General features: G+C 44.2%; 2 protein-coding genes and 1 long non-coding RNA gene across 6 annotated transcripts; 1 reads left to right on the forward strand and 2 right to left on the reverse strand.

Moving 5' to 3' along the window:
• Positions 1–838: 838 nt before the first annotated feature.
• Positions 839–72222, reverse strand: F5 (coagulation factor V). Of its 3 annotated transcripts, XM_047704995.1 has the most exons (26): positions 71982–72196; positions 68400–68482; positions 61274–61396; positions 48235–48447; positions 46080–46223; positions 41944–42165; positions 39963–40128; positions 30650–30827; positions 28771–28870; positions 28254–28465; positions 27006–27156; positions 25043–25255; positions 22238–23926; positions 21169–22075; positions 17873–18035; positions 16870–17106; positions 15796–16009; positions 14788–14967; positions 12973–13089; positions 11998–12069; positions 10971–11074; positions 10408–10563; positions 8077–8221; positions 6217–6368; positions 2885–3067; positions 839–1576 (listed from the first exon to the last, which is right to left on the reverse strand). In XM_047704995.1, the coding sequence occupies exons 1-26, from the start codon at positions 72128–72130 to the stop codon at positions 1430–1432; spliced, it is 6420 nt and encodes a 2139-aa protein (XP_047560951.1). In that variant the 5' UTR covers positions 72131–72196; the 3' UTR covers positions 839–1429. The 3 variants fall into 3 exon arrangements, with proteins under 3 accessions (XP_047560951.1, XP_047560949.1, XP_047560948.1); XM_047704993.1 differs by having other exon boundaries at positions 21169–23926; positions 46080–46220; positions 48232–48447; positions 71982–72222; XM_047704992.1 differs by having other exon boundaries at positions 21169–23926.
• A 3280-nt stretch (positions 72223–75502) lies between these two features.
• Positions 75503–118610, reverse strand: SELP (selectin P). Of its 2 annotated transcripts, XM_047705403.1 has the most exons (18): positions 118535–118610; positions 118305–118388; positions 105303–105393; positions 103305–103691; positions 99820–99927; positions 99173–99358; positions 98022–98207; positions 97341–97526; positions 95646–95831; positions 93130–93315; positions 89731–89916; positions 84426–84611; positions 82690–82899; positions 81524–81709; positions 80401–80520; positions 78142–78172; positions 77065–77120; positions 75503–76194 (listed from the first exon to the last, which is right to left on the reverse strand). In XM_047705403.1, exons 1-17 carry the CDS (start codon positions 118586–118588, stop codon positions 77066–77068), a joined length of 2628 nt encoding a protein of 875 aa, XP_047561359.1. In that variant the 5' UTR covers positions 118589–118610; the 3' UTR covers positions 75503–76194; position 77065. The 2 variants fall into 2 exon arrangements, with proteins under 2 accessions (XP_047561359.1, XP_047561360.1); XM_047705404.1 differs by lacking the exons at positions 118305–118388; positions 118535–118610 and adding an exon at positions 107462–107495.
• On the forward strand, positions 110579–112727 carry LOC125086201 (uncharacterized). The gene is made up of 3 exons (XR_007123120.1): positions 110579–110664; positions 111280–111444; positions 112501–112727. It is a non-coding gene; the product is annotated as an uncharacterized LOC125086201 (long non-coding RNA).
• Positions 118611–143779: the final 25169 nt, after the last annotated feature.

The following is a 143779-nucleotide window of genomic DNA, read 5'->3' on the forward strand; positions in this document are numbered from 1 at the left end:
CCTCAGAGTGAGGCTGTGCCAATTCTGGGCCTAGCATTTGAAAGGACTGGCAGTTTCTGCTTCCTAAATTGTTAACACTTGCTTTGAAGAGCTTGAATCACTTTACAAGAAGTCCAGCTCCCCTGTTGGAAACATCCAAAGGATAGACCACTTGGAAGCCATGTAAAGAGGAAAAGAACTGAAACCACACGGAGAGTGACAGAGAACCAGCTGTTTCAACATCTCCTGGAGCCTTCTGGTGACTCTGGCTACAGGAGCATCTGACTATAACCTCACTGGAGAACCCAAATGAAGTCAGCCTTAAAACCACCCAGCCGAGGCCAGTCAACCCACAGAATCATGACAAAGAGAATTAACTTATTGCTTTAAGCATTAAGATCTGGGGTGGTTTGTTCCACAGAATGATAACCTCACCAGTGACTATTCCACGTGACTTCCAGGAGGCCAGAAAGCTCCCCAGTCTCTCAACGTCGATGGCGTCATTGGATGCCAAGTTCCCAGGGAAGGGAGTGCAGAAAGGGGAAGTCATTAAGGAAGGGAGAGCAGGAGGTTGGGGTCACCTTCAGGGGACTGAAGGGAGCCTCAGAGGCTTGCCAGTCCCAGCAGGAACAGTTGCCTTTGGGCCAATGGTTCCAAGGCTGTTTTGCAGGTTTTGCTTTCCCTTAGGCGAACCCATGTTTTGAAAAGGTAAACCATTGAAGTGCCAGCTAGAATGAAGCCAAGGTTACACACTCATTTCTCCCACGGTTATTTTGGTTGTGTTCCGTGTCTAAAGACCCCTCACTCTGAGCATCAATAGGTGAATCAGTTCCAAGGGAGACCAGGCCAGACTTACAAGTTGGGACAACTGTGTCTTTACTCATAGAGGGTCAGAAAAATCATTGTTTGAGTAAGACAGGGTACTTTAAGCACTCATTCCTACATATGGTATGATTTTTTTTTCTTTCCATGTTAAGAAAAATGAACCATTTAAAACCTTGTTTCCTTTACTCTTAAATCATAGGGATTTTTGTTTTGTTTTGTTTTGTTTTTTAAATGTAGGAGTGAAAACTATCCAGATATAAATTTTTTTAAGTAGTATCTTTTTTATTAGTGTGTGTAGGTTTTAAAAGAACTATAACGAAGCATTGCTAACTACATAAATATTACTTTAATAGCATTTTTAATCATTGTGAAAGAAGCCATTTGCTTGTTGGTTCTCGATATTTTTCCCATCTATATTCAGATCAATTAAGAATTAATATCATCTCACTGAATTGTAGCAAGGAGTTTACATTATGAAAGTTTCATATATAAAATTTTATTCTCTAATAGAAAAAAGGGAAAATACTGAAAATTATTAATGTTTAAAATAGCTATAAAATACATTGCCTGCTCTAAATGGTTTGATAGCTTTACGAGTCCCTCCTATGTCTTCGAATATTCAATTCTAGTAAATATCACAGCCAAAGAGTTCCAAGCGAAGTGCAATACTTTGATTCCATGTTTTAGGAATGATGCGGATAAACCTGGAGATAATTGGTGGGTTGAAAAAGTTCTTCACGTGTCCTTTGATATTATTATTTCCTTCGAAAATCTGAAAGCAAAATATGAGAAGGTCTTTAAAAATGATATCGTGGTTATAAAAATCTTACAGATCATTTTCTTTTCTTCTGCAATTTTTGTTCAAGCTGAGGGCATCAAGGAACACATACAACATCACTGGAGATGGTCTTTGGCCGATTATGAAATCCCATGCCTAACAGACCTCTTTAGGTGATCTGGGTCAGAAAAACAGAGAGATCTGACCTCTGATGTGGTGCTGTAAGGTGTCTGGGAAACCATCTCTGCCCTTAGCTCCTCAGTAGCTGTGTGACTTTGGGCCAGTGTCTTATATTTTCCGACTCTCCTTGTCCTCACTGGTAAATAATAAAAGTTTACCCCACAGGAGTTGTTATGAAGAGTTTTTTAAGTATATAAATATGTGACAAGTGCACAGTGAGTGACAGATAATGGTTAGTTGTCACTGACATTGAAAATAAAATGCAACCATGGGCTTTTACTTATTCTTTTTGACAAATGTCTTCTATCCTCAACTGAACAGTGTTTTATGACTTTTTTTTCTTTTTGCGTCCCGGCAAGTTCCCCAAGATCTACCCAGAGCAGCAGCTGGGCCACTCTTTGTTCATGGCACTGATGCTTACTGGGCTGTAAAGACATCCAGGTGAGACACATAAAACCAGCCAAACCAAACGACCTACCAGACAAACAGCCCAGGAGTTTAAAGAGAGAAAGGTTCAAATGCATTCACCAAGGTAAGTGCTGAGCCCATGATGAGCATTCGGTAAAGGTCACCCCTTCTCCTGTGTTGTACCTCCTATTGGCTCCAGCCTGGTTTCCCTTCCTGGAATATTAGGCTCATCTCCCTGATTTTTCCCTAGTAGCATTTTGAAAACATGAGGCTGGGGATCAAGGAGCATAATGGAGTAGTTCATCTTGCAGGAAATTGGGTTCCCTCGTCGGGAACCTCATTGTCTCCTGCTTAATAATATGACACAGAAAGCTTTATGGCCGTGGGTATTTGCTCAGTCAAGAACAACAAGCTGACTCAAGATAAGCTAATATGATGCTATTTCACAGTGGACGTTCCCCCAGACCCCCATTATAGACTACATGTTTGTGTCCCCCTCAAATTCTCACTATTTCGCAGGGGCTCTGTCTCCACAGAAAGATAGCCTGTGTGGTGTCTGTCCCCAGAGCAGCTCCCTGTGGAACTGGGGTTCAGACTTCTTAGAGGGGAGGTGCATGTCTGTGCATATTTGTCAGAAGCAAGGAGCTGCTTGCAAAGGTAAGGATGTCTCTCGCCAGAGTGGGGATGTGAGTTGCTTTGCTGTTGCTTTGTTACCTTGGCCACCATGGAGTATCCCTGCCTGTAAGGCTTCCATTCCATGCCCTGGTCACTGTACTGGATGCTGTAGCTCTTCACGTACATCTCGGAGGACAGAGACTTGCAGCCCTGTGTTATAATCGCAGTTATCTTCTTGATTTTGAGCAGATCAATTTGTAACCACTGTTGGTTGTTGTTTGCCTGTGAAGATGGTGAGGACACATGAGCAAGGCCGACGTTAAAACCTCCCACTTTTGGGGCACCTGGGTGGCTCAGTGGGTTAAGCCTCTGCCTTCGGCTCAGGTCATGGTCTCAGGGTCCTGGGATCGAGCCCTGCGTCGGGCTCTCTGCTCAGCAGGGTGCCTGCTTCCCTTCCTCTCTCTCTCTCTCTGCCTGCCTCTCTGCCTACTTGTGATTTCTGTCAAATAACTAAAATAAAATCTTTAAAAAAAAAAAAAAACCTCCCACTTTTTAGACCAAGATACTCAGAAATGTGCAGAGCTCAAAAGCCTTTCCTATATCATCCCTTAGGATTCTCTGTCCCTTAGAGGACTTCCCTGTTCCTTCTTGTTTGCTGTCACAGACGTATATAAACTTTTAGTGGCGTATTTCATATATCGTACGATAATGATTTACTTGTTTGTATCTCTTCGAAGACTGGGATTTATTGTATTTTGTTTCCAGATACTTAGCACAATGCATGGCACAGAGTTGGTGTTCAAGGAATATTTGCTGAATGAATAAATAAATGAATATTGCTTGAGAAAAAATATTAGATTGCTAAATTATCTGTAATATTATTCTCTTAATCAAATTTGTTTAAATGCCGTGATGATATTGCGGATGGGTTATCTGAGAAAGGACTGGAGAGTATCCCCTCTCTAACTTCATTTAAAAAAAGTCCCACTTTTTTTTCCCTTGCTTCTGTCAACTAAAGGAGGAGTTGTCCAGTTTCTTGTTCTCTGATATTTCAAACAAATGTAATACCTGAGAGACCTAATAAAGCCGTGACTAGGATCTGATATGGTACAGGAGCTGTTCTGTCTCTGCCTAATGAAATGCTTAATCATATGTTTGCTGACACATATTGGAGAAAGAGGGTCAGAAGGACTGAGTTTTGGAGTAATCTGAGACCGATTTTCACCCTTGGGAGATTAATCATGCCCCATAGTCTCAGTCAGTCCTACATGAAATAACAAATATTGATCTATTTTTTTAACATCACTTATGCGTACATGTATGTTGTATATATATTGATACACAGATATATGTGTAATTCATATACTACATGTGTTTTTAAAGCAGATTAATTGAATTAAAATTATTACATTAATTAATTTTTGTTAATTTTGTAGCACTCTCTAGTGACGTTTGGTGGTTCAGGCTGTCTGTATCCAATCCAGGTTGTACCGGTGACACAGAGGTAGGGATCTAGAGAGATCTGGAGGCATAATGATCTTTCATAGGCATAAAACAGGTGGGTGCACCTCCGTTTGCATGTGTGCCTGCCTAGGTCCGGCTGAGATTTTTAGACTCTCTAAAGAGACCTCATAAAGACATTGGATTCTAATAGAAGATTAAGTGAAACAGTTCTGATTTAGAATTCCAGATTTAAAATGGTGACCTTAAAAATTAGAATTAGTATTTCATCTTTGAATCCATTATTATATCACGAAGACTGAGAGCAAATTATATACAGAGCAAAATTTTTCAAAAAGCTGTTAATACAGGGTAGGGTGACAAAGTTACCTGGGAAAAAATTGGATGACATCCTTTCTCCTTAACTTTTTCTATTATTTAACATTTTATTTATATAATTATAGAAATGTAATATAGTATCACATTATTACTTTTATTATTTTAACTTCTTTAGGTCTCTGTTTCTCCCTCTACAAAATTGCAAAATGAGGTATGTGGGTGGTTTCCAATGGTGGGAGGACCACTGTTTATCGTGAGAATGGGCTTCCTGATTCTGCCACCAAACGAAGCTAAAATGCTTTAATCTCCTTCATGTTTAAACTTAAAAGGAAAAGTCTGGACCAGATGCTTAGCAAACCCCTTGCTGTTCTTACATTCTGTGAGACTGTGACGGACCAGAAATGAGTTTTGAGACACAGATATCAGTTCCCAAGACTATCTGTAGGGGGTCCAAGTTCTTCCATTTTCTTCATTCCTACCACAACTCCCCTTCTGTTGCTGGCAGCCTAATCTACGGATAGGACCTGGAATTCTACAGAGTCCAGGGAACTGGAACGTAGGTGTCTTAAGGGAGGGACAGAGGAGTATAAAAAAGAGGGAAGGGTTAAGTTGACTGGTAGAATCATTCTGAGCTCTGATGCCATTGTGATTTTTTAAGTCAGTTGAAGAGTGAAATAAAAATGTGTCGACTATGAACTGTTACCCTAAAACTAAGTCACTGGAATTATCCAATGGGTTATTATTAGGACAACAGAACTCTCTGGAGGATGCTTATTAAACTTAGGCCACTGATCTATAACCCTGGTTTTGCAGCATTTTGCCATGCCTCCAACTTTCTAAAGGAATGTCACAAAGTTCTCAAAAAATGGGAACAAAGAAAATTTAAATAGCACTATTATGAAAATGAAAAGTATTGGGGCGCCTGGGTGGCTCAGTTGGTTAAGCGGCTGCCTTCAGCTTGGGTCATAATCTCAGGATCCTGGGATGGAGCCCTGAGTCGGGTTCCCTGCTCAGCGGGGAGTCTGCTTCTCCCTCTCCCTCTGCCTGCTGCTCTGCCTACTTGTACTCTCTATCTGTCAAGTAAATAAATAAAATCTTTTTTAAAAATTAGAAATAAAAGAAAATGAAAAGTATGCTAAATTGTGAAAAAAAAAAAGTATCGCAAATCTAAATCATTTATCACTAATATGAATTGTCTCAGTTAGGAGCTGGCCAACTCTAGCCCAAGGGCCATATTCAGTCCCTGGCCTGTTTTTGTAAATCAAGTTTTACTGGAACACAGCCATGCTCATTTATGTACTGTTTATAGCTGTTTTCCTGCTACAAGGGCAGAGTTGAGTGGTTATGACTAAGAATGTATGGCTCACAAAGTCTAAAATATTTATGATCTGGTCCTTTGCGGAAGAAATTTGCCACACTTGATAAAAATCAGAACTAGACCAAGAACCACAGAGATGATAAATAACCTCTCTGAGCCAAAGTCAGAGCTAAGCTATCAAACCAGCAGACATCCTAGATTCTCGGACCTAGGATCACAACCGGCAGAAACGCGAGATTATATTCTGACTTCCAAGGACCCCATGTTTCCCATAGTGAGGGCCTGTGTTTCCTTCTGGAAGGTTGAGGGAGCTCCATTCACAGGCGTCCTCTACCTTGGCTTGCCAGGCGTTCACACGACCCTGGGCATTGAGACGGGCACGGAAGGGTTCCCAGTAATCTCCCCACCAAGATTTTTTGAATGAGGAAGCTGTGATTTGCTTGTTTTCTATCTTTCCACTTTCCATACCCAGTGGTGCAGAGCATCCTGTCAAGAGAGAAGTAATGAGATTAATCGTGCGCCACCACTATGCCCTGCATGGCGTTTCTCACTTGCAGAGGAGACAAGAAAAAATATCACTACCAAGTCACAACAGAAACAACCATTGCCACCAATGATGTTATTGCCCAAAGGCCAAATACTGCTTTTAAGCTCTATGTGTATTACTAAGTGAGAAAACCAAAGAACAGCAAGAAAAAGTAACCAACACTACCAGAAGAATCAGAAACTAAATTGGAGCCCAGGAAGTCTGACACATGTTCTGAATATTTAAACCCATTTTCCTCCTTTGGAGAGTCATGGAAACTTCTGTCTTTTCTCTGAGGTAGAAAATACTCCTTCACTATCTATGTACATAAGACTATATCCTATTTCTCTTTCTAAAGAAAAAGCTACAAAGAAGAAGGGTGAACCCTTGGTAGTCATGCTCAATAGATGGTTTTCAACCCGTGGAGGGTGACTCATGTGATGTACCACCGAGAAATCTGCCGAGGCGCGCGCTTGCATGTCAGTCCTCAAAGCTGGTCGGGGACCGTGAGAAATACAGCTCGCGAGTGAGCCCAGCCGACGGCCCGTCACCACCATCAGCTGCGTGATGCTTTGTTCTTATTGGTAAATCATGCTGGCATTTTCTTGAAGTGATATCTCTCTCAATGAAAAAAAAACTTAAAAAAAAGAAAACTTACAGCTAACTCTGATTATATCAAGAAAATGAAGGTTTTTTTTTTTTTTTAAGTCATGCTTCTTGAATAGAAAATAGATGTTTTGAATAGGTCAACGGAGTTGAATGTCACATTTTAGTTTGACTTTCTGATCTGAACAAACTACCATTTACAACATATACTATATAGAAAGAAACAAACAGTGACTCTATTACACCTTTGTTCTATTTAGTGGAATTTTATTATGGCCATTTATGATTACTTGGACTTACTTATACCATCGGTCACATTACATCCCCTGAAAAACAGCAGCTTACATAGAAAAAACTTGAGTACCTACAGAGAGCACCAAACAGAATACAGAGTTCAGTCAAGGTTTCTGGAAGTTGGGGGTGTCAGGTGGTTCAGTCACTTAAGCACCCAACTCTTGATTTTAGCTCAGGATCGTGAGATCAAGCCCTGCTTCGGGCTCCCTGCTGAACAGGGAGGCTGCTTGAGATTTTCTCTCTGCCTCTCCTTCTGTCCCTCCCCATCAGCTTGCTCTCTCTCTCTCTCTCTCTAATGAATAAATAAATCTTAAAAAAAAAAGTTTCAGGAATTGGTAAGTAGTTTAGATCTCAAAAACATTCACTGAACATCTAATACAGACCAGTAATGTTGCTCAGTACTTTCATTAAAGTCTGAGTGTGACCTGTAGGACTTTGGAAGAGTCAGAGCTAGTCTGAATCTTTGTTCTTATTGAAATAGGCCAATGGGAGTTATTCTAAGCGATGGCCTTTCCTTGGAGGGTCATGGCAGTGTCCGTGCCATCCTGGCACTGTTTGGAGATGGTGCCCACCTGCTGGCTGGTAGAACCAGTCTTGCTCTAGGTCACAACATAAATGAGAGTCTGCCTGAGCAGAACCTGTTTTACCAAGGTTTTTTGAGGCACCTCAGTGACTGCCTAGTACTAATAATTCTATCCATTCCTCTGTATCTACTAAAGCTTGATTCTCTGAGAGGCAGCAAGACAGTAATGCACCTTAGTGTCTTACCGTTAACCTCACAGCCTTGCAGCTCCAACCGAAGGGCCGGTCTGTTATAGGATCTTGTTGGAGAGATCCTAATATATCTAGCCACAATAGGTGGGTCAAACCGATTCTCTTTTATCGTAGAGGCATCCGAATTGCCATCAAAATACTAAAGGAAAAGAGGAAAGCTTAGTTATGGAACAATTCTCTATGAAGTGGTTTTATAATAAAGTTTCAGTTTAACTTAATATTGTCATACTAAGTTTTCAGGTGGCCTGAATTAAGTCACTTGGTCTTAAGAAACTGGAGATACTTTCACTTCCGGAAGGTGGTGTATATGTGCCTCGTCTTGTTCCTTCTGCTAAGTACAACTAAAACACAAGAAGCCACTGGAAGATGACGAGAAGAAGGCAGACCAGCTAGGGTTCTCGGGACCCAAAGAACAACATGGTAGTTGGTGGGCTCCCTGGGTTTCATTTTTGTCTCATATATCCCAGACTGCGAAGTGAAGAAGCTGGCAACCAGGAAACACCAACGGACACAAACAAAAAAAGCTCCGGTGAAAGATTCTTTTCTCTAGCCACGGGACCAGGAAAAGGCAGTCCAGCAAGCCGGAGAACGTTCAGACAATAACTGCTCAACTTCTAGATAAACATCAGAGAAAACACCATGGCCCCTCCTCCACCCAGAGCAGCAAAGACCCAGTGGGGAGCCTAGACTTCCATGCTCATAAGACTGTAATGAGTCACCCCAGCACACTTACCAGGACTGTATTAGAGAAGGTCAAATAGGAACTCAGGACTTTCATCCCCACCAGCTCCTAATAAGGCTCCCACCGCTGTATATCATGGAGTGTCTCCCATTCCCACCCAACAGCAATGAAGAGTGGTCCTCCTTCGGGGGGACCCTGGACTTCAAAGCCCACCTGGCAGGCGTGAGGTGTGCCCCAGCCCCTTTCCTTGCCAGAGCAGTCAGAAGGAGCAGCTAAAACAGAGGGTACGAACAGCAAGACTAAAACCCAGAACAATAACAGACAGAAGCCAATGAAACAGAGCCAGTCCTTTGAAAAGATGAAAAAAAGAGGCAAATATTTAGCAAGAATGACAAAGCAAAAAGAGAGGCACATTCACCATTATCAGTATGGCTGTAGACCCTGCAGACATCAAAAGCGTAGGCGAATACCACCACCAACTCTATGCACATAAATTCAACAGCTTAGAGGAAATGGATCGATTAGAAAAACACAATCTCAACTTATCCAATAGGAAATAGATAATGTGCAGAGCCAGTAACTAATAAAGAAAGTGTATTCATAATTTAAAAGATTCCTGGAAAAGAAATCTCTAGGCCCATGTTGTTTCTCTGGTGCATTCTACAAATATTTCAAGAATTAACACCAATTCCAGAAATCTCTCCCTGAAAACAAAAGACATGCTCCCCAAATTATTTTATGAAGCCAGTATTACTCTGATATCAAAACCAGAGAAATACATTATAAAAAATAGAACTGCACACCAATATTCCTCATGAATATAAGGGCGAAAGTCTTGAAGTTATGAACTCTGTAACTGTAATCTGTACCCTCTCTCCAAGACGATTAATAAGGGCTGTAATTAGAGATTTTCATGATCTGTTCAAAGGGATACTGTAAATAACTTATTACTAGAGATACCTACTGATAATACAGACACTACTCAAATAGTAAATGATTTGCAGGAAAAATGAAACAGATTCAACGTTCTCAGTGTAATAATGGCAGACTGAGTCCTTCCATTCGGAGCTCTCTTTGGAAGGGGATTAGGGAGGAAGGGGAGTTGGGGCTGCTACACAGGGGTTTGGGGGAATGATCCTGGCTGAGCTTCCGAAAGAGGGGCAGGCCTGTCGCTCCTCCGGCAGGGAGCAGAAGGGAAAGCACGCTGACCAGAGCAGAACTGGTGTGGACATTGCTATCTGCTTCCTTTAAGGTACACTGAAACAAAGAACAAAATACGATGGAAAAGTCAGTAGAAACAAAACTTCAAAGCCCGTTTTTAGCGTGAGCTCCTGAAGGACCAAGACCAGATGTTCCACTCTGCCGTCCGCCGTCTGCCTGTCTGAGAGGTCCGGGTATCTAGTTTGATCCAGAAGTGAGTTTTTGGTGGAGTTTTGAAGTGTCGTAAGTCAGGCTCATCCTTTACTCTGCAGTAACAGACCCATCGTTACACTACTTTCTTTCCTAAGGCCCTAAGAAAACCATTTGCATTTCTACCTCCCAGAAAGGTATTTTTAAAAAAGACAGGATGACAGGCGTAGTCACAGTAGCCCAGGGAGGCTAGGGTGAGTCTAGGGAGTGGGAAAGAAATGAGACGCACGGACCATCACGTTCCTGGAGCTGTTCCCCTTGAAGATCTGCCAGTTCGTGCGGTCGGAGCTGTACGCCACAGAGAACTGCGTGGTGTAGTAGGACTTCAGATACTGCTTGGCCCCTTGAGTCTGAATCCCCGTGAGTACGACTTCCCTCTGCATGTCCACCTGCCACACAGCAAAGCCATTACAGACTGTCCTTGTCAACAAGTCACGCGCTGCTTCCATGATTTCACTGCGCAGCCGGCTTTCTTCGGGACTAACCACCCAAGGTCTTAGCACTAATAAAATGGCTAGAAACACCCCACATGTGAGCATGGAGGACCTGGGCTTGAATCCAAGTTCAACCACTCACTAGACATTTGGCACTTAATTAGGCCTGCTCTGCCTTAGTTTTTTCATCTGTGAGAAGGATCTCTAGGCTGTGACTAGCACTAACCTCATAGGGTTCGTTTTGAGTATGTAAAGTACTTAGGGTAGTGCCTAGAATGTTGCAAGAACAAGGAGAAATTATTAAATCACTGTCATTTTATTAGTATAGTGCTGTAAATATTAATAAGGTTAATAAGATATACCTGGATCCAAGGCTTAGAGTCAAGTTCTGTTGAAGGTTTCTCTGTGATCCAAGCATTATATGACCCACCATTGTTTAATCTTGCTAATTTGGGTTCCCAATAACCTAAATCCAAAAAAGAAAAAAAAATTATTCTGAATTAAAACAAAGAGACAAACCAAAAGCATATAATTGGCCATTTCCCAAGTAAGTTTAGTCCTAGTGGACAACCAGACCTCTGCAGGGTCTTCTGCTGAAGTTAGGAGACCGGGCCACTGACACAAGGCCTCAGCTCATTCATGAGGCTCATTCATGATGGTGAAATCTTCTTGGCTTCAGTCTGTGCTTGGTCAGCTGTCAACCACCGCCCACCCCCTCTCCTGCATACAGGTTCTGTTTGTCTTTTCTCAGTTATGTTGATGTGGCTGCTGCCCAGAGTGCTTGCCTAAGGGGAGGACGTGGGAGGGATTATGGGAGCCTCCTGATCCCTTCCAACAGACCTCTTGGTCTTAGGAAGGGTTTTGAGGCAGAGTGAGGAAGTTTAGAACGAGACCCTGACACCCAGTGGGTGGTCAGCAAAGTCCTTGAATAGACGAATGGTTGGCACAACAAAGAACCCTATTATTGGGGAGAGTAGTATGTGGTCAATGAGACCTTGTGAATCTGGCTGGAATATTATGTTTGTGATCAAACCTGGAAAGGGGATGAATGGGGAGGGTTTTGAAAATGGGAACATGGTCGTGGGAGTGAGGGATCCCCTCCTTGCTCAATCCCTGCTGAGAGGCTGGACTGCCTGGGTGGAGACTCTGAGGAGCCCTAGCTCTTGGTCTTCCCTGAGACAGACTCTACGGGGACCTTATACATCAGAGAGGATGTTAGCGCCTATTATACACTCCTTCCTCTTCCAGATGAGCGCCTCATGAGCAAAGCCCAGGGAGGAGCAATGACACATAGATTCAACAGGTAGGGGTTGTCAAGGGTTGTTTTTCAGGCTGTACACTGCACAACTGTAGGAGATGGCTTCCAAAGACGATGATGCTACCACTTACCCAAATGCTCAGAAGCCTTGATCTGTGAATCAGCTATGATACCAGTGCTTAGTCCCATTGGCATCTTACATTCTAAAAAACAGACAAAACACACACACACACACACACACACACACAGAACAATGAATAATTTTTGCTTAGAAAATACATATAACTGTAAAATCTCCATGGCAGGAGATCATACCTCTGGTGGGTCAGTCATTTGGTAGTTTCACTTCGCTTTGTGGCACTGCCTTAAACATGTCTGGTTATATTTAGTACTAGTACTAGCAAGACTAGTGATTGGTGCTAGTCTTTAACAGAGTGACACCCTAGAGGAAAACCATGAAGACCTCAAAATTCAACTAGTTTTATACAGATTTCCATCTGCTTGTATCTTAAAATAAGTCATTTTACAACCTTAAGTATTACCCCCTGTAAGTCTATGTTCTCAAAAGTTGACCTGAAAGTTACAGAGTTATTTATATCCTGATCACAAAAGAAAATGCCAGCCACTGAGATGTCTGGATGTTGACACAGGGCTTGTGTATTAAGTACTCAGCAAATATTAAATAAATGCTGGCTAGCTGGTTGGCTGGGTAGATGGGCAGATGGAAATGATTTCTCAAATACTGGAATGCCTAGTTCAGAGACTATCCCAGTCATTGCTGAATTCCTGGTATCTTTTCCCTCCTCTGGAAAATTTCTTACATTCATTTCCCATGAATCACACATCATGAAGGAAGCCACTTTATATTCGTTCCCCAACTGAGAAGAATGCCTTTGGGCTGAAACATGGGGTTTAAGTTTCCTTGAAGACTGATGCTTGTGGCACCATCAGACGATGGGTCAGAATAAATCAGTTAGCAGTTAGAATAAAAGCATTATTGCCCCTGTTATGCAGAGTCTCAGAGTTCCATATTTCCAATCTAAAAGTTAGGAATGTTCCAGCAGGGACCGTCCTGCTAAAAGCATCACGTGGTTCTTGGGTGGTACCTCTGTCTATGATGAGAAACGGTGTTTGCATCCCTGCTCTCTGGTTTTCTCCAACCTCTGTGTCCAGCAGCCACCAGCCAGCTTTTGATGCCTTCATTTCAAGAGTTTTAAATGAACCTAAAACAGAGAGTGAAGGACAATATTACACACCCCTAATGAACAATATTAGTTGACAGCTATCAAAGAATCCTAAAATCCCTGCATCACAAGAGGCTTTAGAAAAGAATTTAAGAATGACCCCTTTCTCTTAGGCAGGACTAGAGGTATAACAAACAGATAAAAACAAAACAAAACAATGACACACACACATTAGTAAAAACAACTTGCCCCAGGACTTTAAAAAATCTCCAGCGTCCCTTACAGGAAAGAAGCCTTCATACAAAGTTATAAGCTAACTCATACCCAGCACAGCTTCTGAGCCCTAAGGATGAAACTGACCTTGAATGACTCATGACTGGGCCTCAAGAAAACTGTCCGTGTTTCCTTTCTCTCCCTTCACTTCATTGGTTTTTCCTTTTTTTATAAGAAAATTAAAATCAAGCATCCTTCTCCCATGTTTTCAAGTTTTCTATTAAGTTTACATAGTTGAACCGAGAGGCACATGAACTATTTCAGAAAATCGCTGAAAGAAAGACATGTCTGAAACTTCTGATTACCCACTCTGATATTTAATGCCACCCTTTGCTAGTTAATACTTGAATTCTGCTGACTGTAACTCGTGTCTATTTTCCAGATTGTGAGTGAGAGTTAATAGCCTATGGTCATCCTCCACTGTCCAATACAGACCATTTAGATAGGAAGATTTGGACGGGCCAGCCAATTCCAACTTCTCAGTGCTTCGGAAAGGAGGACTGATCTGGCAATCTACATCAGTGAAAAGTCAGGAATGAGTTTCACCTAATCCCCTCTTGTCTCTGATTTTAATAGAGTGGGTCTTTATAGCTTCATGAGTGCACCATAGGCTGAAGGAAACAAACAAGAACACCCTTTTCCCTATCCCGAACCAAACCAGTCCTGTTCGGACTGCTGTGCCCTTCTAAGGCTGAGTCACACAGCAACTTCTCCACCCAAAGTACTGGCAAGGGACCGACTGTCCTCATTAGCTTCTCAGAGCATTTGCGGAAGATGGGCTGTTTGTTAAAAATGCAGAGGCTCAGGGCGCCTGGGTGGCTCCGTTGCGGGGTGTCTGCCTTCGGCTCAGGTCGTGGTCCAGGGTCCTGGGATCGAGCCCCGCATCGGGCTCCCCGCTCTTCCTGGGAAGCCTGCTTCTCCCTCTCCCACTCCCCCTGCTTGTGTTCCCTCTCTCACTGTGTCTCTCTCTGTCAAATAAATAAATAAAATCTTAACAAAAGGAGAGTGTCTGGCATCTGCTGAAGATCCCAAGATCTACCAGATCAAGAGCTCCAAAAGCAAATCTCTACCTTGGCGTTTGCATTTTAACCAGCTTCCCAGACTTCCACTGTGCTCGGTACTGTCGCAGAATCAGTCACCGCGGCACTCATACCCCTACCCACTCCGACGACACACAGGGAGACCTACAACCCACTTATACTTAAGAATCCTTGGCGATGACTGGTTTGTTGAAGCCTTTTCATTAGAAAGGGGGTACTAGCCCGCGTGGTGCTGCAAAGGGCGCACACGTTAGCTGCCTTTTTTGCACTCGGTATGCAGTCTGGGGGTGTGTGTCTGCCCAGGATCTATGCCAGAAACCATGCCCGACCCTCAGGAAGTAATGGCCAGGAGGGAATGAGGGCCAGCGACAGCTCCCCTAGCCATTTTTCACCAGGGACCTCTTTCCCTCGTGCAGGTCTTTACCAGGCAGCAGGGGCCAGACCCCCAGCTGGTGCTGTTGAGTGCCATTTTCCAGCAAGGTCTGGCCGTGAAAGTGAACCACATGGATGTCTCGGGAGCTGCCCATGTTCAGCAGGTGTAACCTCACCCACTCTTGCTCGTACATTCTCAGGCCAGGCAAGTTGTAGATCATCCCATTAATGGCTGAAAGGACAGAAAGTTGCAATGGGTTAGAGATCTGTGTACGCCAGCAGAGAGGCTGCCGAAGAGGTCTGAGGCCTCCCACCTCACTACCCATCTTCCTACCGCTCTGCCTGCCCAGGCATAGAGTAAGGACCCCTGTGTACCCTGATATCAGGGAAAGGCTAAAATGGGACCCCAGCTCCTCCCCTTGTCGGTCTCCAGCGGCTTCCTACAGAGCTGACCTCTCTCCACCCCGCACCTCACACTTCCCTGCTCTCTGTCTCCTTGACCTTTACAGGGTGGGTTTGCCTGTGCTACAGGAACAGGAAGACGAACATGAGCCAGAGAAGTGAACTCCAGTGGTCGGAGGAAAGAGAGTGAGGGGATACACAGCACGTCACCCCGAGGCCTCCTAAATTCAGATAGAGCTCAGGGCAAATCTGGGAATGTGGATGACCGAGGTCCCTGTTTGTTCTCTCATTCCTATGAGAGCTCCTCTGCTCCCTTTCCAGCATAAATGTCTAGGGCTCTCGGGCTTCATCCGCTCTCTGCTCCATGAAACGTATGTGAGTGTGTGTACGTGTGCATGGTGTGCACACTGGCTTTTGGTTGGTGGGTGGGTGGGTTGGGTTTGTTCTCAAAGTAGCTCCCGTGTTAGCTTTCAGACCTTCTCTAGCTCCTCCATGTGCCCGCCACCTGCCGGGGGACAGCAGCCCGCAGCTGTTTAAGGACCTGGTGTGGGCTGAGGCTCCTGATTCCTCAGAAGCACGTCCTGTCTAATCTCATGAAGACCTAGAGTAACCCAATGTGATTCCGTTCGGACACTGGATCAAAGTCAGAGGAAAATACCATGAAACTCATGGGAGTTTTTGACTTCTGAAGATGCAAGTCTCCAAGGCCTGGGGGACTGGGCCTTCTTTTCATAGTACCAGCTCTTCTTTTCATCAAAGATCATAAAAAGCAAGACGAATTCTCTCATATCCATGGGCGTGTTGCTCTTGTCAAGGACTCCTTTTTCACAGATCAGAAGGGGACCTATCAAGCCAGAATGGATATCTTTTTCCTGGAAGACAGTAGGAGGAAAATGCACAGATTTTCTCTTTCTCAGGATTTCGTTTGCTCTTCTGACAATCACTGATTCTGTAGAAAAGGAAACCTCAGGAGCTCTGAGTCTGAAGTTTATAAATGAAGAGCTCAGTAAGCCTGGGTATCTCTGATCATCGGAACCCGCGGCACTCATAGTCCCTTCCTCTGATTCGTCCTTTATCTCAGCATGGCAGTAATGATAATATCAATGACAGTATCAATGCCATTATAATTACTATTTATTGAGCATCTACTATTATAGCAAATATTTTGCTGGGAGTATCTTATTTAATTCAGAAAACACTCCTGTAAATTAAAAATAAGCTCACTTATTAAATATACATTACCAAGTGCCTATTGTGTGCTATCCACTGTTTCCTCATTTTTAACTTCAGAAACTGAGGTTGAGAGAGGTCAAGTAACTTTCCCAGGCCCCCCCAGTAAGTGACAGGATAGGGACTGAAATTGAAGTCTGTACTTTCTCTCTAGCAAGCCTACCCAAGATGAAGGCATCTCGACTTTGCAGCTCTTTCATAAAGAAAGAGCAAAACAAAGCTATTACTTGCACAAGGAAATTGCAAAAACATGTCTTCCTCTACAAAGTAGTCACTCTGCCTGAGCTCAACCATTTCCATACCCCTCCCTCCTCTCCACGGAGCACATGCTTCTCTCTCACGGTCATCTGAAGCCAAGTTGTGACAGACTGTTGACCAGAACCCTTACAAATTCCTCATAGAAAGCAAGACACTTAAGGAGAAATTAGCTTGACCCTTCCATCTGGTGGACTCAGGTTATAAGGTTAGGCGAATGACAAAAACTTTCAACGGATGTACCTACCGGGTTCACTGCTGAGTAGTAAGCCCAGGCCCGGCAGGCAGAGCCGGGACTCTCCGGTCCGGATCGGGTGGTAGCGTGCCATACGTACGTGTAACTGCTGTTTGGGTGAACAGCATTATCTTCCTTGAACCACTCAGGAGAGTCATCTTCGTAAGTCTTTCCCTCTGATGACTTTTCATAGGAAAGCCCGTGGGCATGAAGAGAATATGGTCTGGATGCTAAATTTTTGAAACGAACCTAGAAAAAAGAATGACCCACAAAGGTACTAAGTCCAAAAAAAATCCAAATTAAAAAAATGTCAGTATTATACGCCCAAGCAGATGGGGAGTTATTAAATTAGACCTATGTGTATATATAGTGAGATATGTTAACTGCCTACAAGTACAAAGTAACCCATATATTACTTCATCTAATCTTTATAACATCCCGTGAGATAGAGCCCAAGCAGTTTACCCTAGGAACACCAAAATATGTTTATTCTTAGGCTGTAAAGCAAAAGTGTTCGGCACACGTGAAGTGACCACAGCAGATGCTGCAGATCTGAAGATGAATGAGCTCTGGGTCTTGCTCACAGTAAGTCTCCAACCTTGCTGAAGAGGCAGCTGCACGTGGGGATTGACGTTAAAGACCTGGGACCAAAAGGCCATAACCAAAGTATGAATGGGGTTAGACGGAATGTCTGAAAGGATGGCAATTCGGCTGAATGTGTAGGAGAAAGTTTCTTGGGGAAAACAGAATTGGACCTTATGGAAGAAAACAGGAGCTCCGCAGAGGAAGAAATAAAATCGTGAGATCTTTTTTTTCTTTTCTTTTTTTTTTTTTTAGATAATTTCTTTTAAGATTATCAAATCACTTGGCAAACAGTCTCTGAAAAGAAGTGTAATTATTTGTTAACTTTGGAAAATAAATTACCTATAGCCCTCCTGCCCCTTCCAGTTACAAAGCCTCTGGTGCTTGTGGAAATGTCCGTGATGATCTTAGCAACGCTCACGAGATGACTTACTTGGATGACATCATCCACTTCAGCTCTAATAATAGGACCAAGAATGCCCAGATGCTCTTCATACTCCCCCAAAGGATCACGTTTGGTAAAAGTGCTATCAAGGTACTTCCGAAAGACTACTTTCTTATATATGGTGTTCTCTGGATCATCATCAACGTCTTCACTGAAATAATAATAAGAATAGTATTTGTTTAAAGGAACAAATGAAAGACCATTCAAAGAATTGGGGGAATTATCCCTGTTTCTGAGTATAGTATCTAGCATGGATATTTAATTAGTACTCAAGGAACAGATGAATGAAAATATAAATGAGTAAAAACTTAAGCCAATAAATATCCTTCAGATCCCAGCTCACATATCATTTCTTAGGTAAGTCTTCCTATAAACCTTTATAGGTCAAATCTGTCTATACGATTCCATAAGTTTCTATAGTATTGCTAAGCATATATAGTATATTCCTGTAGTACTCTTATATTTCTCTAGTATATATAGTAAGTTATCTTATTTATTTGTTTCTTTGTTTTTTTTTTAATATGTGATTTACTTGTGAGATTATCTATTAGAATCTGACTCTAATACTAGAGTGAAAACACCATGAGGTCAGGGATCATGCCTAATTTGCTCATTCTTTTATTTCTAGTATCTAGCAAGTTATCCAGCATATAGTGGGGACTTGTTAGATTTTTATGTAATACATCAGTGAATGAACAAATGTAACCACATATTCGCCTCTAGCAGATTTTAGTATCAGAAGCAGCCAGGGCTTGGGGCTGTCCGGTGTCAACGGTCACTCCTGTGAAAGCCACTAGGTGGCTGGGAGTTTTATAGTCTGAAAGTAGCCATTTTTCTCTCATTTCCCTTTTAAAAATCATGTTATTCCTTGTGTAGTTCACTAGTTCAGTCTGCAGCACATGGTATTCTCTCACTGACTCCTCCATGTCCCAGGCCTGTGGAAACAGGCCGAAACTCCTCTGTCATGCACCACGTTTGTCACACACTGTGAGCCGCCAACAGAGGATCCCATTCTGTCTTCCTTCCTGCTTCTTACCCTACTGACCCCATCCTTCCAGACCCTAAGCATAACAGAGTTTCACAGAACACATGGGGACAAGCAAAGCAACTTTGACGGCCATACACATGGCTTGCATGTCTGGAATGCTATATAAGATTTTGAAGGAACTGGTTCCATCCCTTTCCACTTTGGAAAGGCCCTAAATCTTACTCCTTCAGAGCCTCTCTTCAAAACCCCTAGATAAACTATTTATTCTCATATAGCAATGGGTGCTACATTTAAATAGAAAGTCATGGGAAAATGTGTTTTATTCTTATTGGGGGGGTAGGAAGAACAGAGGGAGAAGGAGAGAGAGAATGTTAAGCAGGCTCCACGTCCAACATGGAGCCCAATGTGGGGCTCAGTCTCACGACCCTGAGATCATGACCTGAGCTGAAATCAAGAGTTGGAAGCTTAATCAACTGAGCCACCCAGGTGCCCCAAAAATGTGTTTTAAACTGAGTTCTAATATGGAAATGCCAGTACCAGATTAATGAAATAATTTCTGTAAGCCATAACCATGCACTGTGCTTGCTTACTCTGATTACCCTTTGGCTTTTGGCTTTTACTGTACCCATTAGCTTTTGGAAAAGCTATATTGTACTATATTTAGACAGTTCGAGCATGGTCACCATGCTGTGTCCCAGAGAATCTGCAGCTAAGCCTTGCCCCTTGTCCCTCCCTCTCTTCTTTCTCTATATGGTCATCCCAGAATACAGAGTCCACCTCATTATGGCGTTTATCCTTAAGCTGAACTGAATTGAAAACTCTTAGAAATGTCTACGGATCCCTTAGAAACTCTCTGTTGTAGTTAGGCCACTTGCAAAACTGCATGAACTCTTTCAACTCCGTGGTTGAAGAGTGACTAGAATCCTGAAAGGTTAAATCTGAAGAGGATGTTGGGGGCCATTCAGTGTAACATCTTCATTTAAAAAATGAAGGTAACGGAGTCCAGGAAAGGAGCTCATATATTCTAGGAAACCAGGAATGGCTTAAAACTTCTGAAGTTTTAATTAAATAAATAAATAAATAAATAAATAAATAAATAAATAAAAGGGATCACCATGAGGGAAAAAAAAAAAAAAACTTCTGAAGTTTTAACTTTCATTTCAAGTTCAAATTTTCAATTTCAAGTTTTAGTTTTGCTCTTTGGATAAACACCAAAATTCTTCCCATGGCCTATAAAACCTAGTGGCATCTGGCCTTTGCAGAGCTAGCCAAACGCTTTCTTACCACTCATCCTCTTCTTTGAGCTCCAGCTACAGGTTTCAGGGCTTCCTGCTTCCACAGGTCCTCATCATGCCCTTCTTTCTGTCTAGAATGTTCTCCTCTTTCTACTTCCTGCCTAGTTTACTTCTACTCATCTTCCAATCTCAGCTCAAATAGCACTTCCTCAGGGCCAGATTCCTCAAGTCTCATATCAGCATGTATCTTCCTTTCCTTCTTGGTCTTTAGCTGGTTATATTTTACACTTATTTATGGGAGCATTTAATTCATATCCACCTGCTCAACTAGACACAAGTTCTATGAGGGCAGGAGTCGTGTACGTTTATATTCTCTTTTAGAGTCTCAGCACTTAGCACGATGCTTAGGAGAGAATAAGCACTCATTAAAGAATTATTGGAGGAGTGATTCTATGAGCCAAATTAAAGCCCAAGTTTAAATTAAGGTACATCATCACTGAATGACTGCCTCAGTTGAAGATATAAACTTAATTTTTGTTTCTAAACTGGCTTGTATCCTTGGCCTCTGCTACTGGAATCTCACGTAATTTGAATCAAATGTCACCAAGATGCTGTATACTTTACATTGATCAGTAAACAATTTTAACGTATTTTTTGGTAACCAAATGCAAAAGGAGATTTCTACATCACAAATTTGGATGTGAAGCCAACTTCAGTGAAATCATGTTGATTAGCAGATAGCTATGGATAGGTTGGGCTCTGCACTCAGGCAAGGAAACATGGTAGGAACATGTGTGGTGAGAGCGGAAGAGAGAGGAGGGGCTTCCTTAACTATCGATTATCATAGACTTCTTATAGTGATTGTTCTTGTATTGTCCAAATGTCACCAAATGTAGAGAGCTAACCTTGGAATTGACAAAGGAAATTGTACAGGACAAGTTGTAATAGGGGACCTAAATTATACTTAGTATAATTTGCCCAGAATTTTTTCCTTGGACTGTAGCAATCTTTTTAGCAATAGTGGAAACATGAGAATATAAAAGGAGAAAATTTGGCCAAACCTTTGAGCAAATTTTGAATAATCCCAGGATATTTCTTCAGCAGCAATGTAATAATATTTTCTGTTTCCACTGTTGCTGCGGAGGTACCACGCTGCAATGCTGTCAGGATTTCTGGAGGAGTTAATGTCTGTCCTAGTATCAGTTTGGTAAGGGTCATCATAGGCCACAAAATCAATTTCAGCAGTGTATTCTTCACTGCTCTCTTCCTTCTGCCTTGGAATAATCTCAATATAATCTCCATCATTTGCACTGAGGCCTATTACGACTGGTGGGTTAAGCTCTCTTGGCATAAAAGTGTTATTTAGGGTAAGAGATGGCACCTGACCAATGTCTGGATGAGGGGAAGTCTGACCAAATTCTGGAAGAAGCAATGACTGAGTAGATTCAGAGGTGTAGGATGTCTGATCAAGGTCTGGAGGGAGTGATGTATCTAGATCAGGAGGAAGGGCTGTTTGACTAATGTTTGGAGAGAGAGTTGCCTGGTTGAGGTCTGGGTAAAGGAGCATCTGATCGAGGTCTGGAAAAAGGGTTGTCTGGCTGATGTCTGATGAGAGAGTCTCCTGCTCAAGGTCTGGAGAAAAGGGTGTCTGGCTGAGGTCTGGGGAAAGTGTTGTCTGGCTGAGGTCTGAAGAAAAGCTGGTCTGGTCAAGGTCTGGGTAAAGTGTTGTCTGGCTGAGGTCTGGAGAAAAGGTTGTCTGGTCAGGGTCTGGAGAAAAGGTTGTCTGGTCGAGGTCTGGAGAAAAGTTTGCCTGGTCGAGGTCTGGAGAAAACATTGTCTGGTCAAGGTTTGGAGAAAAGGTTGTCTGGTCAAGGTCTGGAGAAAAGGTTGTATGGTTGAAGTCTGGGGAAAGGGTTGTCTTGCTGAGGTCTGGGGACAGGTTTGTCTGGCTGAGGTCTGGAGAAAAGGGTGTCTGGCTGAGGTCTGGGGAAAGTGTTGTCTGGCTGAGGTCTGAAGAAAAGCTGGTCTGGTCAAGGTCTGGGTAAAGTGTTGTCTGGCTGAGGTCTGGAGAAAAGGTTGTCTGGTCAGGGTCTGGAGAAAAGGTTGTCTGGTCAAGGTCTGGAGAAAATGTTGTCTGGATGAGCTCTGGAGAAAAGGTTGTATGGTCGAAGTCTGGGGAAAGGGTTGTCTTGCTGAGGTCTGGGGACAGGGTTGTCTGGCTGAGGTCTGGAGAAAAGGTTGTATGACCAAAATCCGGGGAAATAGTTAGTTGACTGAGACCTGCAGAGAGAGTTGCCTGCCAGGCTTCAGGTTCCAAAGGAGGGAACATTTGATCAATGTTAGTAGAGAATGGCTTTTTTCTTAGGTCATAGTCGAGCATCTGGCCAGACTCTGGAAGAGATGTGTGGCTAGAGTCTGTAGTGGAGTGTATTTGATCAGATTCTTGAATAGGAAATGTCTGATAGTATTCTTCTGGGGGTATTGTCTGATAAAGATCTAAAGGGGAGCTCGTCTGACTGGTGTCATCTGGGGCATTGTGATTATGGTCAGGAAGTGAGGCTAACAGGCTCAGATTCACAGAGGGGAATGTCTGATTGAGGTCTGTGGGAAAAGATGTTTCATCAGATTTATGGGGTAACAATGAATGATCAAGTCTCCTGTCTGAAAATGTGGTATTGGCCTTTCCTCTTAGAGGGTGGAAGCCCCTTGGAGATAGAGGAATATGGTGTGCAAACTTCACTTCTTTTTTCTTTTTTCGTGTTTTAATGAAAAAAGGGATTTTCTTCAATCCACTGTTTCCTCCGTCCTGTTTTACTTGGAGAGATTTATTTCTAATTCCAGAAAATCTGGGGTGGCCACTCTGCTTTCTGTGCTTTTTTATGAGAGGGCTGTTTTCTCCCCAAGTCCTTGAGGCATTCTTGGGGCTGTCCAGCAGCTTATCAACAGCCATGTCTTCATCAGCATCTGGAACTATTTCATAACTACCTTTCTCAGACACCACATGCCACTTCCCATTCACAATCTTGGATGGATTCTTTTGTTTTAAGAGTAATGGATCACTGGGAAGGTCTTTCCAGGATCCCATTCTGGAAGGAGAAGAATTGCCTTGGCTTAAGTATCTCCCAGTTTTTTGTGCTGAAAATCCCACTCGGGAGAACCTGTCCTTCGCTGTGTGCTCTCTTCCTTTCTTGGATCCCTTATGCTTAGCATGTTCTTGACCCCTGAATCCTTCTGCATCAAATGGAAGTAGGCTTATCCCTGTGATGTCTGGCTGTAGAGGATCCTCTACAGAGTCTTCAGAATAAGGGCTGGAATGTTCTGCTGTCGAATGGTTGAAAGCTGAGTTCTTGTCTAAGCCAATGTGTCCCAGAGAGGGACCAGCCATGGTGGCTGCTGGGTAAGGAAGAGTTTTCTGAGGTTTTGCAAAGTTATAGACAGTAAACCTGCTAATGTTACTTAGGGAAGAAGAATTTGAACTAAGAGCTGTATCAGGAGGAATGAATTCAGAATTGTTCTCCAGAGCTAGGGCAGTAAGATTAAACTCCTCTTCCTCCTGATTAAGTGATGAATTTCTGAATGACCTAATTCCCAGCCATGAAGCCAGGCTGTTCTGGTAATCATCGTCATCATCAACCTCTTCACCCCTGTTTTCTGAAGAATCACGCATTTTCCGTGTAGTCATGGCTGTAGATGCGGAAGGTCCGTAGATAATCTCATATGAGTCTTCGTAATCATCTCGGATACATTTAACATCCCTGAATCTCAACCTTAGGTTTTTGTTTCTTGGATTGGAATTTATTGTCGTTAACATCCAAGTTCCTATAGAAGAGAGACAGAGAAAACAGCTCTAAGCCCAGAAAAAGATACAAAAACCCTAGGATTCATTGTGGCAGATAATTTTCAACAAACTTCAGGTGGGGGTTAACAAGTATGGTCTGTGGGTCACCACTGATCTGAGAACTGTTGATCATCTGTAGTCACATAAGGAGAGAAGTTAGGTGTAAGGTGTTTAGGAAACTATTCAGCAAATTGACATTGCTATGCGCCCAATGTGATATGTGATCAGTGCCCTTATCTCATATAACAATATAGACTGAAAGTACTGGTCAGTGAGGGAGAAAACTCTTAGCACAGATAGTTTAAAAATCACTGTTTTAGAATATATTTAAAAAGAAAAAAGTTAAAAATAAAGTAGGCTTTAACTATCATAAACATCTTGTTGGCTGCACATCTCGTTTGAAAATTGGACCGATGGGGAGGATGATGTAAGATGTATTTCTAAGCAATGAATGACTCAGGTGGTTTGAAGGCAATTTTGAATCTCTTTGAAATGGCATTATTTCCTGACGTACAGATTTCCCGGAGAGTTTCCAACAGTTACACTTGTAGAGTGTCTGCTGAGCACTAGGCATTTAGTACATATGACAATTCACAGTCAAAGCAACCCTGTAAAGTGTGATTGTGTTTTGGAGATGAATACGGGAAGCTCAGTGAGGTCAAGGAACTTGTCCAAGGTTACACAGACACTGAGTCCCCGAGCACATCCGAGGAGCTCCAAACCCCAGCCTCCGAGGTACTGTATCTGATTACTAACTAACCCACAGTGGCATGGCTAGCCCTAGAAATGGAAAAGGCCATTTTGATCAAAGAATGCTCTTTTGTGGCTGAATGTTCATGCCTCCTCCTCAAAGTCACGCCTTATCTTTTTGCTGTTGCGTCTTTCCTTCTCACTTAGCGCAGAAAATGATGAATGGAACCCACATGAAAGGACTGGACCCATTTAAGTAATTAATTCCCCAAAGAGAAATCATGAGAAGTACTGAAAGGAAAGCCTATAGGGGATCAGAAAGATAAACTGAGAAACTGTGGTAGCTTGGGAAGCTGTAGCAGAACTTTATAGATCAGAGGTTCCTCTCCGAGTGTCCAGGCTCTTACCAACATTATCCATGGTGACCGTCACAGATTCCCCACGCATGGGGAAGAGGGTCAAGGTGTCCTCATGTCTCTTTCCATAGATGAATGAGTGCCCAGTGAAGTGAATGGTCAAAATGTCATCCTGGGTTCCTACACTGCAGAAGTGCCACTGGACGGTGTCATCAAAGCAGAATCCAAGTGTGGGTATACTCTCAGGGACATAGCCGTTGATCGCTGAAAGAGGAAATTCCATTAACATGCAAGCCTCCGCCAACAAAAGGACGTGTGTCGAACTGTACCTTCGATTAATGTCCCAATATTAACTTGGTTGTAGCAAAGCAGTGATTACGATAAGTGTCACCAGCCTAACATGTGACTACATCAAACTCCAACTTCCCAAATGAGAACTTATTTTCCCTACGTTAGCCAAGGGAGAAGTATCAGGAGAAAGACAAAGCCTTTCATTCCCGCTGACTTACTCATTCATTTGTCAAGTGTGTATCAAATTCTCTGTTTTCCACATTCTGCTTTTAAAGATAGTCTGAACCTCAACTTACAATATTATCTAGAATGAGTCTACCTGAAAGAAAAGCATAATATAAGAAATTCACCTTGACACACTGGTTAGTGAGTAAGAGATAGTGTCCCTCCCAGGCAGGCAGATTTAGCACATTTTGCAGCTTTAATTACACCCTCTTAACATTGAGATAATAATAGTTTTTATTCAAGTATTGAGTTCACACATTTTTATTATTTTTCAAAGGAACACAGCTTTAGGCAGTATCTTTATTTACTTAGGTTCTAAGCACGGTGCTAAATCACAGGTGTGATTTCTGTAAGGGCAGGGCCCACCTCTGCCTGTGCCACCACTCTGGCCTGGATACTAAAGCGATACCTGGCACCAGGGAGCACTTAATGACATAACCTGTTTTTCGTTTGCATTTCATTTGGGAGGCTCTTCTAAATGGTCTGTAGCTGTCCTGTCTGATACTGTGGGCGCTGACTCCAAGTGGCTATTGAGCACTTGAAATGTGGATAATCTGGATTGAGATGTGCTCTAAGTGTAAAATACACACCAGATTTCAGAGAGCTAGTACGAAATAAAGAAAGCCAATCTCATCCATTTTTATATCGGTTATATGTTGAAATGATAGTATTAGGGATATAGTTCACTTTAGGTTTTCATATGGTTACTAGAAATTTTAAAATTATATTTGTGGCTCATGCAGAATTTCTAATGGATAACATTAGCCTAAAACTATGACAGATTCACTGCCAAAAATGAAATTATGCAAAGAAAGCTGAGTAACTCCCTGTTTGGAATTATTTTCAGGATCCCTGCCTGTTCTGAGAATTCTAATCATTCATATCAGAGAAAGTGATCATAATGGCTCTTGACTCTGAGGAAAAGTGGTGGGACCCCTGACCACCGTGGCAAAGTTTGCTTTTAACAGGCTCAGTGCAATTTCTCTGACTTCACACAGCAGTGGCTTTAGGCGCTGGGATTGAAAACCACAGCAAATGCCAGAACTTTGGCTCAGGGAACTCATTCTGTTCTGAACTTCCTACCTCTCACTTCAAACCTCTTCATGACCACCTGGCTTCGGAATACTTACCTTGTTTCTGCTCTGGCCACGGAGCCCGTTCAGCTTGCAGGTGGTCTAAAACCCCACATACCACTGACAAAGGCCTGGAGCCCCTTCCTCAACACCCCGCCCTCACCCTGTTCCTCCAGAGCAGAGGAGCCCAGAGCATGTGTGTAAACGCACATGCACATTTGGAGCTTGAGGCCAAGAAGACTTTCTAAGGAGAAAAAGCTTTTGGCCTCTGGTCGTTGGACGGCTGCTCTCGTGTTCCCCAGTAACTTCATCACCAAATGTCTGGGTGGCGAGTGAACTCTAACCTGTGCCTCTGCCTTCATGCACAGTCGTCCTCCAAGCATGGGAGGGAAAAACGGATGGACAAAAGCAGTGATGGGACTTACTGCTCATGATGTTTGATTCATAAAACTTGGGGTCATCACGTTTCACCTTGTCGGGATTTTCACAGAACTTGTTGATGTTGTCCTCAATGTACCAGCTCTTGTTCTCATCAAACACTGCAAACACGGCCTGCTGCTCGATGTCTGCTGCCCTCTGGAGGGGAAAAGTGCCCTGTTCAGTGATCAACGTCCCAGTAGAGGACCCACAGCACTGAATTCTTCTCGGAAACCAAAGAGGCACAGTCTTGGGGCCATCGCAGCCACAAAGTCTGGCATTTATGACAGCCCATTTTGTACAAAGCCTTTGTTAGAGCCAAAGGTAATATGCAAAGACAAACAGAGCAGATCAGAAAATTCAGAGACTAAAACATCCTAATAGAAAAATTCTATCTCCTCATGGCAGCTGTAATTCTGTTTTATCTCTGCGAGTGGACACCTTTCCACCCCGATGACTGACTAGACATGCTCCTCATAGTTGCAAGGAGAAAACAGAAGGTTGCAATAGGAAAGCTTTCTACCTCTCCGTACCTGTTTCCTTTCCTCGCTCAATAAATTAAGGCCTTCCAAAGGTCCGTTTCTGATTTTTCCAGGCATTTATTTATTGTGTAGGCCTTAGGATGAACTTGTTTGGTTATAGCTTAGCCTGATCAGGAATTTTAAGTCAATAATATGGAACTATTATTTTCCAATGAAGATCTGTATCTTTATTCACTTTTGTCTCTATAATTTAGTCTCACTAGAGATGGACCATTGTCTGGGTCCAACTTCACCAGATTTTATGTCTCCAAAGTATTCTCTCTTTTATTTCTCCCTGGTCCAGGTCTCTAAAGAGAACAAGGATTGGTAGAGAGCTTTACACTTTTACCAGATGGCATCTTGATGAGCCCCAAAACAACCCTGTAAAAAAATTTTTTTAGGAGGATATTACCCATTTAATAAAAGGAAGAAATTAAGAGAGGCTAAGTGGTTTGCTGATGATATACCGAAGACCTGGAATTTCAAACTAAACCAAAATATAGTGTCACGTTGCAGAACTGCCTTCTGGAGTGAGAATCTAGATGAAAATAGACAAGCAAAACAACAACAACAACAACAAAACAAAGGAATAAATGTCCCATTTGCGTTAGAGAGGGCAACATAGTATTCTGTTCTCTAGAAGGTGAAGCCCCGTTATTTGGCCAGGAGACCGAATCTGTTCCAGCCGGAACAAGTTCCTGGGGTTTCTGCAAGTTTCGTTTGCGGACAGGATACCTGTACGCCTCGTTTATCAAGGGATCGGCTCTTGCAAATGAGCAGTAGGCCGATCAGCCCGGACGCGATGTCCCTGGTGACGTCCACGTGACTGTAGTAGGGCCTCGTTAGGCACTGCGCGTCGTGCTCGGTGGGCTCGTCGGACTCCAGGATGTTCCACTTGTAAGTGTACGTTTCCCCTGGTCGGACGGCTCTGACCATGGTCTTGTTGTCTGGAAGGAGACAGAGGCCGTTTCCTTTCCAGATGATCACGCGGAACCGCGAGCCGTGAGTTCTCGCCAGAACCGACCCGCCCTCGGGAAGCGCAGAGCCCGGTCGGACGCCCCGGAGAGGCCGCGACGGCACCGCGGGTGGCGGCCCCGGGGGACCAGCGTCCCAGGTGAACAGGGTGTGGGACACCGTGTGGGAACGACCGCCACCGGACTGCACGGGGTGTGTCGCCGAGCCCGGGCAGGGCAGGGGGAGAGCCGGCGGCTGGCGGAGGCGCGCAGCTGCCCTGGGCGGACCCCGTCCACACCTGAAGTGAGGGACGCGTTGGCTTCGTCCTCGTGCGGAGAGAAGGTCACTCCGTGCGGGTAAATGCTGTAGACGCGGCTGGCCATGTTCTTGAACACGATCTACAAAGGCAACCCAGACTCATTATTCCGGGACTTCGGTCCGGTCGTGACAACCGACGTGGGCGCTGGCCCGGCGCCGCCGGAGGAGCCTGCGCGCTTGCCCTGGGCCGCAACCTCTCCTGTTGCCAGCACGAACCTTCCAGACTGTTCCACCCCGCGGAGAGGGGGGAAATGGAAAGAGAATCTGCCCTTCGGAGTGACGTCTTCCCCACAACATATCACTCTTCCTAGTCCGACCCCAGTTCCCCTTCCCCTCTCCTCTGGGTTCGACCACATGCGCCTTCAGCTCTGTTCCTTCTCTTTAGACCGTGATGCCCTCCAGCCTGTCAGATCCCCTGGGACACTGTCCTTGGTGTCCTTTTCTGAGGGGCACACAGATGGCCAGTGAGGTACAGTCACACCTGCTAGAAAGCACGTAAAAAGGATGGGAGAGCTCAGAAATGAGGGAAGGGAGAGAAGAACAGAGAAAGGCTGCTTTCTCGTCTTTAGTGAGTTTGACTGAACAAAAATGCTTTGTGTGCGGACAAAGGGGTGAAGGGAGGAGCAGTATCTACTCAGGGGTCCCAGCCAGGCTCCTTAATCTTCAAGCGAGAACCTTCTCTCGCCTTCCGTTGGTTGACTGCCTAAGCATTTGGATCCCCTTAATCTGTAGACGACCTGCATTCTAGAACCTTGCCAACGTTTGCCACCTTCACTTCTCTGCTGCCCAGCTCCTACCAAAAGCACAATGATGGGACACATTTTTAAGGAGAGCTGTCTGAAGAACACTCAGTGCTCTGAGTCACATCTAAATTTACCCCCATCAGAGACCAGCCAAGGGAGAACTACATACCAAGAGCACAATGGTGACTCATTTATACTCAGTTAGATTTACTGTTCTGTTCTCAACTATAATGACAAACATTATTTTACAAAGCTATGTGACTGATTCACTCATTCATTTACTTAAGATTTATTTATGCATTTGAGAGAGAGAGAGAGTGGACATGTGGTGCAGGAGGGGCAGAGGGGGAGAGAGGATCTCGAGCAGACCCCGGCGGAGCGTGTAGCCAGAGGCAGGGCTCCATCTCAGGACCCTGAGATCAGGACCTGAGCCAAAGTCTAGAGTCGGATGCTCAACCGAATGAGCCACTCAGGCGCCCCAGCAACTTATTTATTAAACCAGTTGTAGGGATGCTATCACGGACTCTACCCGCTGTATTATACAGCGTCCTCTTTTTAAGGATCCATGGGGGAAACCGGTCTCAGTATCAAGGGGAATTATGTTTTGTTTATGACTTCTGTGAATCTTGCCCTGACATATTTTACTCGGATGCTAGAAAACTATGGACGAAATTTGTAGGCAACCTTATAGAAGCATACGGTGTGCTGTGAATTGTATACGACTGATGAATCACAGACCTGTGCCCCTGAAACAAATAATACATTCTATGTTAATAAAAGAATTAAAAAAAAGATTAAGTAAGAAAGATTAAAAAAAAAAAGCAGCACATGGCATGTGTATACTTATCCATGGCTTTATTTTCTTTGTCCCCATATCACTCTTCACCTCAATTACATTGGCTCTTTGTTTTATTCCTTTATAATTTGATAAATTGTCTCAGATTCTTTGTATTATGAGGTAGGCTATAAATCAGAGCAAATACTACATAGAAACTAAAATTGTATTTGAATTAAAAACTACATGGACATATTTTTCTTTTTAATACAAAGAACCAGTGCTTATAAACTGTCTTTTCTATTTAATTTCTCCCACGGTTCTATATTTCTTTTACTTACTTTGAGTGTGTCTCTGACCTGGGCTCTGATAATCGGGCCCAAGATCCCATCTTCTTTGATATTATCATTCTCCATACGTTTAGTGAAAGATTCATCTTGATACTGTTTGTAGACAACCTTCTTATAATGTTTTCCAATTTGGTTTGAGAAATTATCCAAATGCAGAGATCTGTATTTTCTTAAAGTGAAATGAATTTTTAGAAAAATTAAACCATCTGCTCAAGTAAAGACCCCTTACGATTTTGAAACTCCTTGTGTTTAGAAGTTCTGCTCTTGGATTAGCTAAAAATGCTAGTTTTCTAAAAATAAATTCATAATGTGGTTTGCAAAGTCCCAATATCTACTCTTTAGCTAGAAAACCAGAAACCTTTGTCTCCTGCAACACTGACAAAGTTGCAGGCCTGGTTAGAAACAGCTACTTAGAACTTCCTGTCACTCTGGTCACTATAAAGACCTTAGATGTCTCTGGGAAAATGTCTATCCAAAAGAAAGGAGAGAATGTACTGTGAATTTTTCTCAAGTCTTTGTTATGACTTAATTTATGATAACTTTATTGACTTCCCAGGTATTTCTCGATCTCTAAAAGTTATGCCCCACACCCGGAAGCTTTGACTATCTTCATTAGTCAGAGTTCTGTGCTGTTGGGCTCACCCTCCTATCATCCATCCAATCCAAGTGCCAACTAAAAAGCAACCACCTCCACTCATCTTCTGTAGCGGAAGATACAAGACTTGGGGCTGCAACAGGAACCACTTTTCCTCTTGGTCCTCTTTATTGCCTTAGTTTGCAAAAACAGAAGTTCTGTGATAGAATTTACTCATTTTCTGCATATATTTTGCACAATAAAAGGCACACACTATTGCCAGAGTCCTGGAATCTTACTCAGTTCCATCATTTAGTATTATATAATCTTGAGCAAGTTCCTTTTTTGCTCTTTTTCTCAGTCAAATTTTTTTTTTTTTAAAGATTTTTTATTTATTTATTTGACAGAGAGATCACAAGTAGATGGAGAGGCAGGCAGAGAGAGAGAGAGAGAGAGGGAAGCAGGCTCCCTGCTGAGCAGAGAGCCCGATGCGGGACTCGATCCCAGGACCCTGAGATCATGACCTGAGCCGAAGGCAGCGGCTTAACCCACTGAGCCACCCAGGCGCCCATCAGTCAAATTTTTTGAATAGCAAATACATTCAAATGATTTTGATTACAGAAGAAAGCTCTCACTCACATATTTTTTCCCATCAACCCCACCTCCCTGACCTTCCCTGTATTTTCTAGATATTCACTTGCATTACTTTCATATGTATCATTCCAGAGCATTTTTATGCATAAATATGGAAATGTTACTTGCAAATAGAAATCTTCTTATACCCTCATCCCTTTAAGAAAAGGAACCTTGACTTTTTTTTTGCATTTTCCCAGCTTCATTGAGGTGATTTTGACAGCTGTATATTTGAGACGTATACCATGATGACTTATGTGTGTGTATATGTGATTACCACAGTTACGCTAATTAACACTCTCATCACCTCATGCAGTATTTGTCATTTTGTGTCTGGAATGTGTCTTAGCATGATCTTCTACAGGCTCATCCACGATGTCTTCAATGGCAGGCTTTCTTCTTTTTTAAGGCTGAGTAATATTCCTGCGAGTGTGTAATATTTTCTTTATCCCTCCATCCATCAACAGATGCTCAGGTTGTTTCCATATCTTAGCCATTGTGAATAATGCTGCCGTGGACATGGAATGCAGATACCTCTTTAAGATATTGACTTCATTTCCCCTGGATATAATTCAGAAGTGGAATTGCTGGATCATACAGTACTTCTATTTTTAATTTTTGGAGGAGCCTTATTACTATTTTCCATAATGGTCGTACCAATTTATATTCTCACCAACACTGTACAAAGTTCCATTTTCTTCACACCCTCACCAACCCTGGTTACCACTTTTTTGTAGTAGCCATCCTCACAGGTGTGAGGTGATAATCTCATTGTGGATATGATTTGTATTTCCCTAACGACTAGTGATGTTGAACACCTTTTCATATATCTATTTTCCAGTTGTACATCTTCTTTGGAAAAATGTCAATTTAGGTTCTTTGCTGATTTAAAAAAATTTATTTTATTATTTTTTTAAGATTTTATTTTTAACTAATCTCTGCACCCAGCATGAGGCTTGAACTCACAACTCCAAGATCAAGAGTCCCATGCGTCTCTGACTGAGCCAGTCAGTGAGTCAGCACTGCCTTTCCTCATTATTCTTTTTTGCCATTGAGTTTTTTATTTATTTTTTATCTATTTTTATTTTAGGTTTCAACACCGTATTAGAGATATGGTTTGCAAATATTTTCTCTTATTCCATAGATTGCTTTTTTGTTTTATTGTTTTTTTGTTTTGTTTTGTTTTGTTTTTGGCATACAGAAAATTTTTAGTTTGATGTAGGCCCACTTGTGTATTTTTGTTTTGGTTGTCTGTGCTTTTTGTGTTAACCCCAAAAAATCATTGGGAAGACCCATGTCAAAGGGCTTTCCTTCTATGTTTTCTCATAGAAGTTTTATGGTTTCAGGTCTTATCTTTAAATATTTAATTTATTTTGAGTTAATTTTTGTGTATATGCTATAAGCTAAGAGTCCAATTTCATTTTTTTTGCCTGTGGATATCCAGTTTTTCTAACATTAATTATTGAAAAGACTGTTTTTCCCCCATTGTGTATTTTCAGTGCTCTTGTCCAAGATTAGTTGACTATATATTTCTGGGCTCTCTATTTGGCTTCATTGGTCTAAGTGTCTGTTTTTATGCCATGATTATACTGTTTGCTACAGCCTTGTAATAGAATTTGAAATAAAAAGTGCGATGCCTTCAACTTTGCTCTTCTTGTTCAAGATTGTTTGGTTATTCAGGATCCTTTGTGGTTCTATATGAATTTTAGAATAGTTTTTTCTATTTTTGTGAAAAACGCCATTGGAATTTTGATAGGGATTGTATTGAATCTGTAGATTGATTAATATGAGCCTTTTAACAAAATTAGTTCTTCCAATTCATTAACATAGGATATCTTTCTATTTGGTTGTCTCCTCTTCAATTTCTCTCATCAATATCTTATAGTTTTTGGTGTAAGACCTTTCACCTCCTTGGTTAAATTTATTCCTTAAACATTTTATTATTCTTAATTCTATTGAAATGGGATTGTTTTCTTCATTTCTATTTTGGATAGATTGTCATTAGTTTAATAGGTACAGCTGACTTTTATATGTTGATTTCATATCCTGCAACTTACTGCATTCTTTTATTAGTTCAAATAGATTTTTGGTGGAATGTAAACTTTTTTGCATACATTAAATCATATCATCTGCAAAGAGAGATAATTTTATATTTTCCTTACCAATTTGGATGTCTTTTATTTATTTTCCTTGCCTGATTGCTCTGGCTAGGATTTCTACCACTATGTTGACTAAAAATTGTAGGGACTCTTGTCTTGTTCCTGTCTTAGAGAAACAGCTTTCTTTGAGTATGATGTTAGCTTTGGGTTTGTCATATATGGCTTTTATTATACTGAGGTACATTTCTTCTATACTTAACTTGTTGAGAATTTGTATCATGGAAAGATGTTGAATTTTGTCAGATGTTTCTTCTGCGTCAACTGGGTTGCTATTATGACTTTTATCCTTCAATCTGTTAATGTGGTATATCACATTTATCACATTTATTGATTTGTGCATGGTGAAAAATCCATGCTTCTCAGGGATAATCTCACTTGATCATGGTGTATGATCATTTTAATGTGCTGTGTATTTGGTTTGCTAATATTTTGGTGAGGATTTTTGCATCTGTGTTCAACAAGGATATTGGGCTCTCAGTTTCTTTTCTTGTATTGTCCTTATCTGCTTTGATGTGAGGAGAATGGCTTGTAAAATAAGTTCGGAAGTGCTCCCTCTTCTTCAATTTTTGGAAGAATTTGAGGATTCGTGTTAGTTCTTCTTTAAATGTTTGATATAATTCATCTGGGAAGCCATGTGATTCAGAGCTTTTCTTTATTTGGAGATTTCTAATTAATGATTCAATCTTCTTACTTGTTACTACTCTGTTCAGATGTTCTATTTCTTTAAGATTCAGTCTTGGTAGTGTGTATATTTCTAGGAAATTATGCATTTATTCTAGACTATCCAATCTGTTGGCATATCATTGTTTATAGTAGTCTCTCAAGATCCTTTGCATTTCTGTGATATCAATCGTAATGTCTCCTCTTTCAGTTATAATTTTAACTATTTGAATCTTCTCTTTCCTTGGTTAATTTAGCTAAAGGTTTGTCAGTTTGGTTTATCTTTTGAAAAAACTAGCTCTTGGTTATTTTGATCCTCCTTTTTTCTTTCCTTCTTTTTTTAAATTAACATATAATGTATTATTTGCTTCAGAGGTATGGCGATCTTTTCTATTGTTTTTCCAGGGTCTACCTCATTTATCTTTCCTCTAATCTTTATTTCAGTCCTTCTGCTAAATTTGGGTTTAATTTGCTCTTCTCCCTGCCCAGCTCCTTGAGGTACAAAGTTAGGTTTTTCATTTGAGACCTTTCTTTGTTTTCTAATATAGGCATTTATTTCTATAAACTTCTCTCACGACTGTTTTTTTGCTGTATTCCGAAGTTTTTGTACGTTGTGTTTTCATTTTCACTTGTCTCATGATATTTTTTTGATTTCCCATTAGATAAGTTTTTACCATTCCTGAAAGTGTATTTAATTTTCAAGTATTTGTGAATTTCCCAATTTTCTTTCTTTATTGATTTCTAGTTTCATACCACTGTGGTCAGAAAAGACCACATGATATGATTTTGTTAAGACTTATTTTGTGGCCTAATATATGATGTATCCTAGAGAATATTTCATGTGCACTTGAGAAGAATATGTATTTTGTTGCTGTTGGATGAATTGTTCTCTACATGTCTATTAGGTCCACTTGGTCTATAGTGTTATTCAATTCCACTATTTCCTTATTGATTTTATGTCTGGATGATTTACCTATTGTTTAAAGTGAGGTATTTAAATCTCCCACTATTATTGTGTTGTTGTCTATTTCTCCATTCACTTCTGTTCATATCTACTTCATATATTTAAGTGGTCCAATGTTAGGGATATATGTATTTATGATTGTTATAAATTCTTAAAAAATTAACCTCTTTATCATATAGTGACCTTGTCTTTTATGACAGTTTGACTTAAAGTCTATTTTGTCTTATGTAAGTATAGCCAATCCTGTTCTCCTTCAGTTACCATTTGCATGGAAAATTTTTATCCCTTTACTTTGTTTTATCATGTATTATTATTTTTTAAATTTTTATTTATTTTTTAAAATTTCTTTTCAGTGTTCCAGAATTCATTGTTTATGCAGCACACCTCGTGTTCCATGCAATATGTGCACTCCACAATACCCACCACCAGGCTCACCCAACTTCCCACACCCCCCGCCCTCCAAAACCCTGTTTGTTTCTCAGCATCCACAGTCTCTCATGGTTCGTCTCCCTTTACTTTTAACCCATATGTGCCCTAAAGCTTAAGTGAGGCTCTTGTAGACAGTATATTGTTAGATGTTAGTTTTTTATCCATCTGGCTACTCTTTTATCTTTTGATCAGAGAATTTAATCCATTTATATTTACAATAAGCATTAATAGGTAAGGACTTATTATTGCTATTTTGTTGTCTTGACTTTTTTGTAGTTCTTTTGTTCCTTTCTTCCTCTGTTGCTATTTTCCTGTGATTTGTTTTGTATTTGCATGTTTTTATTCCTTTATATTTTGTGTATCTACTAGAGGTAGAAGTTTTGGCTTTGTGGTTATTATGAGGCTCACATAAAACATAGTTCTAACAGTTTACTTTAAGGTGATGACAACTTAAATTCAATTGTGTAAAAACATCTACACTTTTACTACTCCCTCCCAATTTGTGCTACTGATGTCACACTTTACATCTTTTTATATTGTATATCCATTAACAAAGTATTTTAGCCTTGTTATTTTAATACTTTTGCCTTTAGATTTTTATTTTAAAGTTTTTTTTAAATTAAAAGTCACTATATACCACCATTACAGTACTAGAGTATTCTGAATTAGACTATATATTTACCTTTTCCAGAAACTTTTATACTTTCATGTTTTCATATTGTTACTTAGTGTCCTTTCATTTCAACTTGAAGAACTCTGGCACTGTAAGGCAGGCCAGTGATGTTGAGCTCCCTCAGCCTTTGTCTTGGAATGTCTCTTCACTTCTGAAGAAATCTCTTCTCTTCTGAAGAAAAGCTTTGCTGAGTGTAGTATACTATTCTTTGTTGGCAGAGGGTTTTTTTTTTTTTTTCTTTCCTTGCAGCACCTTGAGTATATCATCCCATACTCTCCTACCCTGTAAGATTTCTTCTGAGAAATCTGTGGATAGTCTTATGCGGGTCCCCTTGTATATGACAAGTTGCTTATCTATTGCTAATTTCAGGATTCTTTCTTTGTCTTTGACTTTGGACAACTTGATTATCATGTATCTCAGGATGATCTTTGGGTAGATCTTGCTTGAAGTCCTCTGAGCTTCATGAATCTATATGTCTATAACTCTCCCAAATTTCAGGAACTTTGTAGTCATTATCTTTGTATAAGCTTTCTGCCCCTTTATTAATTCTCCTTTTGGGACTCTCATAATGCATATATTTGATGGTAAATATAAGTCATGTGAGCTTTCTTTATCCTTTTCCATTCTCCACCTCGTTTTTTGTCTCTATAACTAAATAATTTTAAATTACCTATTTTTGAGTTTGCTGAATCTTTCTTCTGCATGATCAAGTCTGCTACTGAAGTTCTCTATTGAATTTTTAAAATTCTGTCATTATATCCTTCAGTTCCAGGTTCTCTGTTTGGTTATTTTTTATGGTTTTAATTTATTTGTTACACTTATTTTATTCATGCATTGTTTTCCTGATTTCATTTCTTTCTTTTTTTTTTTTAAGATTTTATTTATTTATTTGACAGACAGAGATCACAAGCAGGCAGAGAGGCAGGCAGAGAGAGAAGGGGAAGCAGGCTTCCTGCTGAGCAGAGAGCCCGATGCGGGACTCAATCCCAGGACCCTGGGATCATGACCTGAGCCAAAGGCAGAGGCTTTAACTGACTGAGCCACCCAGGCGCCCCCCTGATTTCATTTCTTTGCCCTCCTGTCCTCTTGTCCCTCACTGAAGTTCCTTAAGATGACTGTTTTGAATTTTTTGTCAGACAATTTATAGATCTCGATTTCTTTCACATTGGTTATTTGAGCTTTATTAGTTTCCTTTTATGGTGTCATTTTTGCCTGATTTTTTTTGTGATTCGTGTAGCCTTGTATTCATGTATATTTGAAGGAGTAAACACCTTCTTCTGGTCTTTACTGACTGATTTTGTCAGGTAAAGACCTTCTCCTGTCAAGCCTCTGGGCTGCTGGGATTGCCTCTGTGATCACAGCTGAGTGAAGCTGGAACCAGGTCATGTGGCTGCTTCTGAACCTAGAGTGGCATCTGTGGTTAGTGGGCCTTTTACCAGGGAGTCAGGTGGGCATGGATCCTGTCTAGTCTCTGGGCAGATACGACTGTCTCTAGGACCTTGGTCAGTAGAGCTAGTGCTGAGATAGTGGCTTATTTCAAGGTTTATAGTGGAGTCTGGAAATGGCAGTGCTGTTATTAGTTTTTTTGGTGGGTATGGCTCCCATCTGGTCCTTGAGAAGGTTCACATCAGGTCATTGAGTATATCCCTTGGTGGGCAAGACTGCAGTTGGGAGAGCTGGAGCTGGGTTACAGTGATGCTTCAAGATTTGCAATGGGACTGAGGTCTGCAGACCAGCCTCCTGGGGCATGGATGGATGGGATTCCCTGAAAGTCCCTGAGCTGGCAGGACTATTCCAGGGCTGGAGCTGGTTACAGGGCCACTTTAAGATCCATACACCATCCAAGGTCTGTAGGCCACCCTTCAGGGTCATGGTCAGGTGTGACTTCTGGGTCCTTTGGCAAATGATGCTGGTGTCAAGACCAAGGTCAAGTGGGGCAGTAGCTGAGTCCATAATGGGACAAGGTTGCTTCCAAGTTTGTAGCTGGGAGCATCATCAGTGAATCTACCATCTAAGCATGATGTGCCTTCTCAAAATATCCTTCCTTGGTCTTGGCTTCTGTTAGGAAGGTCTTGCAATTTCTCAAATCTACCTGGATCCCAAAGCTGTCACAGAAGTACTTTTGTTTGTGGACAGCTGTCAAATTACTCTTGCTGTGGAGGGATATGGGCAGGGGACCTCCTCTTTTTGCCATTTTTACCTCCCTTGACCTCTTAATCTAATACCATAACTTGGAGAATTTTTTATACTAGTATATAGGGAGTGTTTACGTCCTTTTTTGAAAACGGATGCATAGTAGTCCATCATATGGATGTGTCATAATTTGTTAAACTCATTTCCTACTGAAGGACATTTCAGGTTGTTTTCAAACCATTGCCACTACTCACAGTGCAGCAGTGAGTATCCAGTACATACATCACTTCATATGTGAACGATACACCTACATAGCAAATTCCCAGAGCACAATTGCTGGGTCCGAGGACACATGCATTTATCATTGTGAGCACGTGCGTTTGTAATGATGATACATATTGTCGAATCGTCCTCTTGACTGGCTGTATCAGATTATTGTCCCACCAACAATGTATGATAGCGCTTGTCTCCTACAGCCTAGCCAACAGATTATGTCATCAGGTCTTGGGAGTCTGCGAGGTGGAAAATAATGTCTCAGTGGAGTTTAATTTGCATTTCTCTTATTGTGAGTGAACTTGAGCATTTTTCAAGTGTTAAGATTATTTGAATTTCCAAATTTCTTACTCTCTCTGACACCTTTTCTAATCTACAAAATAAAGTAAAAGCTGTTTCTAACTTGGAGAGTTAAAGTAAAACTCATAGCAAATGTTTCACATGGTGCTTGGCAATAGCAAGCATCCAACAAGTGGGTAGCGCTATTACTAGTAAGACTGTTGCTGCTGCTGTTACTACTACTCCTACTCCTACTGTTACTACTGTTACCACTACTACTACTGCTATTGCTGCTGCTGCTACTGCTACTACTACTATTATTGTTACTACTACTACTACTACTGTTACTACTCTCATGCTGCTGAGTTCCCATGGGGAGTTTAGAGTCATTCCAGATTGATTTGGACAAAAAGAGCTGAATCCAATGCATGTATACCCCTGAGAGCAGTCAACTCATGACATTTCATCCCATGCTTCTAAGACCCCTGAACCTTCATTCACATAGTGGTAAGAACCCCAGAACTCACTTGTCCATATTCACTGGTATTACCGGTGCGTAGTCCCAGATGACTTCCTCCGCAGCAATGAAGTATTCCCACCTCTTCATGTGCCGCCTCTGGTCACGAGTTAGTTTCTTAGGATTCCTGGTTTTCTTCGCACAGTTTTTAATGTCAATGTGAGCCTGCATCCCAGCTGAATTAGAATACAAAGGCAATGAAAGGATCTGAAAGAAGAAATTACAGCCAACCCAAATGTATATCTTTTAAATAAATTTGTGGGGCACCTGGGTGGCTCAGTGGGTTAAAGCCTCTGCCTTCAGCTCGGGTCATGATCCCAGGGTCCTGGGATCGAGCCCCACATCGGGCTCTCTGCTCAGTGGGGAGCCTGCTTCCTCCTCTCTCTCTCTCTCTCTCTCTGCCTGCCTCTCCACCTACTTGTGATCTCTCTCTCTCTGTCAAATAAATAAAAAATCTTAAAAAAAAATTTAAATAAATCTGTGGAAGATTTAAGTAATTACGGCAAAAGTGCTGCTCAGACAACTTCTGAACATTTTGGTGTGCAGCTCTCTCAGTGCCGTAGAGAAAGGGGTAAGAATTAAAAGCAAAGGAAAGAGAAGATGGGTTAAAGAAAAAACATGAAAACATTTCATTTCTTTCAGAGGAAAAAAAATGTAATTTCCAGATCCTTAAAATCTTATGACTTAAGTCTTGTTGATTTCTCATTTTTCCCGTCATCTGTCCCTTTATTTGTAGAATGGAGATAATGCTAGCACATACTGTATAAAATCATTGTTAAGAATTAAACAAGACGGGACGCCTGGGTAGCTCAGTTGGTTAAGCGGCTGCCTTCGTCTCAGGTCATGATCCCAGCGTCCTGGGATCGAGTCCCGCATCGGGCTCCTTGCTCGTCGGGGAGCCTGCTTCTCCCTCTGCCTCTGCCTGCCATTCTGTCTGCCTGTGCTCGCTCGCTCTCCCTCTCTCTCTGACAAAATAAATAAAATAAAAAATCTTAAAAAAAAAAAATTAAACAAGTTAATATACATATTGCTTAATGTCAATGATGTTAGTTTTGCTGTTGTTGTTTTATTATTATTGGGGACTCTACCAAGGGTACTGTGACAATTTCATGACTTTGAATATAATTTTGACTGCTCAGTGCAAACAGAAAACAAAATGGTCCCATTGAAGTGTCTCTTTCTTATGTGTCTGGCTTTTACATACATTGTTTTGGTAAGAAAATTATTTCCTGTAGTGATATCACTTACATTTTGGTCTCTGTTTACACAGACCCTCTTCCCAACAGTCTTATTTATTATTTATTTATACATTTATTTATTTATTATTAACATACAATGTATTATTTGTTTCAGGGGTATTCCCAACGGTTTTAAAGCAACAATGTGTAATGGAACAATTAGGTATTTTGTTTACAAGATGCCGTGTAACAGCCTGGGCTGACTCTTTTTCCCACTAAAACTTACCGATGTTCCTTAAAGTCCACTCCTTAGCTGGTTAAATACTATGCTTTTTCTATTCAACATACATCCATTGGGTTCCTCTTTGTGCCAGGATTTGTGTCCACCTTGTTATAAAAGATAATCTTTCCATGTTCAATCTTTTGCGCTTTCTGTAACTTAGTGCTTCCGTAAATTTGCAGATGTTTGATTTCTTCTAGCACTTAGGTTTTTTCTTTAGCTGAATACTAAATAGCCCAAAGAAGAATAACTCTATGTATGCATTTACTTCCTTCCCTTTTTCTCCTTTTGAGGAAGTAGACCCTTTTTCAGCTTTTGCCTCATTTTAGGAAATCTTTGTCAATTCCTCCACATCCTCTATCCCAACTAATGTGTTAAAGTCTAAGCGCAGAACAATGAAATTCTGTTCTCAGGATGAAGGCACTATGTCTGGAGCATGGGTGGCTTGAAAAGGCAAAGGAGAATGAGGGAATTCGTGCTTGGGATGGAAAGATCGTATACTCACAAGCAAAACTGTTGGAAGAATTTCTTACCTTGAAAATGTCTTGGGATGAGAGAAGATATGATCCACTTTCCCTCTGGGCTCATAGTCATGTTTGCAGTAGTGGATGTAGCACTGACAAGGGTGATAGCCGAGATCTTATGATGATTCTGCTCCAAGACCTGGCCGTTGAAATGAATGGAAAACAGCTCTGGCCCAGAACTCATTCCAATCAGATGCCAGCTAATGTGGTCATGGGCACAAACTGCGATATCTGAGAGGGAGAGGTGGGGGGTACGACAGGCAGTCAGCGCTCTGTAATAAACAATTCCCTCACCAGATACATACTGAGCACCTGCTGCGCATCAGCCATTGTTTCTGGGGTACAGACCCTCTAGCTGTGCCTCCTGCCCTGGCAGAGGAGACATCTGAGTGTTGGGCAAACAAGTAGTCACAGCTCACGGCAACGAGCGGTGCTCGAGCGCTAACCACAGAGCCTGGAGATGAGCAAAGTTAGTTCAGAAACACAAGGATCGATTGCTAAGGGATCAGGCCAAGGAGGGAACCAAGGAGGTCACTAACCATCCTGGTCTATGTGGGACTGAGGAGTTTCCCAGGGTGCGGGATGTTCAGTGTTAAAACTGGGAAAGCCGCTGAGAGCCCGGGCAGTTGGTCACTCGAGAATCAATTTGCACTCAGCCAGACGGCGTCGCCAGAGCCTGCGGAGTTCAGGGCTCTAATCAGGTCTAATCAGGTAAGGCGAGTTCAGGGCTCTAACCCTCTCAGCTGGACAGAGGTCAGAGCTCTGCCTACGGGAAGATGTGAAGAGGCTTTAGGGCTCTTGATTGCTTCTTTAACCACTTGCTGGTTGTCTGAACGACGATGCAGAGAATTACTCTGTGGGGTACAGACTCTCCTTAAATGCGATGGACACATTTTCATCATGCCCGGCCACGAGGAGCATTCTATGCATAAAGTAATGGAAACAGAATAAAAGCCGAGTTTCGTTCCTTCTTTGTGCTCACGGTAACTGGGAAAATGCTAATGTGCTTGGTGGGAGATTCCAACCCTAGCTCCCATCCTTGGCTTGGGTTTTGAGTTTCAGATTCATAACCCCTAGATACTACATTATGGAGCTGAGAATCAGTCCCTTACCTCAGAGAGGCTGAGGGGCTTGTATTTTTTAGGAGACCACCGTAACCTGGCGGGCATTCCTAAATCATGGGTGAGAACAAGAAGCTAGAAGGTAGGAGGCTTTGACGAAAGTGTTTATGTACTCCAAAGAAATTCTTACACTGAATTAAGCATTTAACATATCTGTATTAGCATTTGTCATATTTACTTAATTTACCTTGCTCCATGAGGCAATTGTGAAGCATTAACTTTTCTGTTTCTACTAATGACAGCCCCTATCCTGCCTCTCTTAAGTCCCAACTACTCTTTTTGACTATAAATTCAAAAACTCTATGACCTGATCAAGTTATTAATTTTTTGCATAGGACTTGCTTTTGTATGACTTCTATACATTTACAGAAATGTAAAAAGTAAATACAGAAATTACAGAAATGATTCACTCTGCCAGGACACAGATCCAATGTGTCTTTGACCACTCCCCTCTAAGGATTATAGCACTGGCAATGTCTTTTATATGTAAGAAACTTCCTAACAATCTCTGCCCAAGGATGGATGGCTAATCCGTTTTTGTAAATAGGCACATTGAGGCAATTAACTATCAAGGACCATACCAAGCTAGAGATGTGAGCAAGGTTTGACTCCGATCTCCTAAGACATACATCAATTGACAAAGTTTTGGGGACTCTGAGTAACAAGCAGAGTCATCTGAGTACATCTGTAATAAACCAGGTGGGAAGGGAGAGCCAAATGAAATAGAATACAATTTAAAAATGAAGTCCAGGGGCGCCTGGGTGGCTCAGTGGGTTAAAGCCGCTGCCTTCGGCTCAGGTCATGATCCCAGGGTCCTGGGATCGAGCCCCACATCGGGCTCTCTGCTCAGCAGGGAGTTTGCTTTCCCTCTCTCTCTCTCTGCCTGCCTCTCTGCCTACTTGTGATCTCTGTCTGTCAAATAAATAAATAAAACCTTTAAAAAAAAAAAGAAAAATGAAGTCCAGATCTCAACCTTGGACAAGTTTTGTCTTTAGGAAGTAAGCCAGTTGCAGTTGTCAAATACAGAGAATGGCCTCTGAGAAGCTTAGTGTTCTGAAGTATGAAATTATTTAATAAAATAATGCTTTCATTTTTCCATTCTTTTTCCTCAGGATGTTTGGTTCTAAGACATTTCTATCAGAGAGATGGAAGAAGAAGTCTGGATGGGAGTCAGTTTTCTTGTTTTTCTTTCTCTTTTTTAAAAGGTTTTATTTATTTGTTTGTTTATTTATTTATTTATTTGTCAGAGAGCGAGCACGCACGCATGAGCAGGCAGAGTGGCAGGCAGAGGCGGAGAGAGAAGCAGACTCCCCATGGAGTTGGGAGCCTGATGCGGGACTCGATCCCAGACCTTGGGATCATGACCTGAGCCGAAGGCAGATGCTTAACCAACTGAGCCACCCAGGAGCCCCTGTTTTTCTTTCTCTTAACAGTTGCTATGATTTTGCTTTTCCACAAGAGTCTCCATGAAAACGGAGAGTGAACGTCCTACACGTCATTGGGCATTACTCATCCATCGCCTTTTGAAACGCTCCTAGTATTTTTGTATGTGGCGTATTTCTCCTGATCTACTCATCCCCACTCCTTGCATTCTTTCTGTTGATGCTTCCTGCTAGGGATCGACCTTGAATTTGTATTCTGTAGGGCTTTCTCTGTGGAGGAAGGCATGGTCATCATGCAGAGGAACCACAGAACTCACTGAATGCTGAGCTTGTATCTTGGAGGTCTTCCTAGAGGCACAGGGCAAGGTGGAACCTGCTCACATCCCTACATCCCATACATTAGCTGCACACTCTTTCTCTGTAGAAGGCTGATGAATCGCTGACCTCTGAAACCAATAATACTTTACATGTTAATTGAATTTAAATAAAAATTTTTGAAAAGAAAAAAGAAAAAATTTCTCCATATATGCATCTTTTCTCAAAATAATATTTTGACAAGTGAACAGCCATGAATTTGGCAAATGATAACAATATCCTCTTCTGAAGAATGTTCTAGAAATGCTTTCCTGGATCTCTTCTCACGGCTGCTCATGAATCAAGAGTCCAAGTAGGGCAGCATTTGTACGTGTGCTCCGTCTGCATATTTGACCCCTGAAATACTTAAGTCGCCCTCCTGGGGGGCTGCTTTCAGACGCCATGACCCTTTCAGACGCCATGACCCTTTCAGACACCATTAGTTCAAAGTCTGGAGCTGCATGTCCAAGATGGTTGTCGCTTGCTGAACATGGAATGAGGTGTGCTATCAGCGTAAAGTGTGCTGAATTTCAGAGATTTAGTATAAAGAGGAAGAATGTAGACTATCTCACTAGTAACTGTTTATATTGATCCTAAGTTAAAATGATAACATTTTGGATATATTGGGTCAAATAAAATAGTGTCAACATAAAAAAAAACCCAAGGGCTCCTGGGTGGCTCAGTGGGTTAAGCCTCTGCCTTCGGCTCAGGTCATGATCTCAGGGTCCTGGGATAGAGCCCTGCATCGGGCTCTCTGCTTAGCAGGGAGCCTGCTTCCCCCTCTCTCTCTCCGCCTGCCTCTCTGCCTACTTGTGGTCTCTGTCTGCCAAATAAATAAATAAAATCTTAAAAAAAAAAAAAAAGCCCAAACCCAAAACAAAACAAAGAACAGATGATGGGATCTTGAGAACGACTTAAGTAGATTATGTTATCTTTCTGACCGGGAGTTGAAAAACAGTGTGTATGGGGGCGCTGGGTGGCTCAGTGGGTTAAAGCCTCTGTCTTCAGCTCAGGTCATGATCCCAGCATCCTGGGGTCGAGCCCTACATCGGGCTTCCTGCTCAGCAGGAAGCCTGTCCCCCCCCCCCCCCCCCCCGCTCTGCCTGCCTCTCTGCCTACTTGGGATCTCTGTCTGTCAAATAAATAAAAATCTTAAAAAAAAGAAAAGAAGAGAAAAGAAAAATCGCATGTATGAGTTTGGTCAACTTCTGTAGGACTTCAAGGAACGCAATGGACCAAAGGCACTGATGACACCGCTGTGGCTGGATGGCATCCGGCCACATGTTACCTGGCATTGTTCCGTTCACATAGCCATTGACTGTGTACATTAAAGACGATGACGGGCTCCAGCTCTTGCTTTCGTCAAACACAGCAAACATCAGCACGTGTTGTTTGTCAAACATCTTCTGAACCCCGTCGTCAGTGAGGGCGCCTATGAAAGAAAGGACGTACTTTTTAATAGCATCCCAGACAGAAGACTCTCACTAGGTACTCAAGACAGCAAAAAACTTAAGGCAAACAGTCAATCATGATGATAACTTTAAGAAGTTCTTATTTTAAAAAATAGCATCTTGGGGCCCCTGGGTAACTCAGTTGATTAAGCAGCTGACTCCTGATTTCGGCTCAGGTCAGGATCTCAGGGTCCAGAGATCGAGCCCTGCATTGGGCCCCACACTCGACACAGAGTCTGCTTGAGATTCTCCCCGCTCTGTCTGCCCCTCCCCCAACTCACATGCACACACACACTCTCTCTCTCTGAAAGAAATAAATAAATAGGTACCTATTTATTTATTAGTCTTTATTTATTTATTTGACAGGCAGAGAGAGCACAGGCAGGGGGAGGAGTGGGAGAGGGAGAAGCCGGCTTCCCACTGAGCAGGGAGCCCGATGAGAAGCTCAAACTCAAGACCCTGGGATTACACCCTGAGCGGGAGGCAGATGTTTAACTAACTGAGCCACCCAGGTGCCCCAACAAATAAATCTTTAAAAAATAGCATCTTTATCAAGTAATAGTGATTGGGGGCTTACTAAAATCCTAGTGCCACAGTAAGGATTTTCTCTGACATCTAATAGCCTTGAGGAATGGGATTTAGAGGTAAACTTGACCAGGCACGAAGAAAACACATGTGGTGATGGTCAGGGCTTTAGTGAAAGTACTCATTTTCTCGAGTGTCAAGAGGCCAATAAACAGGGACTTCAGCTCAGCGGGCAAGGCACCCTCCAAGTCTCACACAGCCACCTTGCTTGTACGTGTGACGCAGTGTTAGAGAATTTATGGAGGTCGAGATTAGTTCATTCTCTCAGCTGAGAAAGGCAGCTGACAGTAAATGAAAATAAAATGAAGGAAGAGCTTTTTATAAATTTGAATTTTTTTCAGCACCACCACAGTATTTTTATATACCAGGCAATGCAAATGTGTATTTGTGCAGTGAGTAAATGAATTAGGAATGTGTGTATGTGTGTATGTATGGACAGGGGGCGGGTCTATCACATCATTTCCCACAGAGTAGTTTATTGTGGTTATGTTTTTAATTAACATATAGTGTACTATTTGCTTTAGGGGTACAGGTCTGTGAATCGTCAGGCTTACAGGTCACAGCACTCACCAAAGCACATACCCTCCCCAATGTCCATCCCCCAGCCACCCATCCTTATTCCCCCACCCCCCAGCAACCCTCAGTTTGTTCCCTGAGATTAAGAGTCTTTTGTGGTTTGTCTTCCTCTCTGGTTTTGTCTTGTCTCATTTTTCCCTCCCTTCCCCTATGATCCTCTGTCTTGTTTCTCAAATTCCTCATATCAGTGAGATCATATAATTCTCTTTCTTTGATTCACTTATTTTGCTCAGCATAATACCCTCTAGTTCCATCCATGTCGCTGCAAATGGCAAGGTTTCATCTTTTTGATGGCTTCATAGTACTCCATTGTGTGTATATACACCATATCTTCTTTATCCATTCATCTGTTGGTGGACATCTAGGTTCTTTCCATAGTTTGACTATTGTGGACATTGCTGCTCTAAACATTTGGGTGCACGTGCCCCTTCGGATACCTGTATTTGTATCTTTAGGGTAAATACCAGTAGTGCGATTGCTGGGTCATATGTTAAAGTTCTTTCCAAGTACTCTCAGCAATATATAGGATGTATACTTTCAAAAAGACTTGGCCTTGAGGTAAATGTTAGAGATCTTATGGACCTGGTATCAGAACATACTCTCAGACAGGGATTTACTTGGGAGAGTCTCCCAGGACTGAGAAAAAGGAAGGATTAGAAGAAAGAGGAATATTCCAACCCTCAAATACCAATGTGAAGCAAGGATCTGGTTTCTGTGCTTCTCCCTTTGATTTATAGAAAGGTTCCAAGATTCCTCCAATCCTCATTTCATTATAGTATACCTTACCATTTCAATCTTAGTTGTTGCTCTCTCTCTCTTTTTTTTCCTTACCTTTCTTACAAATGAGCAGAGGTCCAATCAGCCCAGAGTTGAAGTCCTGTATCAAATTTTCATAGGAGTAATAGATGTGTGTAAGGCATGGAGGGTCATCGTGTGTGGGTCCGCTGTCCTCACTGATCTTCCACTCATACGTATATTCCTGGCCCGGAGCTATGGCATCATCCATCTTCTCCACCAGGAATGTGTGATCAGAGTAAGAAGCACCTGGAGAAGAAGAGCCATGAAAACACCTGGACAGTCACTGAGGACAACTTTTTATCATCCTCAAATCTGGGGGAACATAACATCTCTATAGAGGTATATATGCCTTTCAATAGTGAACCTTCATTATTTGGAAAAATTCACATATACCCACTTCTATGTCTATGCAATTATAAGGGCTTTGGTCTATGGTGATTTGGAGTGAATCAGAAAGCTACTTGTATATTTGGTAAGGTTTAGAAAGTTAATTTTCTAGGGTATCTAAATGATTAGTATTTAGGTATCATCAGAGAGTTGAATCACTGTTGATCAGAAAATCACCTCAAGATAGGAGAATGGGTTTTATTTCTATTTTCTCTATAGTGCTTGACAAGATCTCTTTCATTTAATTGCCTGTTAGCATTGGATGTGAGTACACTCAGAGCTTTTTCTATGTTGTTTTGTTTTTCTTCTGTATTTCATATCTTCTTTCCCACCTCTGACAACCCCAGCCCTATTTTTTCACTTTACCACCCCCCCACCTTGTGATCACCCCAACGATCCCCAGAGCCTTGGAGTCCAGCTCCCTTATGCCATCTGGTCGCTACTGTGATTATGAAATGTGTCTACCATGCGATGTTTAGATGTCCTCCTCCCGTCCCCTGCGTGTCTAAAGACCCACCGTTAACAGTCCCACATATACTCTGGCTGTCCTGACTGGTGGGAGACGAGGAGGATGTAGAAGTTGGTCTTCCTTAGTGAAGAGAGGGAATTGAGACGTGGAAGATGGAGAGAAAAGACTTGGGTGGAACTTCAACAACAAGAAGAAGATGTGGCTAGAGATGGAGCAAGTGAGGTCAGGAAGGGAGAGGTCAGTGTCATGGACAGCAAATGTGTGAGCCATGCCTCGTTTAATCAGGTGAGTTTCATTGTCATCAGCTGGTGAAGGAATTTCTCTTGGGGATGCATTTACCTTCTGTTTGGTACAACAGCTTGATAAATTTGACGTCAAAGGAGAGACCATCAGAGTGGAGACATGGGCAGACAAAAAGGATTGGAAAAAAGGGCTCAGATGTTTTACACGGATGGTGTGAAGGGTTTGCGGAAACCGTTCTTACTGAAGTGATTGGGCTTTTTTAAAACAAATGATTAATTTCTCACTCCTATTCTCTTTTCCTGTTCCTTTTCTTCTCTATTCTTCCCCCCTTCCTCTCTTTTTCTGCCTCCCCCCCTCTTCCTTTCATCATCTTTATTGAAGTTACGTACAATAAAATCCACCAGTTTTAAGTACAATGCTTGCTGCATTTTGACAGATGTGTACAGTGGAATGGCTACCATCATAATGAAGGTACAGAACAGTTTTATCGCTCTGGGAAGTTGCCTTGTGCCATTTCCAGTTAGAACCTTCCCCTGCTCTCTGGGCCAGCAGCTCCCGATCTGCTGTCTGTCACTACTTTCCTCTGTCCTCTGAGGTCATGGAAGCGGAACAATATATTATATACCCTCTTGTGTTACTCATGTTAGTGTGGTGTATCTTTTTCCATCTTCTGCCTTTTCCTGTCCTTGTCTTTAAAGTGGATTTCTCAAATTCAGCATATAGTAAGGTAATTCTTTTAATCCGGGCTTACAATCTCTTAGTTGCAGTGTTCTTTCCATTTGCTTATAATATAATCACTGATATGGCTGAGTTTAAATCTACCGTCTTCCTCTTGTTTTCTATTTATCCATCTGGTCTTTATTCCTTTTTCTTTTCTTTCTTGCTTTCTTTTAGATTAATCGAGTATCTCTTTTTATCTCCACTATTATTTTATTAGCTTTTCTTTGTTTTATTAGTGGTGCCTTTGATTTACAATATATGACTTTAACTTATCAGAGTCTACCTTCAAATAATATGATGCCATTTCACTTGTAAGACACTTGCAATAGTATATTTCCATCTCTCCTGGTCTTTGTGCTACTGTTCATCATGCATACAGTTTACTTCTGCATATATACCACACCCCTAATAAATTATTGTTATTTTTGCTTTGAAGTTTAGATGATTGTCTTTTCAACAGATTAAAAATGAGGAAAAACTTTCTCTATGTTTACCCATTTCTGAAGCCTTTTATTCCTTCTTGTGGATCCAAATAGTCTTTTAATATCATTTTTTTTCCTGACTAAAAGACTTCCTTTCATGTGTTTTTCTGGACTGCAAGTGGGAAATTACTTCTTATTTCTATGCTTGAGGCAGTCTTTCTTTTTTCTTCATTTTAAATGGATATTTGTGGTACAGAATCCTAAGGGGACAAAATGCCCTCCCCCACTGCACACCAGTACTTTAAAGATATCCCTAATTATCTCTTGGCTTGCCATTGTTTCCACTGATGTCTGCTGTCACTCTTATTTTCATTTCTGGGTCTTTTTTTTTTTTTTTTTTTTTTTTTTTTTGGTCTGACAACTTTTAACATTTTCTCTTCATCGCAGTCTTTAGTAACTCTATCATGGTGTGCTTTGGTACGGGTTTTCTTCATGTTCCTTCTTCTTGGTTTTGTCAAACAGTTGTAGGTTTATAGCCGTTATCACATTTGGAAAATTTTCAGCTTTGATGTCTTCAAATATTTCTTCTGTTCCTCCCCATTCTAGGATTCCAATTACACATATGTGACATCGCTGGATATCGTCCCATAGAATACCAATGTCTTGTTCATTTTGTTCAGCCTCTCTTATCTTCATGATTCATCTGGGTAGTTTCCATCGTTATGTATAATATCCACTGTTAAGCTCATCTGGTGTCCTCCCCGTTGCAGCCGTTATATTCATCTGTAGAGTTTCCATTTGTGTGTTCTCATGTCTTCCATCTCTGTCCTCATCATGCTCTGAACATAAGGAGAATATTGATAATAGCTGTCTGAATGTCTTTGCCAGCCAGGTCTATCATTTATCTCTGGGTCTGTTTCTATTGATTAAGTTTTTTTCTTGGCTACGGGTAGTACATTTCCTACTCCTTCTAATGCTTGTTAACTTTTATTAGCATTGTGAGTTTTACATATTGGTTTCTGGATTTTGTTGCATTCTTGTAACTAATATGTTACACAGTGAAGAGATGTGGAATTGATTGGATACTTTCAAGTCTTGTTTTTAAAGTTTTGTCACCTTCTGAGTAGTCTGCAGTCTGGACTAATTTTATCCAATTTCTGTGCCTTCTATTGACTTACCTCTACTCAATGCCCACTTGTTAGGTCTTTCCTCGTTTAATGATGGGAACATAAACTATTTCTCTGTGTGTGGTCCAGGGACTGTTCTGCCTGTTTCTTTCTGGAGGTATTTTCCATACTTTCAATACTCTCCTCTGTGTAGATTCTTAAGAACTCCTTCTCTGTGTCTGTACCATCCTCTTGAGGATTCCATCCTGCAAATCCAGCCACTTTGGCCTACCAAAAGTCTAAACTCTGTTTCTTTAACTCAAAGGACTATTGAATTCTGCTTGGGTTCACCCTCATCGTGCTGTCCTGGAAACTCTCTCCATGCAGTGAGCCTGGGTACACACAGACCCACCTCATTTGTTATTCTCCTCCCATGGAGCATTCCCTTGCATCGTCTGTTGTTCAGTGTCTGAAAACTGCTATTTCATATGTTTTGTCTGTATGTCTGTCTCATTGTTAAGCAAAAGGGTAGATACGATCCCTCATTTCCAGAAGCCAAAGCTGAGCTGCTGAATTCCTATACAGATTATTTCATTTTGCAGAATATTAGCTACTGTTGCAGCTAACTGCACATTATCAGGACGAGTCTGGTCTACTCACACTCACGTGAGCTTGCACAGCATCAGCATGTTTGGGCTCTCCAGATGGGAGTGTGAAATAAGGCACAAGCTTCCATCATCAACGAGGCATTTGGGCACAGCAGCAACATGCATCATGTACTGCATGGGGTTCTGAGCATGGAAGCCATAAGACAGAAGAGTTGAGTAGATATATCTAGATTCACTGACATATCTTCATCGGACAGAGCTTCTTCTTTATATGAATGGGAATGAATACAACCAAACTTGAAATAACATGATAGTCGTAATATCAGCCTTACAGATAGGAAACAAAGATGGACTTTAATGCTCTTAGAAGCTGATGATTTATTGATGGTGATTACACTGATGGCATATGGAAAAGAATACTAGTTATGGCTGGACCATAAAATCTTGACAGGAGACTGAGTCTGGTTACTATTTGCTCAACACAAATCCAGCTGTATTAATTCATTTGACAAAACTTTCAAGAACATTGCTTTACCCATAAGATAAAGTCCAAGTTTGTTACCATGGCAGCTGAAGTCATTTATGAATTTTCCCAGTCTACCTATCCAGTGTCATCTCCTTCCATACCCCTAAGCTGTGCACATTTTGTACTCCAACAGCTACCTACTACCTCCAAGTTTGCACTCTTCTCTGTGTCTCTAATGCCATCATCCTAGGATAAAACTAGACTCCAGAATTAGCCTATTAACTGGTCACTGGGATTCTGGTACAAGACTACCCTCCCAATCAATTTCCCAACTTGTATACAGAATGATGCCTTTAGACTTTGGATCTTACTTTTCCATACTCCTGTTTAAAATCCTAACCACAGCTTCTTCTTTCACAAAATTCTTAACATGGACCACAAGTCCATATGTGATCTACCCCACTTCTCTCTCCATTCTCATTGCGTATGACTTTTCCCCTTGATACTATGTAACACTCTCTTGGGCCACCTTTTAGTTCCCCAAACAACCCAAGCTCCGGCCAAGCTCAGGTCTTTGCAGATAGCACTGTCTTGGCCTGGAGTGTTCTCCCTCTTTGTCTTTCTTTTGGGTAAATATGTGCTCATCCTTTAGATGTCACCTTAAATACAAGCTTACTCCTTTCCTGATCTCTAATTGTGCTACCTATTTTTTCTTTTACAGAACCTGTGATAATTTATAATTACATATGTGTGGCACTGGATGATTTAGTTCATTTTCTCCTACTAAATAATAGCAATTTACATCATGCACATTTCTGTCACCAGAAAGTGAGCAACTCAAAGGCAGGTGCTGGTTTATATCTGGCTAATATCTCTGGTACATTTCACAGTGCCTGGCATGGAGAAGGTGCTCACCGAGTATATGCTGAATTTCTAAGATTTAAGATCCTATGGGCTAGAATCAAGGTTATCATGTCTTAGCTCACAGGTGATTAGGAATGCATGGTATTACAACAAATTACATGCCAACATTAACATTATGGAGATACTATATAAGAATCTGAGTTGCTGTCTTTTCTTAAACAACAACAACAACACTAAAATGTTGTTCTTGTGACCAAATTTCTGCATAGAATTTGCTGCCCTGAATCCTGGCTACCTCCTTTAGATAAGACAATGACTCTGTGGTCCCCAGCCCCTAAAGGACATATTTTTTCATTGACTTAGCCTCCTCAATGCTGTAGGCATCTGTGTTGTGACACTTGTGCTAGTGAAAAGCTTAACATGGGATTACACTGTATCTTTTTTTTTTGCCCTCAAAGACAGCTTGACATTGATAACCAAATCGACTATGGGCTGAAATTTCACTCAGATGATGAAAAGGATCTGAATATTAAAAAAGAATCTGGGGGCACCTGGGTGGTTCAGTGGCTTAAGGGGCTACCTTTGACTCAGGTCATGATTCCAGCTTCCAGGGATGGAGCCCCGCATCAGGCTCCCTTCTCAGTGGGGTGTCTGCTTCCCCCTCTCCCTCTGCCTCTCTGCCTGCTTGTGCTCTCATTCTGTCAAATAAATTAATAAAATCTTTAAAGAAGTAAAAAAGGGTCTGAATATTAAGGTGTAGAGAAATTTTTTTAAAAATATTTTATTTATTTATTTGAGAGAGAGAGACACAGCGAGAGAGGGAACACAAGCAGGGGTGGGAGAGGGAGAAGCAGGCTCCCGCTGAGCAGGGAGCCCGATGCGGGGCTCGATCCCAGGACCCTGGGATCATGACCTGAGCCAAAGGCAGCCGCATAACGACTGGGCCATCCAGGTGCCCCCAGGAGTTGAGAAATTTTAAAAGTTTGAACAATTTCCTGACAGTAATAATATTATTTCAGTCTAAATGAAAAAGAAAAAAAGAGTGTATAAGGAAGAGTCTCTGCTAATAAACAGGAAGGATAATCTCTGGGAAGTTACAAAATAATTCTAGAAGCAAAGGACAAACAGGTCTGATAAGGAGAGTTGCCCTCTTGTCTACTGACTGGACCTGGCATGGCAAGTTGTTGACTAGAGCTAACTCCAACCAAGCACGATGGCCCTTATTCAATGTTCCTGATTCTTGGCCTCATGAAGTTAGAAAATGGTGTTTCTGGACATGATGCGTCTACTGTTCCAGCTGTTAAAGCCTCACAGGAAATTCCTATAGTAGAAAGTGGCATTCTTTCCATTGCCTTCAGAAGCTCTCAAAAGGACAAAAAGTGATATTCTTTGTAGACCGAGAGGTAACTTCTGAAGTCCTTCCTCTCTTTCTCTGGATAAATGCATGCGCATCCTTCAGACATCAACCTAAATGCAGTTCACCCATTCCCTGGTGAATATTACATGTATTTATGAATACAGTTAGATGTAAATATCATACATACACATTTTTAATTAAATATTTATGAGATTATATAATTAATGATACTTTCTCTCATTGGATTGTGAGAGAGTCCAGAATTGAAATTTCTTGGTTGAATCACTTGCTGCCTCTGTGAATTTGGGAGTTTCTTTAACCTCCCTTTTAAGCCTCACTTTTCTTGTTTATAACAATATAATGTTTTCTCTAGCAATAATATGATCATTCTTGATGGGTAATGAGGACTAAAAACATATGTAAAATGTCTGGCTCCTGACCAATGCTGTGGCGGCCTGTTGCAATACATTTTAGTATGTTGACTATTTTCTTTCTCAGCCAATTTGCAACTGATACAACCTCTCTCCTTTGTGCTGTACTTCTGATAAGGTGTATCTAAGTGCCCTTGAGTTCTGTCAACACGTGTGAGAAAGATTAGAGGTGGTGACTTATCTACTCTAAAAGTGGCAAAAACTGGTAATAAGATTGCTCATAATCACGAGCAAAATTAATAAATTTCAGATCAAAGGGGAAACAATGTGTAGGCTCTACTCTCTAATCCACTCCTCAGTCCCTCAGTCCAGAAATCATCTTCATCATCGCCATGATCATGTTCCGGGCTGAGGGTGGTTCCCGGACACAAATACAAAGAGGTCTGTAAGACCTGAGGGGCTCACAGCTCAGTTAACAGGAGGGTACATGCTGGTGTCTTGGTTGTGACTGGTTTCCCCTCTAGATTTCTTTTAGGGCCACTTCAGTGGAGAAGCCACAATTAGAACACATTGTGCATCATAATATGAACCAAACAATATCAATATCTAAGAATCACCCTAAAAGACTTTAACACATTGTAGATATAGCAATGTGACTGATTTTTGAATGCTATCAAATTTATTTTTAAATGATCAGGATTTCATATTCAGTTTTATTTGAACAAACAATGGTTTTTAAGTGTCTGTCTGGTTGACCAAAGTAAATTACTGAGAATTTCATATTCATTTGACATGAATAAGAATATGAAGTTACATACAAGATAAATTTAAAATAATTGAATGAGGGCGCCTGGGTGGCTCAGTGGGTTAAGCCTCTGCCTTTGGCTCAGGTCATGATCTCAGGGTCCTGGGAGCAAGCCCCGCATCCGGCTCTCTGCTCAGCAGGGAGCCTGCTTCCCCCTCTCTCTCTGCCTGCTTCTCTGCCTACTTGTGATCTCTGTCAAATAAATACATAAAATATTTAAAAATAAAATAATTGAATGAATGGTTTTGATTATGTTCACCATACAACTTAAAAGGTGGATAATGAGCATCTTGAAAGAAATAGTGAACAAATGTGCATGGGGAAAGATTCTCTAATTATGCTGAGTGAGGATTACTTATGAAGTAATCTTGGGATAATTTAATCAGTGTTTTTATTCTTTTAACTTCAAAGTATTTTATCCTACATTTAGTCTAGAATAAAAGAGGCATGTGGTAGCTTTGATTTCACAACCTACGTAATATGAAGCATGAAATACAAGCAGCTACTTAAAGGAAGCGTTTATGAAACACATTTTTGGTGAATCTGACTTTGACTTTGTAATCGAAATAAAAGTTTAAGCTCTTAACTGAAGAGGGGAGAAACAGACAGGAAAGACTACCGTGCTAGAGCACAAGAAGTCCCTGTTCAGCTTTGTTCGAGAATGAATTCTTCACACCAAGGTACCCCTTCGTTTTATATTTACTCAAGTTTGTTCACTGCCTGCTCTGCCCATAGTCAGTGTTGCAATTTGTTTACTGATCATGATGAACCAATTATTAGCCAAAAGTTTCTCAGTATATATATATATTTTTAATGTAAAATGCTACGTATAAGCTTTGGGAAAGTGAAGTTACGTAAAGACCCACTTCGGTTACCCACTAGGGTGCTCATTCCTGAGATCCTCCCTTGTTACTCTTTTTTTTTTTTAAACAACCCTTTTCCTCTCCATTTAATTAACTTAGGGTGTACATCAGTGTACATTCAAAGACTAGGAGCCTTCTTTCAGAAGCTGTAATTAACGGGCAAAGTAGAATGCCGATGTTTTCTAAGGAAACGGATTCCACTGCATGGGGAGTGCAAGTCTCTCTTGAAGGGGAGTTCACATTTCTGACATTTATGAGAATTATTATATCAGCCACTACAGTTTGTTTTGGGTATTTATCATATACTCAAAGAAGTGCCAAAATATTCGGATTAAAAGTGAAACACCACTGCCCACATAAGCATTGGAATGTTTTGAAAAAATCCAAAACACTAAGTTTTCATATGGAGAATTTGGCAACACCAAATGTAAAAAAAATATCTGATGGAAAATGCATCTCATCTATCTGTCTATCTATCATTTCTATTCTGAGTTGGATCACTAGCAGACAGCTGAATATTATAAAACTAATTTTGTGATTAAATACTCGTAACGAAACTCACACATTTAAGTGACTACATAAAGCAAATAAACAAATACTATTAAGATTCACTCTGAAGCAAACTTTTAAAGTTAATTGACCAAAACAGCTACAGAAATCTTACTGAAGAACAAAAGTTGCTCAACAGTGCATATTAGAAACAGTTCTGTGTGTTCAAGCTAGTTTCTGAAATTTTAGCCTCAAATTGAAACTCTTAGTGATAGAAAGTTTTTAAGGGATCAGGTATAGCTGCAGATATTTTATTTCCTTGTTTCAGAATATATTCCTATCAAACACATGCCTAAAGGAAATGTTCTTGTGAGCATTTTTGCAAATCGTGATTTGTCCAACCCATCAAATGGGTTACTCATCTTTGCCCTAAGTACTAGTGAGGTGTCTCCTAGTCATGCCTGGGGAGTGGTGCAAGTGGGAGTGGTTTGGCGACACTGAGCTACAACCTTGCTTTTGTATCAGGCACTGCCGATTTATGGATGAACGGCCAGTGTGAGCCTTTCACTCTGAGTACTGTCTTTCCTGGCCAGAACTCAGATTTCCCACCATCAACGAACTAAAGCATAGCCAAGAATTCAAAAGGCAACACGACTTCTGGCCAACCAAAATAGATATTAAAAAACAACACCCACGAATGAAAGCTCAGGGTCTTTACCGATAGACAATATCACAGACAATAATTTTCAAGTCTGTTTCAAGTCTGCCTACTTAGACTGTACATAATTCTCCCATCCAAGTACTAACCAGGCCCGACCCTGCTTAGCTTCCGAGATCAGATGAGATCGGGCGCGTTCAGGGTGGTATGGCCGTAGACTGTACATAATTCTAATATCCGTGGGTGTCTGTACAATCTCACAGTAGATTAGAAATCATGGCTTAGAAAGAGATTGGAGTTTTACTTCTCATCTTCTGTTTTAAAGAGTCTGGGAAATATAACATATCTCCAAAGTGTTTAAAAAAAAATCTTAGACATTTAAGAAGTAAATTCCAAACTATCTGGAAAATATAATAATTCAAAATGACTCATTCCGGGGCACCTGGGTGGCTCAGTGGTTAGGGCCTCTGCCTTCGGCTCAGGTCATGATCCCAGGGTCCTGGGATCGAGCCTCACATTGGGCTCTCTGCTCAGCAGGGAGCCTGCCTCCTCCTCCTCTCTCTCTCTCTGCCTGCCTCTGTGCCTACTTGTGATCTGTCAAATAAATAAAAATCTTTAAAAAAAAAAAGAAAAAAAAACCCAAAATGACTCATTCCTCTGTGCTCTGGATAACTGAGGTTTTCTGTTCAATTTTAGTTCGTTTGGACATCTCAATTCTAAGAGAGAGTTTTATTTTGTTCAAGTACAAGTAGAATGATGAGGACTATCCAAGGCCAGGGACTTCCTTTAATCTAAGCTACTGAGAACAAGTTTTAATGCAGTCACGATGACGAGCCACGAAATAACCACACCAACAGCAGGGAACACGGTCATGCATCAACCATGGGGCCAGAACTTGACACATATTATGACTGGTCCCGGCCATAACCTTCAATGGGAGGAATCGCTATGCCCGTGTCACAGATGTAAAACTAAAGGCTAGTGGTAAAGAAAGTTGCCCCAAATTGCCCAAATTTAAAGCCTGGTCATTTCTGGCTCTGAAGCCAGCATTCTTTCCATGGCTGTCTTTCCCTTCTAACTGATGAAAATCGGTCAATCTTAAATAGATCGAGTTTGCCTCTCGTTTCCAAAATAAAATTTCACTTTCCCCACCAATCTGTATTTAGCTTTCTCGGATTTAGGCAACTAGGGGCAATAATGAGGTGACCAGTGGAAGTGGTGGGAGCATCTTAAACAGTTGCTCACAGACAACTGGCTGGGGAGAGAGCAGGAACAAATAAACAGTAAAGAAAGGGGGATAATGTTGCAAGGTCCGTTCCCTATGCAAACAGCCCAGCTAGAATACAAAGTCCATGAACCTTACCTCCTCCCACATTTGAAATGGAACCTGGATGGGACATTTGCGGGTTCCTCCCTCCGGCATGACATTGCTGAATTCTCGACGTAGTTGTCTGGAAGCCTCATAAGTAGGTTAAATGGCTGTTCGTTATGCCACTGTATGATTTTAGGAATATAGGAGAGATTCCTGCACATTCTGCCTCATCCAGAGTCTTGCCAAATTGGCCCTTAAAGACGTCTGACATTTCAGTTAATGTTCATTGTTCTTCCTCAAGCCAAAGATTAAGGGCTGATGCAAATACTCCAGGGAAGGGTAGTTCATTAACCTATTATCAGTCCTGTATGTGTTAGTTGGAATGAGTTCGACTACTAATTTACACAAGAAATAATAAATGTAAAACACACTGTGTAATCCACAAATTACCAGATAAGTAGGTGTGTTATCTGAACACACTTAAAAATTTTAATTGAGATGTAACATAATTTGAATACATTTTAACTGAAAAATCAATTTCACTATCATGTCTAATATCTGTTAAGTGTTCATTATATGCTAGGCCTTATCCAGAGATTTCATGACAACAAACCTATATGAGGCAGTATGATTCTTAGTCTCATTTTACAGACGAGAGAGAGATGAGGCACAGAGAGGTTAGGCAGCTTCTCAAAAGTCATACAGGTAATAAGTGTAAGCCAAGATTTGCACCGAGCAGTCTACTTCCAGAACCTGCACTGTAAACCACTTTCCTACTCAATTGCCCCCCTTCAAAGGTATGACGGCTGGAACATACGGGAGAAAGAAAATTTGTGAGTCATGAAAGGACTGAAGTTATTTAAAAGTGTTATTATACTAATACCTAGTACAATATGGCTACAATTTTCTGATATCAGCTCCTAAGAGAACTCCGCTGTGCTTGTTGTGGTCTGAACATCATCGTGATGGAAATAATCAGAGCAGGGTCGTCAACAGTACTTACTGTCCCGTGGTCACTTCTGCCACCTTCATCTTTGTGACCTTTGCTGTCGTTGCCATCGTCATCATTGAGATTTACTGAGGGCTTCCCATGTTCCAGGAATCCTATTTCAGACACTACCTGAACAGTCTCATTTTAATCCTCAAAGCAATCTTATGGGGTGGGTGTAACTCTTCACATTTTATACACGAAAGGACTGAAGCTCAGAGAGGTTATGCTCATAGACCAGAGGTGATGCATCTGGAATTTGAACGTATGTCTGCCTTCAAAGCGTAAGTTCTTAACCATTTCACTTCGTCTAAAATTGTGATAAGACTTCTACTGGCACCACCACCGCCACCACCAAATACCACTTATGAAGCACACTTTCTGTGTCAGGCCACCCGTGCCACATTAGTCCAATGCCACTGTTTCAAACTACAGTTCTTGGGCTACATCCAGCCAGCTGTCTGTTTTTGTAAATAAAGTTTTATTGGGACACAGCCACACTCATTCACTTGCACATTGTTTGTGATGGTGTTTGTATTGAAAGGAAGAGTTGAGCAGTTACAACAGAGATCCCAAAGCCAACATACATACGACCTGGCTTCTCACAGAGAAGTCTGTGGACGCCCCCTGCTTTAACCCACTTTGAAATGTGCATGTATTGCTGTTCTCATTTACACGTGAATATGTTGGAATTCCGAAAGATTAGGCAATTTTCCCATCCAGCTGTTAAAGAGCAAGAACCTGGTAAACACCTGAGGTCCAAACGACTCTGGATTTTGTTCCTTTTCCTCTCTGAGACTTACAAAGGCAACAACTTCCATAGTCACCCCTTGAAGGAAAGGAGATTTCTCTAACACGTGGTTAACAATCTGGTTTTAAATGTCTGACACCGGTATTAGAGTTGTATGTTTTCCACTGCCAGAGGAATATTAAATTACTCTTACCTTCTGAGAATTTACTGTATTTAATTCCTTGAGGATGGATGCTTATGGGCTTGTCTGCCTTATTCTTAAAGTGAACTTTCACGATGTCTCCAACTTCGGCATACAAGGTAGGCCCAAGAAGTCCTACAGAAACAAGGATTTATAATATATCTGGGTTCAGGAATACCAAAGACAGAGCTGCTAAGCATGGAGAGACACAGAACCGCATGAGAGATGGCTGTCACTCCCCCTTGGCCCTGAGGCTGGTCTGCTTGCCTTTGATCTAGAAGGGTTTGCCGGCCCCTTGTCTCGACATTGCATGCAGTCAGGACAGGACAAGAAGGTAGAAATGTTTGGCATGGGCTCAAAACAAGTCAAGAGAGAGAAGGAATAGTACTGATCATGTCTACCCCATCCTGACCCCTGTCATTCCTTGCAGATTGCTGTCTTTGGCCAAGAGAAGAAAGGTGTTCACTTTCAGTTGTGCAGGATGATTTGAGGGAAGGTGACTGGCTCCGTTAGATCTCCCTGAGGGGGGAATCTCAGAGACCTCAATAAAGTGAGGATAGGGGGAAAGTCACAGGGTACGCTGGTCTTGAGGTGAGTTCAGAGTCCCTGAGGCAGGAGTGGTGCATCCAAAGAACAGAAAGGAAGAGTGCAGGCGGCATGCGAGCAGATGAGGGAGGGGCGGGTCACGTGGGGCTTCACAGGCTTTGGTAAGGAATTTGGATTATCTTCTGAATGAAATGGAAAATTGCTAGGGCTCTGTGCCGCAGACAGACATGGTTTTAAAAGTTCATTCTGGGGGGAAAAAAAGGACCCCCTAGCTGCTGTGTGGAGAACAGTGTGAGTAGTGAAGGGACTGGAAACGGCAGCAGGTGGCACAGAGAAGCCACACGCGCGGCAGGTAGGTGGGGAGAAGACACTGGGTTCCAGATTCTGAAGGCAGAGCCGGCTGGATTTGCTGGTGGGCTGACGTGGCCTCTGAGAGAGGGAAGCCGAGGGTGACCCTGCGGTGTTTTATCTGAGCAACGGGGTAAACAACGTGACCAGTTACTTCAATGTGGGACACCGTGGGATGACAGGTGAGACGGGCAGATATCAAGAGTGATGTCTCAAGTCCTACATGACAGGTGTGCTGAGTCCTGCAGCCACGAGGATAAATAAGACCCTGTCCCTGTCCTCGAAGAGCTCGCAAGCTCGTCTGGGGGCAAACGTACTGCATCACTGCTGAGATGTGGGCAAAGTGCTATAGGTGTGGAGAGGATGAAGGGCCAGTTCTGTTTGAGGGGTTATGGGAGGAGGTGATATTTGAGTCGGGCTTCGGCAGAATCATAAATGAGAATTTCCCAAAATTAAATGTTTGTGACTTGCCATAGAAGTTGACTGCTCTCATTTTTCCCAGCCACCTATAAACCATGTGCGGTTTGCTTCTCCCCAGCAGAGACCGCAGGAGCTTGAGGAGAAAGGGGCAGCAGTCACGGAGTTCAACCAGCATTCGTTTGCAGGGCTGATGGTCACGTTAATCGGGCCCCCACTTACAGAACTGTAATGGTGACTAAAATAGATGCCTTCGCAGAGCTTACAAAAAAGTAGGAAGGACAGATTTTAACAAACCATCACACAAACGTTTAATTACAATCTGCGGAAAGTATTATGAGAGAAAACACAGCTTACATGGAAGAGCGTTTGACAGAGTGATCGTGTCCAATCTTGGAGAAAGGGAGGAGCTCGGGGTTGGACATGCTTCCTTGAGGAAGCAATGCTTTTAACTGAAGTCCAAAGGCCAAGAGGCAAAGGCATGGGCAGGGACATTTCAAGGAGTAGGATGAGCATGTGCCAGGGCCTGTGGCACCAGAAAACTTGGCCTATTCAAAAACTGACAGATGGCCACAGTGAAGGTCAAGTTCAACAGGTAAGAGAGAGAGGCAGAACGTGAGGCTGAAGGCACAATCAGAAGCCCCATCATGTAGAGCCTTCTACATCTTTGAGTTTTGCCTCTAAGTGTATCTGGAAGCCAATCAAGAGTTTTAAGCAGGGATGAGACATGGACCAGATTTGGGGTTTTAAATCTCTGGGGGCACTGGTGGAGGATGAGCTAGGGAGAACTCAGAGTGGGTGCTGAGAGAACAGAGGGCTCCAGGCGGGTGATGTGGTAACGTAGTGTAAGGTGATGATGAGAACATGCTAGAGGGCTATTAGAAGATGAAACATCAGGGCTTGACAGATGGCATACGGGTGGAGGGTGAGGGAGACCAAGTTGCTGTGGATGGCTGGTGATGTTCTTGCTGGGGAGCGGGGGCAGGAGGGTACCCTTCTCTGACATGAGGACACTGTGGGAGGTTTTGTTTGGTAGATATGGTAGGCAGAATAACAGCCCAGCAGAGATGTCCGCATCTTTACTCCTGGGACCTGTGAATACGCTACGTGGGGTGGCCAATGGGGCTCTGCAGGTGTGACTAAAAGAAGTTTGAAATGGTAGAGTTTCCGAGATTATTATCCCGAGGGAAATGTCATCCAGCATCCTTATAAACGGATATAGGCAAAGCTGAGCTCACAGCCCTGCTGGATCTGAACCGGAGGAAGGGGCCACGACCTCGCACATGCAGCCTGCCTCCAGTAATGGGAAAAGGCAAGGAGATGACTGTCCCCGAGAAGGGGAGAGCTCTGTCAACACCTTGATTTTAACCCAGTGAAACTTACTTTGGACCTGTGACCTCAAGAACTGCAAGATAATAAATTTGTGTTGTTCTGAGCTATGAAGTTTACAGCAATTTGTTACCTATTGGCAATGGGGAAACAGGATCTCTGAGACCGAACCCCCTTTCCCTACTTCTCTCTTTCTACCTGCAGTTTTCTTACTGCTTTCAGCAAACTCCCAGTGCTGGAGTTTATGCTGATCTTGTGCCTGGAGCGTGTTGTTTGCTTCTGTGTTCGCTCTGCACAGGACTGTGGAGGTCACACTGTTCAATCTTCAATTTAGAGATACTTACAAAGCCTGGGATGTGGGGGTGGGAGGATGGCTTGCTCAAAGTCAGTCAATCATTGGGTGGTGCCCCTGGGTTAGAACTCAGGGCTCTGGACTCTTGAACCAAAGCTTTCTCTACCACCTTGCACAGAGCAGGTTCAGAACCGCCCCCTCTCCTGAAATAGTTCCAATGTCTACACCATTTGTGACTCCTGACCACAACCGGCAGGGCTAGCTGAGCTCTCTCTCTCTTCTGGCTGCTACCCTCGGTCCTAGCTCCTGAGGGAAGCCCCCACTGTCTCTTCCCACCTGCCGGGGATGCCCAGGAGCCCAAAAGAGTGCTGGCCACGTGGTCACAGTGTGCGCTGCATTTGTTGCCATGACGCCTTGCTTGGGTGATTTGTTTGCTGGCATCGCGTGGCTACAAATGCCCGTGCCCGGGATAAGTCTCCTCAGTTATTTAACCTAATAAGACCTCTTGCTGCGATGAATGGTCTGGAGTATTTATTTGCCTCCCTTTCTATTTCCTTGGAATTAAGGCAAAACAAAGGGATGTTTTCATAAATGCAAACCAAATACCTTCCCTCACATGGACAAACACATGAGTGTTGCCTGAGCTGCTGGTTAGCTCCTCTGTCAGCCCAGTGGCCTGGGTCCCAGCAGTGACGTAGGGGAAGGGGCCTCCTACCTTGCGGTCCCAGGAAGGTAGCACAGTGTGTACCCAATCTCATGCGGCTTTGGAGTTGAAAAGGACAACATAAAGTCTGCTAATCCCATCCCCTGCGCTCAGGTGCATATGAGTTACAGAAAACAGGGAAGCCCAGTGTTGTACTAGTTGAGAACCCCTTCAGGGGCAAACGTTTCATACCCTTCCTTGAAAACACTCAGAGTTGACACTCGCCATTTCGAAGCCCCAGCCTGGAATCCCGAAAATGAGCCCAGTCCCTGCACTTGTCCACATGGCTGCAAACCTCGATGCAGGGACCCCTCCCGACCCCCAGTCCTACGGCCTCACCCCCAACCACAATTACAGTGACTTCTGGGCTCATGCTGTAGAAGTGTCACATGACTCATTCGTGCAGGGCTCAGCTGGAATCACACCCACCAAGAGCCGGAAACAGGGGAAAGGTGCCAGTGACCCAGACCCAGGCTGGGAACAGGGCAGGTCACAGAGTCGGTCACAGAGTCGGTCACAGAGTCAGTCAGAGAGTCTGGCGGTGCCCGAACCCAGAGCTTCACAGGCTTCACTCTGGACTCGCCACGCTGCATCAGCCTCAGACGGACATCAAGATGGACATAGGACTGTGGAGTCCTATGACTCCACTTGAACAGTGTGACCTCCACAGTCCTTGCCTTTCAAGGATTCATAGTTAAGTAACTTTGGGAGTTCCGGAAGAAGCTGCTTTAAATGTGTTAAAATGCCTCAGAGTTCACGGAAAACAAATGTGACATGAGATACACAGGTGTCGGTAGAGAGGTGAAGTTTTAAGTGCACAGGGTTTAAATGTAAATTAATGATCAAGGTCTACTTCTAATTAATGAGGTTGAATCAGGAAATTTCTACAAAAGCTAATAATCTCAAAGGATTTTAAAAAAAAGATTTTACTAATTTATTTGATAGAGAGCATAAGCCTGGGGAGCAGCGGGCAGAGGGAGAGGGCAAAGCAGGCTCCCTGCTCAGCAGGGGGATCCCAGGACCCCGGGACCATGACCTGAGCGGGAGGCGGCCACTTCACCTACTGAGCCACCCAGGCACCCCCGCTCAAAGGGTTCTGATCATGTACTCTCCTCTCCAAAAACTATCAATGACTCCCTCCTGCCCAGAAGATAGTCTCCAGCCTGGCCCTGGCCTGTCTAACACTTACGGTTCTCGGCACAGTGGCTTACATGGCCCAGACATTAAAATTCAGTTAACTTGGCAAAAGCCACACAGGTAAGGCCCCAAACACCTGTCCAATTCCTCTTTTTTCCAGGCCTAGTGAGTGTGTTTCCCAGCTCGTTTTCCCTTTGCACAGCTACAGTTTAATTTAAATATTTCTTCAGTATCTGCTGTCCGTACTAAGCTTGGAACCAGAGCTCTGAGCACGAAGAGACTCCAACAGAGGACAGGAGATCCTTCAACTTCCCACCCACAATGACAAACTGGGTTTTAGTGGTAACCTTACTGTCTGCTGCCTTGCTGTCCTCCCTGAAGGTAACCCCTCTTCTTCCTCAAGCTGAGTCCGCCCAACTCTTGAATTGCATCACGTCCTACTTCTGAGTCTGGCTCTGGCCATTACTCTCCCTCCAATGTGATTACCCTCCCCTTTTCTACTGGATATGTCAAGTCACTGTATTCTTGTTTGTAAAAGTCCAAAATATACTTAAGCCCCTCTTTCCCTTCCACAACCTCCCTTTCTCTCCTTACATGTGGAGCCAAGTTTCGGGGAACAGTTTTCTCTAAGTTCCTCCTGCTTCCGTTTTCCTCCTTCACCTCCATTCACCAAGGGAAGTGGCACTGGGGAAAGCAGTGAAGAGCTTCAAAGGGGGATCACTAAGCATCCTCATAACGTCGAGTGGGAAAAGAACTGGAAAGAAACCATTGGTTCTGGCATCTCAGAGTCATGGGTGCCGTTTTCTGAGAGTCATTTTAGCGGACTTATGTTAGAGAGGGTCAGGGAGGAAACAGTATTACAGAGAATGGAGTGGAGGGCTCATGTGGGAAAATGGCCCTGAAGGAAAGGCAGGCAGTCGAGGGGAGATTTTGTTCTAGGAAGGGGTGGGCCTGAACATAGTTGTGTTTTGTTTTACTGTTGTTGAGTTTTGGCTGAAGGGAAGGTTCTAGCCAAGGAAGACTGAGGACAAAGGGAAATCAGAGGAAGCAGGACTAAACAGTTTGCACAGAGAGGTAGAAGGATGAGTCCGGGAAAGCTGACCAGTCTTCACTTGGTTAGTACGGGAGGACGAGTGAATTACTGACCAGGCGACCCAAGGGAAGAAGTTCTCTCTTTATGGCCTCTACCATTCCTGTGAAATATGGTATCATATTCAAGAACCCCAAAACCCATTCAACCCACTTTCTTTGATTAAAGGGGAGATGGGGAAAGGGGTGTTGGGAAAGGGTGTGTCGGGTCCATCTGGTAAGGGTCTGACCTGAGTTCAGTCATGATCTCAGGGTCCTGGGATCAAGCCCCACATTGAGCCCCATATCAGGCTCAAGGAGGCTTTGGGTTCAGCAGGGAGTCTGCTTCTCCTGCTTCCTCTGCTCTCTTCCCTTGCCCTCCCCTGCTCATGCTCTCTCTCTGATTCTCAAATAAACAAACACAATCTTCAGAAAAAGAAAAGAAAAGATGAGGAAAAAGAAGATTTTTCTTTGAAAACAACAGCTGTTGTATGCCTCACACTAAATAAAAAAGGAGAAGAGGGGTGCCTGGGTGGCTCAGTCATTGAGCGTCTGCCTTCGGCTCAGGTCATGATCTCAGGGTCCTGGGATCGAGCCCCGCATCAGGCTCCCTGTTCAGCGGGGAGCCTGCTTCTCCCTCTCCCATTCCCCCTGTTTGTGTTCCCTCCCTCTCTGTCTCTGTCAGATGAATAAATAAAATCTTTAAAAAAAAAACAACAATAAAACAAAAAACAGGAGAAGAGATGGAAAAACAGATGCAAGAGAACCAGCCATGTATGGTTCCTCTGAATGAGTGCAGGGAGCCGGCCAGAAGCAACATCACTTGCCAGGGTTCAGCTGCGCTCCATGAACTGGACCGGCAGCTCCAGGAAGGTAGAGGTGGTTCTGCCTTGTCCACTGCGGCGTCCGTAGTGCCTTCTTCAATGCCCAGCCTGTAGCCGGTGCTCAATAGTACTTTGTTCAACAAGTGAATAAAATTCAAACTCTTAAACGTTTTGTTTAGCTTTCTGATCAGTGTTAAAAAACAGCCGGCTTCGTGAGCACGGCCCCTTGTGCAAGAAGGACCCTCTGGCTTCATGCTTTGCTGACACTGTTTTGAAATTCTCAAAAATATGAATTCCAGGCCCCACATCTTCATTTTTCACCTACCCTCACAACTTAGACAGCCTGTACTGCTTAAAAACAACAAAAGCACTCATTTCTAAAAAATGTCACCAAACAGATACTTTAGATGACCAGGGATAGCCAATTTTCATAGAGATTCATCTTTAAAACTGAAGAGTGTACTTCCGTCTTACCTGAAGTTTTGGATCGTGGTTTTTCTTTCAGAAAATATGGTTCATACTCTCTGTAGACAATTTTCTTAAAGGAAGGATTCGAACTAGAAATCAAATACAGAAATTAATTTGAGAGCCATATACATCTACGTCTCACATCACAAAACAAATGGATTTCTCATGTCCTCAGATACGTAGTAGGAAAAATAGTATTTTAATTGCATTTCAGAAACTCAAGGTTTTGTAAATATGAATAATACATGGGGTTAATAAAATAATTATGGACCTCTTTAGGAATATTTTGTTGTAGCAACCATTCTATCCCAACTTAGTCTGCCTCAACTAATCCTTACTCAGAATCCATTTTCTAAGAAAAGAACCTAAGATCATTGTGTGAACCCAAACTTTATGCTTAGATTTTAAATGACTAAAAATATAACCAAATCCTTTATGAATAAATACATGGGCTATTTTTTTAATGATGAATCATATACAGATTTAAATTACTGGGGAACATTATAAAGAACCATTGTTTTGGTGAACCTTATTTCTAGTTGAGAAGTTGGAGATGACTAATAGAGTTAAAGCCCTGGGCACTCGTACTGAAAACAAACAAACCAAATGAAAAAGGCAAGTCTTGGGAAATATAAGTCTCTTGTCCAGAGGAGAAACAATGGATAAATGGCAGAGCCAAGACTCAAAGAGGTAAAACCATTGTATTCGTGGTAAAGAATTCACAGAAAGGGAGGCAGGGAGAGTGGGACCCTTGAACTCTAGAGGGAAAAGAAAAAAAAAATGTATATATATGTGTGTGTATATATATATTTAAGATTTTATTTATTTGACAGAGATCACAAGTAGGCAGAGAGGCAGACAGAGAGAGAGGGGGAAGCAGGCTCCCTGCCGAGCAGAAAGCCCGATTCGAGGCTCGATCCCAGGACCCTGAGATCATGACCTGAGCCGAAGGCAGAGGCTTTAACCCACTGAGCCACCCAGGCAGCCCAAAATATATGTTTTTACTTCAATATCTGTTACCACATACCTGTAAGTGACTGAACAAATTTCCTTAGGGAAGTTTCCAAAAACATTTACTTCAGACTTCAGACAAGAATAATAGATATATCCCACCTCTAAAAGTATTCTCCTGCTAATATTAGATGAAGTAAGAGGAAAGATCTTTGCTTTGTGCTGAAACTCACTTTGGCAAAAAAACAGGTGGTTATGTTGATCTCCTTACGGAAAGGATCATTCCGCTGTAGGTGCGGGACATTTAGTACAAGTTCTTAGTTTAAGCAGCTGGATGTACAGGTTAGATTTTTTCATGAGAAAATACCAGGGGAAAATGACATGATTCGAAGTTCAAAAATCTTGACAGTTGGTCTAGGTTGTCACTGTATGGTTTTGGCTCAATAATTGACACCAGAAGTATGACTCTTACCAGAATTCTGGAAACTCAACCATAGATCGAGGGGATCAGATCAACAGTCATGGTTCCCTTTGGAGTGCCCCTGTGTGAGTCAGGCTTTTTCTCTATGTGGTTCTGCTTCCAATATTCTGCTTGTTATTTTTCAGAGCTAACTACAGAAGAAAGGACAAGCTCCCAAGCATAAGCACGGAGTATCCCAGCAAAGATAGTCAGCATGATAATGTCTGGCCATGAGCAAGAGAAATTAATGTTGGAAACCCTATGATTTTCTTTGGGGTTTTGGCAGTTCTGTAAGGGTATGGGTATGATCTAGATCATCAACTCAAAAGACAATATTTAAAATGATTTTTAAATAATATATTATTTATTTATTTGACAGAGATCACAAGTAGGCAGAGAGGCAGGCAGAGAGAGAGGAGGAAACAGGTTCCCTGCAAAGCAGAGAGCCCAATGCAGGGCTTGATCCCAGGACTCCGGGATCATGACCCAAGCTGAAGACAGAGGCTTTAACCCACTGAGCCACCCAGGAGCCCTAAAAGGATTTTTTTTTTAAAGGATTTCTTGGGGGCAACTAGGTGGCTCAGTGGGTTAAGTGTCTGCCCTCAGCTCAGGTCACATATGATCCAGGGTCCTGGGATCGAGTCTCACATCAGCTCCCTGCTCAGCAGAGAACCTGCTTCTCTGTGTCCTGCTGCTGCTCCCCCTGCTGTGTTCTCTATCCGTCTCTCTCTATCTCCAGTAAATAAATAAATCTTTAAAAAAACAAAAAAAAGGGGCGCCTGGGTGGCTCAGTGGGTTAAGCCGCTGCCTTCGGCTCAGGTCATGATCTCAGGGTCCTGGGATCGAGCCCCGCATCCGGCTCTCTGCTCAGTGGGGAGCCTGCTTCCTCCTCTCTCTGCCTGCCTCTCTGCCTACTTGTCATCTCTCTCTCTCTGTAAAATAAATAAAATCTTTAAAAAAAAAAATTCTTATTGTTACAAGACCCAGGTAATATGTAATACTGTCCAAAACAACACAGTTACAAAGTAATTCTTTAAGGAGTTTCATGTTATACACTACCAGACTCTCAAAATATTATATTATTTTTTTTAAAGATTTTATTATTTGTTAGAGAGAGAGAGAGAGAGAGCATGAGCACAGGCAGACAGAGCGGTAGGCAGAGGCAGAGGGAGAAGCAGGCTCCCCGCCGAGCAAGGAGCCCGATGTGGGATTCGATCCCAGGACGCTGGGATCATGACCTGAGCCGAAGGCAGCCGCTTAACCCACTGAGCCACCCAGGCGTCCCTCAAAATATTATATTATTTCTTGGGAGATTGCTCTGGTTTTGTAATCATAAAAGAGGAACTTGTCTTTCACAATCATTTAAATGGTGATGTTTAGTTAAAAAAAAAAAAAACCGAGTCACACTGGGGTTTACTAATAAAAAATATAAAAATATAACCAAATGGAAATAGTGAGTAGGTCCTACAATTTGTTTAATTTCTGGGAAGTCTTGTTTTTAGCCCTTCAATTAGGAAAAACAATTTGTAGTTCAGAAATAGAGTTTTGTTACTTAAGCCACTGTTTCCTTACACGGCGACCTTCCACACTGGCCAGGGCAGACCAGATCCCAGGGACTAAGAATGTGACAGAAGCAAAGAGTCCCACGAAGTGGAAGAAAAGGTGAAAAACCAAAAATGCGGCATGTCTATGGCCCGGTGGGCGCTGCAAAGCCCCAGAATCGGAAACCACGGCCGCTCGGCCAGTGCCACTGAACAGCCCCCTTCGACCGCGGACCGTGCGCGCGTCTCCAGCTGTCGGAGGCTGCGGGGGACCCGGTCACTGCTCCGGCCCGGGGGTCCGTAAAGTCCCGGGCGCCTCGGACCCGGGAAGGGACTCTACGGGGGGCTCGCGAGGGGGTCGTGCCTGGAGCTTCCGAACCGACGCGCAGATCAAGGCCACGACCCCAGCAACAAACCCCCATCAACCAACCCTTCCAGCCGCGCGCAGACGACCGCGCGGAGCCCCCGGTGCACGCTACGGTCAGAAGCAAAATAGCGATTTTGGTTAAAGATGAGCAATAAGTTGGGGTTTTTCTGTTTTGTTTTTTGTTTGTTTTTGTTTTAAGCGGCGGAGCTGCGGGAGGCACGTCCCCGCGCGCGATCGCCGTCCCTCCCCGCAGCCCGTCCGCGCCTCACCTGGGCTCGGGGGTCTCGGGCCGGTAGCTCCAGTCCACGCCCTGGGCCGCCACGTAGAACTGCCACAGCCGCGCGGCCGCCGCCCCGCAGCAGGCGCCCAGGACCGCCAGGACGCCCAGGACGCCGAGGCGCGGGCCGCGCGGGGCCATGGCTGCCTGCTCGGGGACGCGGCCGGGCGCGCGTGCACTCCGGGCGGCTGCGGGAGGCGGTGTCCTCCCGCCGTCGGCTGGCGCGGGGCCCGGGCTGCCGCAGCGGGGCGGTCCTCCCAGGCGCGGGCTGGGCCAGGCGCGGCGCCCCCGGGACGCGAGGCTCGGGGCGGAGCCGGCGCGCGGGAGCGGGTGGAGACAGGGCAGAGCCCGCCGGCTCCGCGGACTCGCGAGGCGCAGGAAGAACCGTGCCCGCGCCTGCACCTGCTGGGCCCCCAGGGCGGCGGGCCCTCCCTCACCTCCCGCCGTGAACTGCCAGGGCCAAGTTGACGTTTGCCAGACCCTCACCCCATGCCCTCTACTGCCTCAGTTTCCCTGGGATCTGGGGGAAGGGTAATGCCTCGTTAGGGGCACCGAAGCACCGTCATTTCGGTGAGGAAGCAAGGGGATGAGTACACGGGTCCGTAACGGCCCAGAGCGGGTCTGTGGGCCTGGACCGCTCACCGGTTCCCACCCTTGTGCAGTTCGGCCGCGGCCACGGAGGCAGCAGAGCAGACTCGGTCCCACTTACTGGCTGTGCCGGCGTGGGCAGGGGCGCGACGTCTTTAGAGCTCAGTTTTGACATCTGCGCAAGAGGGTGATAATCTTTTCCAGAGACACCTGTGGGGACGAGAGAACGATACTGTGAGGGCTCTGATTCCTAGCAGCCGAGCGTGGAGCACACCTGTGTTACTATGACTGGGGTTTTCCTGCCTCAGGGGCCCCTTGGGTTTCTTGGAGGATCTGGCTGTTTGACACGGCCTTAAGCAATTGCACGACTGGGTATTTACCTGGAAGATACAGATGTAGTGAAAAGAAGGGCCACCTGTATCCCAGTGTTCATAGCAGCAATGGCCACGGTCGCCAAACTGTGGAAGGAGCAGAGATGCCCTTCAGTGGACGAATGGATAAAGAAGATGTGGTCCATGTATACACAACGGAATATCACTCAGCCATCAGAAAGGATGAACACTCAACTTTTCCCTCAACCTGGACAGCACTGTAGGAAATTATGCTGAGTGAAATAAGTCAAGCAGAGAAAGGCAATTATCATATGGTTTCACCTATTTGTGGAACATAAGGAATAGTATGGAGGACATTAAAAGGCAGGGAAAAATGAAGGGGGGGGATCGGAGGGGGAGATGAACCATGAGAGACTGTGGACTCCAAGAAACAAACTGAGGGTTTTAGAGGAGAGGGGGTGGGGGGATGGGCTGGCCTGGTGATGGATATTAAGGAGGGCACATATTGCACGGAGCACTCGGTGCTTCACAAAAACAGTGAATCATGGAACGCTGCATCAAAAACTAATGATGTACTGTATGGTGACTACCGTAACATAATAATTAAAAAATCAGATCTTATTTTGCTATTGATAGAAAACCTGAGAAACCTGAGCATTATTATAACTGTCTGAGATTCCTTGAATCTGCATTCCTCCAAGTTTGTCTTAAAAAAAAAAAAAAAAGGGGGCGCCTGGGTGGCTCAGTGGGTTAAGCCGCTGCCTTCGGCTCAGGTCATGATCTCAGGGTCCTGGGATCGAGTCCCACATCGGGCTCTCTGCTCAGCAAGAAGCCTGCTTCCCTCTCTCTCTCTCTCTGCCTGCCTCTCCGTCTACTTGTGATCTCTCTCTGTCAAATAAATAAATAAAAATCTAAAAAAAAAAAAAAAAAAAAGATTTTATTTATTTATTTGCCAGAGAGAGAGAGAGACTAGCAGAGGGAAAAGCAGGCTCCCTGCTGAGCAAGGAGCCTGATAAGGGACTCAATGCCAGGACCCTGGGATCATGACCTGAGCCGAAGGCAGAGGCTTTATGGGCTGAGCCACCCAGGCATGCTCCCAGCTTCTGTCGTAATTACAGTTTGTCTCCATAGATCTGCTACATTGTAACCTGGCACCTCACATGAGGTCTCCATGATGTCCGGCTTCTCCACACTTCACTTCTCCTCCACACAGTCCCGTCTGCTCCTTTGCTGATATACCCTGTCCACTTAGAATACCCACCCCTCCCTCGTTGCGGAACAATGTCTGTTCAGAGTCCTCCCTCTATCCTTAATTCTGGACTCAAACCGCCCTTTTCCATTTAATGAACTACCACGATATTCACATATGATACTCATATCAAATGCCCTCTATTTGTGTGGGTAACTATTGTTTCCCGACTAGATTATAAACTGTTCAAGAGCGCAACAGTGTCTTACTCTTCTGTATCTGTGAGAGCCATAGAAGCTGACAACCATCAGAATTCCCTGGGTAGCTTTCACAAATTGTAGATTCTTTTTTTTTTTTTAAGATTTTGTTTATTTATTTGACAGACAGAGATCACAAGTAAGCAGAGAGACAGGCAGAGAGAGAGGGAGGGAAGCAGGCTCCCTGCTGAGCAGAGAACCCGATTCGGGGCTCGATCCCAGGACCCTGGGATCGAGCAGAGAACCCGATTCGGGGACCCTGGGATCGTGACCTGAGCCGAAGGCCGAGGCTTTACCACTGAGCCACCCAGGCACCCCACAAATTGTAGATTCTGACTCTGACACAGGGCTGGTAACCACTGTCCCATGATACCCAGCCTAGTGATTGGCATAAGATAAGCAGAGGTGTTATCAACAGTATATGAGAGAAACTTTAAAAAGCAGTGAGGGGACGCCTGGGTGGCTCAGTTGGTTGGGCAGCTGCCTTCGGCTCAGGTCGTGATCCCAGCGTCCTGGGATCGAGTCCCGCATCGGGCTCCTTGCTCGTCGGGGAGCCTGCTTCTCCCTCTGCCTCTGCCTGCCATTCTGTCTGCCTGTGCTCGCTCTCTCTCCCTCGCTCTCTCTGACAAATAAATAAATAATTAAAAAAAAAAAAAAAGGCAGTGTGTCCCTCAATCCCAAGTTTACTGCCAAAGTTCTTGCAAAATTATTGTAACCTTTAGTTAGGCTCTTTCACAATTTTATTTGCATATTGGCCCATGAGTCGTTCATTGTGCATGATACGTTTATTGCCTCACATTTCACAGAGACAAGATAACTGTATTGTTTGGCTCTCTACTTTTCATATCAGTTCCAGATTACTTTGTAACTTTCAACAATCTACATATTAAACATGTGATTTAATAAATAACATCTCTTCTTCCTTATAGGATGTTCAAGTGTTGAGGATTTTTTCTGCTTCTCTAATTTTCTGATTTTTTCTTCTTTGATTCTGGGGGGGTGGTGGGCAGTGATATGGTATATATTTGCTGACTGATTGAAAGGTTAATCTATACTTGGGACAACGGTAATTGTGCTTTACATCGATGTAAACAAAATGATGTACACAGATCCCACTGAACAAAACATCAAATAATAGAGCATGGCATTCGGGAAGAATCTTTTTAATTGCACATTTGAATTTTGGTCTTAAGGTTCTTTTGAGGAGAGTGACCAGTGAAGGGAAGGGGACACGTGGCTTCCTATGTTGATTCTTGGTCTTCTGGCACAATGTTGATTCTGGTCTCTATGTTGATTCTGGTCTCTCTGGTGCCTTCCAGAGGCTTCTCTGGAAGCCTTGTGACACAGGTGTAATAGGGCTGCATAAACAGCAATCACTGGAGACCCCAGAAGGTCTTACAGAAATTCCCTCAAGTCACAGACACCAGCTGCCTTCCAACCAGTAGCGTACGCCTTCCTCCAGTCCAAAAATAAAAAGGCATTTTTATTTTTCCACAGTCCGGTCTTCTGGTAAGCCAGATGCTTCGGTCTCTGGTTAATGAGTCTGTCAAGAAAGGGACAGCAAAACCCACAGACCACGGCAGATCTCTAGCCCCGACTTCCGGGGCTTAAGGAAGAGGCGGAGCAGGAAGGAGTGGTGGCTGGAGAGTCTGGGCTTGTGGCACAATCCTTCTGCTCTCATCCAGAACTAATCTACAGGAAACCCCATGTCCTTTTAAAACAAGTATTTCCAGAAAACCGCAGCAAACATGCTACAGCTGAAGTCAAGTCTGGCAGGAAGCCTGATGTTCAAAAATAGGATCCTGTGGAGGTTGAATGAAGAGACCAGCAGGACAGTCTCTGAAAACAAGACAGAAGTAATTAAACTAAATTAATTTTCCTTAAAAGAAAGCAAGCAAGCTTGTAAGCAAGACAGCGAGCGCTCAGCATATCTGTCCCCTAAAGATCCACGTAGTCTCTTTCTGGATTCCAGACATTTTGCCATCTAGGAGACTTTCCTTAGGAAACTCCACTACTCACAGAGCTTTTGGGAAGAAAGAAAGTGTCAGATTATTTCTGTTGTCCCAGCAAGTCACAGAGGGAATTGGCTCCATAAAAGTTGGTAAGGGGAGCCTAGGTGGCTCAGTGGGTTAAGCCTCTGCCTTCAGCTCAGGTCATGATGTCAGGGTCCTTGGATGGAGCCCCACATTGGGCTCTCTGCTCAGCAGGGAGCCTGCTTCCCTCCCTCTCTCTCTGCCTGCCTCTCTGCCTACTTGTGATCTCTGTCTGTCCAATAAATAAAATCTTAAAAAAAAAGTCGGTAAAATTTTTCTAATAGTATGACTTCTGGCCATCAGGCAAGGCCATGGGGTTGTTAATACCTCCAAGCAGCCATTAATGGGAATGTCACACATCCTGAAAATAGTTATATCTTGTTAGAACATTTCTAGCCTGGAGGAAATGGAAACCCTCATATAAACTTAACTTTCTATTGTCACTCTAGTGACATATCTTATCCCCAGCTGCCAAAACAATTTCCTTCAAGTCTTAAAAGCTTAATACATACTTAAAATTGAACTATTTTACTATATATTACATTATATTTATTATATATATATATTATATTATAAACCTATAGTTTAATTATATAATGAAACATCAAGGTTTAACATTCTTTCTCTTTCCCCTACTGTTCCATTTCCTTCAAAAATATCTTCAGAGGTAACTTACCTTAAGGGCTCGGGTCAAATGCAGCATTTGTAAAAACTCCGTATGTTCCCAGGTGGCTAAGGAAGAGAAATACAAAATACAAAAATGACCGACTATGCAGTGCTGGTCCCTGCCCATAGTCCAGCACATGATTCCTGTGGAGACCTCAGAGTACCACCCCACCCTGGAATTCTGCTTTAAAAGGGAAACAAAAATAAATGCCCAAGAGCTTTCTGAGATCCCACTTAGGAGCTCTGGGTGATTGGCACAGCACTTACACCCACGCAAAGTTATTGTTGATGCTCTAGGTACCCGAGTACCTGCTACGCCTCTTCTTGGTGAGAAGGAATCCTTAGAAAATACCCAGGCTTGATGTTTGATCCTCTGGCAACAGTTTTCAAAGAATGGTAGTGCTGCCCCTTACAGGTGTTTTTTTAATTTTCATAGGGATCAAGAATTTTACCCACACATAGTGGGAAAGGGTCAGGGGCGGTGGATACTACAGTAGGCACAGAGCACAAAAGAATTATCCGGCATTCCTCATAATTTTAGAATATCTATTCGATATTCCTGTAGGTGAATAACCCCTGAGCCTAGAATTTAATTGCTTTACATATAAATAATATTTTTTGGCATCTTTTAGAATACAATGCCACATGAATTGAGGAAGAATATGACAGGTTTTCCAACCCTCTACCAGAGTCATTCATCACTTGAAAAAGTCAGGCTGGTGTTGGCAACGGCTCTGACGCTGTCTGAGACAGCGTCCTGACTGTTGGACTTTACGGTTGTTGACCCAAAGGTGCTCACTGCAACCGGCCAAATAGTGCCTCGGCTCTAGCGTTTTATTTCCATTATTTGCCACTTTCCCTTTCATTTCTCCTTTACTTTATAATTAGGGCACTTACTGATCTTAAAAAACACTATGTGTGGTTAGGATATGTTATCTGTGTATTTTACTTTAGAATTAGTAAAGGGGACAGGGCAAAAACTCTGTTGCAGAAAGGGGGCATTACATGTAATCATTCTGACATATTACAGTGAATTAAAAAGCCAAACTAGACACATTTACTCAATCTTGAAACAGGTCTGTCTTACCTTTGAGGGTTCAAGGGGCTTTCTCCATCATCTAGAATAAGCAAGAAGACACAAATCAGTTGAAAAGAAACAAAAAAACCAGAAGGAGGAGGAGAAAGGTCATCAGTGGTAGGAGGGGCTGGGAAAGTCGGTGTACAGATTTTCAGATGGGCCCATCATCAGGCGTATACTGAGAACAAGCTCTCTCTGAGAGGTAGGACCTCTGTTAGGCTAAATTAAACACTGGCAGTATGTAACCCAGAGTCTTCTCCCCTTTCTTCTCTTCCCATTCAGTGACAACGTCTTCTTTTTCCTCCGGTTCCTGCCTTCAGCGTCTTGGCTATTTGTCGTCATTGTTGTTGATGTTGAGATCATGGGTTCTTGACACCCACTACTCTGATCCTTGAGGCCCCCAATCACTGCAACCTATGTCACACCCCCAGCTAATCACACAAATCCACGCCAACATAACAAGGGCTGTCTGCCTTCTCTGGTGACGCAGGTGAACAGGGCCTCCCATCTTAACCCAAACAATGACGCGGACAGTGGAAGCTTTAACATGGCAGCAGGCCTGTCAACCTCCCATGGATAGATAAGAGGGGAAAATCACCTCATGGCTAAATGAATTTTAAAAATATTAGATCAAATGAAGATAACAAGTATATTCATTACAGGGCATTATTGAGCCTTCAAGGTGACAGGGACTATGCATTTTGAATTTAGAGGGAATGTATGCAGCATTTTACTATTATTTGACCACAGGATCTTAAAAAGGCTAAAATCAGCTTGGGACAGGTCAAGGAAAAATCCCCCATCCTCACAAATGAGTTTATTCATTATTAAAGATGTTGGAGGATGGGTGGCTGCTGGTTCCTCTTCATGGTCTGGAGTGTTCTCTAGCAATGTCCCCAAACTGAAGAAAGAACTTGGGGAAAATGCAGGAATAGTGTGATTCTGACATGGTTATGGAGAGTAGGATCTAGGAGACTAGGAGCCCCTTCTGCAACCCTCCGGGTTTGGTTAAATAAACACAAATGGTCCACCGAAGGACTGGTTGTGGCTCTCTGGTCGTCAAGCAGAGCGTCAGAGTGCCACACTTTGTCCTTTGTGCTCCGCACCCCTTCCCGGGAGTGTGAAGGAACTTTAGAAAACCAGCCTCAGTGCAATGTGGCTCTGTGCATGGAGAGAACTTCAGATGACAGAGCAAGTGGTTCTGCCGTGGAGCAGTTAAGAACGGTTTTCAAGTCGTCAGTTCCGCGAGAACCCCGTCAGCTACAACAGCCTTACCTTTGAAAATGGTATTTCTATAGGTAAGATTGATGGAGCCATTAGTATGTATTTACTGAATGCTCCTCTGTGCCCGTCCTAGTTCTTTGGGCACATCCTAGCGCCCATCCTTTGTTCTCTGACATCGCAGTATGTGTGATGTTGGAGGAGCTGGTGCCGCTGTCAGAAGTGGCCATTACCTGTACTGGGGCATCTGAGCTGAGCCTTCCTGACGCCTCAGATGCCCCTAGTTCCCTTCCATGAGAAATGATGGAGAGACACGTTAGCTATGAAAAGAGGTTTCTGAACTCATGGCTGAACATTTGGGGCAGACAGACAAAGACTGCTTTAACCCTTAAGAGATGGTTCCCTTCTTGTACTCCTAGACCAGACCTCCTTCTCTGATGAACAACCTGGGAAACACATCTCCCTTACAGACGGTCTTCCTCCACGGGGTCACGTCCCTGCTTCAGTCCTGTGTTAGCTCCAGGCATTTTCATGGGAACGTACAGATGTCCCAGTGTGTCACACCAGTCATGACTGAGCAGCCGTTCCTTACACCTCTGGCTTCATTTCTCCCTTCCTCCAGAAGCACTTGATTTTGATTCAGAAGCACTAACTACCTAATACCCTGGGTCAACAAATGACCGTCACATAAGAGAATGATGAAGGAGGAGAGCATGACACTTGCCAGTTAGTCCTGGTGATAACTAAGGCTACCTAGACCAGAGATCCTCCAATGCCAGTGAGTCAACTGGCCTCATCAGAGTTCAGAGGGGAGGGCTTTTGAGAAATTCAGATTTCCAGGCCAGCCTCTAGCTCTCCCTACATGAGGACCTCTGCATTTGCAAAGGTGATTGTGATGGGCAGTCAGCTCTCAAGGTGACTTCTCCTGGGCTTGTTTTCTTTAAGGGAAAATGTTTTTCAAACATGGACTACTGACGTCGTGGTTTGACGGCCCCTCCCCAAATGACAAGAAAGAAGAAAAGAAGGAGAAGACACTTTCCTATTTACCTTTTTGTCTGAGGCGCTTTCTTAGTAGAGCCAGGAGTGTCCCACACGTCACCAAACCTATTGTAGAAGCCACTGCTCCACCGAAGTAAGTCAGGGCTTGCTGGATTGTCAACGGCCCTGCTGTGGGACAGACACACAAGCAGGGCGTAAGAAGCGTGTTGTACCAAGGACCATCATTCTTCCAGGAGGGTCCCAAGGACTGTGAGTTGTGAGACCACACAAGATTATCAAAGGTCCCGGCAGGAGAGATCTAGAAGACATAAAACTACACCAACAGTGTGGGGAGCATTTTATTTTATTCCTAATGCTTAAATATCAACACAATGTCCAAAGGCGTCAGCGGAAGGACTTAATAAAGTGAACAAAATGGGGGCACCTGGGTGGCTCAGTGGGTTAAAGCCTCTGCCTTTGGCTCAGGTCCTGATCTCAGGGTCCTGGGATCGAGCCCCACATCGGGCTCTCTGCTCTGTGGGGAGCCTGCTTCCCCCTCCCGCTCTGCCTGCCTCTCTGCCTACTTGTGATGTCTCTCTCTCTGTCAAATAAATTTAAAAAAATAATAAAGTGAACAAAATGATGAAAGAAGTGGAAGTTTAAGCACGTAAAATAAACCATGGGTTAATTCTGGGGGCCAAAGATTCAGTATATGACAAAATGTAGTTGTGACAAGCTGTGGAGAAATAAATGAAAACGTAGAAGGTGTACGGAATAAACCTACAAAGACATGAAGCTAAATTTAAAAAGATCTATGTGTTTTCAGAGGTGTGTGGAAAACCAAACTCTCTGAGATAGTAAAGTAGCAATCTGCATGAAGTAAGCTCTGGTTAAAAACATTCCAAAACTCCAGGATGTCTTACACACAGATTATAACGAAATGAGAGGATTCGTTTGGTACATCTGAGCTCGGAGAAAGGAGTGGTGACTGTCTACACAGAGTCACTGAATTTAATTCCCACTGCTCTGCGGAAGGCAAGGAGATTCTGCTCCATTTGTCATGAAACATTCATCCACACAGGGAAACCCAGTGATGGAAAGGGAGACCACGGTCAGAAATACACAGAAAAGAAACACTGATTTTGTTACGTTCCTTATCAAAGTGGCTTCCTAACCCCTGTGGGAAGTATACCTTGGCAGGCCGGCATGGGAGCTGACCACTGGCCGTTCTCTCGGCACGCTGTTCTCGCTGAGCCGTTAAGTACCTGGCCCTCCGGACAGTAGAAGGTACAGGTTGATCCGTAGCTGAAACCGCCCCAGGGGTTGGAGCAGTTCATGCTGCCAGGTTCAATCACGGGCAGCTCAGAGCATCTGACAGCTGCAGGGAAAACAAACACGTTGAATGAAGGTAGCAGAGCTTACGGTCTCCTCTGTAACCTGCCAGCATTGCTGGCAGATCCGAAAGGGGATGGGCCACTTCGACAGTCACACCAACTCCTCCAACATCACTTGTGCTGCGATGTCCGCTCGGAGAACAGCAGCCCGAGAGCTAGGATGGGCACCGAGGAGCGTTCACCGAATACCCACTAATGGCTCCATCAATCTTACCTACAAAAATACCATTCTCAGAATTTCACTTCTCAAAAATACTACTCTTCTAACTGGATCATCAGCACCACTGGTAATTAGCCGGCATGTCAGCACGTGTTAATTAAAGTATTTAATACTTGTTCAACACAGCTGCCTCCAGAAGCTCAAAGGAAGTAGACTGTCGCTTTCTCTAACCTTTCCTTCAAGGAACTTCGGGTTATTGTCCTTAACTCGTGGATGGAAACTAAAGCTCGGGAAATCAACTCCAGCATTACTGAGCAAGAGCAACATTCCCAAAGCATCATCCGGGTCCTCATGGGGAACCCAAAGGCAGAAGAGACACAGTACTTCTGTATGGGGTGACAGCATTTCCAGGGACATCGCGCGTGGCTCGTCCTTTTCACTAGGTTCCAGTTAGGAAAGTACGGGATGTTTACACTATCAGCTCATTCATGGAATTGCAACTTGTCATTTCACGATTTTTGTAGTTGGTTTTGTGTTGGGTGTGCTTGTTGCTTTCACACATTGGGACATTTGCAAACATTTCCTCCTTTATGTCTTTGAGACCAAGGCATTTACTTGTGACATAGCAAGGGGAGAGGTGACATGCCTGTGGCACATTACCACCAAGTGGGATTAGTGTAGCTTTCATGGGGGAGATGACATGTGTAGTGGTCGTTGGGCTGGATGGGATTTCAACAGGCAGTGCGACGAGTGTGGCCACCAGCCGGAAGGCAGCAGCAGAGCTGCATGCCCCTTTCCTGTTACCTCTACATGCTGGAGTTCCTCCTGTCCACTGTCCTGAAGGTCTGCATCTGCGAGCACTGTCTCCCATGAGTGTGAATCCAGCTTTGCATCCAAAGTAACAAGTGGTGTTCAAGCCAAAGTTTCCCAGATGGTGCCTACAGGACATGGTTCCTTGCTCTGGCGTGATGAGGGCTGGGCATTGGACCTCTGAAGTACGAGCCGTTACTGTGCCTGCGTGAAAACATGTTTCTCTTTAAAGAGCTCCCATTCAAAGGAGCATAATGGAGTTAAGACTGACACAGAGTAACTTAACTGGCTTCCGCCCTGGTAGCAAGGGAGGCTCTAGCAATAGCTCCTCAAGGAAGTTAAGGGGAATTGTTCATCTCAGGTATGGAAAACCAGATGAGAAAAAAAGTACCTAAAAATATCCTTGGAGGGGGCGCCTGGGTGGCTCAGTGGGTTAAAGCCTCTGCCTTCGGCTCAGATCATGATCCCAGCATCCTGGGATCAAGCCCCACATCGGGTTCTCTGCTCTGCGGGGAGCCTGCTTCCTCCTCTATCTCTGCCTGCCTCTCTGCCTGCTTGTGATTTCTGTCTGTCAAATAAATAAAATATTAAAAAAAAAAACAAAAAAAAATATCTATCATCTATCTATCTATCCTTGGATAGATAATTCTCTAGACCAGAGGAAGAATGGAAGGTGGGACATGATGTCAATGTTACCAACATTTAAAAATAAAATAAAACAAAACAAAAATTGAAGAGTTGGTGCAGAAATGTAAAAAATTCAGCCGTAAACCAGATATGCATAAGCTAACTGTCTGCCCTTGCTGCTTTGTTGGGAGGTGGCATCGTCTGGTGGCTGAAGGTCCGCATGAAATGTGAGGTGTGCGTGACATCACCGGCTTTGTCACTGATTTTCTACGTAGCAGGAGGATGCTCGTTGACCTAAAACCTCAGTTCCTTGATTTGAGAAATGGGACCAGTGACTCCATCCCTCAGACCCTCCTGATGATGAAGCGAAGGAGGCCATTCAATCGACTCAGTAAAGGTCTCTGAGAAAAAGAGGCCAACATTATGAAAGAAAATTTCTGCTTAAGAATCCATAGATCTTGGGGCATCTGGGTGGCTCAGTCAGCATCTGCCTTCAGGTCAGGTCATGATCCCGGGGTACTGGGATCGAGCCCCACATCAGGCTCCCTGCTCAGGGGGGAGCCTGCTTCTCCCCCTCTCTCTGCCCCTCCCCCCACTTGTGCACTGTCTCTCTCTCTCTCTCTCTTTCATAAATAAGTGCAAATCTTCAAAGAATACATATATTTTTTAATCACAGAAATAAGAAGTCCTGTCACTCCTTACAAACTTTTAAATCCATGGGCTGTGATTCTTTGATTCTAGTAGATGACCCATTTTAGACTAAGAAAAAGAGCTTTCACAGTAATAGTATTATAATGCGTATCTGTCACAAAGTAAGAGCTTTTTTTTTTTTTAAAGATTTTCTTTATTTATTTGACAGAGAGAAGTCACAAGTAGGCAGAGAGGCAGGCAGAGAGAGAGGAGGAAGCAGGCTCCCTGCCGAGCAGAAAGCCCGATGCGGGGCTCGAACCCAGGACCTGGGATCATGACCTGAGCCGAAGGCAGCGGCTTAACCCACTGAGCCACCCAGGCGCCCCACAAAGTAAGAGCTTTTATAAGTGTTTGTTATTTTTGAAGAAAATTTCCGGGAGAAGAGCTGTCTCAGTGAGTGTATAGTATTTTACCTTCGCAGGTCGGTGGAGGTGCCGTCCATTTTCCAGAAGCTGTGCACTCAACATTACTGGATCCTTCCAGCTTCAAGCCCTTGTTACAGGAGAAACGGCAGGTGGAGCCAACCCCGAGCTCCTTATGCGTGTCAGAACAAGCCAGGCTTCCCCGCTCTGGAGCAAATAATTCTGGGCACTTGATGGCTGGAGAGTCAGACAAATTATGTCACAATCTTCAAGTTTATTCAGAAGCCAGGTATGCACCGAATTCATTCATTCATGTCTCTAACAAATATTTACTGAGCATCTACTAGGTCAGGTGTTTCGCTAGGCAGCCGGTATTCCACAAGTAATAGGACAGATCGTTTAATGCAGTGGCGGGGAAGGGATGGCAGGCTCACAGCTGAAGGTGTAGGGGGAAGTTACAGAAACGAAGAAGTCAAGGGTTTAAGCAGTCACACGTAAGAACCCACAATTTCATCTCCTTCTCTACGCCCCTGTGCTTCGGAGACCCTGCCTCCCACGGCTCTAGCTGTCCTGTCTGGACGGGTGCGGTCCCTGATTCCACGCCTGCCTTTCCTCCAACTCCTCAAACCCAACGTATCTAAAAAGGCAAGGATGATCTTCTGTTCTAAACTATTTCCTCCGTTTGGATCCCCAGGCTCTTTTTTTAATACCACAGTCCCCTAGCACAGGAAAGCTGAAAACCTCCTGGTCAAGCTAGATTAGTCCCTGGAAATTCCCTGAAATGACTTATGTATACTTGCCTCTGGTTCTTGGTCATGCTGCTCTGAAAGTCTTTCTCTTTTCACTGAAAAAAATCCTACCCCTCCCGTAGGAAACAACTGACCACAGCCTCTGTAGAGACTATGCTGATCTCTGTAGCCTGGACTTCTTTTCTGAACACATCAGTTTTCTGTTTGGGCTTACATGTCGTCATACCCCTGCTGTAGCTTCCCTCACCTACTGGATGGAAAACTTGTAAAATCCAAGAGCCAGGGGTGCTGGGCTGGCTCAGCATGAAGACCATGTGGCTCGTGATCTTGGTGTCATGAGTTCGAGCCCCACACTGGGTATAGGGATTACTCAAAAAAAGAAAAAATTTAAAAAAAAAATCCCAAGAATCACAAAACTTTGTGTGTTTCACAGTTCACACTGCCGGGTCTCAAGAGCTGGTACTCGGCAATCATTTGCTAAGTGGGCGAATAAACGAATTTTTAGTTTAATCAGCCATTTCCCTCAAAAAACTTTTAGAAATTACTGCAGTTATTTATTTCTGTAAGGACCATGTCTTTATGTCCATTAAATTCTCTGACATAAGACTATCATGTATCATCAAATATTCGACAAACTCAGTGACCATTCTTTCTTTAAATCCAAGCTATTTGAACGCAATGCCTTGGTCAAGTCAGGCTCATTTTGCTTAGCTCTTTTGCCTCAAAAACAAAACAAAACAAAACAAAACCTCTTGAAATCTTATGTGGTATTTCTGGCCTTTACACAGCACCCCAAGTGTTTTTCAGTGACAGGCGATTTGCCAAAAGATTGTGGATCCTCATGTCATGAATCCATTCAAACAAAGTAACATACTGAATTTCAGTTTAGAATGCTCAAACTTTTGAGTAATTGGTAAATCCATGGCTGGCAGATCAATTTCATTTACCAAACATTTATTAAATATGTCTATTAGTGTAAATCATAGACATTAAATCACCTGTGGAACAGTTTCACTAAAATGACTTTTTTAGAATCTCTCAGGATTTTATATTTAAGCCCAAGAAAGTGTATAATGTCAGCTGCAGGACAGCGGGGACCTTGCAGTTCTTTTCAACCCTAAGTCCCAGGGTTGGGATAGGGGATAGGGCCTGGCATCTAGTAGGGTTTCTAAAATGTTTGTCAAATGGACGTAACTTGGATGTATGTAACTTGGATGCATGCTAGTGAGTGTGTTTACATCTGAAAAGAAACTGGAGTTACTCTTTGAAAAATTGATTCACGTGACCGTCAGTATACAACGAGAGTTACTACAGCGTTAAATACACTGGGGGCCACGGCTTTGATCTCAGTTTTGTCAGTCTTGTTCTGCCAAGATTGTAGCTACAGGTTTTTGCTTTTTGGGGCGTTGTTGTTGTTTTGTATATGAAAGTCTCCGAATCCTCTTAGGTAAGAATTAACCTTGTCCAAACAAAGGCCTAGTCTATGTGACTTTAAGGCTTTGACTTCAAATCAAGTAAGGAAGACATTCTCCTGCCTGAGAGGCAGCTTTGATGAGATACACAGAGGCCTAACCCCCGTCTGGTAAATGGTGGGCGCCCAGCAGACGTGGCTGAATTACACATGTGAAGTGGCCAAGGATGCCACCGGGGGAGGGGCCTAGGGCCAAAAGAGAGGAGGAGTAATTAATTACGAGAATAGAGAATTGATAAGAATTGTTTTTGTCACGTGCTTAGTGCTCTATCTCCATGGGCTTCCGAGCAGTGCTGTCACAACGACCTTCACTGATGTTTTCTGTAACCCACAAAGCAGGTGTATGCAATTGTATGTAAATCCATGAACCGTTGAGTTCACTGGCCCTCTGTCATTAACTGACAGCAGATTGGCTTATATTATCTTAAATAGATTTAGTAAATTCTCCCCTATATCTTTGTATTATCTCTTTTTACTTGAGTTAGATATAATTTTTGTCAAGAAACTCTTGGAAGGAAGATACAGTATAAATAATAAATTCCTAAACTCAAACTTTAGAGATAAAGACCGCATCCCTCTGGGGAGTCAGAGAAACGTTGGAGGGTGGAGAAAACAACAGAGACGTGAGCCGGGCCAGGGTTCAGAGGGCAGCGGGGTGCTATGTTATAGGACTTGGATGAGCAGGAACCTGGTGGAGCAGAGACGGGACTGGGAATGGTCACTAGGAGTTGGGTCCAGTGGCCAAACGTGGTCTCCAGACGGTCAGTGACAAAGTGATTAAGAGAGCAGTAAAATCAGTGAAGATAATGGCCCAGCAGTTGGGGACATAAAGGTCATAGCAACCAGAGATAAGCAATTTGGGAAAGGACTTCAGGTCCTGGGGGAGGAAGGCGGCGAGGAGCCTGGGATATACGGCAGCACCCAAGTCGCGAAGGGCCAAGGGACTGGTGTTCTGACTAAAAAGGAATTAAATATCTGCAGAGCCACTGGAAAATGAGATCTCGCATTGCACTCTGAAGTGGGAGACCGAGTGCGCCACCGGCCACCCCGTCCGGCTAACTCAGTGGTCCTCAAGCCCTTTTGATACAGAGCCTAGATTCCACAAAACTCTATGCAAAAATTAGGGTTCTGGATCAATGCTGAAGGTTAAAACGTTACAGATTCAAGCATGTAGGAGAAGGAGAGGAATGATTTGCCTAAATCCAGAGGATAAATTTGGAGGGTGAGGTGAAAACACAGACCAAACAACCAGAGCTGAAGATCAGGCTCAGACAGCGTTGCTGGTTCTGAGGCCCACACCTGGCCGAAGCTGCCGGCCACGGCAGGACCAGTTCCAGGCGCTGGGCAGGGCTGTCCTGAACCGTGGGAGGCAAATGCCTCCTCTCCCAGAGAAGAGGGGGCTGGTGGGCACAAGGGGAAACAGGGGCTTTGAAGATTATAGCTGTAACAACCACATTGGTGGCATATATGATCTAAAAATTTAGTGAGATCATTCTTAGGCATTTTTTATTCTTTAGCCTTAATGCAGAATGTGGGAAAACAGCTTATGATAAATGTCAGTGGAATAAAAGACTGAGTGAATGAAAAATGAGTGGGGAAGCCTGAGCCCTTAGTGTTCTAGCCCGGAGTGTTCTAGATTCCTCCGGTGCCTGCAATATAGCTCTCACGGCAGATGGCAGCCTTCTATGTCCTCAACCTCAGACTTCTTGACCAGAAGACATCGGTGTGTCTACTCCTCTCCTTTCGGAATCTTGGAAACTGCCCCCCCCTCCACGGGCTGTCATGTGCCTTAGACGGTGCAGGGCTTGGGAAGAGCAGCGCAGGTCTTCTGGTATTAATCTAGCGCTCACGCCTCAAGAAGGAATAAACAATGTCTCAGCTTTTTTCTCTTTCATGCAACACTAATAGATTTCTACCAACACAGCGTCTCGTCTGATCACCAGGCATTGCCATCTCTGAAGTTCATGGCAGCCGGTAGAGCGGCAGCCTGGCCACTGGCCAACAGAGAGCGCGCGCGCGCTAGAGACCGAGGGTTTAGGGACGCCGCCGCTGGGGGGCAGTGCAGTGTCACGATGACACCGTGGCCGGACCTGGCTGGAGTCCAGCTCCTTGGCCTTTGCCATCTAGGCATCCTCTCGAAGCCCCCATTTCCTCGTCTTTACAAGGGATCGGAATAACCACGCTCATGGTTGTGGTGCGCGTCGGATGGGATTCTGTCTGTGACAGAGCTGGTCCTTGTGCCGTAGGCACTAAACATCGGCTGTTGGTGCCCGTCTTGTCATGACTGAGCACCCTGAAAAGGGCCGGGCCCATGACGCCCTTGGAGAGTAAGGTTGAGCTACGGAGAGTGGCCTTGGGGAGCCTCTATTCTAGAGCATTGCAGCCGTGAGAGCCTGGGCTCTGTTAGCCAGAGGCTCGGGGGAGACCAAGACAGACGGGCTCTGGCTCCTGTTTTGAAGGGACAGTTCACTGTCCACAGGGCTCGTGCTTGAGTAAATTCAACAGTGAATGAAAAGCGGCAGCTGGCGAGTGTTTGCCACACGGCGCCTTCCCTGCCGCCACAGGGGAGACAGAGCTGAAGGAGGCCTGGGTCCTGCCGTGGAGGACCTCTCAGTCCACGTGGAGGCAGAGCCCGCAGAGAGGGGCCGAGTGGCCTGCGAGGTCCTGGAGGGGCAGGGATGACATCACATCCATCGTCGGCTCAGTGCGGGGCTTAGCAGGGCTCGGTGAAGGCGGTGTAGGAAGCGATGAGCCGCCAGTGGAAACACACTCCGGAAGGAAGTGAAAGTCCGGTGTCCCAGCCGCGCTTCATCTCTTACTCGGGGTGTGAATCGCAACCGGTCGCTTAGACCCCCTGAGCCTCTGCTTCCTCGGTTGGGAAATGGAGATGACACCGCCCTTCCCCACTATTTCAGAACAGGGGAGACATCGAAACTCGCAGTGATACTAAAGCACTGTACCAGGCTGTGAAGCGTTTAAAGGCACAGGGAAATGCAGAGAGCAAGACAGAGTGACCGTGCTCTGCGGAGAGGGGGTTCGCTTTAGATCGGGAACAGTTTTACATGAATCCCTGGTGATTCTTCCTTCTGGCCTCTTATCTGAGAAGCCATATGAAAGGACAGAGCCACAATCTTACCTTCGCAAGTTGGTGCGGAGCCTGTCCAATGTCCAGATGGAGTGCAATCCAGTACTTGTGGTCCGGATAGAGAGAATCCTTCATCACAGGCGAATCGGCACATGGCCCTGTAACTGGAATCCCCCAGAGGCTGGACGCAGGTCATTGTCCCGTTGCGAGGGCTTCCCAGAGCTGCGCATGTACTGGCTACCACGGGCAGAGAGAGCAGAGCAGGGTCGTTAGAACACAGCAACCTGAAATCAGCCTGTGCACACACCCTTCATCCACCCCCAGCATTTGGCTGGAAAGATCGTTTGAGCTTCATGTGCTTCCTCACCACTTAGAGGTCAGGCAAGTGGAGAACAGCAGCAGCTAATGGCTGCTCGGCATCCTGAAACCCCTCCATCAAGAGCTTTAGACGTCATTTAAAAAGGGAGCTGGTGGTTTGGAAAGATAGCTTCAAGCGTCCCTGGACAGGCATGGAAGTGGCTTTGCCACCTTTAGAAACAGAACTATTGGCCTCAGGGTGACTGGGTGGCTCAGTGGGTTAAAGCCTCTGCCTTCGGCTCAGGTCATGATCCCAGGGTCCTGGGATCGAGTCCCACATCGGGCTCTCTGCTCAGCAGGAAGCCTGCTTCCTCCTCTCTCTCTGCCTGCCTCTCTGCCTACTTGTGATCTCTGTCAGATAAATAAATAAAATCTAAAAAAAAAAAAAAAAGAACTATTGACCTTGCCAGAACACACTGACTCATGATAGGAAACAGGAAAACAAAGTAAAATACTTTCTCCTCCCACAAAAGCTCCTTTCCCCAGCCAACGGGTAGAAAGAATCTGGGTCCAAATCTTTGTTGTGTCCTTACCAGCACAGTGTCTCTAGACCTTTCCAAACTTCAGTTGCTTCATCTGTGAAATGGGAAAAATTATACTCCCCGCCTTGCAGGGGCCCTCAGTTATACAGAATAATAAATTAAATCAGATATAAAAAATTAAATTTAAAAATATCTTAAAGATCACAGACACATGGTAAGCACATAATGGAACTGGCCATCTGCAGATGCTCTTCCCACCAATGTCATCCTATACGGTGACCAGCCCCAGTGACTGACTTGTCCACTTACAGAAAAGGTAAATTACAGCTCGTGGTTCTCTACCACAATTCATACACACAAAGCTGGAGATGCTGGGGGACTGACTTGGGTTGGAGATCATGCTCTGAGGGATGGGGCAAATCACTTAAACCTCTCTGAGCCTCAGTATCTTCACTTCTAAAATGAGGAAAATGGCACTGCCTAGCTCCCAAAATTTTTACAAGGGTCAAAGCAAAAAAACACTCTTAAGTAAATGTCAGTAGCTGTTGAGATGTCCCTCTGCCAGTTAGAAGCGATAATGTCCAGATTCAACATGTCCACATTAAAAAATGAAGACTAAGAGAATGTGCGGTTTAGGGCTTTATTCTTCACTATTTGGTTTGACTGAGTAGCGTATGGCTTCGGACCAGAGTCAGTGACAGGAGGTCTGAACCCATGGCCACTCTTCAGCCACTGACTTGAACTGCTTGAAGTTCCAAAAGTATTTTTTATAACTTTCTCTTCCCTTTCCCCACTCCCCTCTCCAGCTATATCCCCCTCAACCTGATCAACTTCTCCAAAGACCTAGTCATTTTCTGCCACTTGAAACATCTTCCTGTCTTCAGTGTGCACGTGTGGGTGGTGGGAGAGAGGAGAGGAGACATGTCAAGAAGGCTGTAACCTGGAAGGACCAACTGGGAGGGTCTTGGTGCCATGGAATCCATACCAAGCTCTTTTATGGCCTTGCCTTCTGATAGCGGGGGCTCTGAGAGCTGAGTGTCAGAAGGCAACAGGCAAAGGGGACCTAGAAAAGGGAAATTGTCTGATAACACTGTCAGGAGTCTTACAACAGCGAGCGGGTTGCAAGCCTTCTGGTCCCTTCCTGCCCAGCCCACATTTGGGTATTTCACTTGAAGCTCACCCAACAACAACAGGAGAAAGTTCAGTCAGAGTCAACAAAGAGCTAAAAGCAGGAGGGAACTAGAAGGTCACAGGAAGCCATGGTGAGTGTCAACCTCCCTGCAGTGAAACACCCACAGGCAGCACAGTATGGGGCAACTCTGATGACTGTGATAGAATTCTGGGGAAGGATCCCAGTCCCTGGGACAGCCCTCCTCAGGGACTCTGAGTTCTTCCCCAGAACTTCATGGATTTTGTAATATACCCAGGCTCCAGTGTGGCCAGGATTAAAGCTGAGAAGGCAAGGTCAGAAGCCTCATTCTGGTCTTTCTAGACCCTGCTTGGAAGCTACTCTCAACCCCAGCACCAAGGGCTTGCCATGCTCTGGTGCCTGGAAATGAAGGATGTCCAATTCTGTTGAGTTCATTCATTCATTCAACCATTCATTTATTCGCTGTTGACCTAACGTGTGTGTGTGTGTGTGTGTGTGTGTGTGTGTGTACGTGTGTGACCTGAATAGCAAGTGGTTTCCTCTTCATTAAAAACCTGTGTCTGCCTGCTTTCACTCAGATGTTAAAAGTCTGTACAAAGTGAAAGGCAAAGGCAAACAATTCAGGATTATCTATTATTTTACTATTTGATTTTATTATTAAAATTATATATGCATCATAAAAATACTAATTGCATAGAGGGAAAGTGAATGGGGAAAATATTGGAAGATTTCATATAAGAAAGCTAACAATGCCTATTTCAGGCTGGGAGTATTTAAGAAGATTTTTTTGTTTCTTTATGTTCTTATTTTCCTGTAGTTTTACAAATAAGAATCTTGCTTTGTAAAAGTGATATTTTCATAAATATAACCAAAGAACTGGATACATTGAGTGGGCAAAAGGAACGGGGGGAGGGTATAAAAAGCATACATCTGTGCTTCAGTTCCCAAACACAAAGGATTAGAACCCATTCTATTTCATAAAATATTGGCAGACTACCCCGGCTCTCTTTTCGGCCAAGTACCCCAAGTGCCCCTCCCACGGCATCATGATACCCATAGGGCGCCCGCCTTCCACCTGGTTCCTAGGAGCAAAATGCCAGTCAGCCTTGGGGCAACCATCCTGAAGCTATTTTTTCCCTTGTGGACTTCTTTCAAGGCATTGTTTTTAGCCAGGAGAACAGTGTACCTGGTTCATGACAGAAGCCTCTAGATCCTGGTCAGGGGCTGATAGGAGCCCTTCCCTATCTCCTACTGCCAAACATCCTGCTATTCATGTTATCTGCCTGGGCTTTGAAGGCGACTGACTGCATTTGGAATCAATGGGTTACAGATGAAAGTGTTTATTAATTTTCCAGTCCATTTCAAACTTCTGGCCCCTAGACAGTCACCACCGCTAAAATACAGCCTTTTAAAATACAGCCTACAGTGGATTTCTGAGAAGGTGAGGAGAATTCACCTTACCGTGGCATTCTGGAGGAGGAGAGCTCCAGTTCCCAGAACCCAAGCACCGAAGCACGCTTGCTCCCACCAGGTGTGAGCCTTCATTGCACGTGAAGCGGCAGGTTGATTCGTACCTAAAGGCACCAAGTGGGTGGGAGCAGTTCACCTGCCCCTTGTTTGGAGCGGGAAGATCCTGGCACTGCAGAGCTGCAAGTAAGAAAGTGAGGGAGTGAGGACAGAGTAATACACGAGTACACATTAATTTTGACTGTTTAATCCTTTCTAGCGCCAAGAACGGGGGTTTCTGAGTGGGGATTGTTTAAACTGAAGGATGAGAAAAGCCTCCATCACAATGGCACATGGAGGAATTTATACGGAAAACTCTAACTCGTTGTTAAGCATTTTGGCAATATGCATGAACAATTTTCAAAAGATCATATTTTTAGACTCAAGAACGTATGCTAAGAATGTAATCAAGATGCATATCAAAAAATCAATTCAGAGATTTTTTTTGAATGAAGACATTACTTTGTCAGAGCAAAATACTGAAAATAAACGGAAATGCCACTGATCAGAGGCTGATAATAAATTATGGTGAATCGATGAAAGGAGTACTAAAGATCGCTAAAAATTATATATTTCATCTTGGAAAGATATGGGAGGTATCTCAATGTACAATGTTCAGTGAAAAGCGAATAAAAATTACATATATGCTATGATCTCAATCATGTAAAATAGACGGTCAGAGAGAACAGGTGCACTGTAATATGCTAAGTCTTTTCTCACTGTAAAAATGTGAACAATAATTGTAACTACCTTATGGAGATATGTAACTACCTTACGGAGACTATAAAGTGCTCAATAAATATTATCTGTGGTCGACAGATATTACTGGGGGTATCAGCAAGCAGCAGCAGCTCGTGCTGACAGATGGCAGTAACACCACTGGAAGCGGACCCTGACCATCTCTGCAGAAAACACCTGGGAAGCCTGGCCGCGGAATTATTGAGACCACATCTCAGGAAGCTAAAGAGAGCAGCCAACTATCTTGGGGTGTGATAAGACATTTACGTGCCTGGAGACAAGAATGGCCCCAGAGGGATTCTCTTAAGATCTCTCCCTCCCTTTTAAGCACAGCAAAGCTCCCTTTTGTGTCTGTCTCTCAGACACATTCACGACACATCCCATTGCCCTTGCCCTCATGGTGTATGGTCATCTAGTCCCTCACTGCCTCATTTTTGGGTTCATTTTTCCTTTTTTTTTTTATCGTGGTAGGATACACATGGTATAAAATTTACCACTTAACTACTTTTAAGTGCACAGTTCACTGATACAAAGTACACTCATCTCGTTGGGTAGCCATCACCACCAACCAGCGACAGAGCACCTGTCCTCATCGTGCACTGAACCTCCATACTCATTAAGCAGGAACCCCTCAGTCCCCCTCCTCTCAGCCCCTGGCAACCACCATTCTGCTTTCTGTCTATGATTTGAACTACTCCAGGGACCTCGTATGAGGGCACTCATCCCTTATCCTCATCTGTCTTCTTATGTCACTAAGCACAATTTCCCTCGTTTCATCCATGGTATAGCGTATGTCAGAATGTCCTTCCTTTTTAAGGCTAAATAATATTTCATTGTAATATCTCAACCACAGTTGTCTTCTCCACTCATCTATTCATGAAAACTTGGGTTGCTTCCACGTTTTAGTTATTATGAATAATGCTGCTATGTACTTGAGTGTACAAACCTTTTTTTTCTGTTTGCAACCCTGTTTTCCAATGCCTGCCTCATTTTTAAATCAGGACATACTTAGATCCGGGGGGGGTCACATGAATTGCCCAAGGATCCCAGTAAAGAGCAACACGAAATGCCAATGTTGCATTTCTGGGGCGTGACTTCTGTGGGGGGCACCCCTCGCAAAAATCATAATCCTTGTGACTTCCTTATGCCTCTACTCCTGCAAGAGCAAAATGTGGAAAACATGAACTATCGAAGGAAGAGTACTTTGTAAAATCAGACTGCAGACATAGGATTTATAAGGTAATGTTGTTATTTGACATACATTTGTAAACTCAGCAGTTTTAAGCTCTCTTTGCACGCATTAATTCACAACCATGAATGAGGCACGTAGGTAAGGCAGATAATAATACTTCCATTTTACAGGAAACACCAAACTTCAGAGAGACCAAAATCTTGTTGCCAGGAAATGATGGAACTAGACTAAATGCCTTGTGCATTAGTCTTCTACAGTCCTACGTTGTTCCTTGTGCATCATTCCTTCCTCCCAATCTCTGTCTCTGTCTCCTTTCCGTCATGCCAACACATTCCATCAGTCAGGGCAACTCTCGTCTTGAGCTCCAATGTGCTGTAATGGACACGCGCTTTGCTCACCGTTTCCTCCCTAGAGCCGACACAAAGGGTCTGGCACTAGTGGTTCTTGGTGAATGTTTGATGCATAAATGCCTTACTTCAAATGCAGGTGTGATGCCTAATCAACTGAGAGACACAGAAGGAACGTTCCAATGTCACAGTACCTTGACACACCGGGGCTGGCGCTGTCCACTGTCCCAACTCAGTACACTGGACTAGGTCAGCTCCTTCCAGCTTGAAACCCTCGGCACAATGGAAGGTACAGCTGGTGTTGTCCTGGAATGCTCCTGAGGATGGGGAGCAATCCATGCTGCCATGAAGAGGACTCTCCAGTGGCCTGCAGGCAATGGCTAAATGGAGAAAGTTGTCGTTGAAACTGGGTCGTGGAAGGGCTCAGTTCCTTCTCAGGAAGACCTCTCAAGAGATGCATCTTTCCTACCAAAATTACCCACATGTTCAGAGCCCTGAATCCTCCCTTTTCCAAAATGGAAACTGCCTAGAACACCTTCCTATGTCCTCTTTGCCTGAGTCACTCACCTGCCCTTTGATTTCAGCTTAGACTGCACTCTCCTTAGGGAACCTTCCCTGCCCACCCCAGCTCAGGAGTAATGACTCCTTTAGTGCACTCCCCATGCCCCCTGCACCCGCAGACACTGTCCGAGCACTACCCCTTGGACCACAGGCTCCTTGAGGCTGGGCTCAGTCATTCTGAGCTGGATCCCAGGGCCTGGCAGTGACTGGCAGATCAAAGGTACTCTTTAAATATTTACTGGTGGTATTTGTGGAATTGGATCTGAAAGAGTTGACATGGAACAGGCTGGACTTTTAAGGAAAAAGCTGGGATAATAGAGCCCATTGTTGATACACTATTACCCGGGCTTATAAAATGATCCTGAGTGGGTCATATCTCTGAAACACAGGATGTCATCTTCATCAGACTTCGAATGCCAAGTGAGTGCAGCCCAAGGAGAGTTCCTGCATGAAATTAATCCCTGAGTGACCCCAGTTCTGATGAAGTTGGATTTCTTTATGCACTTCCTTGATAAAGCATTTTGACTCCAAGCTATTCCTGGTTGGTTTTTTGTTTTTTGTTTTCAGACAAAAGCTCCCATCAACCCTGGGCTTAGACCTCTGGTTTTTACAGAATCAGGGCCTCTAAGAACCAAAGATCCTCTAGTGCTTCTTCGCTCTTCCTTTACGGATGAGAAAAGTGAGGTTCGGAAATGTTAAGTTACTTCCAAGTTCTGCTATCTGGACAGTAGCCAAGGTAGGCTTGTAATCAAGTCTCCTGGGCACTCGCTCGTCCAATCTTCAATTTCCTGCTGCCCTATCCCTCTTTCTGCCTAATGAGCTGAGGGTATGAGGCAACTGCACGGAATTCAGCCTTGTGCTCTTGTGCAAGGGTAGAAGGTTGTGTCACATCCTCAGCCAGGACAGCCTGCCTCCCTCCAGTATCAAAGTCACCTCCAAAAACTTCAACAGGGAATCCCCCTCTTTGTCCTAATAGCCACGTCTGACTTCCTCTCAAGCAGAGGACTTGTCCCACAGCTGTATTGCCAGCGAGGCAGGAAGGGGAAAAAAGAGATAGAAATTGAGTGACCGGTCTAATGCTAGCTACTTCACCGATGCTATTTCACTGTGTACTTTTTACATCCTTCTTTACTTTTACATCCTCCTCACAAAGCACCCGGGAACTCTTAGCTCATTTCATGGGTGAAGAAACCATGCCTCCTGGAGGTTGAAACACCTGTTCCACTGTCAGAGCCCAGAGGAGGCTTTCCTGAGGTGAAGAGCCCTTGATCTTGCCACTGTGCCATGACCTTCCTGGGTGGAAGGGGGCAACTGAAGGAAACTCCTACCTTCACAAGCTGGCGAGGGTGCGGTCCACTGGCCAGAGCCCGTGCAGCGGAGAGAGGCCCAGCCCCTCACCTGGTAGCCAGGTTCGCATTCAAATTTGCAGCTGGAGCCATATGCAAATGCAGAGAGGGGGTGGACACAGTCCATGGTTCCTTTGCCAGGGGCTTCCAGGAGTGGACACTGCACAACTGGAGAGAAGCACCAAGGAGAGAAAGAGAGAGAGAGAGAGAGAGATCCTAAGAAAGGAAAAACCAGGCCCACAGCTGGAAGACAATGATCAAACTACCTCAGGAAATCCAGGGGCAGCTAGGGATCTGTGAGGGTCAGAGACCCTCACGATGTTTGTCCAGACTTGGGGACCAGTCCACAGGGTGACCTCAGTCTTAAAACACAAAAGGAGTCCTCCAAGCTCTTCCTAATGTCCTCCATTCCCTTTACCTCTAAGAACCTGTCCTGGTAGATCTTCTACCAGATCTTGTGTGAAATTTATGAATGGGGCCCGTTCTAAAACTGTTCGAGAGCTGTGGGTTTGGGAGAAGGGAGGACTCCTGAGTGGCGGGTGGAAGGAGGGTCAGGTTGTGGCAGTTCAGGCTAACGTCTCCATAGCTGGCCACTGCCATCTGTACTCGCAGCAAGAACGGGGCATGGTGGACATTATCTAAACCCAATCCCCAGAAACTCACCTTCACACACTGGGGCTGCAGCTGTCCACACCCCTGAGGCCGCGCACTGCACCACCTCCGATCCAACTAATGCAAATCCCTCTTCACAGCTAAAGTGGCAGCTGGTCCCGTACAGGAAGGCCTCGGCCAAGTGTGGACAGGTCATGCTTCCTCGCTCAGGAGTCTTCAGGGGCGGGCACTGGGCAGCTACAAACAACCCCAGAGCAATGGTGTGAGTCCTTGGGTTATGCCCAGTGCCAGGGAAAGCTCGGGATGCTACAGCGGCTATTGAAACCTTCCCTCAGTGACGAGCGAGGTGATAGACCTGGTTAGTTCAAAGGTACTTTCAGGGGCGCCTGGGTGGCTCAGTGGGCTAAAGTGTCTGCCTTCGGCTCAGGTCATGATCCCAGGGTCCTGGGATCCAGCCCCGTATTGGGCTCCCTGCTCAGTGGGGAGCCTGCTTCCCCCACCTCTCTGCCTGCCTCTCTGCCTACTTGTGATCTCTGTCAAATAAATAAATAAAATCTTTAAAAAAACACAAACTTTCAGCAATGATTTTGAAAGACCCAAATATCCTCACAGTTCATTTACTTTTTAAAGAAGAAAGGTAAAATTACCAAATTAATAATACTCAGCCCTAAGACCTCATTATTATACTCTATTTGCTTTGCAACTGACAAAGACAGAGCCTGTCTCTCTTTGTGATGCTTTTGCCTGAGAATCAAGAATTACGTCGATTACCTCACTCTACCGATACAAAGCATCATGAAAATCAAAATTAGGGGCGCCTGGGTGGCTCAGTGGGTTAAGCCGCTGCCTTCGGCTCAGGTCATGATCCCAGGTCCTGGGTTCGAGCCCCGCATCGGGCTTTCTGCTCAGCAGGGAGCCTGCTTCCTCCTCTCTCTCTCTGCCTGCTTCTCTGCCTACTTGTGATTTCTCTCTGTCAAATAAATAAATAAAAAAAAAATCTTTAAAAAAAAAAAAAAAAAAAAAAAAAAAAAAAGAAAATCAAAATTAGTGTTACTCTCATTGACGGGCAATAGCAAAAATCAGAATTCCCCATCTAATGTGGATCCTCATGATTTCTCATATTTTTTTTAATGGAGAAAGCTTGTTTTCCTCCTCTGAAATTCTAGTGGTCAGTGAGGATGGAAAGAATAGGGTCCACATACCAACACACTGCGGTGGCTCACTCGTCCAGGCTCCAGAAGCCAAGCATTCCAGCTTGCTGGGCCCATTCAGTTCGTACCCTTCCGCGCAGTGGAACCTGCACTCTGAAGTGAAGGAGAAGTTTCCCAGAGGGTGGCTGCAGTTCATGAATGCTTGCCGAGGGAGATCGAGATCCCCACACTTTCTGACTGTGGGGACAAAATATTGATTTTCTTTTTCACTGCAGGTTTAAAGATAATGTCAGGTTTGCTAGACATTGAAAGCTGTTTGTATAACCCTCCGAACCCCATCTCTCTGGGCTTCTAACCCAACCTGGTCATCTTTACTTGGTGCTTTGGTATTGGCTGCATCTTGGGAAATAATCAATCTTTCACCGGTTTTTATCAAATGAGCAATATCAGCCTTTGCTTTGCTTCCTTTATGTTTCTCTTTTACCCTTTAGGATTTTATGAGCCAATGTTCCAAGAAGGAAATGTTTTACCCAGAGTGTATGTCTTGGGACAGTTGGAGTGGGGCAGACTCACAGACCATGGAGGGGGCCGGGGCTAGCCTTTACTCACTGGTGAGTCTCCAACATGATTCCTTCCCTGGCACCACCTCCAGCACAAGACCAACGACCACAATAATATCAACAAAAGAGTGGCCTCACCATATTCACATTCTGGCCCGTAGAATCCAGGGAAGCAGGAGCAGGTGTAGTTCCCAATGGTCTCAATGCACTCTCCTTGCTTGCTACACGACATGTCCTGGCAGGAGGCTGCATGGATTCAGAAGGACCAGAATCATGGGCATTCCCAGGAGGCATGAAGAAAAGCGGGATTATTCCCCAGGCCACAGACTCAGCCCCTCTCGGGTAAGACTAAGCTGACCAAACCATAGAAGATGACTGTGTCCTCTGGTGGGCCAGCCTGGCCCCTGTGAAGGACGTTGTAGGAACCCACCAGAGCATTGCCTGGCTTCCATTCTAGGCTGAGCTAAGTGTTTCCTAAGGAGGGATGGCTATGTGAGGCAGAGAGACAAAGAGCCACCGATAGATGCGTAGACAGAGACACTCCTCTATGTGGTATGAAATAGGTTGTGGTTTTTAACCAAGAATATTCTTAGAGTTGTATTACAGAAGCCCCTGTGACAGCGCAGCGTAAAGGTTAGGAAGCAGATGTGGGCGGCCATACACACGTGATCAGAATCCTGACTCTGCCACCTACTATTAAGGGACTCAGACTAGTTACTTCTCTGAGGCCAACCTGCCCAAGATCAGGACCAAAGCCCTTCCAGCCTTTTGTTCCTTTCAAATCTGCAGCCAGCATCACATGGCGGAGGAGCAGAGGAACAAATGAGACGCTAAGACCTCCTTGTGGCACAGGACAGTCTCGTGAAGAGGTGTTTCCCAGGTCCCAGTACGCCAGGCTTAGGTGTGGAGAGCATGACTGGCCAGCCAGGCCCGTCTCAGTAAGTCTGAGCGGAGAGGGGCTGGAGTTTCTTTCCTGCAAGGGGCTCTTGGGGATGGACATATGCACTCTGCACTAGGCACCTGATGGACGGTTGGCATTAGAATCAGTACTCTGAAAGCACGGAGAATGTTTTTACTGATGAGGTCACAGGTGGGGGCAAGGTCTGAGACTAGACTATTTTCTGGTGGTGTTTCCTCTGCACTGAGCTGTGGCCATATGTGGTCCACTTTGGGGTCCATTACAAGAGAAAATTCATATGTCACATAGAAGGTTATACTAGATGACCTTTACGTTCCCTCACAACTCTGAGATGCAAAAATTCTAGAATTCATGCAGATTCCACAGGAGAACGTCCCCAAGGCAGCCGGCAAGTGTGGTGAAGCTGCACAGGGGCACTAGAAAGGGTTCCAAGAACGGGCAGATGCAGGGGAAGCAACAGCTGCTAGATACTGGACAGATGTTTGGTCCACATTTTCTCTCCTATTGCCGCGACCTCACCCGTCTTCCGGCAGCAATACCTGTCTGTCCTGTGCTCTTAGCGCACGCACATTCTGTTCCAACTGTAGCTTCCTCAGGACCTCAGAATGTTATACATGAGAAAACAGTCCCAGGTCTGTCCTCTACTCCACTTCAGGGAATCAGGCAGGTTAGTAATGGTCTGTATCTTTGAATCCTCAGGAAAGGACATAATGATGATTCACTGAATGAATCTTTTTTTTTTTTTTCCTTCCTGCTAAGCTGTTCTGAGATGTAACAAATCCTGACATTTAGAGAAGTGGTCCAACTTAATTTCTTGTTGCAGATGACATGTCTGTTTCTCATCTGTTTCCTACAGAGAGCTGATGCTTCCCTACACCCTTTCCAGCTTGGGTGGCAAAAACATGCCACTCAGGATAGTGGCTGCCTAGAGTGTTGTTTGGTGGAGACAGAAACTTGACTGTGCAGCGAAACTGCAACCATTAGCCATGTCCCACATTCCTGCAGGTTAGAGGAGAGGTCTCACGCATGCCCGTAGCTTTTAATCGCTTTCCTTCCTTGTGATTTTTTTGCAGTTTACTGGGGAAGGCGATCTTGGAGTGACGGATGTTGAAGGTTGGGCAGGGAGGGGAGGCAGTGGCGAACTGGAAACATCTACTGGCAACAAGAGAACCTTACAGGGACCATTCCAGGGAGGCATGACCCAGGGAGTGTAGGGAGCTGGCCGGGAGGCAGCAGGATGCACTGAGATTCTGGTCCTGTTCATCCTGGCCTACAATGAACAGGTCATGATTGTTTAAATTCATAAATTTGTTAATTTGTTGATAAATTATTTATAAAACGAGACCCGACTACATGCCAATGCATTTATGGATATGTTTTCCCTCGGATGGGAGATTGACGAGAAGAGAGAAAAAGTAGAGGAGAACGGAGGAGGAGTTCTGAGGGGAGGTGTTTATGATTCCCAGAATTTATATATTTATTACTTTGTTTTGTTGTTTAAGTTCAATTAGCCAACATGTAATACATCATTAGCTCTTGATGTAGTGTTCAACGACTCATTAGCTGCCGAAATAGCCCGTGCTCATCGCCACACGTGCCCTCCTTAAAACCCATCCCCCGACGCCCCCATCCCCCACCCCCTCTCCCCTCTGCAACCCTCAGAATCTCTCATGGTTCGTCTCCCTCTGTGATTCCCTCCCATTCAGGTCCCCCCCGCCCGTGGTCCTCCGCGCCATTCCTCACATCCCACGCAGGAGTGAAACCACGTGGTAATTGTTCTCTGCGCGACTTACTTCACTCAGCCTAACCCCTCCGGTCCCGTCCGTGTCGATTTTAGAACGTACACGGCGGAGTGCGGCTATTTTGCAAGACGCAGCCTCAGAGCGCTCCGGGCCGTGCTGCCCCGGGCCGTGGTCTCTCGCAGCCGCAGCGTTGGTGAGGCGCGTGAGGCAGCAGGGCGCGTCCGTGAGGACGACTAGGAAGGCCGAGCTGCGGCGCGTGCGCTCACCCGGAAGCAGACACTCCCAGTCGCCCCATCCCGCGCCGCCCCTCCCCCCAGCGTCCAGCACCCTGGACGCCGCTGCTGCTGAAGGGAAGCCGGAACACACTGTGGCTCTCGGTCACGGCCTCGTGTTGTCTCGTGAGAACGGGGAGCGGAGGGGACAGTGGCACTTGTGGCTACACAACACCCGCGTTCGATCAAGAGTTTGGAACCGGCTCCGCCGCCGTGTGGCTCGGAACCCCGCGCCCGCTCCTCACTAGCCCGAGCCTTTGTCTCGTCAGCGACATGAGGGAACCAGAGGGTCCGGCTGACGAGGTTCTCCCCAGGACTGGACGAGGCGGACGGCCGAGCCCCGAACCGACCGCAGGGCCCGCGCCGCACGGATGGGCCGGCGGGCGTGCAGCCGCCTCTCCGCGTCTACTCGGGCAGCGAGGGGCAAGAAGGCTCTGGACATCGGTCTGGGGAGACGAAACCGCCTGAGCACCAGCTGCAAAATGAGGCAGTGGGTCGAGTGACCCTGAAACGACCGCAAAATTCGAGTCTCAACAACCCGGTCTCTCTCCTCCCCATCATCCGTTCCTCAGGCCGCTCAGTGCCGGGCCTGCTGCGGCTCGTTCCCTGCTCTCACAGCCCCGACTCCGCGACCCCACGCCACCGACCCGGGGACGCCTGCCGCGAGCGAGCCGGGCGGAGGGCTCTCACCTGCGTAGCACAGCGCCCGCTTCCGCTTCCCGCACGGCTCGTCGTTCCACTTGCCGGGGGCCGAGACGCTCTTGATGTAGATCTCCACGCAGTCCTGGTTGTTCTTCTTGTTGTTGGGCTCGTGGTCAGCCCAGTTCTCCGCCTCGTCGGTGAGGGGCTGTTTGGTTCCCACCCACGTCCATGTATCCCCGATCTTCCGGATCCCGATCCAGTAGTACGAGCTGGAGTAGGGTATGACCTCATTGAGGTGAGCAATTTCCTTCTTATTCTGGATGGCCACTAAGTCCGTGTAGTGCTTCTGGCAGAACACCCGGGAGTAGTTCCACGAATACGCTTTCGTGCTGTAGTGGTAGGTCCACGCCGCCACTTCTTCCTGCTTTATTAAGTCTGAGCAAAGAGAGGGATTGCCAGGTTAGCGCCGTTAGCCAGCACAGTTCCTGAGCGTAAAGACAATTCCACGTAGTCCCGAAGAGCTTCTGACCGCAAGACCTCAAACAGGACTCGTCCCTGTCTAACCTAGTTGTTCTAAGGAAGAACAGGAGTTTCCATCTTTCATCTAAACATAAACCCATGAAGTCAGAATAGGAAATTGTATTCTGAGGATCCTTAGGATTAGAAATTTGTAATCACGATGATAACAGACTTGGGCCGTCTAATTGTCTCCTCCTTTTATAAGTGGGGCAGACATATTAAGTAATTTGCCCAATTTAAGTGACACACAAAATGTCTCGGTGGCTGCTTTTGTTCTGCACGGTCTACCTCCTCACCTGGAAGATAAGATGTTGTATGACCTGGAGCCTGTCTGCTGGCCCGGCTTCATCACCCACCATATTTACCTTCTTAGCAGATAGACTCCCACTCTGTGCCTTTGCAGTGCTCTTCCTGCTATTCTGGCTGCCCTCCCCACGTGTGCCTGCAGAATGGGCCTCCCCATACTTTCCAGGACTCGCCCAGGTAGGCTCACTGCCCCTTCCTCCAGGCTCCTGCCGCACCTCATCTCTGCCTCTACCGCCCTCATCACTGGGTGTGGGAATGTCTCTTCCTGTGACGGCAAGATTAGGAATCCTGGTAGTGCTCTGTTTTCATCTCTGGGTCCCTCACACCAAGCACAGAGCGTGGCACCTCACAGGTATCCCGGAAATACTTGCTGAGTGAAACACGAGTTTTTGGCCCAGGCAGGTCACAAGTCAAATCTCCTGATCTGCAGTCTCACTCATTCCGCTGCTCTTGACTGTTTTCTCTCTGATAAATTATGCTGTGTCCATTTCCGCTCACTCACGTGTTAAAACAGCCTTTTAAGACATGTTCGTGATATTAAATGAAATAAGGGGTGTGCCCTTCAAAAGTGTAAGGGGCACTCTGAGGGAAGATAATGTTTTTGTAGCCAGTGGGAACTCACCGGGGCCAGAAGAGGCCAGATCCCATGTGAAGAAGTGTACAGGGCAGGCAATCAGCCCGGGAAGTGGCCGTCTTTCCTGTTTATAGAGGCTCGTTCCTACTCAACCCTGTCCTCTGCTTTTGGCATGATGGTCATGCTGGTCTCTCCCTCACTGACTCCTCTATTGCAGTGCTTTTCCCTAAAACTTTATTCTGGTGTCACCACGGCTGCAATATTGGCCTCCATGGAGTTTAGGCAATTTTACCTCAATCAGCCCCTTCTTCCATAATAACATATTCAAAACTATGTTTTACAGTTGCAGTGGTATAAGTAAATACATCTATGAATACTGTATACTAAGACATTTTTGTGAGTCCCTAACGGTGCTGTGGACCAGTGCCGGCTGGGCCTAATGGATAATTGGTCCTGGAGATGTCCATTTCAGTTTTCCCAGAGTTTTTCCAGCAGTGTGATGGTGTTGGGTGCATTTTTCCCCCAGGCATTTGGTGAGAAGAGTATTCCCATGCCTCACAACAACTGGCTACCATCCTTAACTTCTCCTACTTGGAGAAGGTCCCCTCCTTACTCAGGGCTAGGTGAAGGGTTAACATAAAGTTTACCAAAGATTAGGGCACTGAACCAAAGGAGCTGGGCCGTTCTGAGGACCACTCTGTGAAATCTCCGGTTCCAGATGTCTTTTAGGCAGCTGGCCTGAAACAAGAAAAGAAAACTTTATAGCATCGATGTGAAATCAATGAAGCAAAAAAAAAATTCTTGTCCATAATCAGTATATTGAGTTATAATCCTCCCTGTTTCCAGTGAGGGTGGAGGTTCAAGCCCTCTGCCTCCTTCTTGTTTCTCACTGCTCTGCTTCCGAGTTGTACCTTGCACCATAGCCGAGGACAGAACTTGTTTCTTCTTTCATTCAAGATATTTGTCAAGTAACTACTCTGTGCAACTAATATTTTTTGTTTATGGAACATTCTGTAATATTCACATAAGAAAAAGATTGTCATTGTTATTATGCAATAACCTCCCTTTAAGAACTAGTATGCCACACCCCAAAGTACTAGGAAGTTGCACACAGACTCCCTGACTGACCCGTGCTTTGATACCTGGGGCAGCAGTGAATTATCCTGTGCTATGCCATCTACTCTGTGTTATTGATCTATGTTTTATCTTCTTGCTTGTCAATTTCAGCCTATGTCCACAGTATTATTCAATATGTAATATATATGCATAACATATATTTTATACATATATAAACTTACTCCCTTTGGATCAATAGCAAGTGTTATTTCTAATGAGTTCCCTTCTGTTGGGATTTTATCAGATCTGTTAACATTTTCAAAATGTTTTTAGGCAAGGGGAGGAGCAAGATGGCGGAGGAGTTGGAGACCTACATTTCATCTGGTCCCAGGAGTTCAGCTAGACAGTTACCAAACCATCCTGAGCACCTACGAACTCAACGGGAGATTGATGAGAAGAAGAGCAGCAATTCCATGAACAGAAAAACAACCACTTTCTGGAAGATCGGACGTACGGAGAAGTAAACCTGAGGAGATATATGGGAAGACAGACCACGGGGGGAGGGGCCTCCGTCAGCCACTTACCGGCAGGTGAGAGAGCAGCGGGGCCTGATATTGGAACGTTTAGAAGTCTGCTCCACAGAGGGACATCACTCCAGAGGCTAAGCGGGGGGGTAGAACCCTTGTGGGGACAGTGTGATCTCAGGTCCCTCAGGGTTACAAGAAGACCCAGCGTGTCTGAGTGTAGCAGAGCTCCCAGTTATAGGAGCAGGGAAGCCGGGGGCAGAGACAGAGCCGAGGAAGGAGCTCTCAACTCGGGGTTGCCATAAACCCTGACTTGAGGCACAGTCAGGCCACTGGTCTTCGAGCAGAGACCTCACAAATGGTAGATCCAGGGAGACCCCCCATTCTTTTCTGGGAGAAGTGGCGGGAGAGCGCGGCAGGAATCTGCTGGGTTTGGAGACTCCAAACAGGGCCATGCACCAGAGATAGAGATGCTCGGTCACAGGCCGGGGGAGCTTGGAGCTCCGCCAGAGACCAGGGAGAGAGGAGGGACTGATGGCTTTTCTCAGGGCGCACTGAGGAGCGGGGTCTGGAGCTCTCGGCTCCTCTGGCCGGCGACTGGGCGGCCGCCATCTTCATTCCCGTCCTCCCAAGCGGTACGGAAAGCGCTCAGGGAACAAAAGCTCCGAGCGCGACCCTGAGCAGATTGCTTAGCCCGGCCCGGCAAGGGCGGTGCGGTTCTACCTCCGGCAAAGATATTTGAGAATCACAGCAACATGAAACGTGTGAGTGTATTTCTTTCCTTAAAATTTTGGGATACAGCTTCTTAGAGACCAAAATCTAGTGTATGGCTTTGTTCTATCTCCCGCCTGATCACATTCTCTCCTTTTTTTTTTTAAATATATTTTTTCTTTCTTTTTTCAACCAACTTCTTATCTCATCAATTCTTTTTTAAAAATATATTTAAATTTTCACCTTTACAGTCATATTCTATCCATTCTATCCCTTCATCATGTTTACCTTTATTTTTGTATATATATAAGTTCTTAGTTCTTTAAAATTTGGGGAGGCAGTTTCTTCTAACAGACAAAAATATACTCACAATCAGCTGTGTGGCTCTGTTCTATTCACCAGCCTGAGACAGACAGACAGACACACACACATATATATTTTTTTCCCTTTCTTTTCACACAGTTTTGAGTCTTTTCTGATTTGTCTAGTATATATTTTTCTGCGGTTGATCTTACCCTTTTAACATTTTGTTCTCTCATTCATCTGTTCTTCTCTGGACAAAATGACAAAGTGGAAAAATTCACCTCAAAAAAAAAGAATAAGAGGCAGTACCTAATGCTTGAGACCTAATCAATATGGACAAAGAGAATCCCCTTCAAAATCAATAAAAATAGGTCAACACCCCATCATCTAATATTAAAACTTACAAGTCTCAGAGACAGAATGAAAATCCTAACCTAAAAGCAGCTCAGAACAATAGGTCTGTAGTATACAATGGTAAAAATATTAGACTGACAGCAGACCTATCCACAGAGACCTGGCAGGCCAGAAAGGACTGGCATGATATATTCAGAGCACTAAATGAGAAAAACTTGCAGCCAAGAATACAATATCCAGCTAGGCTGTCATTGAAAATAGAAGGAGAGATAAAAAGCTTCCAGGACAAACAAAAGCTAAATGAATTTGCAAACACCAAACCAGCCCTATAGGAAATACTGAAAGGGTCCTCTAAACAAAGAGAGAGCCTAAAAGTAGTAGATCAGAAGGGAATAGAGACAATATACAGTAACAGTCACCTTATAGGCAATAACAATGGCACTAGATTCATATCGTTCAATAGTTACCCTGAATGTAAATGGGCTAAATGCCCCAATCAAAAGACACAGGGTATCAGAATAGATTAAAAAAAAGAAAAGAAAAAAACCACTGATATGCTATCTGCAAGAAACTCATTTTAGACCCAAAGACACCTCCAGATTTAAAGTGAGGGGGTGGAAAACAATTTACCATGCTAATGGACATCAAAAGAAAGCCGGGGTGGTGATCTTTATTTTTTTTTAAGATTTTATTTATTTATTTGACAGATAGAGATTACAAGTAGGCAGAGCAGCAGGCAGAGAGAGAGGGAAGCAGGCTCCCCGCTGAGCAGAGAGCCCGATGCGGGGCTTGATCCCAGGACCCTGGGATCATGACCCGAGCCTAAGGCAGAGGCTTTAACCCACTGAGCCACCCAGGCACCTGGGGTGGCAATCTTTAAATCAGATAAATTCAATTTTAAGCCAAGACTATAAGAAGAGATGAGGAAGGACACTATGTCGTACTTAAAGGGTCTGTCCAACAAGAAGATCTAACAATTTTAAATATCTATGCCCCTAACATGGGAGCAGCCAATTTTATAAACCAATTAATAACAAAATCAAAGAAACACATCGACAATAATACAATAATAGTAGGGGACTTTAACACTCCCCTCACTGAAATGGACAGATCATCCAAGCGAAAGATCAACAAGGAAATAAAGGCCTTAAATGACACACTAAACCAGATGGACATCACAGATCCATTCAAAACATTCCATCCTAAAGCAACAGGATACACATTCTCCCCTAGAGCACATGGAACATTCTCCAGAATAGATCACGTCCTGGGTCACAAATCAGGTCTCAACTGGTACCAAAATGAATTATTGGGACTTCAAGATAAAAAGCTTTTGCACAGCAAAGGAAAGAGTCAACAAAACCAAAAGACAACCGACAGAATGAGAGAAGATATGTGCAAATGACATATCAGATAAAGGGCTAGTATCCAAAATCTATAAAGAACTTATCAAACCCAACACCCAAAGGACAAATAATCCAGTCAAGAAATGGGCAGAAGACATGAACAAACATTTCTGCAAAGAAGACATCCAGATGGCTAACAAACACATGAAAAAGTGCTCCACATCACTCAGCATCAGGGAAATACAAATCAAAACCACAGTGAGATACCACCTCACACCAGTCAGAATGGCTAAAATTAGCAAGTCAGGAAACAACAGGTGTTGGTGAGAATGTGGAGAAAGGGGAACCCTCCTACACCGTTGGTGGGAACGCAAGCTGGTGCAGGCACTCTGGAAAGCAGCATGGAGGTTTCTCAAAAAGTTGAAAATAGAGCTACCCTACGACCCAGCAATTGCACTACTGGGTATTTACCCTAAAGATACAGATATAGTGATCAGAAGGGCCACGTGCACCCAAATGTTTATAGCAGCAGTGTCCACAATAGCCAAGCTATGGAAAGAACCTAGATGTCCATCAACAGATGAATGGATAAAGAAGATGTGGTATATATACACAATGGAATACTATGCAGCCATCAAAAGAAATGAAATCTTGCCTTTTGCAACTATGTGGATGGAACTAGAGGGTATTTTGTTGAGTGAAATAAGTCAATCAGAGAAAAACAATTATATGATCTCACTGATAAGGTGATTTGAGAAACCATAAGAGACTCTTAATGTCACAAAACAAACTGAGGGGGTTTGGGGGAAGGGGTAGGGATAGGGCAGCTGAGTGATGGACATTGGGGAGGGTATATTCTGTGGTGAGTGCTGTGAAGTGTATAAACCTGGTGATCCACAGACCTGTACCCCTGTGTCTAATAATACATTATATGTTTAAAAAATTAAAAATTTTTTAAAAGAGTAATTTGAGAAACAAGACAGAAGATCATAGGGGAAAGGAGGGAAAAATGAAACAAGATGAAACTAGAGAGGGAGACAATCCATATGAGACTCTCAATTTCAGGAAATGAACTGAGGGTTGCTGGGGGGAGGGCGGTGGGAGGGATAGAGTAACTGGGCGATGGATACTGGGGAGGGTATGTGCTATGGTGAGTGCTGTGAATTGTGTAAGACTGATGAATCACAGACCTGTACCCCTGAAACAAAAAATACATTATATGTTAATTGGAAAAAATTAAATGAGATAATGGAAAAGAAAAGAAGTAAGACATAGTGATCAAGTAAAGACTTTAAGCTTAAAATTGTATTTTATTAGGTTAAAATTCTACAAAGAAAGTGGAATACAAATAGCTATGAGAGGAGAAAAAAGAAATAATATAAAATTTCTTACTATCTGGAACTTATTTATGTTTTTTTTTAAGTGATGAGGGTTATTAGATCACTACAGTATTTACTTCCACTGAAATGAATATTAAGAAATGATGTGACATCTATTTATTATAAAAGACTAATCTTTACAATGTATTAGACATCCCCTCTGTTATTAGTTTTAAAACTTAATGACCAAAGAAGTTAGCTTTCTACTTAAAAAGGTGTGAGAGTTTACACAACTTTCCAAAATTCTTTCAGAGGCATGAGCAGCAAAAACATTACTGCTGAAGAACACCATCATGCACATTTCATGAAAGGGGACCCCAGTATTCACCTTTGAACGTGTGCTGGGTTCCCCCTATATTCACCTTTGAACATGCACTGGGTTCCTTCTCCAGTAGACTGGAGTAGTATAGTATTTGTGATCTATAGTATTTGTGATCCCCATGGGCCCATTGGAAGTGTCTGTTTTCCTGTACATTTCTCTGTCGAGCATTTCTAGAGGGTCCTCTGACTTTAGGGAACGTTCAAGGGAGTGTGGGGGAGGCTGGTCAGGGGAGGCTGCTGCTTCACTGTCCATGCCCGACTCCAGCCACTATCCCAAAAGATCTGTTTCACATTTTAACTAGCTTATTTTTTTTATTATTTTTTTAAGATTTTATTTATTTATTTGACAGAGAGAGATCACAAGTAGGCAGAGAGGCAGGCAGAGAGAGAGGAGGAAGCAGGCTCCCTGCTGAGCAGAGAGCCCAACGAGGGGCTCGATCCCAGGACCCTGAGATCATGACCCGAGCCAAAGGCAGCGGCTTAACCCACTGAGCCACCCAGGTGTCCCAACTAGCTTGTTTAAACGTTGAAATATGGTTTAAACAGAACTGAGAGAGAAAGAGAGTTTTTAAACATTTTAAGGTTTTCAAGGTGGATGTTGGGTTAACACAGTGATTCTTATTCTTGCAGAACATTTGAATTCCTTTGAAAGACTGATAAGAGCGCTGGTCAGGATTCTTAAAAAAATGCACAGCTGTAATTTGTTTTTAGACAATTTCAGACAGTTCATGGACAGTTCATGTCCACGTTTAGTGGACTGCGAGTTCAAATCTCTGTGAACTTTAAGGCCACAGAGTAAGTTGCCAGCAGTGGACAAGGGTTTTGTGTGTGAGCGCAGAGAACAGATGATGCCTGAGAATCTTCCTTTGGTCATTTTCCTCTGAAATTTCTCTGGGGCGGGCACCTCTGTTCCTGGTCTGCACTGTCATCTTCAGCTCTAAGATCCTGGAGATTTAAGGGCTGTTTCTGTGTGTTACTGAGCCAGTTAAGTGTTGAAACAAGAGCAAATGTCTTTAAGAGAAATGGACACGAGTCTGCTAATCTGTAATGTTCTCTGGCTGTGGGCTTCAAACTGGAAGTCACTGGGAAACAGTCTGTGACTAGGTCATTAGAAGCATATCCTGTACCCTTGTAAACCTTTATTAAAGCTGCTTTACACTATAGTTCTCTTTAATTTTACTTTTCCTAAGAACTGAAAAAAATGGAATGAGGAGAGGGGCAGGGACAAAGTGCCAGACCAAGTGTTTTTTTCCTTGTCCTCACTTTGCTTAGGAAGAGGTATTGGATGCCAGCAGGAGTCCCATGGCTGCCAACGTGGAGGGTGGTGTACAAAGTGGGCAGAAATGGTGCCATGGGAAGGAATTCTATTCCCCTGTCTACATTGTAGACCACAGCTTTGCACTTTTAAAGGCAGAATCGACAATGCCCCCCCCCACCCCCGCCCCTGCCGGGACTGTTTGCCTTCTGCCCCAATCCTGATCTCTCTCCTTCCTCTATGGTTGAGGTTCTTGGACTTTCTACTTTCCCTTTATTCTCCAGCCTCCTCTAACCACCAGCCCTTGAAACTGCTCTTGCTAACTTTACCACTGAAACCCTAATTACCAAACCCAGTGAACACTCTCCCTTCGTATCTTCCTTGACCTTTCTGCACCAATAAATACTACTGAATACTTCCTTTTATTGAAAATGCTTCCGTTGTTTCTCTTGCCTCTTATCTGACATCTTGAGCAATTTTGATGCGTCTTTCTCTGAATGTATGTCAGCCCACTGCTTGCCCTTGTAGAGATAGAGACTTCCCTAGGTTCCTGCTTCCATGACCCTATTCTCTTATCACTCCTCTGCTTTCCTGAGGTCTTCTTCTGGTCATCTGTGTGCCAGATGGCCCACAGGCCGCATCTCCACCCCTGACTTCCCTCCTGAGCGTGACATCGGCAGTCCAAGCACAAAGCAAGCCTGTGTGTGCACAGTCAGAAGGTGCTGCTGACAGACACTTCTCAAGGCCAAGATGACTTAGGTCTGACTCTCAGCGATAGTGGAGAGCAGACGTTTAATGCTTAATAAATATTTTATGAATAATTGAGCAAATAAATCAAAGAATAAAGGCAGGGGAATGACTGAAGGTAAGACAGAAGTGGGTGCTGAGTAAGAAAACACTGAAAAGAATATGTGATGATTATAACTCAGTATCGAAAGGCTACAGCAGTGGTTGTATCAAATTTAAAAGTATATTATGATGAGGCAGAAGAGCCCAAGAAAGCTGTGCAAAAAAAAAAAGTGATCTTGGTACTTTGTCTCACTCTATTTGGGTGTGAGAGAAGCAAGGGGCATGATGGCTCACATTCTGTGTGAGGGAACAATGAGCAGGACTCACTCTCTCAACACTGTACAGGTAAGACAGAAGGATGTGTGGAGAAGTGGGGAAACCTGCGATTGTGACAGTGGGTGGTGTTTCAGGAAAGCCGGGAAGGGCGTCAAATAGCAGCAGCTCTTAGAAGTTGGGGACGAGAGGGGCGCCTGGGTGGCTCAGTGGGTTGGGCCTCTGCCTTCGGCTCGGGTCATGATCTCAGGGTCCTGGGATTGAGCCCCACATCGGGCTTTCTGCTCAGTGGGGAGCCTGCTTCCCCTTCTCTCTCTGCCTGCCTCTCTGCCTACTTGTGATCTCTGTCAAATAAATAGATAAAATATTTAAAAATATCTAAATAAATAGAAGTTGGGGATGAGAAAGCAAATTTCCACCCAACCCTCTGGAGTGAGTGTGGCTCTCAAGAAGACTTTAGTACTCAAAGGGGCTCCTATGACTCAAAGAGACATAGGTTCTTACTAGCAGTCAGTCTCCCTGACCTGAACCCCGTGACCCTGAAGTCCTTTGGGCCATAGAGGGAAGATGAAGGCTCTCTCTCCTTTGCCCAAACCCTTCACATCAACCTGTCATCAAATCCTACTGACCTTACCTTCGGACCAGATATCTGGGCTTTCTCCAGATTTCCCATTTCTGCTAAGGTACTAGTGCAGACATAATTCTTTCCTTCTTGCACATCTTCTATCTGGTCTTGCCTCAAGTTACTATCTTCAAGTTACCCATTTTCAATTCTTTCTCTATAATGAAGTCAGAATCATATTCCTAACACACAAACCTGATCGTATCACTTTTTACTACCTCAAGTCCATCAGTTGTTCCCATTCCTTGAGCAACAAATACAAACTCTTCAAGATGACACAGGTAATTGGGGTGCCTGGGTGGCTCAGTGGGTTAAGCCACTGCCTTCGGCTCAGGTCATGATCCCAGGGTCCTGGGATCGAGCCCCACATCGGGCTCTCTGCTCGGCAGGGAGCCTGCTTCCCTCTCACTCTCTCTCCCTGCCTCTTCGCCTACTTGTGATCTCTCTCTATCAAATAAATAAATAAAATCTTAAAAAAAAAAAAAGATGACACAGGTAAGACCCTTCGAAACATGGCCTCTTCCTTTTGTCTAGTCTCCTCTCCTGCCATTAACTTTCAGTTTACTCACCATCCACACAATTCTACTATGCATTTATACAAACATCTTGTAGTTTCCAGAATGTGCTCTCTGTTCTCCTAATTGCCCAGAGCACCCTCTCCTTCTCCGTGTGCCTAGCGCTATAAATCCAAAAATCTCCTCCTGAAAGGAGCCTTTTCTATCACCAGAGTCGCCGGCCCCACTAAGACAGGTGCTCCCTGTTATTCCCTGTTCTTTCCCATTGCTTATTTCAGTAGCTATTAATTTATCAAAGGCCTACAATGTGTCAGGTACTCTTTGAGGCACTGGCACTAAAATGGTAGAAACGGACATCATTCCTGTCCTCGTGGAATATACAATGTATTGAGGAAGACGGACAATGACATGCCAATAAATACAGAACAGTTCGTAACAGATAAAGGTGAAACCTGGAAGCTAGTGGTAAACGCTAGGTTAAGATATTAAAGTGAGGTAGAGGGACTGGGTGGTTACCTTGGGCAGATCTCTCTAAGGAGGTCTTTTTTTTTTTTTAAGGATTTTATTTATTTGACAGAGATAGACACAGCAAGAGAGGGGAACACAAGCAGGGGGAGTTTGAGAGGGGGAAGCAGGCTTCTCGCTGAGCAGGGAGCAAGATGTGGAGCTGAGGGCAGACGCTTAACGACTGAGCCACTCAGGAGCCCCTAAGGAGGTCATTTTTAACTGAAAGCAGAAGGGCCAGAAGAAGCCAGGCAGGGAGAAGCAGGAAGAAGGGAATTAAAGATTGAACGAAAGCTGGTGTGAAGGCTTTGAGTGGCAGCGAAGTGCAGAGCGTACACTGCGTTATCCACGTAGCTGGAACAGAATGAGCAGTGGGAAGAGAGGATGACACGAAGCTGGTGACAGATCATTCTGGGCCTTTGGGAACTAAAACAAGGGGATAAGATTTTGTTCTACATGCAAAGAACAGTCAGAGGCCTGGGGAGGGAGGTGTGGATTTTAATAGAGGCTATGATGTCGTCTGATTGCTGTCGAAAACTGGGAGAGCCTGGAGATTAATTGAAAAGGGAATTTTGATGAGGGTGAGAAAAGGGAGCTGAGGGCACAGCACAAGCTAATACCCTGGAAACCACCTCTCTGCCAGGGGGGCTGTGTGTGACATTCCTCAGGCACTCCTGGCACCCAAGGTCAAAGGAAAGGGGAAACAAAGGGTTAACTGATAAAGATCACAGTCAGCAGGATCTGGGTCTCCATCCATCTGCAACTGTTTTAATGATTTGCAATTAAAAAAAGTTCTTCAGAAAACTATAGACTCAATTTCCTGGAACCCTAACATCACCCTTCCTTCCATAGGACAGAAAAGCTTCTATCAGCAGTCACTCCTCGCAGTCCCAGTGCAGGTCTTTCTGCCCAAGGGTCCTGTCCCAATGCTATAATAAAAACCTTCTTTTTGCACTGAAAACATCTCAAAAATTCTTTCCTGGCTGCTGGCTCCAACCCCTACCCCCCACCCCCTCCAAACCACATCAGGTTGGGGCCAGGTCTCCTGAGTCTGATGTAATAGCCCAGAAGGGACCTAATTGCCAGGACTCTGAACGGAGAAGCGTCCTCAGCAGAGGGACTTGAGTATAGTGTATTTTTTTTAATTTTAATTTTTTTCCTATTTATTTGACAGACAGAGATCACAAGCAGGCAGAGAGGCAGGCAGAAAGAGAGGAAGGGAAGCAGGCTCCCTGCTGAGCAGAGATCCTGATTCGGGGCTCGATCCCAGGACCCTGGGAGCATGACCTGAGCTGAAAGCAGAGGCTTTAACCCGCTGAGCCACCCAGGCACCCCAGAGTATAGTGGTTTTGATAAATTTGATGAATTAGCCACAGAGAGTCTGGGCCTTGCAAAGGGGAAGCTACTGTACTAGTCTCAGTGGGAGGGAAAGGGGGTCTGGCTGGGGCCAGGGCCAATGGGAATGCAAAGCAGGGAGGTAGATGTGAAAGTTGTGGAGGGGGCAGAGCTATACACATTGCTGGTGGCAAAGTCCAGGTTTCACAAGGCACCACAACTGCCAAAATACTTCCCTGAAGTTTCCGACGCTACACAGTGGTGCTGGTGTAGCCCAGATGTTAGTAGCCCCAGCAGCTTAAAGGTAGAAAATGAAGCACAGTGAAAAAAATAAAAAGAGGTCTCTAGGCCAACAGCAAATTAGAAATAAAAACAGGAAGAAGCCCAGGACATTAACACCAAGAATCCAAGCGTGTATTTTAAATTTGACTACCAATCACCATTATTTAGGTTGAATTACTAGCATTAAAAATAAAGTAGCATACCTAATTTTTAAAAGTCCATTAGAGCATGACAGAGCTATATCCCTACAAGTACGAAGGAATCATTTTGTATTTGACTGTAAAAGTTTCTGTCTGCTTTTCAATCAAAGAAGTGAGACACCTAGAAGATAATGTAATAAATGTCGTTCATGAAACCACCATGAGCCTAATTTCCAGGGTCTTTTCTCAGTCTTGCCCATTAAGCAGTAGGTCATTTTGACTTTTGGAGATTTGATTAAGTTTCCACTTACTTAATTCTGAAGCTACCTATTCTAAGAGCCGGTGGCCAGCCCAGGAGAAGGTGAACCCCATAGCTACATTTTGAAAAAGAGGTAATAGAAGAGAAAGAACTAAAAGCCACAGACCTAAGGTGGTTGAGGTATATAAATGGAAGAGACTCTAGAACTGTTCCTTAGCCCACAAAAACTCTAACATCAGCACAATTTAACTGCGAGTTCCCAATCTCCCCTCTCCAAGACTTATCCAATTGAGAACACCCCGACTCCTCTGATTGAGAACACCCCGACTCCTCTGATTGAGAACCCTCCACCAGATAAACCTGAGCCTCCTTCCTCAGGTCCTAGAGGTTCACTGAGGTCACTCTGAACTTGAAGCCAAATTCACACACAGAGGGTTGAGGTTCCTGAATCCGAAGAGCCAAATGTGCCCAGGGCCAAAGGAAGAGGGCTTACTTTTGGAATATGGAAAACAGCTCTAGATTGCAGAGTTCCAGCCCAGTTTCAAGACACTAAGGGAGGTGCTTCTAAGCCTGAAGCACAGGAGGCAATAGAGTAGGGCTCTTAACCTAAGACCCATGTGTGGGTCGGGGAACCCACTGTCCTTGTCCAAAAAGCTTGTGTTTATGAGGACGTTTGCATTTTCATCCGGGATGAAGAGTTGTATTTTTGCTAGAACCCCAAGGAACCCCACGATCCAATGTGTCCACATACTTCTGAAATAGAGGAGGATCCCAGACTGAGTAGGAGGAGATGACTTACTCCTTGTTCGTGTAAGTCGACCAACACAGAGAATGTGTGATATGCAGGAGATGAGACAAAGGCAATTCACATTCTCATGTCATTGGAGTCCAAACTCAGGACAGACTCAAACTCATTCCTGCTTTCTTCACAGTCTCCTTCTCTATTATCCCCAGCACAGAAAATCCCCACTGCACATATTTTCATTTTCACAATACTAGCTGGCATTTACTAATCAGTTACCATGTGCCAGCCTCAGATTTAAATGCTTTTCAGTGCAATCTTATTTAATCTTCCCCCAGGACGCTATGGAGTGCTAGAATTTTATCTATTTTACAGATGGAGAAACTGAGTCACTAACAGCATGGAAACTTAAGGCAGAAATGGAAACCATTCGGAGTCTCCACGTAAGTCCCGGCACACTCCTAGGGCTCAGAGAGGGAACTGGGAGGGCTGGGATGAGAACACATCCAATTTCAGGTCGTCCCAGGGCACCTGCTCTGCCTTGCCTTCAAGCCAGACAGAAGAGCAGTCCTGGAGAAGGTGATCAAGGCTTTACCAAAATCTGTGCCATGAGAGTTTCTGGAAGCTCTAAGAGGAAAAACAGCAGCGTGGAACCAGAGGACAGAAGTGCAGATCCCGGCACTGTCGAGCCTAGCAGTGCGGCCGTGCTTGAAACTCCTGGTTTCCATGAGGCTCGGCGGCTTCACTCATAGCATGGAAAGAGCAGCCTCAACCCCCAAGAATGCTAGAGGGTCCAAAGTGGACAGCAGGTTTGGAGATGCTCGTACTCTAATGGACTGTTCTCCCCAAAGCACCATAACTACTGACCTTCCCCACCCACCTGCCTCAGCCTCCACGCCGCGTCTCACCCCCGTCCCAGATACAGAGAAATGAACTTACCATCTCCTCTGCGCCTGGGCTTCCTCTCGGCCGCCCGCCCAGCCCGGACTTCTTATAGTCTCGCTGCCTCCCCTCAGTGTCAAGCTGTTTAGAAAAGCAACTTCCTATTCAAGTTCCAGAAACTCACCACAGCCCTTCCCATGAAATTAGATGTTGATAATACAGGAGCCGTTGATAATACTTAGCGGCGGTGGTCAGCGGGGGTGGGGTGGGGGCAGGAGGTTACCTACTTCCATGGGGGGCTGGTCTGGAGACAGGGGCATGTGTGAATCATTCCTGGACATCCCGGGCTGAGCAGTGCAGGAATAGTGCCCACACGCCTGGGAGTCGAATTTCCTCTTATTATACGATCCCCAATTTAAGGTCATACGTTTGGAAAATATGCTCTGTCTTAATCATAACGTCCCAGTGTAAATTTTCCAGTTATTGTGAAATCGCAGTGAATGTTAACAATTCCAGGAGCCTTCTGAGACAAGGGATCAAAAATAATAACACAAAATAATAAGGTAGGAAAGGAAAAAGCCACTGAGAAAATCCTGGCAATGGGGGGCAGGGTGATTGCTGGGAACGGTCTTGAAATGAAATATAACAGACATGGGTCATTATTAGAAAAGAGCTTCTGCTTCTTGTATCAGAAAGAAAAAGATGTAAAACTGGAAGTTTCGTGGGTGGGAGTAGGAGCCTGTGGGCTCAGCGCTGAAGGCCAGGGCTCCGTGGCGAGTTCCCGGAGACCCGTGTCGGCTGCACGTCTGTCCCACCTTTTGGCAAATGACCTAAACTCTCTGTGCCTCTTTTCTCCAATGGTGAAGTAGAAGGACAGTGCCAGGACTCACCTCACAGGTGGTTGTGCGGCTGAGTGAGTTAATACGGGAGAGCGCTGGAAACACTAACTGGCCCACAGTCAGAACTCAAGCGAAGGGGGCCGGGGTGGCTGCTCTCAGAGCTGTTATCAGAGGCGTCAGATCACGCACTTGGTGTCGAGTCAGAAACCCGACCTCCCGTTTGCTTTCCTGGGGTCGTACTTGTGCGGTACTACAGGCCATTCTTCATTGCTCCATGAGTGGCCCAGCTTATAAAAAGGCATCTCGTGGGAGAATAAAAATGGAATAAGATTAAAAATGGAAAGATCTGGAAGGAAGTCCAAAGATAACGATGACTTAAGGAGCTTGGGGCTGCATTTGCATGGAGGAATTTGGGCCCAAGAGGAAGGCATTAATTATGTAGGGTAGAAAGCCTGGGGAAGGAGGTGGCAAGGAAAGAATGATGGGAGGGGAACCTGGGACTCAGAGGGGAGAGGCAGGGGCAGCTGTCACGATGCAGTGGCTGGGAGTCCAGCCCCAGGAGCCAGACTGCTGGGCTCTGCCAGCCACTGGTGGTGTGTCTTGGGCAACTTACTACCCTCCTTGTGACTCAGTTCCTTCAGCTAGCTTCATAATAAGCAGGGATCACAGTCGATGCATGGAAGTGATAGGACCACTAATGGGTTTATACAGGAAAGGATTGGAGCACACCTGCGCACACAGAGCGTGTGCACGGGGTCTATTTTCCCCTGAGATTTGCCTCCTTTTCCTCTGGACTTATTTTCACTCTCCAGACCATGTTCTTGGCATTGCCTCCTTTTAAAAAAATTTCTCCGATGAGTATGAGGGAAGGTGCTCTGTAGACTATAGGTCCCCATTGCTAATATGTTTTAAGTTGGATAATGTTAAGTTTTAGGGAGTCTGAGGGAAGTAGAGAAGGATTTCTGGGGAGAAGAATGGTGGGAAAACACTTGAGTTTGTTGAAAGGCTGTTCAGGCAGAAATCATGAATTCCATTTGCTCGAATGGATATCGTCTATACAGAAAATTTAGGTCTTTTCTATTTATGTGGCCATTAAAAATACAATATGATGCCAGTGTAGTAGTTTAATTAGTAGTGTGATTTATGTGTTTCATATGTTTTCTCATCTCTTCATAGTCTACGGGCTCCTCTCCTATGTTAGTCTTCCTCTCCTACTGTGTCTAGTAGAGGACACACAAACACTCAGCAAATACTTATGATTCATTAATCAGGTTGATGACTCTGGGCAGACGTAGTGAAAATGTTCTCCCATCTCCACGTGGATTTCCACATGTCCTCTTACATGGATGCATTCGTACATGCAACAAATACTGGTGTTCCTTCAAGGCTCCAGAAAGCATGCTAGCACTGGGGATTCAGTAAAACCCTAATAGACCTCACACTTCTTTTTCTTTTTTCTTTTTTTTTTTTTAGGGAGGAGGCATTAGATATTAATAGAAATCACCTGAATAAATGCAGAAAGAAAAAAAATGTGTTGCAGTGAAAGGATATGATGGAAGCTTGATGTCTCCCCAGAGACAGGGATTTCAGAGCTGAGGACTTACTTTGAATAAGCATTGCCACATCAGGTGGGGAGAACATTCTAGGCCAGTCACGGACTAGAGCAGCCTGGGAGCCCCGGGACAGCCACAGTGGCTGCAGGTGGTAAAGGAGGCTGGACAGTAGGAAGCACCTGCACCGTGCCCAGTCTCAGGCCACGTTTTGGCTGTTGGCCTGTGTACCACCTGTCATCATGTGAAATAGAAGGCAGGTAATTCCTCCAATATAGCTGGTCCGTATCCTCGGAGAACACTAGGGAAGTTTCCACATAACCGGCTGTAGGATGACAGGCTAGAACTCGGAAAAAAGAACACATAGCTCTTCCCCCTTATTGTTCATATAATACGTTCATTGTTTAAAAAAAAAAAAAGACACGAAAATTCGGAAAAACACAAAGAAGAGGAAAAAAGATATCCCCTAATACTGTGGAACTGAAATGGAATTAGAATCTCATCATACACTTGAGAGAATGCTTTTTTGTTTTGTTTTGTTTGGTGAGATATCATAAACCTTTGTGATGCTTTAAAATCTATTTCTGCTGTAGTTACAACCAAAAAAACCCCCCAATATGTAGGAAAAGAATAAATGAAACAAGATGGGATCAAGAGAGAGACAAATCATAAGAGACTCTTTTTTTTTTTTTTTTAAAGATTTTATTTATTTGTCAGAGAGAGAGGGAGAGAGAGCGAGCACAGGCAGACAGAATGGCAGGCAGAGGCAGAGGGAGAAGCAGGCTCCCTGCTGAGCAAGGAGCCCGATGCGGGACTCGATCCCAGGACGCTGGGATCATGACCTGAGCCGAAGGCAGCTGCTCAACCAACTGAGCCACCCAGGCGTCCCATCATAAGAGACTCTTAATGTTACAAAACAAACTGAGGGTTGCTGGGGGGTGGGGAGTAGGGAGAGGGGGGTGGGGTTATGGACATTGGGGAGGGTATGTGCTATGGTGAGTGCTGTGAAGTGTGTAAACCTGGCGATTCACAGACCCGTACCCCTGGGGCTAATAATACATTATATGTTTGTAAAAAAATTTAAAAAATTATTAAAAAAAACCCCAATATATAAGGAGCTGGAAGTAGAGCTACACATACAACATAAAGATGAACAGTGGAGGATAAAGTTAACTCTTCCCGTGGTTTGAATGGACTTTATATCAAAACTTCCCAGACAGGGGGAAATGGGAGAAGGAAAAAAACTCACCAGACCAAGGGAGCTTATTGTGGCTTATTCGCCTGAAGCGTCTGACCCATAGTCATGAACCAAGATGTGAACCTTCCCCAGACGGCTTCCCGAAGATACCACACACAAGGTTCTCAAGCTTCTAAATCTTCCTGTTGAAACTCAATTAAACTGGTCTGTGGTGTTGTGATTAAGCACTTCTTTTCTCTATCTTTGCTCTCCAGTTTTTGAAAGGGAAGGAAAAGCAGTGGAATCCATCATCTGGGCCAAGGTCTCAGACAATAAACGTGTCCACACACGTAACCTTAAATAGAAATTGGATTCTCGGGGCGCCTGGGTGGCTCAGTGGGTTAAGCCGCTGCCTTCGGCTCAGGTCATGATCCCAGGTCCTGGGTTCGAGCCCCACATCGGGCTTTCTGCTCAGCGGGAAGCCTGCTTCCTCCTCTCTCTCTCTGCCTGCCTCTCTGCCTACTTGTGATTTCTCTCTGTCAAATAAATAAATAAAATCTTAAAAAAAAAAAAAAGAAATTGGATTCTCGGGACGGAGTCCACGTGACCGTGTTCATGTCCTCGCAGCCCCACCCCGGGGTTCATTTATCCATCTTCTGCGTTTCCATGAGGATACGCGCTGGGCTCTCAACTAAGGGAACAAGACAGTCCCTGCCTTGCAGGAGCTTGAAGACCGGTGGACAGACAGACCCATAGACAGGTCATTCCAACAGTGCAGGGGGAGCCAGCCAGCGGACCCGCTCTCGCAAGACTGCACAGAGCACCGCTAACACCTGCTGGGGGCCCCGGAGCGTGGCTAGAAGAGTGCTGGGAGCCAACGGCCCTTCGGCTGAGAGGAAGATGCGGGATTCTTCTGTGCAAGCTTACTGGTTGGATATGTACACACAGAAGTTACTCAAAGCTCAGCAGATGAGTTAGGAAGTGGTTTTTCACATTAAAATTTTTTTACTCCTCCAAAAGCGTATTGTGTCTGGGGCCCTTTGACTACCAGAAGGCTGTGATAACCACAAGAAGGTTGTCACCTACACTAGAACACTAGAAACATAATCCAACGGTGACCTGTCTGTAAACAAACACCATGAGCAGACTATTTCGAAGTCACCGAGGAAGTGAGGCAGAGACATTGTTCGGTTTGTGAGCTACGGTTGCTGAGCACTCATTCTTGGGATGACTTTATGAGAAGCATTTAAATACCAGTATCTCACTTAATCCTCACAGCGGCTTTTTGAGGCAGATCCCAGCCATGCAGTGGGTCTGTCTACTCAGAAATTATTATGATTGGCGTTATTGAAAAGGAAATTGAGACTTGGGGGTGGTTAAAATGCCTTGCTCAAGATGACGGAGCTGACAAACGAGAAGGACAGGATTCAAATTCAAGTCCCGGAGTGAAACAATACTACACTAAACTCTATTTTTTTGTTGTTTTTTGTTCTATTAAACTCAGTACAAAGCACTTCCTGGCAAGGGAAGGAGCGGTTCCTCTGCTCCCCGTCTCTTGGCAGGCTTGTGGGTATTCTATGCTCAGGAGCTCTGGCACCGAAAGATGGATCGACAGTGAGACTGAACTGAACTACTTCTCACATCCGAGTCAGGACACAAGGTCACGTCTCAGGTCAGGGTCTGCTGTTACTGAGCCTGCCTGGGTTAAAATTGCCTTGATCACAGTTGGAAGTTGTTGCCAGTTTGCTGGGGAATGTGTTTTTAGTCTGAAATATGAGGCAAACATAAAAATGCTCCAGTTCAATCCAGAGGAAATAAGGCAAGAGTGGATGGGAGATAGAACAGGCTAATTTAAAAAAAATTTTGTTTAAATTCAAGTAATTAACATATAATATATTATTAGTTTCAGTGGACTTCAGTGATTCATCAGTCGCATAGAACACCCAGTGCTCATCACATCACATGCCCTCCTTAATGCCCATCACCCCTCCCCTCTAGCAGCCCAGGTTCCTGTGATTAAGAGTCTCTATGGTTTACCTTTCTCTCTGTTTTTATCGTATTTTATTTTTCCTTCCCTTCCCCTTTGTTCATTTGTTTTGTTTCTTAAATTCCTCATATGAGTGAAATCATATGGTATCTGTGTTTCTCAGACTGACTTGTTTCATTTAGCCTAAATCCTCTAGTTCTATACACATCATTGCAAAATACTTCATTCTCTTTAATGACTGAGCGATAGATAGTCCATGGCAATATATATCTCTCCACCACAGCGTCTTTATCCAGTGACCTGCCGGTGGACATCTGGGCTCTTTTCATAGTTTGGCTATTGTGGACATGGCTGCTAGAAACACTGGGGAGCAGACAGATTTCTGACCCTTTGTCCGATCATCGAGACTAAGATTATGCAGTTCAGAGTCCTTACAGTTTCCCACGACGTTCCTAGTCATCCTGCTTTGCTCTTTCCCAAGATCAAGTACGATAAAAACTGAAAGAACTGTTGGTCTTCGCATCACGTAATTTGCTTCCTTTTGATGCGCACAGGGGAGTGTCACCTCTGATGGCAAGGACGTCTGCTCTCTGAAGTCATTCATTCCGGGGGGTCATACATCTCTGAAATAGCGGATAGATATCAAACTGGGAGAAATATACGTAACACATTTTCATTACAAAATTTTATCCAGCAAAGCTGGTTTGATGACCCAAACTGCTATTGAAACTAGTAACACCTCGCAGTTACTGACACCTCCAGCATTCTCGAGGCAGGACAACCAAGTACAGAATTTACAATACTAATTTGGCATTCAGAGACCCCTCCTGTAGTTCAGAAAAGTGCTCCTCCAGTTAATTAACTCTTTTTCCATCGAGAACTAAGAGAATTATACAGTAAGACCTCTCAGTTAAGCGTCCATCTATGTAACAGCAGAATCTCTCGACTGGCTGTTATGAGTGGGGCATTGTTCTAGAACCTGGACTTGACACAGATATGCAAGTCAGTTTGCTGATCTGCACGGAATGCTGCCTGTAGGAGCTGTTGGCCTAGTTGGAGATGGAAGCCACCTGCAAAGAAAGGAGGGATGATGACACGAGTCCATGCACCCCAACGCAGGCCAGAAGGTGGCCAGCGTGCAGCGAGACAGCGAGGTAGCCGAGAAGCCGGGCTACACAGGGGTGCCGCTTGTGATTTCTGACTCAACAACAGAAGTCTAGAGGACATCAGCTTCCCACAACATCCCATATAACTGTGAACCTTCCTAGATAGCCAATCCTATGATTTCTGAAAATGCTAATATTTATTAGGTTTTAGAAATTGAGCAATTTCATGGTGCCTGGGTAGCTCAGTCAGTTAAGCATCCAGTTCTCAATTACAGCTCAGGTCATGATCTTGGGGTCATGGGATTGAGTCCCGAGTCAGGCTCCACACTGAGTGCTGAGCACTGAGGGTGGGGCCTGTAGGGATTCTCTCTCCCCTTCTCCCTCTGCTCCTCTGCCCTGCTCATACCCACTCTCTCTCTCTCAAGGAAAAAAAAAAAAGAAAGAAAGAAAGGAAGGAAGGAAGGAAGGAAGGAAGGAAGGAAGGAAGGAAGGAAGAAATTGAGCAGTTTTAGATTAAGCAGAGAGAGGTATTGTGGGGAGAAATGCATTCTACCATTCCTCCCAAAACACACACACACACACACACACACACACACACACACACACACTGCACATATATTTTTTTTTAATTATTGTTTTCAATTATCATAAATTTCTTATGAGTCTGGTGAATGTAAAACTGTTTTTGTCCTTTTTTTTTTTTTTATGTTTTCCCCTAAATTCCTAAATTCAGAGTCAAAATGTACGACCTCCTTTGAGACCCTCGCCATACTGGCAGGAAGAGTCAGAGTTCTATGGAACTATGCTGGCAGGGTCTGGGCCAGTTAAAGATTAGGGCAGAATCTCGAGGAACAAAATGTGGGAGGTCTTGGGAGGAATTAGGCAGGTCTGGACCTTAAGGAGGTCTGAGAGTCAAAATCCTGAGGCCACAGACAATATCAAGGCAAAGAGTAAGAGAGGAGGGTCTTTGAAAGGGAGAGGAGGCCAAGGGACAGCGGGAGGACAGGCTGGGACACCGGAGAGGAGCCCATACTCTTTCTCAGTTGGCCTGGTTTAAGCCCTAGAAGGGTCAGGATGAATATCAGAAAAGGCAAACACCATCTACTTCTTTTTTTTTCTGATTTTATTTATTTATTTGAGAGAGAGAGAGAGAGCACAAGCAGAGGGGAGGGGTAGAACGAGAGGGGTAGAGAGAGAGAGAGAAACAGGCTCCCCGCTGAGCAGAGAGCCCAATGCGATGTTCGATCCCAGGACTCTGAGATCATGACCTGAGCCGAAGGCAGAAGCTTAACCCACTGAGCCACCCAGGCTGACCTCATCTACTTCATTCTGAAAGGAGAATGTAGCAAAGGGTTTGGGGTGGGGACTCTTCGAGTCCTTGAAGGGCTGGTGTGTGGAAGAGAAACTATTCTCTGCAGCCAGGAGACCGTCTCATGAGAGAAGGCGTGGATAGGCAGCCCCAGGCTCTGTCCCTTTGTCTCCTGGGTTCCCTGGGCGCCCTAAGCCACTGCCTCTGCTGGTTGTGCCTGGACCTCGGTCTCCCTCAGTGGCAGTAAAGTTCTCCAGTGCAGGAACCATGCCTCAGTTGTCTCCGTGTCCTCTGATTCTCTGTGGACTCGCTAAAAATCAACGCAAGTCACATCAGACTCCCTGCATCTGAGCCAGTCCCCTCCCGCCGCACACTGGCTTACCCACTACACAGCTTTCTGTTTAAACAAAAGTACGATAGAACTGAAGAAATACGAGATTTTTTTTTTCCAGGTAGATTAGCAGGTGTACTTTTGGAATGGTTTCCCGAGCAGGTCTCTGTCCTGCAGGTGGGCCCGCGAAGGTTGCTTGTGCAATCTGACCCGGTGGCTGCCTCCCCGAGGTGGAGATTTCTCCAGGCCTGAGCACAGCAAGGGTAGCTGTCAGTGCTCCTCTCGGGGCCTGAGTCCCGCAAGCGCGTGGGTAATTTTGAACTGTTTCAGAACTGATGTCTGTATCTACAAATTACTTCCTTTTCTTGTAAATATTTTCATTATCAAAATGGGTACGTTATTGAAACACATGTGAATTCCAGCTACGACGTGAAACAATAGATCAGAATAAAATAAAGAATCGGAAAAATAACAGCTGTGTAAGGTGACTTGGCTGGAAGTAATCAAATCAAATCCAAAGTTTTAATCCTCATTTAATTCCGTGATTCTGGCTGCTGATAAAAGGGAATTGTCTTACCAAAAAGTGTAATAGCCGCTCAGGGATTTGCTTTCCTTTTAACAATTAAGAGACAGGAAAAGACGTAACTTGAGCCTGTGATTTGGGTGACTGGTTTTTGTACTCAACCTGCACCTAGTAAGTGTTCTCTTTTGATGGCTAGTTTGTTGTTTCACTCTTTGTTAAGACAATAAAACTGAAGTTTTGTAGCTCTTCTGTCAACGTATTTAATAAAAACAAATTTCCACAAGAAAATAGTCTTTTGCTAAAGTTAAAACATAAAAGTACTGTGTTCTCTTATAAGAGATCCAAGGCAAAAAGAAGTAAAAGCCATCCATCTTCTCCACAAAGACAACCACTGTTAACATGTTAGTCAACTTTCAGCATTTTAAAATTCATATATTCACAAATAAATGTTCAGCAGAAATACATTTAAGCTTTATTTTTCTATATTAGTTTTCAAAACTAAACCGTATACTAAAGACATCTTTTCATGTTAATATAGTTCTACATCAACCTTTATAAGGGCTGCATAATATTCTATTTCATAATGTAGCACAACTGACTTAAAATATCCCATACCAATGAAAACCCTGTTATTTGTTTTTGTTTGCTTATCATAACTGACCTTTTATTTAAAAAAACTAGAGGGTGGGACACCTGTTCATGTCTTCTGCACATTTCTTGACTGGTTTACTTGTTTTTTGGTTGTTGAGTTTGATAAGTTCTTTATAGATCTTGGATACTAGTCCTTTATCTGATAAGTCATTTGCAAATATCTTCTTCCATCCTGTAGGTTGTCTTTTGTTGACTGAACCAAAGGCAGATGTTTAACTGACTAAGCCACCCAGGTGCCCTCAAGGTTGATTTTTTAAATCTTCAAATAATTCTATGATCCTGGCTTCTAATAGGAGGGAATTCCCTTACCCAGAGTTTTAATCGCCTCCCTGAGGATTTGCTTAAGAGGCGATGGGGGTCGGCCAGGGTGGCTGTCGGTTAAGCACCTGATTCTTGATTTCAGCTCAGGTCATGGTCTTAGGGTCCTGGAATTGAGCCCTGTGTTGGGCTCCTTGCTCAGTGGGGAGTCTGTCTCCCTCTGCCCCTTCCCCTGCCCATGCACTCTCTCTCCCTCCCCCTCTCTTTGTCTCTTAAACAAATAAATAAATAAATCTCTTAAAAAAGGAGGTGATGGGGATCCTGTGTGGCCATGAATGGAACTTTCGGGTCCCAGAGAGCTGTGCTGCCAGGAAGCTTAGTTCGACATGCCTTACCCAAGGGACAGTGGCTCTTTCTGAATGGAGCAGTCTGCTGGTAACCTCTAAACACCTTCTAGTCTCAACCCATTTCTTCCAGTTTAAATTGTTCAGAACTTCAAGGTTTTTGTAATCTGCTTTAAAAAAACAAAAAACAAAACACAAAAAACATGGGCCACGTCACCTTGGGCAAATGCCTCAACTTCTCTGAGTTCAGTTTTCCCTACGTGAGCTATAGAAATAATAGAGGTTCCAGAATCCTCCATGACCAATTGGGATTTACTCCAGGAATGCAAAATTGGTCTAACATTAGAAAATATAGTTCTCCATATTAACAGATTAAAATATCATCCTCATACACGAAAAATTGAATGAAATTCAGCATTCGTTCATTTAAAAAATTAGAATGACGGGAACTTCCATGTGATAAGTGGTGTTTGCAGAGTAAACCTGTAGCACGGGTTATACTTGGTGGTGAAACACTGTAAGCATTCCCTTTAAGGTCATGGGTAAGATCACATCCTGCTCTTTCCACTTTTATTCAATACGGTACTGATGAAGTTCTAGAACCTGGGTGAGGTTCAGTGGGCTGAGGTCCGGAGCTGATGACCAAGAAAGAATTCTTGAGACATCTTTGGTGCAAACTGGTGGTTTACTAAAGCGCGGGGACAGGCCCGTGGGCAGGAAGAGCTGCCGCCCCGGGCTGTGAGGGTGGCCGTTCTGTACCTTGCGGTTGGGGGAAGGGGAGGGGAAGGGAGGTTTCAATGGAACTTTCATATGCTAAAGAGCGCCTACACAGTGCCGGGATGCAGGAGGCCGTGCGGCTTGATCAATGTTGTCTTTTGGCAAGCCAATCACATTTCTGCTATTAAGCATCTTTGTTAGTGAGATTTGGGTTTAGAAGAAATTTAACTTTATTTAGGGCTTGAGGAACTGAGTTATTTGCCTCTGGAAATTGTGCTATTGATAAGGTAACTTCTTTGTAGATCTCTAGGACATCTGTAAACAAAGGGAGACTCTGTCTTGAGGGATGTGATCTCTGCAAGTTGAACTATTTGTTTCTCATTTATGGCAGTCAGGGGTGCCTGAGGAATGTCACACACATTACCGAGGGGAGCGGGTGGAGAGGGGGTGCAAGGTGCCGGCTTTTGCTTTGTCCTCAGTCAGCCTCCTGCTCCCTCATCAGTACCAGATGTCTTAGACAAGACAGTGAAGAATAAAAGAAAAAAAATAAAAGATACAAGCGTTTGAGAGTAAGAAACCAAATGTTCTTTATTTACAAATGATACTATTATCTGAGCAGAAAACCTCAGTGCATCTGCAGATAAACTGTTAGAGTTAATGGGGAAAAAAAAAGCCTTCAAGATGTGGCTCGGTAAAGACACAACAGACAAAGTTAAGTTGCCATTCCAAGCATCCATGCAAAGAATTAGAAAACGTGATGTTTTTATTAAAAGGCTTTTACAGTATTATCAAAATTTCAGATACTTAGGGATGAATTTAACCAAATATGTGCAATGTCCTTTTAGTAAAAATTATAAAACTTTATTGAAAATGTTAGGGAAAACCTAAGTAAAATGATATGTTTATGAACCATAAAAATATAATACTCCTAAAACTGGCCTATAGATTTAATACAAGTCTAACAAGAACCCCATAAGGCTTCTTTATTATTATAGGGTTTCTTCATGACTGAATAAACATTTACCGAGCACCTAGGCCTTCCCAGGCACTGCCCTGTAGTTACCGTGTAATATCTTGATTATAGGCCATCAGTGATACTTTACAGACCAGTTAAGGTGTCAGCAAGCTAGTTGCCTCGTCCTGGGCCACGGAGCTAGTAAATGTTAGAGCCACGTCTACACTCCAGGCCATGAAGCCTCACTTCAAAGCCTGTGTTCTTTCCATGTCACCCTGCAGGTTTCTAAGACCTCGTTTGGCTAAAAGACGAGCCACCGTACCTTCCTCTGTGTATTTCTGTGGAGCCACAAATGCTTCTGAAACTCCCACAGAGCGTCTCTGACCCGGGTACAAGGCTGCACAGGTCAGAAGCAGCAGGAGCAGCTGCAAAGTGTGGCATGAGGGTGGCACGGCGCCATGGGGCTCTGCTTGGGGAAGCGGCAGCCGCTGTGATGGGAGGGATGCTTCTCTTCTAGAAGTTATCCTCCCTGGGCTATTTCAGTTTCAAAAAGTACCATAATTGGAGATTCAGGCTGCAGGAATTCTGGGAGGACCATGGAGTAAGTGGCAATTGTTGTGCCCGAGTTTTCGCGTCCAAGAGACTACCCAGGAGCCAATACCAATGCAATCGCATGAGGGTTTATTTGACAAGCTTAAGCTTGGGCCCAAGTATACCCGACACAGCGGAGTAGGGACTTGGACCCCGAACCAGATTACAGTCAGATTTTTAAAGGCAGAGTAGGGGTGGACTCGGCGGTGGGAGAGGACAAAGGGGGTTATGGATGATGTAAGTCTCTAAGGAATTCTGGAAGTGAGGTCTCCAGGACCTTGAGGGCTAACTGTTGTCTGAGGAAAAGGTTATTCATTACCTATAATAAAAATCTTCTTGTGACACCCTTTAGATGTGTATCAGTGGGTCATATACTTGGGAATGATTCTCGACACTCTCTTGGAGGTTTAGAGATAAAGTTTCCTAAAGGAATTGTTAAAGTAGACTTACAGGATTCTGGTCAGACCTGTTGGGGTAGGGAGTCGGTCAGGCTAGGATTGTCCTTAGCAAAATCTCAGGGTGAGGGCAGTTAAGTCCCCAGGGAAGAGCCACTCTGTCTGTTTCAAGGGCTTGTCAATAGGTGAGCAATTTTAATGATTTTCTTCTCCCTCTGTTTCCCACATCAGCTAAACTTGAGGTGGGATGGCCTTAATTTTCTCAGCCTCCACATTTCCCCCTGAACAATTTTGACCCTTAAATCTTTAAGGTTGTTGAAGGTGGAAGGTCTCAACTTCTGTAACTTCTTCCTGCTGAGTATGGGCATAGAGTTGTCCCTACTTACTCGGGTCAACATTGATCAGTTGGGGAATGTGTAGGGGAGTTACGAAAGACGGAGGCAGCTGAATCCAGGGGTTTAAACCAATCATTAAAGGAGAGAGGGACTGTTTAAAGTGCTAACCTGAGTAGGTCAGAACCCAAGAAATATTTTGTGATAATCTGGAACATCAAGATGGCTGCACTTAAGTCAGGGCTAGACTCGGGGTGGGTACAGCCTTGTTTTTCTTGGCCTCCACAGCAATGTCAGCAACCTCCTTATCTTCCGAGCCTTACTATAAGTCGGTGTTTTTTCAGTAACTGCCGCAATGACACAGTCTCCCTCCTGTCCCATAACCGAGTAAGACTTGGCCATCGTCTGGCTTTCTCCTCTATACTGCCTACCCTTGACATACAGGTGCATCGTGGAGGGAACATCTGTGCACGACTACACCTCAGAAACGAGGTTTGGGACGTGTATACCCCATCCTAGCTAAGGAAATCCTGGTGGCCCTCTTGGTATGAATTTAGGGTCACCACCCCATATGGCCTCCGACTGCGGCCTTGTCCTAAGAAGCGTCAGTAAGTAAGATGATTACTTATAACTCCCTTTTGTATTTGTGAATGACAGACGGCAATGAAGATCAACATGGAATGGAAACTAAATAGTATGGAAAAGAAACACTTCATAATAGAGAGGAACCAACACACACAGTGGAGAAAAGACAGTCTCTTCGTTAAGTGGCGTTGGGAAGACTGGACAATTATATACAAAAGCATGGCACTGGACCATTTCCTTAAATCAGATAAAAAAATAAACTCCAGGGGCACCTGGATGGCTCAACCATTAAGTGACTACCTTCGGGTCAGGTCATGGTCCCAGGATTCTGGGATGGAGTCTCACATCGGGCTCCTGCTCTGTGGGAAGCCTGCTTCTCCCTCTCCCACTCCCCCTGTTTGTGTTCCCTTTCTCACTGTGTGTCTCTCTGTCAAATAAATAAATAAAATCTTTAAAAGAAAATAAAAATAAACTCCAAATGTCTCCTAAGGCAAGGACAACAAAAGTAAAAATAAACACTCTGAGATTGCACAAAAATGAGAAGACAGCAAAGGAAATCATCAACAGGCAGCCCACTGAACAGGAAAAGATATTTGCAAATGACATAATTGATAAGGGGTTCAGATCCAAAATATATAAAGAACTCTAACAACTTAATACCAAAAAACCAAACAATTCAATTTAAAAATGGGCAGAGAATCTAAACAGACATTTCTTCAAAGAAGACATGCCAATGGCCAATAGACTCACAAAACAGATGCTCAACTTTACTAATTATCAGGAAAATGCAAATCAAAACCACATGAGCGATCACCTCACACTTTCAGAACGACCATTACCAAAAAGAAAGAAATAACAAGTGTCAGTGAGGAGGTGGTAAAAAGGGAACCCAGTGCACCGTTGGTGGGAATGCAAACCAGGTGCAGCCACTGTGGAAACAGTACGGGGGTTCCTCAAAAATTGAAAACAAAACTACCTTACGATGCAGCAATTCCACTTCTAGGTGTTTACCCAAAGGAAATGAAAACACTAATTCAAAAAGATATGCGCGCTCCATTTCCACTGCAGCGCTGTTTACACAGCCATGATAGGGAGGTGACCTACGTGTCCCGTATACATGCATAACGCAGCATCAGACAGAACGAGATCTTGCCAACGGCAACAACGTAGACAGACCCAGAGGTGATTTTGCCGAGTGAAGAAAATCAGAGACCGGTAGCATATGTGGAATCTGAAAAATAAAACAAATGAACAAAAAATGAAAAAGAAAGAAAAGGACTCATAAATACAGAGAATGATCTGACAGTGGCTGTCAGAGGGAGAGAGAGGGATGGGCAAAACAGGAAACGAGGCTTAAAAAGGTGTAAACGTCTAGTTCTAAAATAAGATGTGGGGATACCATGTACGGCACAGGAAATACAGTTAATAAAGTAACAGCTCTGTATGGTGACAGACGGTGGCTACATTTATGGTGCTGATTTATAATATATATAAATGTTGTATCACTATGTTGTACACCTAAAACTAAAACCCTATTGTATTCAAGTACAGTGCAGTAAGAAATTACATAATATGGTTGAAAAGTTACAAAATATTGGTTAAAAAGGAGAAACCAAGTTGTGAACTACACAAAGCCTTCCTCCGGAAGGTTTTACTTCGTGAATCTGAAGAATCAGGAGACCTATTTACACAACTTGTTATTTGCTCTGCTCAGTGAAATAAAAGAGGAAATGGCATCAGGATAAATAGGAGAAAAAAATACCAAGTTCACAATATGTGATAGAGCAAAGAAAATAATGCTAAAATTGGCAATTGTTGCCATGGAAAGGTCAATGCACAGCATAAAGGGGTCTGTACGACTGAGAAGTGGGCTCCTGAGTCAGATTTGACTGTGGCTGAATCATAGTTCTGTCACTTCTCGGCTACATGGCCTTGAAAAAATTACTAGAGCTTTATGCTTCATTCCTAAAGTGAGGTCAATAGGATTAAACAAGATAATACATTTATCAAACTGGCATCCAGCAGATGCTCTATAAAATAATGCTATTATTATTATGCTTTATAAAATAATACAATAATTCCCATTATTATGTTAACCAATAAACTTGGTATTTCTTCTGTGGATTTAGGCACTCAGGATCTTCTATCAATATGCCAACATCCCTAGGAGAGATAGGCACAATACAATCACTATTGTTGAGAAAATGGTTTGGTTTGTTTTTATTTTTTTAATTTTATTTTATTTAAATTCAATTAATTAACATATAATGTATTTCTTTCAGAGAAGTTCAGTGATTCATCCTTTGCTTAGAACACCCAGTAATCATTACATCACGTGCCCTCCTTAACGCCCATCACCCAGTTACCCCATCTCCCTACTGCCCTCCCCTCCAGCAACCATCAGTTTGTTTCCTATGATTAAGAGTCTCTTATGGTTTGTCTCCCTCTCTGATTTTGTCTTATTTTATTTTTCCCTCTCTTCCTCTATGCTCCTCTGCTTTGTTTCTTAAATACCACATATAAGGGAATTCATATGATAATTGCCTTTCTCTGATTGACTTACTTTGCTCAGCATAATAACCCTCTAGTTCCATCCAAGTCCTTGTAAATGGCAAGATTTCATTCTTTCTGGTGGCTGAGTAATATTCTATTACATATACATACCACATCTTTATCCATTCATCTGTTGATGGACATCTAGGTTCTTTCCATCGTTTGGCTTTTGTGGACATTGCTGCTCTAAACATTTGTGTGCACGTGCCCCTTTGGATCCCTACATTTGTATCTTTAGGGTAAATACCCAATAGTGTGATTGCTGGATCGTAAGGTAGCTCTATTTTCAACTTTTTGAGGAACCTCCATACTGGTTCCCAGGGTGGCAACACCAGCTTGTGTTCCCACCAACAGTGTAGGAGGGTTCCCCTTTCTCCGCATCCTCGCCAACACCTGTCATTCCCTGACTTGTTAATTTTAGCCATTCTGACTGGTGCGAGGTGGGATCTCACTGTGGTCTTGATTTGTATTTCCCTGATGCTGAGTGGTGTGGAGCACTTTTTCATGTGTCTGTTGGCCATCTGGATGAGCAAATGGTTTGTACAAGGCAAGTTGATTAAACAATTACCTAAGAAAAAGAAAGAGATGACCAATATTTTGAAGAGTGAAGAAAGCTGGATTTCCCCAGTATGACTGTGACAAAACAGGTAAAGGGAGGCACAGAGGGAAGCGGCAGATATTTGGGTCCTCCCATTCCCAGGCAGATGACTGACCCGACTGTTCCAGAAGAATGCCACGAGCAGACCCTAGTCTTTAGTATGAATCGTAATTGCTCTCCAGTGCCTGCAGAAGGTTCATATCCTCACTGAGTTTCCCTGTGTTACTGGGTTGGTCAACTCATAGTCTTCTGCTTAAGAGACATTTAACATGGATGGCACCAGAGGGTGTTATGCTAAAAGAAACAGGTTAACCAGAAAAGGACAATTACTGTATGATTTCACTCATATGGGAATTTAAGAAACAAAGGATCACAGGGTAAGGGAGGGGAAAGTAAAACAGGATAAAGTCAGAGAGGGAGACAAACCGTAAGAGATTCTTAATCCTAGGAAACAAACTGAGGGTTGCTGGAGGGGTGTGGGGCGGGGTCGGGGTAACTGGGAGATAGACGTTGAGGAGGGCAAGTGATGTAATGAGCATTGGGTGTTATATAAGATGGATGAATCCGTGAATTCTACCTCTGAAATTAATAATGTACTATATGTTAATTAATTGAATTTAAATAAATAAATAAATAAATAAATCCTTAAAATAAATCAGTAAATAAGTCAGTCTCAGGGACGAAAAGTGCAGCATAGGGAATATAGTCCCTGTAATACACTTATTTAGTGAGCATTTTGTAAGGTATGTAATTCTTGAATCACTGCTGTATGCCTGAAACTAACTTAATATTGTACGTCAGCTATGTTTCTATTAAAATTTTAAAAATTATAGGGGCGCCTGGGTGGCTCAGTGGGTTAAGCCGCTGCCTTCGGCTCAGGTCATGATCTCGGAGTCCTGGGATCGAGTCCCGCATCGGGCTCTCTGCTCAGCAGGGAGCCTGCTTCCTCCTGTCTCTCTGCCTGCCTCTCTGCCTGCTTGTGATCTCTCTCTGTCAAATAAATAAATAAAATCTTTAAAAAAAAATAAAATAAAATTTTAAAAATTATAAAAAAAAGAGATCCTCTTCCAGGATCTCTGGTATAAAGACTCAACGACCTACTAGGGGTCCTGGCATGGTCTAGGAAATTTGCCTTACTTCCGCCATCTCTAAGACCCCGACGGGGGAATGAGCAATGGGGAAGCAACTGCAAACACCCAGTTTCAGTCGCTTCCGGGCGGTGTGCACCTACGATGAAAAAGAGGGCTGTAAGCACAGGCTCCTTAGGGAGTGATATAAGGTGGGCAGATGGTGATAAGCAGGATGGGGCAGCGGCAGAGACTGACTTAACCTGGGTCCCAGTGGGCCAGGTCCCAGCTTTGGTTTGGACACTGCCACGCAGGCAGCAAGGCGACAGCGTCTCTTCCTGTCTTCAGTTCCTGGAGATCTACCCAGGAAGCCGGCCGCATGGCCCTGGCCAACGTGGACCATAAATAGTGGTGCCTTTCCCAGGCAGCATGGTACTTCCCTTGCGATACCTTCCATTGTGGGAAACTCTAAACAAACCAGACTTTACGGGAACCCAACATCTTCCTTTCTACAGTGAAAAGTTTCCTTGCTGATCTCCTTTAGGAAACTCCGTGCGGGGAGGGGGTTTAGGAAATTGGAAAAAGAAAGGCTAACATCAGTACGTAAACATGTTTCTGTGTCGAAAACGAGTGTCTGAGAAAGGAGAACTGTACAGGTGGAACAGGTTGCTATTAGGCAAGGATGGTCCACGGTCCCCAGACAACAACATGCGAGTCTCATGCTGAGTGGAAGAAGCCGGACTGGAAACCAAGAAAAGGAGACAGAATGAAACTGAAAGAGTCTGTGAAGTTCAAAACAGGGGACCAATCTGTGCCGTTAGAAACCAGGAAAGGGGTTATCCTTGGTGGGTGGGGGGCCGTTGACTACTGGGCGAGGTAAGGAGGGAAGTTTCTGGGGTGTGGTAATGGTCTGCGTCTTGATCTGGGTGCTGATTACGCAGGTGTGCTCAGTTTGGGAAAACTCAGTAAAGCTGTGCATTCTTGATGTGGACCCCTTTTCGTGTGCATTTTGTATTTCAAAAATTTCAAACAGTCACTGGCAATAATGACTGGTAAGTCAGCCTCAGCACTCTCGCTTGCTCATGGTTTCACCTGTCCAGAAAAGAAGCTGTCAAGCATTTTAAGAATGGGCGAATTTGGGGAGGGGAATGGGAACAAAAGATTCAGAACTTGGGTGTAATTAGGACATTTATCAGGTCATAGGTTTCTTACGTTTATAGGTTTATTCCCCACAAATTACAACAGCATGGTTTCTTCCTTGATTCCAACCCTCGAGGAGTCTAAGTCTGCTGTCCTTTTCTTCTAAGAAGACAACCTCCACCTCCAACAGCAGATACATGGCGTTTAAGCACTCTTGGTAAAAAGGGAAATTTGGTTCTAGTTCCTATCAGATGGAGTAGAAATTATTTAAAACTTGCCAGGGAAAAGAATCTGAAAATATATGTATACCATAGGATGGAAGTTTCAGACTTCTCCTTCTTTGTTCTTAAGTTCTGTTCTCTGAGTCCACGGAGACCGTCCCACCTGCCGCGACGTCTTCATTTCTCCGCCACAGAGCGGGTTCTGAAGAGCAGACTGGTGTCGGGCGCGATTCCCCAAAGAAGCTCACGTTGGCACTGAGAGCCAAGTGCAGAAGAAAGTCATCTTAACTGGAATATGTTTCTAAAAATCACTTGGGATTCTATCACCCAGAGATGACTGTAAAGACTGTGTTATGTGAATAGCACGTACACGCCTGGGTACATGTATGCGTAGAACATACGCCATCCAGCCTTCTTTCTCTCTTAATAACTGCTGGGTATTGCTAACACATTTGACTCAAAAGAAGGTGGGGGAACGGTTAAAACGCTTTGTGGTGTAAATCTGACCATTGGTGTTAAAATAAAATGTTATGTTCTCTGGAGAAATTAGCATTTGTGGAGCAAAGAGGCAGGCCCCTTACAGACGTGCCCTTTAATCCCACAGGGTAGCTGAGTCTTTTAACAACCCTGCAGCCCGGACGTAGCCTCCACGATACCTACAGGTGTGGACTTAGAGCCTCAGTTGTTTAAGTGGGGAAGTGGGAGAGTTGGGATTCCCACCCCGCTCTGAATGACTGGGAAGCCTTTGCTCTTCCGCAGTCCGGCACGCCTCCCAGGCGAGGAGCTCCTTCCTGGTGTTTAAGTCCAGCAAATACTGATTTAAACGTTTGAGATTTACTGTTCAGTGATCAAAAATTTCAGTATAATTTCATACCTTCCGAAGCCAACGGACTCTTCGACATTTAGCTGAGAAACTTGGTGGATGTAGGTCTCAATTTTCACGTATGTTTTCAGAGATAAGTCATGGAAAGATTCAGTGTGAAATTTTTTCTCTTTGGACATTAGCTTTTTTCCTCCTCATCAACCTCACTGAAAGATACTTTTAAAATCCAAATCTAGTTTTTCTAGTACGTAGGATATTTTTCCAAAATGTGTTATCATGTTTATAACAGAATTAATATATTATTCTTGTTGGCGAAAACTAGATATTACAAAAATAATAAATAATAATAATTTTTTAAAAAGTTGCTTGAAATCCTACCACCCAGAGATTGTTGTGGGTAAGAATCTGATACAGAATTTCTACATGCATCCACATACGCAGTCACGCATGTATACAATATTCCTAGATTTCCTTCTCCGTGTAAATGCATACATAGATTTTTAATAAAAACTGAGAGATCAGTGACCTTTGAATAAAAATGAATTAATACAATGTTCTTTGCTTTAACATGATGCCTGTCCCCACAGTTCATAAGTATCACGGCAGCCATGAAATGGTGACTTACTAGTCCCTGTTAGCATTGCCCGGAGTGGAGTGCACGAACTCTGGGGCTCAACCCCAGATCTGTCCCTGACCAGCTGTGTCATCTTGAGCAAGTCACTCTTCTTCCTCAGCTTCTTCGTCGCAAACAGAGATAAAAGTAATATTTACCGGGGCGCCTGGGTGGCTCAGAGGGTTAAAGCCTCTGCCTTGGGCTCAGGTCATGATCCCAGGGTCCTGGGATCGAGCCCCGTATCGGGCTCTCTGGTCAGCAGAGAGCCTGCTTCCTCCTCTCTCTCTGCCTGCCTCTCTGCCTACTTGTGATCTCTGTCTGTCCAATAAATAAATAAAATCTTAAAAAAAAAAAGTAATATTTACCTCACACAGTTGGTGTGAGGATTCAATGAATGTAGGAAAAACACATGGAACAATGTACGTCACATATCGAGCCCCAACGTGTTCACTGTTAGTCTTGTCCACATGGTCTCCTCAGGCTAGGACGTACTGTGTGTCCAGTAGGGACTGCTCATATTAGCGGGATTCAATAACCATCTGTTGCATGAGGGGATACCCATTCACTGCTGAGGCATTTGAGACTGACAGAATAGTGGGAAGCACCCAAACTTTTGAGTCTGACAAATAGATTTCAGATTTTATTTATTTATTTGAGAGAGAGAGAGAGACAGCTTGCCCACAAGTGGGGGGAGGAGCAGAGGGAGAAGGAGACAGAGAGAGACTCCCCAGGAGACTCCCTGGGGAATGAAGAGACCAAGGAGGGTCTCGATCTCACCATCCTGAGACCATGACCTGAGCTCAAATCAAGAGTCAGTCGCTCAACCGACTGAGCCACCCAGGTGCCCCCAGACAAACAGATTTCACACCTTATTCCTTCATCCTCAACTGTTGACATTTTGGGGATAGGGGAGGTCCACTGACTGATTTTCTCTGAGCCTCCGATTTCCCATTTATAAAACAGAGATAATCCCGGGGCGCCTGGGTGGCTCAGTCGGTTAAGCATCTGCCTTTGGCTCAGGTCATGATCCCAGGGTCCTGGGATTGAGCCCTGCATGGGGGTGGGGAGGGTGGTCTCTGCTAGGCGGGGAGTCTGCTTCTCCCTCTGCCTGCTGCTCTGCCTGCTTGCACTCTCTCTCTGTGTTAAGTAAATAAAATCTTAAAAATAAACCAGAGATATTCCTTCTCACAACATTTTTTATGCAGATTTGAGACAATTGTGAGAGTTGATCGATACGTGGTAGCTCCTGCTCTACAAGTATCGAGCGGTAGTATCCAGAGCGAGAGCTTTGCTTGGCCCCAGGGGCACCGTCCACGAGACACAACACGCGTGGAGCCCCCGGAGTAGCGCCGAGGGGCCCGAGGCTGTGCACAGCAGACCCTGCAGATCGCGGCCATTACCAAGAGCGGTTATCAGAGTCTCTCGGGGCCGGACGTACTTGGGGCCCGTAAGAACGATTTAGGCTTAGCACGGGCCGCAGACACCTTCCACACGTGACGTTCTCGTTTTTAAGCCATGGACACAGACCCAGCGGTGGACTTGGGACCCAGCGTCAAGCTCAAGCCTTCTACACGTCAGGCCCACTGATCTCCAAGGCCCGGGAAACACAGTGGCGCAGGGACAGGGATAAAGGAAACTGAATAAAGCTCGTGTCGGTCGCCAGTGCCCCGAGCTCCTCCGACAGTCGTCAGCGTCCGTCTGGCCGACACCAACCCCATCCTGCACCCACCTTGCTGCTGGCCCCGGTCAGGGTGGAGGCCCGGACGCGCCCGGGGCCCCTCTGCTAGCAGATGAGCGGGGTATGAGCAGGGTATTTGGCAATAACAAGTTCCTTCTGAGGAAAAGTGAGTTTCTTGGCACGTTCCTTGTCAGCATTACAAAGCTGAAGCTAAATTCATCTCCACTTAGCCCGCCAGGCTCCGTTCCCCGAATGTGTCCTTTGCCGGCCCTGCCACCGTGGCGACCAGGGTGTGAATCAGGCCCCAAGCCCGAGGCTTCCCTAGGACTGTCTTCTGGGCATCGTCCTGAAGTGTTCAATGAGTAGTCGCTGAAGGGCCAACCGGGGAGCGGCGAGGGCTTGGCCGGGGAGGCCTCGGCCAAGTCCGGGCATTACTTTTCAGCAGAGCAGGAAGGGGAAGTGGTGACCTATAACCTCAGGCGCTTTTCCAGAAGGCTCGCCCAGTCTCTCCTGCTCTGAGGAAGTGGCCCATCTGGGAGAAGGGCAAGCCCTCACCAGGAGAAGCAGACCCTTCCCCAGGGCTACCGTTCGGGACCACCGCCGGATTCTGCTGAGAGTTCCAAAGGCGTTCCAGCGTTGACAAAAATCCACGATCTTGGGTTAACTGTCGCTAGAATATTGTGGAAGCGTTGGCCAGTCGCCTCTGTCTCTACCAGTCCCCCAGTCCCAAAAGAGAAACGATACTGAGGTTGTGGCAAGAGGAATTTAATAAGACCGATGTCAAGAACTTCTGGAACCCCGGTTTAATGACATGTTGCAACTACATATATATATATATATATATATATATATATATTTTTTTTTTTTTTTTTTTTTTTTTTTTTAAGGGAGGAACTGTTCAGGGTCCCTCCTGGAGGGAGAAGGCGAACCCGATCTTCGGGTTTGGGTCCACACTGACATTTACTCTGCTATCCCCGGGATAGAGGTGCTGGCGTGAGTGAGCGGGTTTCGTGTTAGGCTGTTTCATGCGGGGTGCCCCGCACACAGTCGTGGGGAGCAGAAGCGGTGCTAGTGGGTTGCGTCATGTTCTCCAAGCCCAGACACTTGGACGAGGACACAGATACTTCGCTCACCTTCTGGTTCAAGAGCTGCGTTAGGACAGACACTCACGAAGGCTAAAAGGAACAAATCGTAGTGGGGGGGGGGTCTCTAGAACGGGGTGAAAGCAGGACACCTCTAGGGAAGGAAGGAGGGAGGAGGGAGCACAGCCCTGACAGCCTGGGCCCACCAGCCGGAATCGAGGCAGGGTCTGGCCAGGCAGGACCCCACCCCCGCAGGGTGAGCCTGTGCTGTGTCGTAATTGTTGCCTGTCGCTGGCCTGGGAGAAGCCCAAGGGGTGTGTCGCCTCAGCTCCCGAAGCCGCCGCAGCCGGCTGGTCAGTCCCCTCCACCCTTGGCACGAGATCCCAGTGGTATCCCCGGCTCCCGCGACTGGTTGGCGTCCTTGAAGGATTCCTGAGTGCAGAGACACAGCTTCTAACCATCCACACTGAGGATGATGTTTGCTGCAGTGCTTGCTGCATAGCCCGTGTGCGTGTGCGTGCGCGTGCGTGTGCGTGCGCGTGCGTGTGCGCGCGCGCGTGTGTGTGTGTGTTTAAGGCAATTCTCTTTTCTGGCTTACCCAAAGTTTTTCTTTTTAAGGATCATATATTTTTTTTGCAATTTTGAAGTGATGACACGGTTTTTCTCGTGGAATCTATTAGTCTGGTGATTTACAATTAAAGATTTTCTAATGTAAATTCTACCCCTAGATTCCAGAAATAAACCTCACCTGAGCACAGATTATATTGGCTTGTGAATACCAGGTGTAAAATTTGTTCACATATATTCATGAGTGACGTTAGACTCTGTTTTTTCTTGCAAAGTCTTTATCTGGTTTTTGAATTAAGAATATCTTGGGGGCACCTGGGTAGCTCAGTGGGTTAAAGCCTCTGCCTTCAGCTCCGGTTATGATCTCAGGGTTCTGGGATCGAGCCCCGCATCGGGCTCTCTGCTCCGCAGGGAGCCTGCTTCCCTTCCCCTCTCTCTCTGCCTGCCTCTCTGCCTACTTGTGATCTCTGTCTGCAAAATAAATAAATTAATTAATTAAAAAAAAAAGCCAACATTTTGGCCTCACAGGGTAGTTGGGGACTAGTTCACTATTTTGTATCTCTAGAAATTGTTGAACGTATGTGGTAAAATCTGGGGTTTCTTTGTTTCCTTGTTTGAAAATTGGTAGAACTCACTTGTAGAACTATCTTAGCCTGATATTTTCTTTTCTTTTTCTTTTTTTTTTAAGATTTTATTTATTTGTTTTAGAGAGAGGAGGAGGGACAGAGGGAGAACGAGAAGCAGACTCCCCGCTGAGCAGAGAGTCTGACCAAGACCCTGGGATCACGACCTGAGCCGAAGTCAGAATCTTAACCCGCTGAGCCACCTAGTGACTCCGAGCGTGATGTTTTCTTTGTTATAAGAGTTTTAACTGCAAATTCAAATTTTTAAATGATTATAAGAGACAATTCAGTCTTTCTATTTTGGGGGGGGAATAAAGTTCTCAAGTAAATTATTTTTTAGCAAATGTGTTTAAATTGATCATTACCGAATATATTTTTTAAAGCTGTTCTGTTTTCTTAATTAAAAAAAATCATCCATGATATCTTCAGATACATATTTTTATACTCCTGATTTTGCATATTTGTGCCATTTTTATTAGATTGTCTACTTATTGATCCTTTTTGATCCTCTTGTCCTTTGTTTCTCTATATTAATTTCTGCTCTTAAATATGTTATTTCTATCTCTTTACTTTCTTATGGCTTATTCTATTATTTCTTCTCTAAATCCTTAAGTTGGATGTTTTAAGTTTTAGCCTTCTTTGCTTGTCTCATATAAGCATTACTATGATAAATTTTCCTTTACATTTCTTTGGCTGCACCCCACCGTTGCTGGTATGCACTATTTTTTAACATTTCTCAACTGTAAAATTTCAAAATTTTGTTTGTAATTTTTTGACTTATGAGTTACTTAACTATATTTAAATTATTTAAAATACTGAAATTTTTTTTTAAAGATTTTATTTATTTATTTGACAGAGAGAGATCACAAGCAGGCAGAGAGGCAGGTAGAGAGAGAGAGAGAGGAGGAAGCAGGCTC

Source organism: Lutra lutra, chromosome 15 (genome assembly GCF_902655055.1).
Source record: "Lutra lutra chromosome 15, mLutLut1.2, whole genome shotgun sequence".
Taxonomy (NCBI): domain Eukaryota; kingdom Metazoa; phylum Chordata; class Mammalia; order Carnivora; family Mustelidae; genus Lutra; species Lutra lutra.

What these genes read in the sequence shown, in the direction of transcription:
- F5 (XM_047704993.1), bottom strand. Translation starts at nt 72,130, where the DNA reads ATGGCCCCGCGCGGCCCGCGCCTCGGCGTCCTGGGCGTCCTGGCGGTC. An exon ending in CCCGAGACCCCCGAGCCCAG is followed by an intron (nt 68,483 to 71,981) that starts GTGAGGCGCGGA and finishes TTTGATTTCTAG; the next exon opens with TTCGAATCCTTCCTTTAAGA. An exon ending in CAACGCGTCCCTCACTTCAG is followed by an intron (nt 28,466 to 28,770) that starts GTGTGGACGGGG and finishes GTCTCCTTCCAG; the next exon opens with ACAACAAGACCATGGTCAGA.
- SELP (XM_047705403.1), bottom strand. Translation starts at nt 118,588, where the DNA reads ATGTCCAGGAATGATTCACACATGCCCCTGTCTCCAGACCAGCCCCCC. An exon ending in CGGGCCAGAATGTGAATATG is followed by an intron (nt 99,359 to 99,819) that starts GTGAGGCCACTC and finishes TTGTCCCCACAG; the next exon opens with TCAGAAAGTGTGGGGATCTC. An exon ending in TCCCATGCCGGCCTGCCAAG is followed by an intron (nt 80,521 to 81,523) that starts GTATACTTCCCA and finishes TCTGTCCCACAG; the next exon opens with CAGGGCCGTTGACAATCCAG.